Genomic DNA, 144,179 nt, shown 5'->3' with positions numbered 1-144,179 from the left:
GAAGGAGAACTTGTTCCCACTAGAGTTCAAAATGGATGGAGAGTATGCATGGACTATAGGAAGCTCAATGCTGCAACAAGGAATGACCACTTCCCATTGCCTTTCATTGATCAGATGCTAGAAAGGCTTGCAGGTAAAACTCACTATTGTTGTCTTGATGGTTATTCAGGTTTCTATCAAATTTCAGTTGCCCCAGAAGACCAAGAGAAAATCACCTTCACTTGTCCCTTTGGCACTTTTGCCTTTAGAAGAATGCCATTTGGACTATGCAATGCACCTGCCACTTTTCAACGGTGCATGATGAGCATATTTTCTGACTATGTGGGTAAGACAATTGAGGTATTTATGGATGACTTCACAGTTCATGGAAATTCTTTTGATGAATGCCTTACCAATTTAGAAAAGATCTTGCAAAGATGCATTGAGACTAACCTTGTGCTTAATTATGAAAAATGTCATTTTATGGTTAATCAAGGTATGGTCTTAGGTCATGTTGTTTCAGCTAAAGGCATTGAAGTGGACAAAGCAAAGGTGGATACCATAAAAAATCTCCCTTATCCCACAACTGTTAAAGACATCCGATCATTCCTTGGCCATGCAGGATTCTATAGAAGATTCATCAAAGATTTCTCAAAAATCACTTTGCCATTATGCAGATTGCTCCAACAGGATGTAACCTTTGATTTTGATGCAGACTACAAAAAGGCATTTGACTTGATTAAAGAATTGCTTGTGACTGCCCCAATTATTCAAGGACCTGACTGGAACTTGCCTTTTGAAATCATGTGTGATGCAAGCAATTATGCAGTGGGAGCAGTCTTAGGGCAACGTGTGGGAAACTCACCCCACGTCATTCACTATGCCTCTCGCACACTGGATGCTACACAAAGCAATTACACAACAACTGAAAAAGAACTCTTGGCAGTTGTGTTTGCTTTGGAAAAATTCAGACCCTACCTCTTGGGTACCAAAGTCATTATTTATTCTGACCATGCAGCTCTGCGATATCTGATCAAGAAAAAGGAAGCCAAGCCAAGACTAATTAGGTGGATTCTTCTCCTACAAGAATTTGATCTGGAGATAAGAGACAAAAAAGGCAAGGAAAATCTTGTCGCTGATCACCTCAGTCGGCTTCCATCCAGTTCTACGCCTTGCCCAGTTGAGGAAGCATTCCCAGACGAACATCTGTTCGTCACTCACTCTGCCTAAGAAGATCATGCCATGCACACCACACCCCAGGGGAGTACTCAGTTTCCTTTGTTCTCTTTTTCTCTCTTCTTTTACATTGAGGACAATGCATGATTTAAGTGTGGGGGTGCATATCTCTTCTTCCTCTTCTCTTTTTCTTTCCTTCTATCTTCCTTCTTCTCTCTTTTGCATTTTTGAAAAAAAAAAAAATCTTTCAGTTACGCGATTTATGCTTTCAGTTTTCTTTTAGTATATTTTTGCTTTCAATAATACACACACAACCACAACCATTTTCTTCTTTTTGTTTTGCTCTACTCAAAACTGATGAACTATGTTGAATGAGTCTTTCTTTCCATGACCCCATTGATGTGAAAACTCTTTAAACTTATGTTGAATCACTTGCAGTGGGTTATATTCATGCTTGAGAATTGCCTTTTGAATTGAATCTTTGAGTTTGCCATGGTGAAAAATATATTGATGACCCTCAATTGATTGAGAATAAATTAAAATTGTGTGAATGAACTTAATGTGACTTGATTTAGCGATTGGTGTTGATTTGCCCAAATCATTGAGAGAAAGAAAATTCAGCAAAGGCAAAGACCTCAAAAGCACAAATTGAAAATTGTTCCAATAGTCAAAAGACTATGAACAAGGCAAGTAGCCACTTAGATAGGTGACCAACTGAAAAATATAAACCTTCAAATCAAAAATAGGTTGGTGACCTTTCCAAGCAAGATCTAAAGTGCAAAAGCCTGAATAAAGTACTTCAAGGTAAGGGCAAGTCAATCCAAAAGCTAGAAAAAGTCTTAAACAAATTAATGTGCATGTCTCTCTTGAGGAAAACAAATCCTAGCCATGGTAAGCAAAGGGAAACAAGGAAAGAAGGTGAGTAATCTTCATGCATATATTTTTCACTGCAATGATTCAAAATAAAGGTCTAGAGTAAGAGCTTAAGTGGAAATAAGGATCTAGAGTGAGAAAGCTTGTTTGACTATGTTTATTTGCTTGAGGACAAGCAAAAGGCTAAGTGTGGGGGTATTTGATAGAGCATAATTTAGTCCATTTTATATTAATATTATTAATAAATATTTACATGATTTCTGCTTAATTTATTGTTTTTAATATTATTTTACAGAAAATGGTGTAAAAGGACAATTTGGAGAAAATCCCCCTAAAACTGTTTTATTTGGAGCAAAAGAGAGCAACCCTGCCAAGTTGGATTCAAGTCGAGCTAAATGAGAAGAAAATATTTTGAAGTGTGAATGTTGAAGCAATTGGACGGCCCATTTCCGCAAGCTCAAATCAAAGCCCATTCACAAATACATGGGCAGCGCATTTCCTCAGCTCCAGCCCACGGATGGGCCCTGCCGCTTCAACGCCCCCATTCGCATCGTGGACAACCCATTCACCAGCACATGGCCGCAAGTCCACCATTCCCTCCAGTGGACCGGTCCACGCACAATCAAGCCCAGCGCTCATCTCCCGTGGACCGCACATGCCAGCACTCACGGGCTTCAACTCCAGCATATGGCCGCAAGTCCACCATTCCCTCCAGTGGACCGGTCCACGCACAATCAAGCCCAGCGCTCATCTCCCATGGACCGCACATGCCAGCACTCACGGGCTTCAACTCCAGCACATGGGTCGCTCGCGTCATCAACTCCAAGCTCAAAACAACGCAACTCCCACACGTCTCTTCACGTGGACCATTCCCAATTGCACATGGGCCCCGCGCTCCACCATTCACTTCAAATTCCAAGCACATGGCCCACACACCACTGCATTTAATCAATTCTTGCGCGGAGACCAGTGCAATTCATCAACTCACGCGTAATGGGCCAGTCACCCGCACGAGGATCCAGCTCACGCGTATGGCCCGCGCCTTCTCCACATCCTCACTGTAACGACCCGAAAATCGGACCGCTACCGGCGCTAGGATCCAGATCGGCTTAAGGCCGCCGGGACCCATAGCAAGCCTGACATGTAACCTGAAAACCTGTTTAATCCCATACATGATCAACAATCATGCAAAAAAAAATTTGAAACTTTTCTTTCATACATTCTATCATACACCAAACTCAACCTGTGCATGCACTGAACATAGCCATAATCATAAACTTGACCCCTCTGTGGGATCTCATCAATGCCCCCAAAGCGTGGCATAACAAGTGTTGAGTTGGCTAAACATAGTCATCAAAAAACATTAAGATCATGTATCAAAAAGGGATTACAATATACTATGGTCAAGCACACTTCTAACCTTAATATCGTTATATTACATATCCATACATCATTATACAATCTGTCATGTCCACATTCTAACTATTACATGCATAAGACTTCATTACTCTTCTTGACTTCTCTGTCTAACCCGTACCTGCAAACCTGGGGAATTTGGGAGAGGGGTGAGCTACTAGAGCCCAGTGAGCAGAATCATAAAGCATTTAAAACACATGCTATCATGGAATGCATCACATCACAACTAATCATATCAAGGATGAACTTGTCACCATTTAGCCCTCTACATATTCCAATCATGCCAGGGGCGTAGTGCAGGCCACACCTGGTCTTTCCCTTATACATAACATAACATAACATATATAATCCATGGTGCCGGGGGCGTAGTGCAGGCCACGTCCGGTCTTTCTCTTACATAGTGCCAGGGGCGTAGTGCAGGCCACGTCTGGACTTCCATATCATATCATCATGTCATAACATATGAGGGCTAATGGATCATTCAACATTCATCCACATCAACAACATATTATGCAATGCAACATATTCGTGATTTTTAATGCAAACAACCTAAAATATCACATGGCATCCGTGATGCATGAACATGCTCAAAACTGATTTATTTATTTAAAAGCATAAGATTTATTCCACTCACCTCTGGCTAGCTCTGACACTGACTGAAGCAGCTGACTCACTGCTGAGGTCCTCGGTTCCTCGGGTCCGAACCTACACAGGTGGACTCAAATAAGGGACCAACATACTATAACATGACTCTGAAAACATCCCCCAAAAACCCTCTAAAACACCTCAAAACATTCATGCAAAACATGCAAAGGAAGGCTGGACAGGGCACTTTCGGCGGCAGGTTCGGCGGTCAAAAGTCCCTCCAGAGCCGAAAGTCAGGCAGGTTCGGCGGCACTTTCGGCGGCCGAAACTCCCAGACAGAGGCGAAACTCATGCATGTTCGGCGGCACTTTCGGTGGCCGAAACTCCCAGACAGAGGCAAAAATCCTCTTTCGGGGGCAAGTTTCGGCAGCCGAATGCTGCCTCCACAAGAGGGTTCGGCGGCCGAAAGTTCCTTCGGCTGCCGAACCTGGTTTCTCCCAGAATGGCAGAATCTCAGCTCTTCTATGCATATTTGCCTCCAAAACTTCCCACATGCATATAACTCATTCAAATCATGCAAATATACATACATTGGCTCCTAGGGGCTTCAAACTAACTTAAACCCCAACTACAACACACAACAATAACACATTGCTCAAAAACACAACATAAACTCAAAAACCTAACTATGAGCTAAACATGCATTCTACCCCATAAATCTTGCATAAAACTTACTTTAAACATGAAATGAGCTTAAGATCGGCTCTTACCTCTTGAAGATCGAGAGAGAGACGTCCTAAACTCGGAGGTGGGAGATTTTTGAGTTCTTGAACCTCAAAACTCCAAAACTTGCTTTAAACTCGAAAATCTTTAAAACAAAGCAAAAACTTGTGAAAATCTTGAAAGATTTGAAGGAAAAACTCAAGGATTGGTGAGGAACGGCAGAGAGCTCACCTTGGCCGACAATGGGGAGAAAAACTCGCCCGTTTTCGGCTAAGGGACCCTTTTATAGTGGCTGGCCAGGCCACGTTTGGGGGCCGAACGTGCCTCCGCATGCATGCCATGTTCGGCGGCCGAACTTGAGGTTCGGCGGCCGAACCTGGACTTTCCTCAACCCATGCCTTCGGGGGCCTAAGGCACACCCGAAATGCCTGCATGTTCGGCGGCCGAACTTGAGGTTCGGCGGCCGAACCTGGGTTTTCCTCCAAGGTTGTTTTCATTCAAAAACTCTTTTCCTCTTTACTTAAAACCATGAAAAACATTAAAACATTTTATGAAAACATGTTTCTACCCTACTAGAGGCTTCCGACATCCGAGATTCCACCGGACGGTGCGAATTCCGATACCGGAGTCTAGCCGGGTATTACATTCTCCCCCCCTTAAGAACATTCGTCCCCGAATATTCCTCAACTAGCACATAGCATGGCATACACATATCTAACATGCAAAGCACATAAAACTCACAGGGAACTAACCTCAGAAAAGATAAGGGTATTGCTGGAGCATGGACTCCCGTGTCTCCCAGGTGCACTCTTCCATATTGTGGTGGTTCCATAGGACTTTCACCATCGGGATTTCCTTGTTTCTCAGCTTTCTGATCTGGGTGTCTATGATCCGCACTGGCTGCTCAACATAGGTGAGATCCTCTTGGACCTCCACATCAGGCTCACTAAGAACCTTGCCCGGATCTGACACAAACTTCCTCAACATTGAAACATGGAAAACCGGATGGATTCTTTCCATTGAAGCAGGCAAATCTAGCCTGTACGACACATTCCCAATCTTCTGCAAGACTTCAAAGGGTCCGATGTATCGTAGGGCTAGTTTACCCTTCTTCCCAAAGCGAACCACTCCTTTCATTGGAGACACCTTGAGCAATACCAGATCCCCCTCCTGAAACTCTACTTGCCGTCTGCGGATGTCTGCATAACTCTTCTGTCTGCTTGCAGCAGTTTGATTCTCTCTCTGATTATGGGTACCACCCTGCTGGTAATCTCTACTAGCTCAGGCCCCGCCAAGGCCTTCTCTCCAACTTCCTCCCAGCAAAAAGGTGACCTGCACTTCCTTCCATACAAAGCTTCATATGGAGCCATCCCGATGCTAGCATGATGGCTGTTATTGTAGGCAAACTCCACCAAAGGTAGATGTTGCCTCCAAGAACCGCCAAAGTCCAGCACACACATTCTGAGCATATCCTCGATAGTTTGGATGGTCCTTTCTGACTGTCCATCAGTCTGGGGGTGGAAGGCAGTACTGAAATCCAACCTAGTACCCATGGCATTCTGCAGACTCCGCAAAAACCTGGAGGTGAACTGGGGCCCTCTATCTGACACTATCGAAACAGGAACCCCATGCAGCCTGATGATCTCATCAACATACACCTGCGCCAATTTGTCCATAGAGTAGCCACTCCTGACAGGGATGAAGTGAGCAGATTTGGTGAGTCTGTCCACAATCACCCATATGGAGTCCAATCTTTTGGACGTCGCCGGTAACCCCACTACGAAGTCCATAGCTATATTCTCCCATTTCCACTCTGGAATAGGTAGCGGGTTAAGCATTCCAGCCGGCTTCTGATGTTCCAGCTTCACCCTCTGACACACTTCGCAGGCTGACACAAACTGTGCCACTTCTTTCTTCATCGCTGGCCACCAATAAACTTTCTTCAGATCTTGATACATCTTGGTGGCTCCGGGGTGAACGTTGTATCTTGCATTATGAGCCTCCCTCATAATGTCTCCTTTTAGCCCTATGTCATCTGGTACACACAATCGACTCCCATAGCGGAGGATCCCCTTATTGTCAAATCTGAACTCACTGTCCTTGCCTGACTGAACAATCCTGGCAATCTTCACTAACTCTGGGTCCTCATGCTGTTTCTGAGCCACTTGCTCCAGAAACACAGGTGTCACTCTCATCTGGGCCACTAAAGCACCGGTACCAGACAACTCCAACTGTAGACCTTCCTCAATGAGCTTGTAAAACTCCTTCACCATTGGTCTCCTCTCTGCCATGATGTGGGATAGACTGCCTAGTGACTTCCGGCTTAGGGCGTCTGCCACGACATTCGCCTTACCCGGATGATACTGAATCTTGCAATCATAGTCACTCAGCAGCTCTACCCATCTCCTCTGCCTCAGATTCAGATCCCTCTGACTCAAGATATACTGCAGGCTTTTATGATCTGTGAAGATCTCACATTTAACCCCATAAAGGTAATGCCTCCACATCTTGAGTGCAAAGATTACCGCTGCCATCTCTAGGTCATGTGTAGGGTAATTCAACTCGTGCTTCTTCAGCTGCCTAGAAGCATAAGCAATCACCCTTTCATTCTGCATTAGCACACAACCCAGTCCCACACGGGACGCATCACAAAAGACTGTAAATTCCTCATCACTAGATGGCAGAGCTAACACTGGTGCTGAAGTCAACCTCTTCTTAAGCTCTTCAAAACTCGCTTCGCACTGGTCGGTCCACACAAACTTCTGATTCTTCCTAGTTAACCTGGTCAGAGGAGCTGCAATCTTTGAGAAGTCCTGGACGAACCTCCTGTAGTAACCTGCTAAACCCAAGAAACTCCTGATCTTTGTTACTGAAGTGGGTCTAGGCCAGTTAGCCACAGCTTCTACCTTCTTGGGGTCCACCTCTATTCCATTCTCTGACACTACATGCCCCAAAAAGGAAATGCTCCTCAGCCAGAACTCACACTTGGAGAACTTGGCATACAAGCCATGTTCCCTCAAGGTCTGCAGAACCAACCTCAGATGATGGGCATGCTCCTCTGCATTCCTGGAATACACTAAGATATCATCTATGAAGACAATAACAAAGTGATCCAGGTACTGACTAAACACTCTGTTCATGAGATCCATCAATGCTGCAGGGGCGTTGGTTAACCCGAACGGCATCACAAGGAACTCAAAATGCCCATATCTGGTCCTGAAAGCTGTCTTTGGCACATCTTCTTCTCTGATCCTCAGCTGATGGTACCCAGATCTCAGATCTATTTTGGAGAAACAACCCGCTCCTGCTAGCTGGTCGAATAGATCGTCGATCCTTGGCAAAGGGTACTTATTCTTGGTAGTGACTTTGTTCAACTGCCTGTAGTCGATACAAAGTCTAAGGGATCCATCCTTCTTTCTGACAAACAAAACTGGAGCACCCCAGGGTGAGGTACTCGGCCGGATGAAGCCCTTGTCTACCAGCTCCTGTAACTGTTCTTTCAATTCTTTCAACTCGGCTGGAGCCATCCTGTAGGGAGGGATAGAGATCGGTCGGGTTCCAGGCATCAATTCTATCTCGAACTCTATCTCCCTAGCAGGTGGTAAACCTGGCAGCTCGTCTGGGAAGACGTCTGGAAACTCTCTAACCACTGGCACCGAGGCGGGCTCTCTAACCTGACTGCTAAGCTCTCTCATATGAGCCAAATACCCCTGACATCCCTTCCTAAGCAACCTACGAGCCTGAAGAGCTGATATCAGACCTCTAGGTGTACCCCTCCTGTCTCCTCTGAAGACAACCTCTGACCCATCCTGACCTCTGAACCTGACTACCTTGTCCCTGCAGTCCAAGGTAGCACCATGGGTAGATAACCAGTCCATCCCTAGAATGACGTCAAAATCTGTCAAATCTAGAACCACAAGGTCGGCGGAAAGGCATCTTCCCTCAACAAACACAGGACTACACTGGCAGACTGACTCTGCCACTGATGGATCACACTTGGGTCCACTGACCCAGAGAGGACACTCTAACTCAGAGATCATCAACCCTAACCTCTGGACGGCTCTCAGTGCAATAAAAGAATGAGATGCGCCAGGGTCCATCAAGGCATACACATCTGAACAACCAATGACTAAGTTACCTGCCACCACGGTGTTAGATGCATCTGCCTCCTGCTGTGTCATTGTGAAGATCCGTGCTGGAGCTGATGGACCTTCACCTCTGAAACCCGCTGAAGAAGAGGCTGCCCCTCTCCCTCTACCTCTACCACTGGCCTGAGTCGCGGCTGGAGCTGCTAGCTGCGCTACACTGCCTGAAGCTGTCTGCTGAGACTGTGCCATTGGGGCTGCTCTTGGACACTCTCGAGACATATGCCCCTCCTGACCACATCTGTAACAGGCTGTCGTCCCAAACCGACATACTCCCTTGTGTGGCTTACCACACCTTGCACAAACTGCATTATCCGTACCAGAGCTTGAGCCACTCCCTAGTCCCAGACTGGACTTAACCTTGTTCCAGAACTTGTTCTTCTTAGACTTCCTGGGACCTCTGTCCCACTTCTTGCTACCTGAAGCTACTGCACTCATTGAGGAAGAGCCTGGGGTCTTAGAACCAGAAGGCTGTGCCACTGACTGTTTAACTGTCCCCTGAACGATGGCACTGGCCTCCATTTTCCGGGCCATATCCACTATGGCATGGAAGCTCTCCCTATCTGCTGACTGGATCAAAGAGGAATATATGGAGTGGAGTTTCATGATATACCTCCTTGACCTTTTCTGGTCCGAGTCAAGGTTTTGCCCTGCAAATGGCAACAGCTCCAAGAATCTGTCTGTGAACTCCTCTACACCCATCTCATCAGTCTGCCTCAACTGCTCGAACTCTATCATCTTCAGCTCCCTTGAACTATCTGGGAAAGCCCATCCTGCAAACTCGTTTGCAAATTCCTCCCAAGACATGCTGTCCACCTTCGGGTTCACATAATTCTTGAACCACTCTCGTGCCTTCTTACACTTAAGAGTGAATCCAGCCATCTGAATGGCTCTACTATCATCAGCCCCAATCTCATCTGTGATCACCTTGACCCTCTCAAGATACACAAACGGGTCATCCCCTTTTTCATACTGGGGAGCACCCAACTTCATGTAGTCGGTCATCTTGACCTTGCTCCCACTGGCTGAGCTAGGTCTAGAAGGTTGAGTAGCTGGGGCTGCTGGTTCTGCTGGAGGAGGAGGAGGTGCAGCATCCCCTGGGGTAGGGTTTGCTGGATTTGGATAGTAAGGTGGAGGTGGATACATTGGGTACTGTGGGTATGGTGGGTAATAAGGTGGGTATGGCATCTGTGTGGGATAAGGGCTAAAGCTATGGTAATCCGATGTGCCTCCCATCGAATACCCAGGGTTTTGTGAGAAGGGTGGGTAGTAAGGTGGCTGAACGAATCCCGAGGCCTGAGTGCCTCCTTGGGATTCCCCCATTCCTTCTTCTGACATGCTAACTCCCAGACTGCCATCCCTCCTCTGCTCTACATCCATATCATCCCCCATGTCCTCAGACACTCCTCCTTGAACTGTTCCTCTGACTGATCTGCTTCTACCCAGATCCAAAGACCTTCTAGGGTCTCTTACTGCTCTTTCTCGGTTAGACCTACTAGACATTGCCCTAGGCAATGTAGGAGGATGGGCGCTCATGCCCTCATCCTCAGGTGGCACTCCAGTCAATCGTGCAGATCGACGAGTTCCTCTCATCCTGTTTTCTGGAAAATAGTACACATCACAAGCAAACATTAGCATCGTATGGTTCATGTGGGCACACATGAAACCGCATCACATACATCACATATCATTCATATCATAGCATTAATGCACATGTATATAATCATGGCATTTCACATCATCATACAAGACAGGACTCTACATCCTATCCTAGTAGACATGACCTTCCTATTGTGCTTGACCTTCTATAACATCCATGAGCCCGACACTCTAGGTCCGACCATATGAACCTAGGGCTCTGATACCATTCTGTAATGACCCGAAAATCGGACCGCTACCGGCGCTAGGATCCAGATCGGCTTAAGGCCGCCGGGACCCGTAGCAAGCCTGACATGTAACCTGAAAACCTGTTTAATCCCATACATGATCAACAATCATGCAAAAAAAAATTTGAAACTTTTCTTTCATACATTCTATCATACACCAAACTCAACTTGTGCATGCACTGAACATAGCCATAATCATAAACTTGACCCCTCTGTGGGATCTCATCAATGCCCCCAAAGCGTGGCATAACAAGTGTTGAGTTGGCTAAACATAGTCATCAATAAACATTAAGATCATGTATCAAAAAGGGGTTACAATATACTATGGTCAAGCACACTTCTAACCTTAATATCGTTATATTACATATCCATACATCATTATACAATCTGTCATGTCCACATTCTAACTATTACATGCATAAGACTTCATTACTCTTCTTGACTTCTCTGTCTAACCCGTACCTGCAAACCTGGGGAATTTGGGAGAGGGGTGAGCTACTAGAGCCCAGTGAGCAGAATCATAAAGCATTTAAAACACATGCTATCATGGAATGCATCACATCACAACTAATCATATCAAGGATGAACTTGTCACCATTTAGCCCTCTACATATTCCAATCATACCAGGGGCGTAGTGCAGGCCACACCTGGTCTTTCCCTTATACATAACATAACATAACATACATAATCCATGGTGCCGGGGGCGTAGTGCAGGCCACGTCCGGTCTTTCTCTTACATAGTGCCAGGGGCGTAGTGTAGGCCACGTCTGGACTTCCATATCATATCATCATGTCATAACATATGAGGGCTAATGGATCATTCAACATTCATCCACATCAACAACATATTATGCAATGCAACATATTCGTGATTTCTAATGCAAACAACCTAAAATATCACATGGCATCCGTGATGCATGAACATGCTCAAAACTGATTTATTTATTTAAAAGCATAAGATTTATTCCACTCACCTCTGGCTAGCTCTGACACTGACTGAAGCAGCTGACTCACTGCTGAGGTCCTCGGTTCCTCGGGTCCGAATCTACACAGGTGGACTCAAATGAGGGACCAACATAGTATAACATGACTCTGAAAACATCCCCCAAAAACCCTCTAAAACACCTCAAAACATTCATGCAAAACATGCAAAGGAAGGCTGGACAGGGCACTTTCGGCGGCAGGTTCGGCGGCCGAAAGTCCCTCCAGAGCCGAAAGTCAGGCAGGTTCGGCGGCACCTTCGGCGGCCGAAACTCCCAGACAGAGGCGAAACTCATGCATGTTCGACGGCACTTTCGGCGGCCGAAACTCCCAGACATAGGCAAAAATCCTCTTTCGGGGGCAAGCTTCGGCAGCCGAATGCTGCCTCCACAAGAGGGTTCGGCGGCCGAAAGTTCCTTCGGCTGCCGAACCTGGTTTCTCCCAGAATGGCAGAAACTCAGCTCTTCTATGCATATTTGCCTCCAAAACTTCCCACATGCATATAACTCATTCAAATCATGCAAATATACATACATTGGCTCCTAGGGGCTTCAAACTAACTTAAACCCCAACTACAACACACAACAACAACACATTGCTCAAAAACACAACATAAACTCAAAAACCTACCTATGAGCTAAACATGCATTCTACCCCATAAATCTTGCATAAAACTTACTTTAAACATGAAATGAGCTTAAGATCGGCTCTTACCTCTTGAAGATCGAGAGAGAGACGTCCTAAACTCGGAGGTGGGAGATTTTTGAGTTCTTGAACCTTAAAGCTCCAAAACTTGCTTTAAACTCGAAAATCTTCAAAACAAAGCAAAAACTTGTAAAAATCTTGAAAGATTTGAAGGAAAAACTCAAGGATTGGTGAGGAACGGCGGAGAGCTCACCTTGGCCGACAATGGGGAGAAAAACTCGCCCGTTTTCGGCTAAGGGACCCTTTTATAGTGGCTGGCCAGGCCACGTTTGGGGGCCGAACGTGCCTCCGCATGCATGCCATGTTCGGTGGCCGAACTTGAGGTTCGGTGGCCGAACTTGAGGTTCGGCGGCCGAACCTGGACTTTCCTCAACCCATGCCTTCGGGAGCCTAAGGCACACCCGAAATGCCTGCATGTTCGGCGGCCGAACTTGAGGTTCGGCGGCCGAACCTGGGTTTTCCTCCAAGGTTGTTTTCATTTAAAAACTCTTTTCCTCTTTACTTAAAACCATGAAAAACATTAAAACATTTTATGAAAACATGTTTCTACCCTACTAGAGGCTTCTGACATCCGAGATTCCACCGGACAGTGGGAATTCCGATACCGGAGTTTAGCCGGGTATTACACTCACGCACGCAGACGCAATTCACGCACAGTGACCAGTAACTTCCAAAATAGGGCTCCTCTGCAGCTCTATTTAAAGAGCTTTAAGCGACCTTCAGTAATTCAATCCGAATCTCTCCAATTTTCTCCAGTTCGGCAATCTCCGTCGCTCCAAGTGCACAGGGCAGATTCCTCTCAATTTTTGGTTCTTTTCTTTTCCTTTTAATTTTATGTTTTTAATTCAACCAATGAGTGGCTGATTTCTTTAATTCTAGTTGAGGATTGGTTGAAACTAAGGTTGTTTAATGGGTTGTGAGATCTGAACATAAATTATTGTCTTTGGTTTTGTTCAATATTTATGCAATTGATGCTTTAATTATATGATTACTTTGTTGTTTTGATCAAATTGGCCACTTGGTTTTAATTGCAAAGTTAATTGATTGTTAGTTGGGATTATTTTTAGTCCGTAATTGCTGGAAATATTCTGACCTTAGAACACTTGGAGTAAAAACCAAGGAATTGCATGATCTAGCGTTATCTCCATACGTTTGGGTAGCTAGGATTGGATCTCTCTATTTCTTTATGCAATTGACAATTGTTTTGATGCCTATGGCCCAAGGACGTTCCTTGGCAATTTGTTAATTAGTAATTAATTAGAGGACGTTCCCTAATTAATTTAATCATAAGGAGAGACATGGTGGTGAGAAGCGTCTTCCACCCCCATAACTAATCTATTGAACCAATCAAGATAATCTAAGTTTCAATGATCAACCCAAACAACCAAAGTGGATCCATATCTTCAACTAGACTTCTCTCATATTGATTTCCTCTTTTATTTTAATTATTTGCTTTCTATTATTACTCTCATTATTAGTTACTACAATCAATCTCAAACCCCCCCCCATTCTACTTTTATTGCAATTTATTTTTATTCTGCTTCCAGTTTATCTCATTTGATCCCACTTTCAGTCTTTTATCTCATCTTTAATTTATTATTGTTTCAGTTCATTTTATTGGTCTTGTTGAGAAAAATAAATAGGTAATCAATTCTCTGTGGATTCGATCCTTTCACCACTATCTGCAGTTGTAAAATTGTTGATAACCAGGAAGGTTATTTTTGACCGGCTTCGACAACCGCGAGTCACTACAACACATCAAACATACATATTCAACATACATTGCTCAAACTCAACATAAAAACTCATAAACTCAAAATAACCTAAACATGCATTTCTACCCCAAAGATCTTCATGAAACTCAACTAAAACATGAAAAGAAGTATGGATCTACTCTTACCTCTTGAAGATCGAGAGGAGAGACGATCCAACTCGGAGATGGGGAGATCTCGCTCCTTGGGTCTCCAAGTTCCAAATCTTGCTCTTTTGTTCAAATATCTTCAAAACAAAGGTGGAAACTCATAAAAATCATGAAAGATTTGAAGAAAGAACTCAAGATCGGCGTGAGGGAGGCGGAGACTCACCTTGGCCAAAAATGGGGAGAAAAGCTCACCCGTTCGGACATGGGGACCCCTTTATAGGTGGCTGGCCAGGCCACTTTCGGGGGCCTAACGTGCCTCCGCATGCATGCCATGTTCAGCGGCCGAACATAAGGTTCGGAGGCCGAAGCTGGACTTCCCTCACTTATGCCTTCGGGGGCCTAAAGTACTCCCGAAGCGCATGCATGTTCGGCGGCCGAACTTAAGGTTCGGCGGCCGAACCTGAATCTTTCTCCAAGGCTATTTTCATTAAAAACTTAATTTCTTTTCTTGTTTAAAACCGTAAAATACATTAAAACATTTTATGAAAACATGGTTTTACCCTTCTAGAGGTTTCTGACATCCGAGATTCCACCAGATGGTAGGAATTCTGATACCGGAGTCTAGCCGGGTATTACAAAAAGCAACATTCTCATTAAAAAAATATGAAAAGATTACAAAAGAGCAGGGTTATCAGCCTCATCCGCTCGAGTCTTTATTACACTGATATTTTTGACATTTATTATAGGAGAAACCCGGTCGGGGGTATGTCTTCATCACGCTCATCCTCAAGGGGAGTATCTTTTGCATGCTCCCCTCCACCCTTGGTTTCTTCCTTGGGGAGGATGTCATCTATCCAGGAGAAATCTTCAAAAGGAAAAAGATTTATCAACTCCTTCTTCACTGAATCCTGGCCTTGAACAAACATCTCCCCACCCTAGGCCACTATCTCCTGGAGTTCTACCTCGAGCTCAACTACCGTGGTGGAGGCAACCCAAGCCTCCTCAGCTTGAGCTTGCAGCTCCAAGACATGGCATTGCAATAGGGCCACTTAATCCTTGATAGATTTAGCCCAATTCTCAAGACTCAGGTTAGAGGCAAGGGCTGCGTCAAGGTCAACCTGAAGCTTGTCCATCGACTCCAAGGTCTCCTTCATCGTACCCTTAACTTCAACCACCCAAGCCTTTAAGTTTGAACACTCCTCAGCCAAAAGCTCCCTATGCATCTCGTTTGCGCAAAATTCTCACCTCAAGGCTCTAAAATGCTTCTTGACCACATAGGCACAAAGGGCACCCTCCAATGCAGAATGAATAGCATTAATGAACAGGTCGTCCGTCTCAACCTCATTCAAGTGACGGCGATCTATGGGCCTTAGGCACTCTTGAGTAGCAGGAGACCCAAAGAAGGGTGACCAAGGAGAGAAGGCGCCCTGTTTAGCACCAAGGCCAAACGTTGAATGTCAGCGGGCCGGAAGACTCGACCCCAGCACTCACAAGAATGGAGGAAGAAGGGGCATTGGTAGGAAGCACAGGCACTGAGGCACGAGCAGAACCGCTCGGGACTGAAGATTCAAGCTAAAGGGGTGCCAGCTCCTTAGCCGTAGGCTGGGAGGGGGAGGGGGAAGTACACTCACCTCCTTCGAAGGGTGAGCACGTTTAGCAAGAGAACTGGCAGCAACAGCCTTACCCTACCACCTTAGTGAATCTGCTTGACCTGGCCATATCTGTAAACGAGAGAAAAATTAAGTAAGATAGTCAGTTCGGAAAGTAAAAATGATAAAAAAAAAAAGTACCCTAATACTGAGATAGGAGTGCGCTGGGTGGGTGAGGAGTGAGGGTCTGGATTGCTGGCAGATGACTCTGCCAGGACAAGACTATATTCCTCACCGCCTGAGTAATATCAATTTTCCTTAAGGCTTTAGCCATTTCCATAAGGGAATCTAAAGCCTCGTCCTCCTCTCTCCTTGGGCGGACCCCATCCTTCTTCAGCTCTACCCAATAGTGCTAGCTAGTTTGAAGACGCCAAAAACCCTCCTGAGTATGATGACGGAGGACAAAAAACTTATTTTTCTATCGTTTTAAATAAAAGGGCTTCCGCTCAAAAATGTTCAAGTACTTTTGACTGCTAAAGTATCAGAACTCATTCTTATGAGTACCCAGTTAGTATAGCTAGGAGAAAAGTGTTATGCTAGGTTCAATGTGATTGTTAAAACACACGAACAGAAAGGCTACCAAGATTCTCCAGCTATTAGGATGAAGCTAAGTGATAGAAAGCTTGTGAAACTGAAGGACCTCAACAAAGAACGGGTCTGAAGGGAAACGGAGACCGGCCTTCAAAGACTCCTCGAAGACCATGATAGTGTCACCGGCAGGAATTAAGTCGTTACCATGAATGCATGGAGAAGGAGCAAAATTTTGAAAGGAATCCCGAGGAATATGATATGTGGCATACAAATGATCCATGTTCCTATTCGAGAAGACATACGAGATATCACTGAGGGAGCTACCCTTGTTCTCGAAGGTCTCCTTCAATAGAATAATGGGGGCTGGCACTCGAATGGAACCATCGGAGGAGGAACTGGAAATAGAGGCCCCGCTAGAGGAGGAAGAGGTGTTCCTATCCATATTAAAAGGACAACAAAGTTACTGTGAAAAAAGCGAGGACTTTAATAGAAACGAGAAGGGAGTCATAGAGTGAATTCCTATGAAAAAGAAAGTTGCAGAAAAATGCAAAAGAGATACTTAGAAAAGACGATGGAACTTTATAAAGGTGGTTTTGACGGCAAGTATTAAATGCAGCACGATAAACACTGCAGCAGCCGTCAAAAGGATCAGTACGTGAACCGATATGAATAGCAATGAGTCAATCTCAAGGGGCCACGTGTCTCGGACCCTGATAGAAGATGTCTCCTTCAAATCTTAAGAAATAAAGATTAGTAAGAGGACTTCTGATGTTACATAACAATCGCCCCAAGTAAGCTATAAGTTGTCACCATAAGACAGGGGTCAAGTGGCAAGGATCTAACGAGTGAAAAATACGGTCTCACTTGAGTAAAAGGAGACCTGGATACTTTAATATTTGGATCACTATCATGACTCGCCCTCCTCTGATAGGCCGAGTCTTGGCACAAAGTTACCGTTACTAGGGACATTCTCATCTCGTCTGTGATCGCGATATTACCAATTTATTAACTGGCGATGTCCTTTATCGAGTAGCCGACCTCATTATTACCGAATTTTTAGGAAATACTATATTTATCTTCAATTTCTTACAGTATGAAAGGAGAACAATAACAGAGGTAAATGTATGTTGTCGCTAATACTACTTAAGTTCTAAGTAGTCATTTACATCCTCTCTATTCTTCAAGATTATGACTTGAGCGTTGGAGTGACTGCTATGGGTACCCACCATCGCCTCACGCTTTGTCTCTTGTAGGTTCTAGCCAATCATAGCACAATTTCATTCCGGCTACGTCATTAATGTATTAAAAAATAATTTAAAATAATATTTAACATGATTCAGTTAAAAAATACTAAAAATAATAAAATATTTTTTAAGATATTTTTTTAAATTATTCTTTTAACTCTCAAGTATAATGCTAATCCACCACTTTTTTTCTAAATTATACTAATATTTAGAGTAGATTTCAAAAAGACTAATAATATATGGATTAAATATATAATTATCTAATTTGACTTGGTTAAATGGCTAAAAGAATATGTAATTCATCTAAAATTATAAATTTAGTCTTCATTTCTCCATTTTAAAAAAAAAAATTAATAAAATAGACAATTGTAAAAAAAAATTCTATACTTTTAGTTTTGTTGCAATTCTACCCTAAACTTTTAAATTATTATCAATTTTACCTTGAAAATTTGTTGACGTGGCGAGTAACGACAGGATACAATTGGAGCAACTTTAAAATATCATTTTTTAATTGGTAAAAAAAAGTATAGGATGTAATTGCAACAAAATCAAAAGTACATGATATTTTTTAGCCATTAACTCTAAACTATATATAATAATTATAGAGAATCAGGGCGCTCTTGAAGTAGTCTAGATTTGCTCTCTCTTCTATAGGAGAGAGTCTCTCTTTATTAGATTCGTCTGATTGTAAAGCTCTTGTTCCTTTGATATATCACTAGTTGACCTTTTCTTACCTCTTTGAATAGTGGAGGGCCTCTCCTCCTCCCCCCAATTTGTGAGAGGGAGAAGACTAGATGGGATTGCAAATAGTTTTTTGTTTGGGCGTTGCTTTTTTAGCAGTAATAGTGGATAGTCTTTATTTAGCTACTTTTATTGTTCTTGTTTGGTTTTATTTGTATTAGTTGTGTTTGTAGGTGTTGGAGTTCGGCTCCTTTTGGTTGCTGGAAAGCTCCATCGATGAGGGTTTTTGAGCTTGCATGCATTTTTTAGAAGGCCCCATATATTTTTCAAGATATGTCACCTAATCTCAATCTCTGCTATGTGATATATGGGTTTTAGCTGGTCTTAGCACCTCTAAGGACATCAACAATGTTTGATACTATATCTGGTCCCTCAAATGGCTAGATAAAAATGAGAGCGCCAAAGGAACTCTACCTCGCTACTTATAGATCCACCTTGCCCTTGGTGTTTTTGGCCATCGCTTGTGCTTCTGGACATCTCTCCTGCTTGTCTATGGATAACTCCCTTTTTTTTTTGGTTTTTTGTTTTGAGTTAAGAATTAGAGGCAATTCTCACTAATTCGTTTGCAGATGATGTCGGTGTTTTTCTTGTTGAGTTTTGACCTGCGTTTACCTTTAGGATTAGATAACCCATTAGACCTAGAATTCTCTTTATATGGACTTTTGCCCTTTCCTATTGAGTTTGGTTGGCTTTGAGTTGGGTTTGCTTGGAGTCTATTTTGGTGAGTTTGTCTTGAACAACCCTTTTTTATAAATACATTAATCTTTTATCTTTGGAAAAAAAATATATATATATATATATATATATATAATAATTTAAATATATATTTTGTATAATAATTTAAATATAAAATATTTTTAAAAAATAAAAAAAAATACTTTTTGATTTTATCGATTTTTCACTTATAAATCTGTGGTTTAATTTGTGTTAAAATAATACATGTAGTATTGCACTATTAGTAAAAGGTTGTAATTTTTAAATACCGTCAAATATGAAAATAATATTACAATATATTAATTTAACACAAATTGAACCACTGATTTTAAAATAAAAATGAGTGAAAATACAATATACTTTTTTTATACTTTCACGTTTTAATTAATAATTATATTTTAATTGTTATGTTAGTATTTCTTGACGACGTCAGAAAATTGCCGCTATTTGCTAACGACATAATATCACAGGTACTATTTTGATACAAATTGAACTATAAACCATAAGTAAGAATGAGTGAAATCACAAGATATTTTTTATACTTTTTTTTAAATACTAATATTAGTCGACTATATAAATTACTTTCATATGTTGTTAAATTTTCATTCACCTATTTTATTTTTTTAGAAAATTTATTATTTAGTCTTTAAATATTATTATTATTAATAAATCAGTCTCTATATTTTTCAGAAATCTATTAAAATGTCTTTATATTTTCTCTCTATTAACGAAATAGTATTTTCATTACCTTTTCCATTAAAAATAAATGAAAAATGATTTAAACAAATTTTAAAACCTAATTTTATCCTCAAATAAACCCCCTATTAAGTTTTTAGATATTACTATTATTAATAAGTCAGTCCCTACATTTTCAAAAATCTATTGAAACATTCTTATCTTTTTTCGAATCTATTAAAACGTTCTTACCTTTACTCTCCGTCAATAAAATAATCATTCCTCCTCATTCTCATCCTTCTCCTCAAAGAAGAAGAAGAATGAGGATAATTTAGTCTTTTAATATATTTTTAACGATAAAAATAAATGAAAAACTATTCTATTGACGAAAAAAAATATTTTAATAGATTTTTTAAAATCAATGGATTGATTTGTTAATAATGGTAATATATAGAGATTAAATAGTAATTTTTTTTAAGTTAAATTCAAATTAGCTGATAAAAAATTTCATGAAATATCTTTTTTTAAATAATTCTTTTAAATTTTTTTATTCAGAATAGTTCATGTGCTATAGATTTTTAATAAAAAAATTTTTATTTCTTTGAAATTAAAATAAAATATATATATTAAATAAATTAAACTTTTGCAAAATCATTACTTTTGATATTAATTTATGTTCAAAATGATTACTATTTAAACTCTTTTATGTTTTTAGCATATTTCATTCCAGGACGAACCTAATCGAGGGGATTTGACAGGGTCAGCTCCTATCCGAAATTTTAAATCTATAATATCTTATTGATTGCAGAAAGTGTGTTACTCCTCTTGTTGTTTGAAATTAAAATTCACTACCAAAAATAATACTCTCTTATTTTATTTCTTTATTGCACGCTAATAACTCTGTGTGCGAATTGAATAAGAATATCTCACTTTTGAAATAACATTTTTTTAATTATATTGTAGCTGCCTTTTGGCTTAAATCAGATTCATTTATGGTAATTTTTATTTTTATTAATCTAGATTCGTTCCGTATTTAAAATTTCAATTCGAGACTTCTAATTAAGAAAAAAATGTTATTCCATCTCATCCATTAAAGATTAATTCTCATTTTTTTAGTTATTTAATTGATGAAAGTCAATAAAATTAAAACCTTGATTTTAACTCAAATGAGTGATTGTTTTCACTAGAGGTGCTTTCGGTGAGGGATTGATCTGCAATGAGCATGCAGTTTGGATTGCAAGTTTGTGGTTAATATGGATACAATAATCATTTTAAATGCAGAGAGCATAGTGGTTTTATATATCCTAAATTTATTTATGTCCAAAGCTCAATAATTCGAATCGAATACTTTACTTATTTTTTACACTTTAAAAATACAAAAAAATCAATCATATTATCCCCTCATTAGCAACAATCACAATATTAGCTTATACTATAAACTTTGAATCAAACCATTCAAAAAAGTATACTAATTTCTTCATTACATAACATCAACTTTAAAAGAAAAATTTTTGATTTTTTCTTTTTTTAACTGAAAAATATATGCACAACGTAATTTTAGTTCATATCTCGTAATTGAGTATTAGTGAAGTCCTTTTTCATGAACGATTATTATGAATTAACTAATTTTACTTCCTTATTATATTAGCATAAAGGAATGTCATTTGGAAAAAAGTCTCTCTCTCGTTGAAATGCAATTCTTTAACTTGTTGATTTTTTTTTCTTTAATATCATCATAGAAACTAAAGAATTACACATATTCAATTGAAGAAATAAATCGAAACATGATATATTTATAAAAAGAATGGTAATTTAATAAAGTATTTATATAAAAGGAGACGAAAAATTAGCGTTTGAACGAAAATAAAGATAGAGAATACTCTTAAATATACTTAAAAAAATCAAACTTCTAATTTATAAATAGAATTTAAAGAGTATTAATAGTTATGTAAACATATAATATAGAATGAGAAAGCCAATATTGTGAAAATTGCATATAAATATAGTTGGTGTGTTTTTTAGATGTATAATATAATTCATGGTAAAAATCATATTTTGAGATATTGGTTTTTTCTTTATTATAAATTGAAATTGAGTTATATATTTTTATATTCTTAAGTCAAGGCTGAAATCTATTATATATATATATATATATATATATATATATATAAAGCTGGCTACTAGAGGGAGAGGAGAGAACACGAAAATAGTTTTTATTTTAATTTTTAAATTATTTTAATATTTTTAATTAATTTTTTTTATTGATCTATCAATCTATTTTGCATATATTGTTGATAAATAATTGTTTTCACAATTTAAATTCATTTAATTTGTATTTTAGATTTTTGATAAAAATTAATTTGTATTTATCTATTAATTTTATACTATATATATATATATATTTGTGTTTTTATATGACATCATTTTAAAATGCTATATTTTTTTTATGAAAATAGACGTTGATCTATTTATAGAAAAATAAAATATTTAAATTTTTTTATTTTTTCTGAAATGAAAATTAAAAATCAAAAAATAGAATATGATATCTCAAATACATTTAATACAAGATTAAGCATGTGAATGCTTAAATTTCTTATTATAATAAGAAATAAACAAACTTGCAAACCCTATAAATTAAAAAATATTTATTAATTATATTGATTTTTAACATATAAAATACTTCTCCCAATCCTCCCAATCCCATTTTAAAAAGAAAAATATTATATAAAATACTTTTTAATTAAAAATTACTGTTATATAGTTATGAAACTGGTTATATTACTTATCATCTTTAATAAACATGACTAAACTGATTAATAATAAATAATAAAATTTATTTATATTATTATTTGAAATAAATGAAAATTTAAAATAAATGTAAAAAGATTAATTTTAAGATAATAATTAAAAAATTACATTCAAAATTATTTTATTGAATAAAATGATAAAATATTATTTTTTTCATAGATGGACAAATCTTGCTTAAATTTTCAGAGATATTTCTCTTAATTTTTTTTCCTTAACTTTTAATTTTTCTTCATTTATTTTTGCATTTTCCCTTTCTTATTTTTTAAATTCAAATATTTAAAATCTCTAAAAAAATATAACACTCTCATATATTTATAAGAAGAGTAAAAGTTTATAATATGTAAATTAAATTTGATTTAAGTAAATGCAAATTTTTAAAGCGGTAGACTTAATATTTATTATTTCATGATAATTTTTTAATAAAAAATACACGTTGTTTTATTATTTTTTTAAATTTTGTTATTTTTTTTATTTTTACGATAAATATGTATGATTTTTTTTAAAAAAATTTCAAATCTTTTATAAGGATGTGTGTAATTTGATAAAATAAAAAATATATAAATAAATACATAAAAATGTTTTTTTATATTTTTAAATTTATTTTGTCCAAAATAAAAAAAAATTAAAAAAATACATTAAAATCAGAGATGTATTATTTAGTTTTTACAAAATAGAGCATTATATCCAAATACTTAAAATTCATAAATTAATAAGGGAGGCCAAGAGAAAATCAAGAGGGGGAGGGGGGAAAGGAAGAGCTCTGCAAATTTTGACGGCAACCAGAGGCAACCAAAACCCAGAAAAATCTCACTAATTGGGGCTTTCGTCTGCAATTTCTGATCATAACCACAACAAGAATGCCCAAATCTTCCATTTTCACTATTTCTTTCTAATAACTCATCCTTCGCGATGCGATTCGGTTTAAAGTCGCGGCTGTCCCCGACTGGAAACGACTTCGCACCGGCTGTTGTTGTTTCAAATGAAGAGGGAAGCTCAGCGTCTTCTTCATCATCATCGAATTATTGATGGTGTTGATGAATGGGATTGCAATTGCAGATGAGTTGGCAGCCGAGTTTACTGAGTCAGAAAAGGAAGAATGGTCCGCCTTTAGGGTTGAAAAATCTCGGCAATTCTTGCTATCTCAATAGCGTCCTTCAGTGCCTCACTTACACTCCTCCCCTTGCCAATTTTTGTCTCCGTTTACAGCATTCTTCTCTCTGTATGTTCATTTTTTGTTGATTAGGAACTCTACCCACTTTCTTAATTTGCTTCAATTTCATGCCAATCCCACTTCTTCTTTTTGCAGGTGATTCGGTTTCTAACGGGGAAAGAAAGCGGGAGTGCCCATTTTGTATACTTGAGAAACGGATAGTCCGTTCCCTAAGCCTGGACCTAACGCTTGATGCCCCAGCAAAGATTCAGAGCTGTCTCAGGATTTTTGCCGAGCACTTTCGGTGCGGCCTCCAAGAGGATGCACATGAGTTCCTGCGCTATGTCATTGATGCGTGTCATAACACCTGCTTGCGACTCATGAAGCTGCGGCGCAAGGGGAATGACTCCTTTAATGGCACCAACACTGTCGTTAGGGAGATATTTGGAGGTGCTTTGCAGAGCCAGGTGAAGTGCTTGTCATGCAATTCTGAGTCCAATAAGGTTGATGAGATTATGGACATCAGTCTCGATGTATTGCATAGTAATTCGCTTAGAGAAGCAATGCAAAAGTTCTTTCAGCCTGAGATCTTGGATGGCAGCAATAAGTACAGATGTGAAAAGTAAGTAATTTCTATATTGAATGTGTTGCGTTTAATTTACACACGAACGAGAGACTTATGCTTGTTTAGTTGTAAGAAATTGGTGACAGCGAGGAAGCAAATGTCAATTCTTCAAGCACCTAATATCTTGGTAATCCAACTGAAGGTGGGTCATCTTGATTTCTTTAGTTTTCTTGGTTGTTTGTTTATTAAGCTTGATAGTCGCTTGCCATCTTGCTTTTGATTAAAAAGAGTGATTGTTATATGTGGTGGATACAGAGATTTGAGGGCACATTTGGTGGCAAGATTGAGAAGGCCATTGCATTTGATGAAGTTTTGGTGCTTTCTAGCTTCATGTGTAAAGGGAACCAGGTATGGGCAATCTGATAAAGGATCCATTGAGTTAGGTTTGCTTGTTGGACTGAGTTTATTTAATTTTTATTTTAAAAAATTATACATGTACAGACTCATGCTTCTTTCAATGTGTGCTTGCAAACATGAACATGTACAATCATGTGCACTCACTTTGAAATGACTTGCATATGCACACACAAAACCATAGTTAGTGGTTCAAATTAGAGCACAAACAGAGATTCTGAAAATATATACTATGTGCACGATCAAAACTAATTATGTGATAAGATATAGAAATCAGAAAACAAATCTTATAAAGTGCAATTAGATTATAATACACGTGTTAGCAAGATATACTCATGACTAACTTCCTTGGTTGCCATGTGCATGGCATCCTTGTTAAGATCTTGCTAAAAGTCCTGCCTAACAAATAACAATATGAATCTTCATAGGAGAAATTAAATTCCACATAAGCTATAGATTAGATTTTCCCTGCTTAGAATTTGAAGGGATAATCTAGATGGCACTGTGTGTGGTCCAGTTTTTAAGATTATGCTTAGCAAAAATTTCAAACTATGCCTCAAAATGCAACTTGTCAGCATGATATGGATAGTCTTTTTACTACTTTAAGGTGCAAACTTTAAAGCAATCATAACCATTTTTGTTATTGGGAACAATCTAATAAGTCCATCTTGTACCAGGCCCTAGAGCCTGGCCCGCATTCTACTGGGATGAGGTGAGGCACATTGCAAAGCTAGACGTTGTTGACTAGGCATGCATCTTTTGCAATGTGCAAGACTTGAAAAAGGAGCACCTTACGTTCCACCACTTATACCGAGCTCTATTGCCAATAAAATGCAACGCCAACTTACACCGTTTTGATCTCCCAGAAAGGTCATTGGAGTCACTGTTGCTAGTTGAAAAGTTGTTTAACTCCTACTAGTTCATTACCTCCAGAATCTCCTGCTGTGAACATCCACATGCCTTTACTCTCACCATTTCACCGGAAAGATGCTTTATCATCATATCTGGGTCCTCTCTCTGTAGCTCTCAATCACTCCTCCCTCTTTTTGCACTCTGTTTTTATCCCCTCCTTTTTTTCCCCCTTGGATTTTGAATTTTGAATGCATTTCCATTTTCTCTTGTTTGATCATTGTCTTTCATTTCACATGGACAGTTCTCTTCAATTTGTACAATTAATAGGAAAATTTGACAAATATCGTAACTGTAGATAAAAACATATGGTTCATTGCAATACTATTTAAGAACTTGATGGGTCACATTCAAGTTATTTTCTCATAAAAGGAAAGAAAGGGAAGTTCTAGCCTTAAGTTTCATATGCTTCTCATGGCCTACTTGTAACTTTTCCACATATTGCAGAAAATTATAATCTGGCAGCCGTTCTTATGTCTAATGTGTGCATATCTCAACAAAGTGACAATTTTTTTTATACTTGTGTTGGTGTGATGCTAATGTTTTGATTTGTTATGGATCTATGGCTTTTTTTATGTCATTAATAGTTGGATTTTAGTTGTGGCATGCTCATATATTGAACTTCTTGTGAATATCAAATATTAATTTTAATTTCTAGCATATTTCATTTTAGGTCCCTAACTTCTCTTAGGTTCACACTTGTGGCACATCTGTCTATATTAGGTCCTCTTTGTGCCTTAGTGAACCTTTCCCCTTTAATAACTATGATGTAAATCTATTAATTATGCGAGGTGTCATTTTTAGCAACAACTTAGTGGAATGCTTAGTCACACTTAAGATACTGATTTTCAATCTAATATTAATTTTGAATTCTAGAAAATTTCAGTTTCTTTGTTGCCTAACCTCTCTTAGGCACTTGTGCCGTGCACCTTGACAAGTTGCCCCTTTAATTACTATGATCCCTTATGTCTCATACTCTCAGTTATGTGAAAGGTTTCATTGTTAGCAACAAAATCAGCGGAATGCCTTTTGACACCTAAAACACTGGTTTTTTCAATGGCTACGACTTGTAGGTTTAGAGACTACCATTTAAAACAAGCCCATGAATCACAGTACATAAGCTGCAGTGTATAATCTCCACATTTTTGGTCTGTTTTTCTTCCTTCTTCAGCATGCATAACATAAATGAAAGTGAAACTTACTGCTTTTATAAACTACCTAGTACCTAGACCTTTTCTTTTCCTCTGTGTTTATCAACTGAGCGTTGTTGTAATCAGCCACATTATAACCTTTTTTCCCTTATACATAAAGGTGTCTTTATGGCCTCTATAAGAATACTAGCAATAACTGAAAACAACAAGAAGAAGTAACAATGAACTCTTATTAGTGAAGGATGTTGACCAAAAATAACAAAAACAAAAATGCGCAAATCAGCACCCCTTTTTTTTTAAAGAATAAAGAGAAACAGAGATTTGCCACATCTTGGCCTGCTATCAACTTTAATGCCGCTTAAATTTAAGAAGCATGTCATATAAAATTCAACAATGCTGATGGCAATTTAATTAACTGAGGAATTTCATTTTGTTAATTAAGTGGAAAATTTTCTGTTCTTTTTATTGGAGGAAAGTGTATCTAGTGGAATGTCTTAAATGATATATTTCAAAGTGATAGAAGTCTAAGGTATCTGTAACACAATGTGGAGTAGAGAAAAAGAAAAATATTTTCCTTCTCTTGGGAGGGCCACTCTCATAATATTCTATGCTCCAGATGCTTGCAATCACTTGTAAAGCTTTATTGATTATAATTGGAGTTGGATGAAGATTGCACACGTGCTGAACTATATTTCCACAACACATTGATAGCAAGTTATAATTTACCATTGCTGTTATAGCAATATCTCTGTGGATAAAGAGAAAATGTAATGCTAACCTTGTCTGGCTTGCTACATCCAGGTCACTCTCATGTCTTATCTCTGAAAACCTGGGTGTTTTGCACATCCACTTCAGTCTTAGTCTGCACCATATTCAGTGTCACCTAAATGTTATTTCTGATATTTTTAGATGCAACTTTGATTATCTAAATGTATGGGAGCACAACCTGACAATTGCCTGTACTTCTAGTACTAATTTAGGAGACAATATAATAACAATTGATGCAGATGAAGGGGATCTTTTAGCAAAAACAGCTTCTTGATGTCTTATGGAAGCCCTATCAAGTGAGACAGATTTATGCCATCATTTTCCTTCAATCTCCACTTCACAACATCTACCTTCTAACTGCTTTATTTTATCTAGTGAACTGAAACAGGATTGAAGTGATTTAGCAACTCTTTCCCGAAAACTAATCCAAAGAGCAATTGGCACAAAACATTAAATTTACTGTTTGTCAATCATTGGGCAACAATATGTTAGTAAATCTTCTTGCTTAAAATATAAGTAATAGACCAGATTGTGCAGTATGCATAAACCAATAACATTCAAATAAAAGTGTAGTTGAATATTTGTAGCACCTGCAGTGTAATATTTGGTAATTGGTATCCATTGATTACATGCAAGAATCTACAGATGAACAGAACATCTGTGAGGTTTACATAAGGAATATATTCTGTGTGATCCCAATATGTTAATAGCATCTAATTGTATTTTTTTTAGAAATCTAAATACTTATTTATTTATTTATTATATAATGGTTAATTTGGATATATGTGGATTTGAAATGAAGGGGTATTTGAATTTGACATTACATTGGTGTTTTATGATTTTACATTTGAAATGCAAATCATAGACCACCTTCATTCCAAATGCAATCCTATCTAAATGAACTCTAAGGAAATTCTCTCTAGTGTGATATAATTGGAAGAGTGTTGAATGCTTGGAATATGGCTCGTCCACAGCATAATCCCAGTTACCTTTATTTATTGTCTTGTTATGTTTGTTCTGATGGCTATTTCCTACATATTTACATTGTTTTTTTCCCCATCTAGGATCTGAAACCAGAGTATAATCTTTTTGGCACCATTGTGCATTCAGGATACTCACCAGAATCTGGACACTACTATGCATATATCAAGGCATGAGTTTTCCTGCTCTTTTAAATTGCTTTATTTTTTATTTTGAAGTCCTGTTAGTTTCAGGAAGGTGACTATATCAATTGCATGCTGAGCGTATTTCTGATTATAAATATGCAGGATGCAATGGGTCGGTGGTATTGCTGTAATGATTCATATGTGACAGTTTCAACACTGCAGGATGTCTTGTCAGAGAAAGTCTATATTCTTTTCTTCTCACGCACTAACCAAAGGCCACTTCCTTCTGGTGCTACCAGTGGAGTAAAATCAAGCAATTTTAATGGCGTTGGGACATCTAAAAGTCCAAAGATTGCTGTTGCACCAAAATGTGTTGATCAATCTTCATGCAAGGATATTCCATCCATGTCTAAGAGTGATAAAGTGTCTTCTATTCGGCAGATAAAGTTGAATGGTTCTGGATCTAGCTCCAGAAGGGTTCCTCCTACTGTTGACAGAAATGCTGACATGCATAAGAGTCGAAACATGAATATGGATGGGGATGCTAAGGACACAGTTTATATGGAGAAACTTGATAAGGATATGTCACCAATAATAAATGGAAACGGGTGCAGCAAAAACAAAATCATTGTTGATGAGACCTGTCCATCCATTGCAGGAGCAAGTGAAAACTTTATTACTCAAAATGGTGCCTTAGATTCAGTAAAGCCGGATCTCTCTGAAGCTAATGGTACTATGGTTAAGATGGTGGCAGAAAAAGGGTATAATCACCTTGAATTGCAAAACAGTAGAGAGAATGGCCACACTGGCACTTCAGAGTTAAAGAGGAAATTAGAGGACTCTTGCATTTTGTTTGCACAGGATTCTCATTCTCGAGCCAAAGTCAAAGAGTTAAAAGAAGTGTGCGTAAAATTCTATCATAATGGCTTTACTCGTTTTCCTTATATAATGGTGCTAATAAGGATGTGGTCAGAAGCCATGTTACTGAATTTGCCAAATTATGTATTTCATTGTGTTTTTGTTGACATCTTTTTAAATTCTTGAGGTTTTGATTTTTCCACAATTTGAATCCTAGTTCTAAGTTCTGGTAAATTGCACTCCTTGTGACTAAATTGTATTGTGGTTACGAGAGATATTTACCACAATTAAGTCACTGAACTTAATTCCACTTAGGTCTAATTGAACATACTTCAGCCAATCGGTGAAAGGAAATTTAACACATCTATATGTATTTTTATTATCTTCTTAAACTGATTTCAGGCCTTTTTGGGTTCATAAGGTCAACTTAATGTTTCTATCTCTCCTAAATAGATAAAAGTGCAAGACAAAAACATTTTTAGCTGATCTCATGGATCCCAAATGATTTGGGGTTAGCTTAAGAACATAACAGAAAATGTCCACGCCAAATTTTCATTCATCAGTCGGCTAGAATTTGTTCAATTAGGTTACTAGGCCTTATTAGAATACAATTAAATTTTAGTGACTTGATTGTATTCTAGCTGTAGTAGTGGCGTTAATTGGTGCATTTTTATCCTAATGTTCAGTCCTAGTCTGTAGTACTTTGGATAATGGTTTGATTTTGTTTTGCCCTGTTGGAACTGTTGTTAAGAATAGCACCATAATGAATTTGTTGAATAGAGGCCATTAAAAATTGTCCTTGAGGGAGTTGCAACAAGTGTTAATTGTAAAAACTCCAAAGCATCTAATTGTCTGTTTCAAACTGTTTCTTTTACAACTTATAAAAGGGTGCTTTTTGACCAAAAAAAAAAAAGAAAAAGAGAAAAAGTTTTAACCCCAATGCCTAATAGAAGAATGATTAATTTTAAGTATTATCAGACTTGCAAGTTATCATAGTAACTGCCATATAGGTTGTAGTGTTTGTTTCGTAAATTTATTGATGCGTAGTTTCTTGCATCATTTGGGGTTCAAAATGGATATTGCAGATGTTCCAATTGTTTATACTTTGATCATTTGGATGTTTTGCAAATTAACCATTTTTCTAGTCATGTTTGCCTCTATTTATTTGTTGATTTGTGCGTGCATTAAACGTGCTAGTCTCAAGCAAGAAGCTTCTTCAGTTTTGCGATCATGTGGCTGGTCGAATAAGGTATACAGTTTTATGTGTTCGAGGAAGAGGTTATGTGCACGAGGAGCAAGGAACATCCCAACTGATATTGAATTAAAGTAAGTCCTGTTTAACTTTATCTAGCTTGTGTTCACTAGAACTTAGACAGAACTTCAGAGTCCTAATGTATTTAATTTCTCTTGGAAGTAAATATCTTTGCTTGGCCACTTTCTATGTAGAGAATGTCTTTTTGAGCTCGCATTTAAAAGATTTATTTCTGAGAAGATGTTATTATTTTGAGCTAATATGAATGTTTGCCTGTGTTAAAACAAAATTTGCATGCTTATATATCAGATCCAATTGTTAATCTACTCCGAGCATTATGTGACATGAAATTCATCTATGCTTCTAAAGCAAGCTTTTCTCGGGCAGCATTTGCTTCAATCGTGTGCATTTCTATTTGATGAATATATTAACAAATTTAGATGTTTGGTTTAGATGTTGGCCAACTAATATTTTTGATCTCTAACAATGAGGTCATTAACCCATTTACCATATGAAAATCAGCTTTTAGTCGGAGCACCCAACAACTGCTGATTCTAAAAGCTCTGCAATTCTTATTAATAGATGGTATCTGTTTGACTATTTTTTATTGGGATGAGATACCCTATCAATTTTTTCTTAATAATAGAATAGCATTACTTTGTTCTAAAATAATCCTTTTATATAATCAAATTGTTTATGATTATCAAAAGTAAAAGACAATTATTAAAATATTTTAAGTAATTGTTGAACTATGGTATCTATTCTCTCTCTCTCTTTCTCTCTTTTTCTCTCTCTCAAAAAACAAGCAACTATTGTATCTTAATCTATGGGCAAAAAAAATTCATCGTTACAAGTATATACTCAAACCTAAATGTAATTTTCTTAATTATTATTTTCTGCTAACATTTGCTTCATGTAACATCAAAGCGGAAAATATTATGTTATATGTTAAGATATATTTGAAAATAAATTATATCCTTGATGGTCATTTGACATAATAATTGCAATTGCTGCAGAAGTTTTAACAAATCAACATTTATCAATTACCAATAATGGCCATCAGTTCATCAACTACTAACCATGTGGACCCTCATATTTAATGCAACACAATTTCAGAATATGGTTGAATATATTTCCAAGTATCACCATTCTCTGTATTATGGGCATTGTTTTGTTCTTGTCAATGCGACCTAGTTACATGTTTTGGCCAATTGCTAAGAGCTCTCTAAATGATGTTATGATTTATAGTAGTAGCCTGGTTTCCTAGGTGATACAAGATGAAAATAATGGAGAGATGAGATGATATTGAAGCTTGATTTTCTTTGCTATGGGGCTTGCTTTTGTAGATTTACTTCCAACTGTTGAATAGATTCTCTTTTTCTACAGCCTTAAACGGGTTTAAGAACTGAAACAGCGCAGAGCAACACTTTGTCACCCTATGGTTATGAATATAGATGTTTGAATCAACACTTTTTTTTTCCTGATCTTAAGTTATTTAGCGGTGAATATTAGGGGCATTAGTTGGTTGGTTTGGTTCCCAATCGAGTCAAACCGAAAAAACCAAAAATCAAATTGCTTATCTTTATAGATTGATCTGAACCGAAGTGAACCAAAACTGACAAAAATCAGTTTGGTTCGGAATCTATCAGTTTTGATAAATACCCAAACCCTGCTGTTCTCTGAGCGATGCCATTTCCTCTTGAACATTAGAGATCAACAAACCCCTAAATCCCCTTAGAGCAAAAATTCACCAAATCCCCTTACAGAGCAACCAAAAATCATCAAAAGATACTAGCGACCTGGACATCAATTTAATGTAATTAACACAACCAAAGTCAACAAGCTACATTTGCTATAAGACCCAAATTTGAAGTGTACTCCAAAATAGAAGAAACAAATCAACACCCTACAAAACAACAAATTACAATATCAAAATGAGACACTGATTGGACAGAGGAATCTGATCTTGTTTTTGCATTTTGAGGAGAATATACACTGATCGGATTGAATTAATCGAATCGAACTGGAAAACTGACTGTTTTAAAAATGAAAATGGGAACGAAACCGGTTCACTGGAAAACTGAATTACATTGGATCGGTTCAATTAAACCATTTATTGCTCAACTCTAGTGAATATAGTTGATATCTTCAAGTAAATGTTACTTGGGGGATAAAGTGTCATGTTGCAAACCTCATGGTGATGAAGTGAATGCATGCCTCACAACTGGAGGTGGACATATAATCTTTGTCTTCAAAAGTTGGCTTGATCCAATCATTTACCTCTCTAAAGATATATTCCTCATCTTGTATTGTCTTCATGCATGACCATTGATCCGTATTGCATTTTATCTAAGCATGATGGTTGATTTTTATTGCTAGTTCAACAACAGAAGTCTTCTAATACTTCATCCCTTGGCTACTTTTTGTAATGCAGGAAGCTCTTGATCACAGAGGCTAAATCAACCTTTATTTCACAGATACCTGAATCATTAAAAGAGGATCTAATTAGACATCTCCGTTCATTCAGCCAAGAGAAGTGACATTCTGGTTTCTTTTTTGGCAAGTGGACCGATAGTTAAGGAGGTATTTTTATTACTTCCTGAATATCTTATTTTTCGCATGGAATGCTTGATGTCAGAGCTTTGCTGGCTGGATTCGTAACAGAGGTTTAATATTTTTGCAGTCTCTTGATGGTTGGTGGAGCTCCATGTATAAACTGTATGACTAATCGGTATTTTTCTTTTTCCGGAAGACAGTAACTGGGGATTTTCTATGACCTGTCTATTTTGAGCAGGTGTTCCCAGTGACAGCGAGAGGCTGTTATGTTGCCTTTTAATTTCTCCTTTCCCCTTTATATTTGTTATTTTGCTAAACTGGTAGGTTCCTAATCAGCAGTTTTGAGATGAAAGGTCCAAGTTCAAATGTTGCCACCAGTTTTCTTCCCCAAGCCTTCAAGTTACTTTTGATAGAGAACTCAAGAATCCCATAGATATTGTACTATATCCTTTTTGGCAGTATCATTTAGTGTATAATCCTCAGTTAGGGGATGAAAGAAACAATTTTCAGTAAAATAGTGTCCAAATAGTACCTCGTGACTGTATACCATCATTCCATCATTGAGTTTATTGTCATCACAAATGTTACCCTCTGCCTCTGCCCCAGTTAAACAGGTGATTTTGTGCTTTTCTAATTACATTCTCTATTTCCTTATAATTTCTGGTACAGTGGTAGTTTAATCTGTTGTTAAGTCTGAATTTGTGGTGCTACTCTAACTGTATCTCCCATGATAGCCCCCATTTGGAAAGGTAGAACATATTGCATTTTAACCTGGTTCTGGTAAACTACTCTTTAACAGACACTCGTGGATCCTGCTAAAAGCTCGGGGGGGGGGGGGGGGGGGGGGGGGGGGTGGTGAGGGGGGAGATGAAGGACTCTTGGAAAGATTGGATATTTACAGGTATTTCCAAAATGGACCCTTGCATTCAATCCAAAAAAACATTTGCCGATTTTGTGGACCAACCAGTGATAATTGACAATAAATTATTATAGGATCTAAATCCCAGAAGCTATTTCAAACCCCAGAAGCAATGTAACAGAAAATCGGAATGCGATCCTGTTTATCAAGGAAAATTTGCAAAAAAAAAAAAAAGGAAAACCGAGAATCTAAGATCTGAGAGGAGATATGACAAGAGGTGCCGAGAGCGGCCCCTCCTAACAAATGATTTTGCAGCACTATTATTTTTCTCTCCTAACTACATTATGGAAAAATTACTTTTTTTTCATTCAATCTATCATCGATCAATCAACGTGTCTTTTTATTTTTAAAATTTAACATTTTAACTTTTAAAATTTAATTTCATTAAAATTCGAAGTATTTTAATTTAATAATTTTGTTAACTTAATAATTTAAGTCTAATAAAAAAAGAAATTAAAATATAATTTTAAAAATATCTTTACTAATGAGAAAAATTACCACTTAAATTTTCAAATTCTCTTCTTCTCTTTTCAAATTCTTAAATTATTTTTATCTTTAAATTTTCAAATCATCTTCATTATACCTCCATTTACGTCCTTTGGTCAAAGGAGATTGAGGAGCTAAGGGTGATGCCAAGCAGCGAGCAGCTGCTGCCGGCAGCCGCTCAGCATGAAATGGCAAGCAAGGCGAGTAGCGCGATAGTGAATAGCGACAGATGCGAATTGCATGTGATGGTGAGAAACGAGAGATGTGAGTGGTGGGCAACAACAATTAACAGGTGATGCGAGCGATGGAGAACGACGATTAATAGGCAATACGAATGGTGGGCAATGATGATCAATGAGCGAGATAAGCGGCGGACGACAGTATACAGTGGCAAGCAACACGAAAGACTTCAGTTGAGTTTTTTGAGTTTTGATAATTTGAATTTTATCTATTTTATTTTAATTTTTATTAAATTTAAATTTTGAATATATTAAAATTTTCATTTGTGTTGTGGAGATTGATATTAAGATTAATGGAATTTTAAACAATACGGAGAAAGATACATTGAGAATGAAAAGAAAAAAAAATAAAAAAGATAGTTTGATCATTTATCTATTTCTTAAAGATATTTTTAATAAAAATTTTTAATTTTGATAAAATTATATTTTAAAAATTAAAGTATTGAATTTTAAAAATAAAAAAATAAATTTATTAATTATATTATACAGGAACAAAAAATAATTTTATGTTATTATATTAATTATTTTCACAGATAAAATAATTTCATCGAGTAAAGATATGAGTACTGGAAGCCCAAAAAAAAAAATGGTCCATAAACAAGAGTCCTAAGCCCCACTTAATCCAGGCATCACAAACCCAATGCCCATAAACCAGAACCCTAGGGCATCGAGTTAAACTGAGTTGAGAAAGAAACTGGGATAAAAACCAATGCAATGCACCGTTATCTTTGTCAGGGACATTGCCAGGCCAGCTGCTTGTTAAATCACGACTTTTGTGAGCTCACACGCCTAAAAGTATAGGGATTTATTTGAATTATTTTCATATATCAAATAAGTTGTTTAAATTTTAGAAATATATCAAATAAGTTCTCTATAAAACACTATTCTCTAATTACCCTTTTTGTTTAATGTAATTTATTAGTTTAAAAAATAATAATTTTAATAATAAATACGCTCCATTAATATGAGAAAGTTATATTTATAAATTTTTTATTGGTTGAAAATATAAGTAAGAAATTTTCACTTTGAAAATTGCAATTTGCAGGTTATATAACGGTTATATAACCATTCACCAACCTCAATATATAACGGTTATATAGCATAATTTTTACTGTCCAATAAGAGAATGCCAACAAGTGAATAAAGAAAATTATAATGATATTTCTATTAACCATTCACCAACCTCAATATCGTGCTTAAAGAATTAAATTCATGTTTGTGTTTGTTATCGTTGTGATTTCTTATTTTTTATTTTTTATTTCATAAAAAATTATAAAATTTGTTTGTTTGATAGTATTGAGTTTTTTTTTTATTACTTTTCAAAAATTATTCTAAAAATCAAAAAATTAAAAATGGAAAACTATAAATAATGATTTTTTTATTATATATTCTATTATATCATTATTTTTCTAAAAACTTTTAAAATTTTATCTCATTAATTAAATTTATATTTTAAATATATATTTATTTAATTAATTTATAAAATATATTTTTATTTTACTATTATAAAAGAGATTTATTATGTTAATCATAAAAAATTTATTAATTAATTTTTCAATTTTAAAAAATAATTAAAGCTTTACTAATTAATTTTTTTAATTATTAAATATTTTATTATTTAATTTATGTGATACGAAAAAATTTATTAATTAATTTTTTAATTTTATAAAAATATCTAGTAATTAATTCATTCTTATTTTCTATTAAAGTCATTAAACTTTTTTATAAAAAAATTATTATTTAATTTCTGAAAAAATTTATTAGTTGATTCTTTATTTTAAAAAATATATTAAAGTATTCTTAAAATATTAAAATATATTAGTTAATTTTTTTTTTATTAATTTAATTAGTAAATATTTTACTTTTTAATATAAAAAATTTATCTCTCAATTTTATAAAAATATATACTAATTAATTTTTTTATATTAAAAATAATTAAAAATTTTTTATAACATTTAATTAATAATTAAAATTAATAAAAATTAATTAATTAATTTTTTAAAATTTTAAAAACGTATCAATGTATTTTTAAAAATTAATGAATTAGTTAGTAAATTTTTTTTAATATTATAAAGAATAAATAATAATTTTTATTTTAAAGATTAAATAGTAATTTTATAAATAATTAAAATTAATGGAGGAACTAATCCATAGATTTTATAAAATGTTAAGAATATTTTAATATATATTTTTAAAATAAAAAAATTAATTAATAAATTTTTTATATTATAAAAATTAAATAATAATTTTTTATTATAATATCATATGAAATGTAAATATAATTTATTATTATTTTTATATATAACTATTTACAAAATTAGTTATATCCTTATTTTATTATTAAATATTATATTTTAAAAATAATATTTTATTTATTACTTTTATGTAAAAACTGCTTCTTGTTCCGAATGCACCTGAAATTTTTACTAGATATTGAATAAAAAAAAAAAGGATAAAACTAGAAAATAATTAATTCAAATAAATTTCAATTACAAAATATTAAAAAACCATTATTTTCATAAACTTATATTTATAAGAAATGAAAATAGGCAAAATTCTTGGTCGTTCATGAAGTTTTAGTGAAATATAGTTGTGTCCCCCAACCTCTCTCTTAATTTTTTTTATTATTTATACTTTAATTATTAAATATACTTTTAATTCTTTAAATAGTATTAAAATATTTTAATAATTAATTCGTTAATTTTTTTTTTTACTTTTGATAATCATTTCTTTTTTATATATTAGATATTAAAAAAATAAATAAAATAAATATCAAATATTAACTGAAGTAATAAGTTGCAAATTTTTATAGTATCTTTATAAATATTATTAATTATTTTTATTAAGTATTATTACTGATTTTAATATTAATAAAAATTATTATCAATCACTATTATGAAAAATAATTAAAATTTTTTATTTAAATTTAAATAATATTTAATATTGATTTTAAGATACAAAATAATATATAATAAATAAAATAAATATGGATAATTTCTTTCTTTCTTAATTATTTATCAAAAAATCTAATTTTTATATTATTATATATAATAAAAAATAAATTTTTTATAATAATTTTAAATTATTATTAATTTTATAAAAATACCATTATCTAAAGCTAAAATATACTGTGATTAGGAGTTTTAACGATAATTATATCACAATTGAAGAAATTTTAATTAAGAAATTAAAAATACATTTAAAATTAAAAAAAAAACCATAAGTTAAAGTAAAAATGAGCTAAAATAAAAGATGAATAAATATTTGTGGTTGAGATATGTTACAGCAATTCATTTGTTACTTATAGACTAAGTAACCTCTGTTTCAAAAAATATATATAAAAAAATAGAAATTCTCTGAGCCCAAATTCTAAGCCACCAATTTGCAGGGATGTTTCTTCTGATACGTGTTTCCTATTCTTCTTCTTCTTCTTCTTTGAAGAAAAAATTTATTTATTATTTTCTGAATGGTTATGCGTATTTCCTGCAAAAATAATTAATTTAATATAGTGGATGGGTGTGTAACGCTTCTCGGATTTTTTTTCTCAGAATTTCTTATTTTTAGTAATTTTTTTTTAAGATAAAATTTTTTATTTTAATATTTTTAGTTGACATTGAAGGTGGCGGCAGTTTAACTAGTTTTGGCCTTTTGGGTATGGCCAGAGAGTTAAACTTATTAAATTAAATATTATATAAATTTTAGTATGGAAAAGCTTTAATTTCACTGATTTATTTAAAATTTTAAATTTGTTAAAAAAAATAAATATTTGTGTGAATTCATGATGATAACTAATTCTTTAAATATTATATAAAGTTTTCAATTTATTGTAATCATAATTAAATTTAAAAACTTTAAAATAATTTATAATTTAGTTTTTAAGTTTTGAGGAATCCTAAGATTAAATCTTTATATTTTTAAAATTAAATAATTTAATTATATATATAAATTAATCCAATAAAGTGTAGGTAGGATTCACTGAATTTTATACGTGGAATTCACTTTTTATTCTTTAGTTTATCATGGACATATCTAAATAAATAAAATGAAAATATTTGCTGGGTGAGCAGCCCAAGCAATTTGGAAGCTGAAAGTAAGTTTAGAATTTCACCAATAATAATAATAATAATAAGAAAGAAAGTCCAAACCTGAAACCCTACTTCAGAACATTAAACAAGAGATGGCATGGCCATGACAGAACATCAAAAATTCTAAGCATTGAACACAGTAGAAAAGACACTTGCCCTACATGCCTACTCATCACCAGATTACAAGCCCATCCCTTCAATCTCCACACTCTCTTCCTCTAGTAAAAAACATCCCATGATCATAACCCACCAGACTTAAGACCCTTCCCCAATAATTCCGTTTCATAGCCAACCCACATTCCTATATACTCTGCTCAAGTTGACTTGTAAAGTATAAATTATACTGTTCAAGTTCAGATCAAAAGGAAATTCTCATATGGATCCAGTCTCACTATAAATTTTTTTTTTTAAAAATATTATATTTTATGTTCATAATATATCGAATTCGGACAAATTTTTTTATCTTTTGATGGTCAAATTTGAGATTGGGAATGGATTCATATCATGGAAAAAGTGAAATGATTTTGTCATGTTCCCCAATGGCTAGTACCATGATGTTTCCTCATCTGATTGGGTAGAGATAGATGAAGCTTTGAGACATCCAATAACAAGTTGCCACTCTCAATATTGCAATTGGTAACGGAATTGAAACTACTTGAACCGCGTCTTCAATGTTCTATCTCCTAAAATTCTTTTTAAAATAGACCAACCGTCAACTTATCCAACTAAAAATTGACTCATTTTGTAAGGGAGACTCAAAAAAAAAATCATGTGTATGGATATTTAGATCATATGAATCCCACTTTCACAATTCAATTTGGTGAAATTTTGAGAATATCTCCCAAAGAATGAAAACAGAATATAAGAATAAGGCTAGTGCAGGGGCAAAAACAGACATGAAACAGAGGACATACATCACAAGCACTAATGGAATTCTATACTTCCTTTTTTTTTTTTTTCATGCACATCAAGTGAAAGAATAAGCAGAGACCAGCTGAGCTTCAATCTAGCTATACCCAAAAGCTACAAGCTGCTCTCTCAAAACCTCTCACTCTATAATATATGAACCAAATAAAAAACGAACCCAGAAACAGGGTGATGCTGTAACAGAGAAGGAGACCCGGGGACGTATCTGCAAGCAATCCCTCTGGTAAATCTCCATTCTGAATCTTCTGCTAAGAAAATTTAACCTACACAGCCTGCTTCTCCAAATCCTTAGCACTAACAAACGTGCCGTGAAAACCATAAGGAACTCGAGAAGGAAGCTTAACTGTTGCTTCTAGCTGCAAAGTCATGGCATTCACAATTTGGAGCTCAGATTTCCATTGTTTTTCGTCATGAACAAAGCATAAAATGTACCCAGAATCTTCTTTCCCTGAACTGGAATTCGGGTCACTAGGAAGAAACAAGGGTTCACCACCATATTTGTTATCTCCATAGATGTATGTGTGGACTTCTCCTGTTGAGAGGTCTGCTTTAGCAAAACCAGACACTTTGGGCCATGGCTCTGCAAGAGCTAAGTAAGCAAACTGGGTCTTTCTGCCGAGAAGGTTTCGATTTACCATTCCTGCTTCTAAGTTTACTTGTTCAGTGTCTGAAATGATTGGGCGGCGAGTGGACTTTCCAGTCTTCATATTTAGCCTGATTTCTGAGAGAACACTCTTCAAACTCTCATCACATTCATTGAAAATGGAATCTGGTGGAGTCATGCAAGATCCAATCACTACAACTTCATCAGTTTCAGGCTCCTCCCATGCGTTCCAGAGATGGAAACAGAAGCAATCAGATGCTTCAATCCACTTAATCTTGGAAGCGTCATTGGCTTGCTTGTCCAATATCCCAAACCTTGACACCTTGTTGTTGTCGTAGATTACTGGAGAGCCACCGCGAATCATTTCAGACAATTTGAAAACAACTTGTTGATCAGGGATAACAACGAACCTCTCAGTAATGGCAAAATCATGCATCATGGTTGGCTGATCAAGTGAGATTTCAACATCAGGAGACTTTTTACCTTCTGGAGAAAATCTGAAATATTTCAGATATGGTTTCTGGACAACATCATAGCTGAGAGCAAACAGTTCCCCAGAGACTGGGTCGACTTTTGGGTGAGCAATCATTGTAGTCTTGAGTTGGCCATTGAAATTGTATCGCCCGACAGTTTTGAGGTCTCCAGAGGGAAGAACACGAACATGGTAAGGCAAATCATCTTCAGACATAGCAAGAAGATGACCATCAAAGTAAACCAATCCTGCGTTAGCAACACCAGTCCCATGGCTGGGATCAACAATACCAAAAAGCGAACGAGCGTAGAATAGCAGCAGCCTAGCTATCCCAGAGTGGCCATGGAGCTCACCGATGGCCTTGGGGAAAACTGGACGTCCTAATTCTTGCTCTTGAACTAGCCGGTTTGTCTCCGTGAACCGGCAAGCATAACTAACGGACCCCTGCTCAAACCGGACAGCATGAACCATCCCATCACCGTCAAAGAAGTGGTGACCAGCCACCGGCTCGTGAAGCGGGTTTGCTCCGTTTCGAAGATAAACACCTCGAATGCTATCTGGGATTTTTCCGGTAACGTGTAAATTATGTACGACGGCTTGCTCCTGCACTGGTGCGAAGTTGCCGGAGATTTGGACTCTTGGGTCAGCAGTTTTGGGAAGAGGGTGCTGACGTTCATGTGAAACCAAAGCAGTTTCCACAGCATCTAAAGCCATAGCTGCAGCTCTTTGTAAAAAATTCCATTGCTGTTGCTCTTGTGCTAATGATTTATTAACAGAAGGAGAAGCAGGAGGCGCCGGAGAATCAATTTTCTGAGGATTTCTTGTGGAAATAGAAGGTGAAGGAGGAAAAGCAGTGGTTCTTGTGGATTGTTTAGGGAAATGGAGTATAGAAGGAGTATGGAGAGAGCAAGAGACATAAGGCTTTCTACTAGTCCTGTCAAGAGAGGACATGCTTATAGCTGCAGCTGCTGGAGGGGATGAAGAAGCCATGGATGAATACTAGAGCTTAATGTGGAAGCTAAAGGTGTTTGATTGGGGGAGAGAGATGTTGCAGAGAAGTGAAAAGAGTGAGGTAGGTGAAGAGGAAGAGCGATGATCTGAGGCTGATGAGGAATGAAAGCAAAGAGACGAAGGGTTATATATAGAGATGAAGAAGGAGGTCCACCAACATGTAAGAGAAGACCACGTGTTGCACTTCAAATATGTAAGGGAAGCTCACCTCTTCCCAAGATTATTCAATGCTCTCAAATTTAATCTATTTATTTTTAAAAAGATAATTAAGAAATCTATAAGCCTAGAAGTACTTTCATTTTTAATACAGTAAAATAATATTTTATTAATTAATTACTTTATTAATTTTAATTATTAAATTTTAAAAAAATTTAAAATATTTTCAATAAAGTGAATTATAATTAATTTATATTTTTATAAAATTAAAAAATCAAATAATAATTTAATTTTATATTACATTAATATCTCATGATATTATATAATTAATAAATAGTAATAATTTATTTTCTTAATATATATTAATAAAAATATTGATTGAAATTACTTTTACATAAATTTTAAAAAATAGGTAATTTTATAAGAGAAAATGGAATATTTTTTTAATCTTATCAACCTTATATGCCACTTTTTCTAGTTGTTTTATTTAAATTGTTTATTATTTTTAAAAGATTATACAGTATTAATTAATTTTGTTGAACTTTAACCTTATTTCTACTAAAAGCAATAATTATTTTTATAATTTCTAAAAAATATTTCATTATTTTTCTTTTTCTCTTTTAATTATTTCATTTTTTTAATAATAGATAAATAGAAAAAGAATTTTATTTTAAAATTAATGTAATTGGATGAGATAAATGAAAATATTAAGTAATTTTTTATTATAATTTGTTTATGGAAAATAATTTGTATTTATAAAATTTTTATAAAAAATATATTTTTTATGAAAAATATTTTTTAATAAAATAATTTATTATTATTATTTAATTTTAATTTAAAAAATAAATTTTATTAAAAAATGTATATATAGGAGTCTTAATAAATATGTCTAAAGAGATAGAAAATGCTTTTATTTTTTAAAAGAGTAAATTATTTTCTTAAAATGATTTATTTTTTTTAAATAGAAAAATATTTTTAATTGATTAATTTTTTTAATATTAAAAATTAAAGAATATTTTCTATTAAACAAATCAACCTAAGTAGTACTTTAGAATAAAAAATTTGAGTGGAGGGAGGACTTCATTTTGAGGGAAAAAAAAAAAGAAAAAAACAAACAAACGGGTGAATCAAGGAGAAAAGGAAAATATCATGAGTTATAATATAAGGATAAGCACCAAATTATATATCTATTATTGCGATAAAATACATAAATTTCATTTTATAATATAAAATTCTTTCAATTTCTATTTACATTTTATTTATAATATCAACGGTGTTAAAATTAATTTAATTCTTATAAATATTAAAATTTTAATTTTTAATTTATTTAACTCGATTTAATTTTAAACTAAATTAATTTTTAATTTTCAGAGTTTGATTTTTCTTTTAAAATATTTATCATTAAAAAAATCAATCGATTTTTATTGATGAGGATTGGATTCTTTTTGGCCTAAAATATTTATTGTAAAAAAAAACTCCTAAATGTATGTAAATTATAGGATATTTTTAGAATTGATGGATTGCATGCACTTAATGCAAGGAGGAAGACGAATAGTAATTAGTAATAGTGATGTGGGTTGGTAATGGAAATGGGGCATCACAGGATTGGAATAGTAGATGGGTTGGGTGGGTTTAATTGAAGGAACACGTCCAACCCCGCGTTCTTTCCTCTTATCAGAGTAACCTGCCCTACACGTGGCCTTCTCTCTATCCACCTGTCACATCACCCTCCGTCACCTGCCCCACACGCTTACGCTTACGCCTTCCTTCCACTCTCTTAATCTCTAACATTATCATTATTATTATTATTCTTAGTTCAAACTTATACTATATGCTTAAAATAAATGGAAAATTTCTCTTTGACTCCGTCTTCATACCTTCCCCTGGCCAAATGATTGTGACCTTTTTTTTCACTAAAAGTAGATGAAGGCAACTTCCCACTTTGGTTAGCAATGTTCAATTTGTCAAGTTTTAGTTAGCAAGAGTATCTCCTCTAGATAGATTTTCTTCCCCAACAAACAATAAACAATTCTTAGAAATTCTTTTTCTTCTTAAACCAATGAGGGAGTTTTGCATTGTTTACGGTATAATATAAGAGTGAGGGAATTTTAACTTCCAATCATGGGCTAACAACCTCTTTGGTTTCTCTGAGGATTAAATTAGTATTAGTGGAAATGAGATTGTCATGGATGATCTTATGGCCTATGCCATTCAAAAGCTAGATTATAATAACATGAATAATACATTACTATAATCTTAATGATCTTTTTTGTCATATGCCATTCACTTCTACCTCTTATTTAATACATACACCATAATTATTATATTTTTTTAAGAATTATTATCCAGTTTTAAAGAAATTTATTAGTTTATCTTTATTTTAAATTTATTTAATTAAATATTTAATATAAAGATTAAATTATTTTATTTTATAAAATATATAATTTTTTAATTGAATAATTTTAAAATATAAATAAATTAATAATTTTTTTAAAAAAATTAGGAATGTAATAATTATTTTTTTTTCTTCATTTCCCTTTCCTTTTTTTATAGTTGTCTAGTGACGACTAGAGTAAGTAATATTCGATTCAAATCAAAAAAATCAACTGAACTGAATTAATTTAAAATTTTATTTTGATTTTTTATTCATTTTGGTTCGATTTTTAATTTTAAAAATTTTGATTATTTTAATTTGATTCGATTTTTATTAAAAAAATAAAAAAATCAAACCAAATCGATTAGTGATAATAATATATTATTTTCAATAATATAGCGAAATTAAATCATATTAAAATTAAAATATTTTAATTAAATTTTAAAATTTTAAAAATAAAGTGTAAAAAATAAAAAAAATTATTAAAAATTAAAACCGAATAAACCAAATCGAATCAAACTGAACCAGACTAATTCGATTTAATTCAGTTTTTTATCAAAATCGATTCGATTTGATTTTTATAAATATTAAAATCTCAATTTTCGATTTATTCGGTTTAATTTTAAATCGAACTAACCGAATGCTTAATCGAGGATAAAAGTTTAGTTATTAAATTTTTATTTCTTAATATTTTTATTATAGGATTAATTAATAAATTTTAATTTAATATAATTAAAATTATTTTCAAAATTATAATATATCAACTTAATTAAAGTAAGATTTTTTTTTCTCATGATTAGATTTTATTTCTCATCTATATTATATTATCTTTTTAATTTATTAATATATTGATGTCAAAAAAAATTAAAGTAACGGAATATTAAAAAGTTTATTTTTAATAGTAAAATAAAAATATATTTGAAAGATGGGTTTGCTTTTTTTTTTTTTTACAATAAAATAGAAATGAAGGCCATTAAGAAGGGAATTACGTATGATTAAGGAAGGCTAAACACTTTTTTAAGGGAGGTCGCACATGTAACACGTGCAAGGAGCCACATTATTGCTTATATAATTGTGTGTAAGATAGTAATTGGGTCACGTGTGCACATGGTGCCACATGCTTACCTTCTATTATTTTCTTATCCCAAGATAGATCTTCAAATGATTTTCTTAATTATCGATAATTAAAAAATTATCTGATTCTCCCTTTGATCATTTTTTAGAGGTTTGAGTTCATTACTTTTTTTTAAATTTAATTTAATAATATTAAAATCATATAAATAAGTTTGAAGAAAATTGTTGGTTTATATATTTGAATAATCTTTGCAACGTGTGATAAGAAGAAAGAAGATAGAATGAAAATTTAATGTTTCCATTGGTTAGGGAAAAGTTACCAAAGAGAAAAAGAAAAATTAATAAATAAATTAAAGCATCCTTGTCGGACCAACGAACCCCACTTTACCTGAAAAAACTGCCAACTGCCAAGGCCAACGAACCTAGCATGCATAGTTAGAAGTTAAGAATAAAGCAGAGTGATTAGTGGTAATCAATCAATTAAGAAAAGTTTTTTTTTTTTTTTTTGCCTAACAGGCAGGCTACATGATTCAAGAATTAAGAAAGTGAGTTTCTCTCTCTCCTTTGTTGATGTTTGTACATTGTATATATACACAAATATAACTCTTGGGTAACTTCTAAACACTCAATTAATTAATTAATTATGATTTGACACATAATCAATAATAAAGTTATTTATTATTAATTTTATATTAAAATATATTATATCTCTTCTTATTTATTTTTAAATTAATAACTACAAATGCAGAAACTCAACTCAGCAGACTCAAATTAAACAAATGATAAAATATATATATATTTAAATAAATATATTTAGAAGAATTTTTTTATAAAAAATTAATAGTATAATATAAATAGTTAAAATTATATAAATTAAATAGTATAAATATTAAAAATTAATTTTTAAATAAAATAATTAAAATATTTAATTTTATAAAGTATAAAATATTCCCATTAATTAATTTTAAAATAAAAGATAACTAATAAATTTTTTAAATATTCAGAAATGTGCTTAAATTTAATCTATAAATTTTAATATTATCGTTTTTTTAAAATGAGGATTGAAAATTGAGAGAGTCTACCCTTGATTGTGAAATATCGATTGCTTGTTGAACTGCAATCTCTTAGATTTACTCAGATATATTTATCAGATTTACTCAGATATATTTATCATGTAAATTTTAACATTGTTATTAAAATTTAGTAAAAGATGTGTTAGTAATTAAAAGGGGCTTAAATTAGTTGACATGGGCATATTCACTAGATGTGTTATATATATTAATTTATGAGACATAAAATATCGGTAAAATATTTTTAATTTAAAATAAAAAAGTTGAGTTAAAATTAACCTATCTATTTTATGAATTCTAAGACCAAAGCTTAAGCTATTATTAAACACTTCATCGTTAACTCCATTGTTGAAGGGAAGAGTTTGAAATGGGTCACCTTTCTCAATTAATCTTCATTGGTTTAAAAATATTCATATTTTATTATAACATTCAAAATTTTTAATTGCAAAAATGAAAAAAAAAATTAAGATTCAGAAGTTAATAAATGTTTTTGTGTATAAAATTGAGTAGAATTTAAGAAAAGAGGAATGAGGCTAAGGGAATGGGCCCTCAACATCCAAATGCCCCTACTCATTGCATACCAATTGGCAGGACGGCTATCAACCTGAAAACAAAGTGGGCCCATAAGGCACTGTAGTGGACTCACTGTGACTCTGACATGGCTAAATTCTGCTGCTCATCTTGGCTCTTTGAATACTTTTAATAATTATATATAAAAAAATATTTCTCTTAAAAAACCATAGAGAAACCATAGGTTTTATGGCTCGAGATTTTTCTAGCATGGATTTTTTGAATATTTCAAGAAGTTTAATCGTAACAATTTAGCTACCTCTAATCTAATAACTTTTCACCTACTTTTCAATTAATTTAAAATAATTAATTCAAATTATAATTAATTTAAAATAATTAATTCAAATTATTTAATAATTTCATACCAATTAATTTAAATTATTTAATATTACTATCATATTTTTTATTTAAAATTATTTAAAAACAGAGGTATAATTAAGCTTCTTGTTTCTTCGTTCTCTCTTTGCGATGGATGATTCCTTCATAAATCTTCCATTCATATGAAGGGCTCTTTTAATAGTTAATATAAATTTGATATTTATATTCAAAGATTTAGATCTCATGTATATATTATAAAGGTTTAAGAGAGATTTTTCGATCCGAATTCCTTTAAAAAAAATAAAAATTTTATCTATTCCATATCCCTCTTAGTCTAAATAAAATTTCAATTTACTTAAAAAAAAAAGTTAAATTGGGAATTATAAAAGAGATTTTTCTCTTTTTTTTATTCTAGCGAATTTCTCTCCTCTATTTTAATTTAATAGTTATCAATTATTTAGAAATTTTTTGTTCCTTATGAATTTTCTCTTTTTTTCACATTGAGAAAATTTCTACATAATTTTTAAAATTAGAATTTTCTTGCAAGAATTTTTTGATAGTGTTGAAGTTTATAATGAAAATATAATTTGGATGTCAATATATATATTTTCAAATATAAAGATTTAAATGTTTTTGGTTTGAGAATACAACAATTAGTTAAAACTAGTAATCTTATATTTTTTTTAGAATAATTATTTGAATGATTATGCTTTCGCCATGTGAAGGGATGAATGCTACTTTCAATTTCAACCTATTTCATTGTGCAAACTAAACACAAAGAACGATCAAGTTTGGTTTTTATAATTTTTGTATTGAGGTTCTTGTTAGAAGTTTGGAATGGCTGTAGTACATTATGAGTGCTTGTTTTCTTACAATTTTTACGGCGGGGTTAGCAAGCAGCCACTAGAGTCCAACTCTTTAATTTTTTTTTAAAAAAAAAAAACAGTAACGGTTAGTTTGGTAGATGGTGAAATGGCGGTACAAATGGCAATTGATGGTTGGAGACAAAAACGACACCTATTTGAAACATTCTACTTATATTGCCCGTCGTTATCCTAGATGCTGCCGTGTTCACTTTACTATTTATTTACACGTGTCCTCCACTCACGGGCTTTTTCACTAATTTTGAAACTTCCTTAATGTAGCCGAAATGCTTTTTTTCTTCCTCCTCCTTAATTTTCCCTTTTGTTGTATTTTATTTTAATTTTTAGATTTCTGCTAATTTTTCTCTAATTTGTTAATTCAAACATATGTTTTACTTGAAATTTATTATAGTGAAGCCCTTTATATAATAATATTAAGTTTTGATTATTAATATGTTTTCTTATATTAATTGTAGTTTTTAGAGATAATTTAAAATTATATATAATCCTCAAAATAAATTATCAACTATTTATTAATTATTAAATTAATGGCTGTTTTTATATGAAATTTGATAGTTATTTTTTTTTATTTTTTAATGAATATATATTAATTAAATAAATAAATTTTAAAAATTAAAATTTCAGATATGATCGATGATCTATATTTATCACATTAAGTATAATTATTTTTTTAAAATGGAAATTAAAAATGAGAGGAGTGAAAATTAAAATAATTGAATATAGTTATTAAATATATGAAAAAATAATAATATGTTGAGCCAATCATAAATTTAGATATGATAATTTATTTATTTAAAAGAAAAAGAAGAAAAGCAAAGAGGCGATAAAGGACGAGGGGGTCATTGATTGGAGAAAGAAGAGGAGAACATGTTTGCGTCAACTTATAACAAACAGTTGAATTCCTAACGACCGCCTCTTCCTTTCGACACGTTATCCGACAGAATGCGACACCTTAACGTGTGTCGTTTTTCTCCTTCTAAATTTTTACACTCACCACGCAAATGTCAACGCGTGTCCAACGCCCCATTTTCTATTAGGCGCAGCAAAAGTAACATCCCGCGTCTTTTTTGCTTATTAACCATTTCAGATTTTGCCACATCACCCTTAGACCAGTTCTTTTTGTTTTTTAATAAAAATTTGTGTGATTGTTGGTGGTGTTACCTAATAGTATTACGAAATGTGATGATTGATTGATGAGAGGACCAACGTTTTTGGTGAGGTTTTGAAGTTTCGAGGAAAAGTGCAGTTGGTGCTTTAGACCAAACGTTAAAACATTGGTGTCCCTCTCACTGTGTCTGTCTATGTGCAGCTGCAGCAATGTAAAACTGCCAACCAACTTCTTTGCCTTGATTGGATTCTGCCTTAACCTTCCGTTTAATAGAACTGACAAAAAGGAAAAATTATTGAACGAGTCAAAAGTACCACCTTCATCGAATGGAAACAAAAACCATCAATAATTCTGTTGTAAATTATACTTTATTACTTAAAACTTAGAATAATTAATAAATTATTATTTTTATTTCAAAATTAAACTCTTAAATCTCTTCATTTCAATTCAATTCAAATAAAAAAATATTTCATCCATAAAATTTATTAATTACATATCTAAATATAGTAAAAAAATATTTTAATATAAATAATAATCTTGCTTTTATACAGTAACAATTCAGAAATATAAGTCGAAAGTCGAATTTCAATTTTTTAACAAAACTTTTAAATTTATTTATTTTATAAGTTTTTGTCGGAAGTTGAATTTCAATTTTTTAACAAAACTTTTAAATTTATTTATTTTATAAGTTTTTTTGTTAATATGGATATTAAGGATAAAATTTTTAAATTGAAAGTCAAAGTGATTAAAAAAATTTACATTGTTAAAATTTTACAAATTGAATGAATTTTTCTATTTTATTTTTTTAATTTAAATAGTTTAATCTATTTTCCACGTAAATACTATTTAATTTTATTTATATTTATAATTTATTATTTAAATAAAGATAATCAAACTCATAATTTATATACTATACGCTACGATCTTAAATTTAATTCACAATAAAATATATAATATTTTTTTAATGTATTTTATTGAAAAACTTATAAAAAAATAAAATAATTATAGTAATAAATCGATAAATCATGTTAAATTTATGTATTGTTTACGTTTATACTTATTTTTTAATTATGTGATTGTTTAATTTTTAATATATTTTTGAAATTCTGAAATTGAAGCCAATAGAGAGTGTCTAGGCTTCCGCTGTGGTAAGAGGGAAACTACCCACTTTATAACCTGAAAAACCCAAATGAAACTAACCTGCATCATTTCTAATCCCAGTTGCAAAGGATACCCGCCTTCATTTTTGTGAATATTTTAACTTATCCAAAGGAGGCTTCACCCACTCTTGAACAAGATTAGACATTTCACTACCTATGCTTGTAACTCTCACTCCTTGCATCTTGAGGCTGGGATGTGACCCAGTCTAAAGCATATTATTTCTCCTGTTTTAAAGAAACCAAAGAGTAATATAAATTTTCTCACTACTCGTAGAATCCATGGTATGTAAAAAATGATCAAAGTATTGAGCACGAGAGGCACACTCTAAAATAGCACCCATATCAATACCTAACTCTTGTCAATAATTAAATGCAAAAGGGTAATTAAAAAATTTATTAGTTAGTCTCTCCATTAATTTTAGCTGTTAATTATTTTACTATTTAATCACTATAATTTTAAAAAATTCATTAGCTGATTCTTAAATTTTTAAAAATCTACTAATTAATCTCTGTATATTAAAGATATTTTATTTTATTTTTATAATATATAACAGTTAAAATTTAAAAAAAAAACTAATTAATAAAAAGACTAATTAATAAATTTTTTAAAATATTAAAAATATTTTAATATATTTTTTTAAAATAGAAGAACCAATTCATGAATTTTTTCATACCATAAAAATTAAATAGTAAATTTTTCTATGTATTTTGATTTTCTCACTCACTGATGTCTTCAAGAAATAGGGATTACTGCTTGTTTTGTGGGCATAACAATTCACCTTTGTCGTCGTTTTGTCTTAGTTTCTTCTCTCTCGACTATTTTGGCATTTGCCTTCATGATGGAGGATTTTACAGATTATGGGGTGTTCGAATTATCTTCAGATTGGCTTTTGGGGTTCTTCAGCATCAGAAGTTAAATATCACTATCAATCTAGGTATTTGATTTTTTTTTTTTCAAAATTTAGATTTTATCCTTTGATTCATTAATTAATTAATTATTTGGGAGAAATCGAACAAATTTATGTATTTTGTTTAAGAAGTTCCATTGTTAATAGTTTCAATTTTGCTTGAATATATAAGGAGGGTCATGTAATCAATTCTTTTTTGATTAATGGCATTTTCAGTAAATAGATTTTCAATTTAGACAGAATAAAAATTATAGATTAAAGGGTAATTAACATATGTTGTATATTTTATGAATTAAAAAGTAGTTTAGTTTATTTAAAATAATAAGATACATATATATAAATTAAAAATATTATAAATTAATAATTAAATTAGTTATAATATTCTATTATTATATCTAATGTGAGAATTCAGTTGATTGGGTTTAAAATATATTCGAATTGTGTAAGTTGAAAATTAAAATTTTAGTATTTATGAATAGGGATGACCAGTATTTGGTTTAAATCGAAAAAAATTGACCGAATCGAACTGATTTGAAAATTTAGTTCAGTTTTTTATACATTTTGGTTCGGTTTGGTTTTTAATTTTAGAAATTTCAGTTATTTTGGTTTGGTTCGGGTTTGATCAGAAAAAAAACTGAAAAAACCGAACCGAACCGATTAGGAATAATAATATGTTTTTTCAATAATATAGAGAAATTAAATCACATTAAAATTAAAATATTTTAATTAAAATTTAAAATATTAAAAATAAAGTGTAAAAAAATAAAAAATTTATTAAAAATCGAAACCGAACTGAATCGAATCGAATAAGACCGGTTCGGTTCGATTCGGCTCCTGATCAAAATCAGTTCGGTTCGGTTTTTATAAATACTAAAATTTCGATTTTCGGTTAATTTGGTTCGGTTCGATTTTGAATCAAACCGACCGAATGCTCACCTCTATTTATAAATACCAAATCAAATTGATTTTGAATAAAAATCGAATCGAATTAATTCAGTTTATGAATTGAACTTTTTATTTTTTATACCTTAATATTTTAAAAATTAATTAAAATATTTCAACTTTAATTATAATTTAATCTTTATATTATAAAAAATAATATATTATTATCACTAATTAATTTAATTTAATTTTTTAATTCTTTTACTAAAATCAAATCAAATTGAAATAATTAAAATTTTTAAAATTAAAAATCGAATCAAATGGAATAAATATAATAAAAAAATCAAACTAAAATTTTAAATTAATTTAATTTGATCAATTTAAATTAAATACCACTCAACTCTAATTATATAATAAAAAAAATTATATTTTAAAATTATATTTTTAATTATTATATATATATATATATATAATAAATCAATAATTTTATATTTATTTTATTAATAAATTGATATATAATATTATTAATAATTTTAAATAAATAACAGTTAAATATAATTTATCAAATATTTAAATATTTTAGTTAGAATTAATTATCACCAAGCCAATTACAATTAGCTATCTATTATGATATTAGCAACTGTTGTTAGTTATCTAATAATTATATTAAATAGGTTCTAAAATTAGAACTATTTTTAATCAGCTAATAATTAATTTAATTTTTTATTTAAACTATATTACTTTTCATAACATTTTCAAATTAAAATTTTGACGTTAATAAGTTATTTAAAATTAAAATATATATAAATTAAAAATGTTATAAATAATAATTAACTAGTTATAATATTCATCATTATATGATAAAAATTATGTATATATAAAAAATAAATATTTTAAAATTTTATTTATAATTAATATATATTATATAATACATTAATATATTTTTATTTTATTAATATAATAAACTGAGGTATACTTTTATTACTTGTTTTAGCCGATATAAATATAATTGGGCAAATTACTATCATATTGAAATTTAATTTAACTAATTAAAATGATTTAATAGTTTTATAAATACATTAAAAATTTTTTATATTTTTATTCAGTTTTAATTTACTTTTAGTCTATTAATCAAAGTAAGATAATAATATTTTGTTACCAAATATATTATTTTCATTTCAAATAAAACTCACCTCTCCCTTCATTCTCTCTCATGTTTTTCACCAACAGTTTTCCATTAGAAAGCACATAAAATAACTTCCTTTTGATTTCAATACACTTCACTCCTTCATTCTCTCCCATCTCTTTATCATTCTCATTTCACAAAATGTAATATTTTATTTTTCTGTAACGATTAAGAAATAACTATAAATTTAAGCTTCCAATCCAAAAAGAAAAAGAAAAACACATAAAATAGAAAGCAACAGGAGATAAAAGAGAGAGAAGCAGGAGAAGGGGAAGAAGAGGGAAAGAAGTAGAGAGAAAAGAAAACGAGAATTACTGCAGAGAGAGTATCTAAACAGAATCAGCACGTGGGGACAATGCTGGTTTTATTTGATACTGGGATAATTAAGTTAGATTCAATGTTGGTTTGATATAAATTAGTGAAGAGATTGAGAGAAAATGGAGGGGTGGATGGTGGATGGTGGATGGTGACTGGTGATTTAATATAAAAATATTTTTATCTTATTTTTACTAATAAAGTAATTAAAAAATAGATTAAAATTGACTATTTCTTCTCAGTTAATGAAATAAAAATATAAAAATATTTTAATATATTTATAAAATTACAAAATATTTTAATTAGTTAGATTAAGTAATTTGCCCAATATATTTTATCAAACCCTTAACATATATGAACTACGATCAGTTTTTATTCTCTCTGGTATTTCCTAAGCCCAAACCCTTCTGTGCATTGATTATTTGGTCCTGCTTTCTCATCCCCGAGGACCCCGATGACAGGACCTTCGGAAGTTCGGCTCCCGTCTACTTTGTCTTCTCCTCCTTCCCTACCCTTCGGCTGACGTCTGCGTTGAAGGCTGGGTTTATATTCAGTCTGTTGTTTGACGTTTGCTTATTGTATTGATTTGCTGATTTCAAGTCGCCGTTTGCCTGCTCCACTCTCTTTCCGTTCCGCTTTGATTTGTAGATTTGGTGAGTACCGGGTAACTTTTGGGGGATTGTTGATTTCTGAGTAACTGATCAACTGAGGATTTCTTTGCCCCCTTTTTCCGTTTTTGCAGTTTATGCCCCTTGTGCTGTTTGTACCTTTGTTTGGATGCTGATGTTGGATTAACTTGTGCATTATTGCATTCTCCCGAGGTAATGTTGTGAGAAATTCTCCTGGGTAGGAATTTGGAGGTAGTTTTGGGGGAATGTAGAGGAAGAAGCTACTGCTGGTGGAGTCTGTTTCATTGTGGTTGAAACTTGAATTTTTTTTTTTGGGGTTCTGTTTGATCAAATTTTTTTTCTGATTCTTTATGCTATTGTCTGTTTCTTTGTGTTTGGGGAATTTGGAATTAGACATTAGTTTGTTCTCAAAATGAACAAAATCTCTCCATTAAAAGAGTGAAAATTAACCCTCCATAAACTTGTCATTTATCTGCTACCTATGTGTTATTTCACCCAGATATACATCATCTTATACAAGCTCTAGAGTTAGCAGAGCTGAGAAAACAGTGGATTAATTGATCGGGCTCCTACTCTCCTAGGCTATAGGGTGGACATAGAAGTAAAGCACAGTAATTTGTAACACTTAATTACTAATTTAAAATAAAATGGATATAATTTTCTCAAGTATACATAAGATACAGGTACACATGTTACATAACTCGTCTTTCATTTGTGGAATCGATAGTAAAAACTCAAAATTTAATGACTTGGTACAGATTTTAAATAGAGTGAAACCAATAGTTATTGGCTCAACTGTGACATTTTTAAACATTATAGGAAAGTGTAGTAGCATCTAATGGTTAAAAAATGGGAAACAGATGCCTAACTGCTGCAAGAAGTGACAAAATTATTAGAATAAAAGCATTGTCCTGCAATGTCATATAAATAAAGCAATGCACAGGAAGAGGAAATGAATCTCACAATCCACACACGATGATGTATCGTTTAGAGATAACTAATTTATATTTATCGTATGAATTTAATATTCATCAAACTTACCACATGCAGGTAATTTTTTCTTAAAGATGGTGCAACAAGGAGCATTATGTGCTTCTTATTTGGACCTCCCCTTGCTTCAAGTGAAACCAATGTAACTTCCAAAATGAAGTGGAACAGCATGAAGCCAAGTTCAGCTGTTTGGGACCATTTTTCAAACTTCCAACAGGCTTTTACCATTTCAAGGTTGCAGCACTGCAATAGATAATATATTCTCTGGTTTCTAGATCTTGGGTTATTGTGCGACTTTCTTCAAACTCTTCCCAATCCATTTTTGAGAGAACATTATATTCATGCCTAAAAAAGTCAATATTTTCTGTGGAAAATTCCCACATGTAATCATTTTCCAGAGAAACAAACAAACCCTTAGGTTTTTCAGCTCATCATGCAGAACTAGCTCCATCCTTGTAGAACTTGTAGCAAAGCAACATTGGTCAAAGCTCAAAACCCATCTCCAAAACACAAAACCCAATGCACTCCTCCACCAACTGCTTACTTCAGAAGCTGACCCAGAGCTCACTCTCAGGTACTTAACATGGTCCCAGAAGGAGTTTAAACTGTCACACTCTCTAGAGCTCACTTTTAGAACGTTGTACTCACTTGCTTGTGCCAGAAAGTACTCAAAGATCAGGTCTTTTTTGGATAATTTTGTTAAGAATGAGAAGAACTATCCAGTTTCTTCTATTTTTCATGCAATTTCAGTGGGTGGGGATTCATTTTGTGCTAATTCAATAATAGTAGATATGCTGGTATTGGCATATGTGAAAAGTTTGAAAACGCATTTGGGATATGAAGCGTTTAGGAGGGCTGGTGATTATGGGTTTAAGTTGTCAGTTATATCATGTAATCCGCTGTTGCATGCTTTGGTTAAGGAGCGCAAAATTGGCAATATGGAATTTGTGTATAAGGAGATGATAAAAAGAAGGATTGGACCTAATTTAATTAGTTTTAATGTTGTGGTTAATGGGTTGTGTAAAGCAGGGAAATTGAATAAAGCTAGTGATGTTATTGAGGATATGAAAGTGTGGGGAGTGTCTCCAAATGTAATAACTTATAATACTCTCGTTGATGGGTATTGCAAGATGGGTAAGATTGGGAAGATGTACAAAGCTGATGCTGTGTTGAAGGATATGGTGGCAAAGGGGATTTGCCCAAATGAGGTCACTTTCAATATTTTGATTGATGGATTCTGCAAGGATGGGAATGTGTCAGCTGCAATGAAGGTGTTAGCAGAAATGCAAAGTCAAGGTTTGAACCCGAATGTGGTTACATACAATTCTTTGATTAATGGCTTATGTAGTGATGGGAAGGTTGATGAGGCTACTGTTTTGCGGGATCAAATGATTGGTTCAGGTTTGAAGCCAAATGTCATTACTCATAATGCACTTATTAATGGGCTTTGCAAGAATAAGATGGTGAATGAAGCAAGTGACTCATTTAATGATATGCCAAAACAAGGAATAGCTCATAATGTTACAACCTACAACATATTGATTGATGGGTACTGTAAGGCTGGGAGGATAGAGGATGCATTTGAACTACGTAATGCCATGTTGGGCAGAGGGATTTGCCCTAACGTTTCCACATACAACTGCTTAATTGCTGGTTTATGCAGAAAGGGAGATATGGAAGCAGCCTGGCATCTTATGGATGAAATGGTTGGTAAGGATTTGAGAGCTGATGTTGTTACCTATAACATACTGATTGATTTATTATGCAATAAAGGGGAATCAAGAAGGGCAATGAAACTCTTCGATGAGATGTCCAGAAAAGCATTAAACCCAAGTCATGTGACATATAATTCCTTGATGGATGGCTATTGTAAAGAAGGAAATCTCAGAGCAGCGTTAAATGTGAGGACACGAATGGAGAAAGGAGGGAGACGAGCAAATGTTGTCACGTATAATGTGCTGATAAAGGGTTTCTGTAAGAAAGGTAAGCTTGAAGATGCAAATAAGCTTCTTAATGAGATGTTGGAGAAGGGTTTGGTTCCTAATCGAACAACCTATGAGATCGTTAGAGAGGAAATGATGGATAAAGGATTTGTTCCTGACATAGAAGGGCATCTATATAATGTTTAGCAAGCTCAAACTTTGTTAAAAGGGTAGGTTAGATGATGACCATCATTTCATCATGTGAAGGCATGACGGAACTAAATGATCTTGAGTGGGCCTTCCTGTGAAATTCTATCCGACAGCTTAACTCATCTAGGTGAAGGTGATGGACATGAATCATCTTTGATCCTGCTATAAAATGGTTTCTCTTACAAGCAGTTCGTCAACCTTAACAGATGTAGGTGAATATATGTAATGTTTGGTTGAACTTTCCTTTCGGATATATTGCTAATTTGCCCCTGATTTTGGCTTAATGTACCCATTGATTTTGTTTAAAATTAAGATACTTTTTATCCTTGTACTTAGGGTGAGCACTATTCGGTTAGAACCGAAATAACCGATCGAACCGATTTGATTTAATAATTTGGTTCGGTTTTAAAATAAAATCGGTTCGGTTCGATTTTATATTTTGAAAATTTCGGGTTGGTCGGTTTAGTTCAGTTTTGGAGACAAAATAATTCGGTTGAATCGAACCGATCGAATTAGCCTTAAACGCTGCGTTTTATGATAGGGTTATATCACTTCACTTCGTCACTTTCCCAAGTTCCCATCTCGCTCCCGCATACAGCCACCTACCTACCTCCCTCTCTCTCAAACTTCAGCCTCAGTTGAAGCACGCTGACGGCCGTGAGAGTCTCCTCACCGTTCTCGTCCCTTCTCCGTTCTCGTCCTTCAGTTCAGTCCTGCAGCCACGGCCACCCACCCAGTCGCCAGTTCCGCAGCTACTCACCCACCCACTCGCGAAAGCCAGCCAGAGTCTCTTCTCTTCATCCTTCGAGTCTTCAGTCCCGCAGCCACGGTCATCCACCCACCTAGTCTCTCCATCCCTCGCGTCTTCAGTCCCGCAGCCACGGCCATCCACCCACCCAGTGGGACATTCCCTTTCGCACTGCTTTACATTGTCATTGACTGTCGTTTTATCTTTGGTTCTGTTACTTGGAGAGGCGAAAACTATTGATCCTTACAAAATAAATTCAATTGATTCCATTCTTTTATTTTTCTAATGGTTTTAAAGAAAATTTTTGCCCCCATTTGGGTGTGGATTCTCATTGTTCACCATTCTCCTTTTGATGTATGTTTGGATCAATTTCTGTGCCTCCTACAATTCCCTCTATATTTGGGGGAAATTTTGAACTTTATATTTCCTGAGTAAAATTGTTGGCTTTTGATGTTCAGTTAAAGCTGATTGAATCTCATCTCGGCTTTTGCTCTGAAATTTGAAGCCTGTATATGGAGCAGATGATCTGTTGGTTTCAAATTTGTGAGCAAAAAAATTTGCTTCGAAATTAAGCTAACTGGTTTTTGGAATAATTTAACTATTATATTTGATTAAGTATATTAGGTTAGAAGTTGTTGATTAATTTGGATTTTATGATTAATTGATTGGATTTTATGATTAATTAAATATATTAGGTTCAAATCAATTCTTATTAGTCCCAAATTATAATATAATTCAATGAAATTAGAGAAAAGATCAAAAATCGATTTCGAACCGAACCGAACCAATTCGGTTCGATTCAATTCGATTTTCTATCTTATTTGGTTCGGTTCGATTTACAATTTAAAAAAATTCAGTTAAATTGGTTTTGACCGGTTCGATTCGGTACCAAACCAAACCGATCCTGCAAACCTTTGTTCATGACAAATTTTGAATTATTTGGTCAACTAAAGCTTAGTGGAAGAATCAGTATTCAACTCAGGATTCTTGTTTTTGGAATTAGTAGATGGGAATTCGTTGGAGGATGTAATTTTCAGTTGTATAGGATTTTTCCTTCTGGGTTGGTATGATTTTATCTTTTGCATGTATGATGACCTATTTCTCATATGGAATGTGGATTACAAACAAACAAAAACAATGTAAATTTTGCAAGGATTAATCCCTGAACTCTCCTTTTCTTGCTTTGTGGATACTTGGTTGTGTGATGTAGAATAATTGGGTAGTGGAAAAGCAAATATAAAGTAAATTTAATGGTCACCATTGCTCAGATGGGTTGGAGACGATTTCTTTGGATTTAGAGTTCTCTTTACTCTTGTCATACTCTATACTTTTGGTTTGCTTACGGGTAAACTACAATGCTTAATTCTAAAAATCGAATCAGCTGTGGCACCGTCTAGCAGCTTGAATTATGACGACTCTCTTTTTGCATCTAAAATATCTTGAATCATTGGATTTTAGTGGAAAATGGGGATGGTGATGCTCTGCTTTAGACATGTATAGCCCAATAGTATGACGCACACAAATCTATTCCACACTGCACATGTACTTTGTATAACCACAAAACAAATCAGTTTATTTCTTTGTATAACCACAAAACAAATCAGTTTATCTGTTCAGATTTTTTTTTTTTGCATAGTTGATTGCTTATATGCCCACCTATTCCTTTTTATAGCTGAAAATTTTCCGCAACTGGTTGGCGAAGATTCTTCATCCCATAGTGGAAAGTTTACCATCTTTAACTGCTTTGACTTGCGCACTGGAACCCTTGCATGGACAGTGAAGGAAGATGTGAAGTTGTGCTTCTACAGCATCGGGTTTGCTCATGTTAAGGCAAGGAATCTTGCAATATAGTGTGCTGATCATAGTGCATTATGGACAGGGAATATCTACAAAAGATGCTGTAATTAGTTTTCGTTGTTTTTTGTAAGCATCTTTTAGAGTTTTAGGTGACAATTTTGGCCTGCATGAAAGTTAAGATCTAATATTTATCTGCAGTTTTTGGTTTAAAGTGAAAACCCAATTTGAATCAGTTTATTATTTTTTGGTCTATACAGTTGGGATTTTATATAATTGTATTTTTTGGTTATTTCTTTTTTCCTGAAAAAAACCAAAAAAGCCGAACAGACAGATATTCATAGGGCATTGCCTTTTAAATATGCTTATGTATTTTCTCCTGTTTCATGTTAAAGCTTATGCTTTATTAATCACTTGTATTGGGCTTAGCCCCATCATTCAAATCTAATGAATATTTCAGTGCCTTTAAAAAATATATACATATATATATATATACAACATATATTTGTTGATGTTTAAATAAAATTTATTTTATTTATTAATTAAATATATTCTTGTATTTTTTACTATCCGAATTAAAATTATAATTTATTAAACATCTAAATTTATAAAAATTATAATAATTAAATATAAATGGGTATATTATTGATGATTTATAAATAAAATTAAAATAATTTGACTTATTGCCAAGTGTATTTAAAATTTTAGCAATTGAATTCTAAAATTTTATAAAATTTTTATTTGGAATAGTTAATTTAAAGAAAAATTAAAAAAATAAATTTCTTTTCTTAATTTTTTGTATTTTGCAGACTAGTAGTATAAGAATTTAATTCTAGAAAATTAATTTTAAATTAAAAGTAAATTTTATAAAATTTTTTAAAATTTTATAAGAAAGAATTTCATTTAAAACTACTTATATCAAAATTACTTAATTAATTCTTGAGAGTTTATCTTTTCTTCTCCTTCTATTCTATATTTTTTTTAATTTTTAATTTATTTTTTTTTATTTTTAATTAATAATTTCTCTTTAAAAATTTAATTTAATATTAACTATTAATACTTAATGTATTTATAATTAATATTAAGAAATTTATTATATTATTTTGTTAATTAAAAAAACTTAATTTTTAAATTTTTAATGGTAAAAAATTATGTAAAATTCAGATTTTAAATATTATAAAACTATTAACAATGATTTTTCAATCAATGTGATAAAAATAATTTTTATTTATAAAAATAAACATTTATTTTATTAATTTTTATTTAATTTAAAAATAGTAAGAATGATGAATAAATTAGATTAATTTGAATTTATTATTAATTTATTTAATATAAAATAATTGAATTAAATTTTATTATATTTAAATTAATTTTAAATAAATAAATTTTTTTACGAATAAAAAAATAAATTCTATTATTTTCTCACAATAAATGCATACTAAATAAGAGTTAAATGATAAAATTATATAATTTAACTTTATTAACTTATAAAAATTTAAAACATAATTAATAAAATTTAGAATAAAATTAGTAATATTTATAATTATTTTTAAAAATAATATCAATAATATATTTATTTAGATATTTAATAGGTTAATGCTAATTGATATAAGGATATAAATATATATTAAATCTCTATTTATTTTTGGAATCGCTCAAAGCCAATGGCATGTCAAAGGGATTTGGTTTCGATTTGATATTAGAAAATTTCAGTTCTAATTTCAATTGTATTTATGTTTCAATTTTCAATTTTACACCTAATATTATATGTTCATTTTAAAAAGGTAAAAACACTCTTAATTTTTTTTTTTATATCAGAATAATAACAAAAATTAGAAATAAACATAAAATAATAATATTATATTTATATAATATTTATTATCTTTTACTTTATATGTATATAACTAGCATGTGAGACTCGAATAAGTAAATATATTTACAATAAAATTATTAAAAAGATAAAAAATAAATTGGATTATATATCTTAATTACTTACTATATATATATAATTTTATTGAAATTATAAAAAATAAAGTATGTTTCTCAATCAAAATAATAAATATAAGTTTAGTTTTCAAGTTAATATTTTTTTTTATCTTAATATTTAAAATTAAAAAATCATGCGGAATCGTAATTATTAGATGCCCCTTTTGGAAGGAAAATTCTTAAAATGTGTAAATTATTTTATATATTTTATTAATATTATTTTACCTATAAAGTCTTCTCTTAATAAAGGGTATCTTGATTTATCCAAAAACAAAAAATATCTTCATTCATATTTCCTTCATTTATAAAGATTATGTTTAGTAATAAATTATAAGAAAATACTTCGTTTAGGTATTTGAATGTAATTTTATTTATGCATATATATGTGGTTGGCGACTTGGCGTAGACAAAAAGCACCGAGGTCGTAAAAGGGACAAGTGGGTCCTACTGAATCATTATTATCTAATCCATACACACCCAAATTCAGAATGCTCTCTCAACTGTCTCATCCTATTTTTCATACGACCTGCAGAAAAAGAAAAGAAAAGAAAAAGAACGCAAAAGCAAAGAAAAGAAAAGAAAAAAAAAATCCTACCTTTTTGAACTCCCCCTTTCACGAGCTCTTCTGAAAAAGCTAGGGTTTCTCCGCTCGATTTCAAGATTCTCTCTCCATCTTTCCCTCATTCTCTCAATCTATCCACCAGCTATTGTGCACTCTCGCTATTTTATCCTCATCTTCTTCTGATCGCTGCATTGTTGTTGGTGTTTTTTTTTTTTTCTTCTTCTTTCTGGGTATCTTGGCGTTCTAGCGACTAGATGCAGCAGCGGTGCTGTTTGTTTCCAATTTGCCTTCCTTTTTTCTCCCCTCTTTGAATAAAGAGACAAAGAAATGATTTAGTGTAAATACAGCACTTTTTGGAAACTTCCATGTCAAGCAATTTGCGTTGAATGTGATCCAACTATGCTTTTGACACTTCACTCACATTCCATCACATGGGAACTCTGTCTCTGTCTCTCTATTCTCTCCTATAAATGAGAGCTTCATTTCCTTGATTCCCTCTTTTCTTTTGGGTGCTTCATTCCTGAGTAACCTGTGAATTTTGGTTCTTTTATTTTTTAGGTAATATCCCAATCTCTCAGGCCTTTTGGGTACTCTCAGGATGGATGGCATTAATGCTTTCGCTTCGGATTTTCTAAGATTCAGGGAATGTCCTAGCGTTGACATTGAAGGATATTTATAGCATTTTTATGTTTGAAGATCGGGGCATCTCGATAAGTTTCTGGGTTTATTTATTTAGTTGTTCGTATTTAGTTAGTGATGGAGGACATTGGGTTGGTGAAGCAAGGATGGACATGGCTGCAGACGCAGAAAAATGCCTACTCGCGCCTGAAAAATGCAGCCTTATGTTTAAGGGACAAGATAGGTGTATTCATAGAGCGCCATTGGCCGCTGGTGTGCCGTGGATTTCTGAGATTTGGTCAATTAGTGAGTTTCCTTCTGATTTGTTGGAAAGACTGCCTTCTAAGGGGTTTCAAGTCAGTTATAAAACTGAGTTCAGCAGCTTTGTTTCTTATAATGTGGAGTTGCTTTCTTAGCCTCACTTCAATGTCTTGTGTGCTTTATGTCTTGCTTAGTATGGTAAGTCTTTGTAGTTTTGCCCATATCTTTATTTATCTTCTCTGATTTTCTTTTTAATATGATATTCTTGAGCCTGCAATCTGTGTCCTTGTATTTGTGGACTACCAAAGGTAATAAGTGAGTTGAGTTATACCAATGACATCATAGTTTATTTCAGCTGTAAATAATTTGTGTCACATAGTCTGACGATTAGCTGCAGCAAAAAGAAAAAAGAAAAAAAAATTATACTTGGAGTCTGGTTTTGGGAGAAAGGTTTTATTTATTTATTTATTTATTTTTGGGGGGGGGGGTGGTGGTTATGTTGTTGAGTCATTATAGCTTTGTTAAGAAAAGATCACGGATTTATATTTGGTTCTCATGAACTAGAGCATAAAAGAAAACGAGATTGGAGACCTTTGTGCATGATGAGCTAGAGGATTATCATAAAATATATTTTGGATTGCTGTTGTTGTAGAAACAAATCTTTGGGCGTAGATATGCACAAGAGTGTTTCACATATTTATTTTCAGAGCGGTTACAGCAAAAATGCAGGTTGGGAATTATGGCTATACTCATGCTCAATATTGCTCGATGGTTGATATATTTGACAATTTTGATATGTTTCATTGGAGAAGTAATGGCATGAAATGCTGATGTTGCAACCTGCATATTTTGGGGGTAATTCAGGACTTAAAGTTTAGACATGGAATTTAATTTTCCTGCTTTTTTGTATCTTCATATTCCTTAATTAGCCTATCTATTGCTCTAATAAAGAAAAGGAAAGAAAATGTATCTTTCCTTTTTTGGACCCCATTATTGCGTAATATTGTATTTCATGTTGCATCCTTCTTATTTGACAACTTTTCAGATGTTCACATCATCATATGTTGCTTGATCCTTTTAAGCCTTTGCACTTTTGAGCATTAGTGTTTGTTTCTTCATTGATGATTGTGCATGTGAATGCGGCATGAGTAGCCCAAAGTTTTCTTGTACATCAGATTTATGAAGTAGCATCTAATTGAATAGTCTATTTTTGTGTAAATTTCACTGACAGTCAGTCCAATATTTCAGATTGCTGCAGGAGCTGCTGTTCAGTATTTGGGTTATACTCCTGGACTTTTTATTGTAGGTCTATTTGCTATTTTAATTCTGTGGATGTATGCTAACTTCTGGATAACTGGAACATTGTTTATAGTTGGAGGTATGGCTTGGTTTCATCTACATAGTTTGAATTTCAACATTAATCACATGATTTTCGATTCTTGTGTTTTCTCCTGGTTGATATTCAGTTTTTGCATTTTCTTGGTTGATGTTGTTTATGCAAGATAGGATGATATTCATCAACGATTAGCTTCTTTGCTAGCTCCTGTTGTTCAGTAATTAATTTAGAATACATATTAAAGTTACCTTCTATTCTGTACTCTGTAGTCTCTTTAACTAGGCTGAACAATGTGGATTATATTTTTGTTACTCTTCCTCGTCTATTTTAAATTTGTCCAATGTTTTATCAGAAATTGAGTTAGGTGTTCCATTAACACAGTTAAATTTAGAAGTAAAGCTTGCTTTGCTTGATTGCTTCTGCAATATCCCTCAGACATTGAATCACTTTGTTAGTTAGACATTAATAATTCTGAATGGAAAAGAAAGGAGTGAACTGTGCAGTTTGGGGTCCTTTGTGCTATCATTGTCATTCACTTATCCCTTTTTGATGTACAGAACTGAACTTAATCATCCTGGCTACCCCTAAGGTAGTACTGCTGTTGCTTGCTTCGGCTGGAACTGTGTAGATAGCAATACTTGTGTGGGTATTTAACATGCTTGTACATACTGAAAGCAATTTTGCATTTGCTGTAAAAGAATATTTACAGAACAAAATAAACTTGAGCTCTTGACATCAGGATTATAGACATGTGACACCTTTGCCTGTAGTATCATACTGTGGAAACAAGCTGAAGTTAGTTATGATGGCTAGTTTGATGGGAACAACTGACTCAAACATATTTCGCTGTAAATATGGAGGATATACCACTTTAAGAGTCCCCAGTTATAATTAACTTAACTTTAGCAGCAGATACAATGGAAGGATTTAACAATATCTGAATATTCTGGTTGTAATATGGATAACTTATTGTATGCTTTCTATAAATTTCTGGCGTATATCCTCTTGATGTGAATATCTGGACCTTGTAATATCCACGCGTATCTATCTGTATACATGCTATTTTTTTTATGGTACCTTTTGACCGTGGATCTTCCACTTGATCAAAGAATGAATCTTTGCTATTATATTGTACATGGCTTTAAACTTATTTGGCAAAATCGCTGAGCATACATTTTGAAAGTTTCTGGTGAATTTCTCTTCATGCAAGTAATGATTGTTTTCTTCCTCTATATTTCTTTAGATTTTAGGGAATTTATTCTCTAAATCATGAAAATGCAGGTTATCTCTTCTCTTTGAATCATGCGCGTCTGGTGGTCTTAATGGCGACTATGTATGCTATTTATTGTGTGAAAGTTCGAGTTGGATGGCATGGTGTTTTTCTATCAATAAACCTTACATTTTTATCAAATGATGTATTAAATTATTTGCTCCAATGGTGTGATAATATCAATGAAAGTACACGCTTTGAAGAGCAGAAGGAATCTGAAACAGTTATGCAAGATGAGTTCTCTCTGGAGTCTGAATATTCGGTTCCTACCAATGGATCTGAAAAGTTGCAGTCATGCGAATCATCGAGTAAATCAGCTTCTGCTACATCTGTTATCAGTGGCCAAAATGAGTCTTCTACTAGAAAGGTAGTTAGAGAAGAAACAAACTCAGTTGATGAGATGAGAAGGATATTAAATAGTGTAGATCATTATGAAGCACTAGGATTTCCTCGTCATAAACGAATTGATACTACAATTTTGAGAAGGGAATATCGGAAGAAGGTATGTCCAAAATCTATTGACAGGAGTTTGAGTATTAGTGTTCATTTGAACTATTGTGGCAGTATTTTGCAGGCTCAAATTGGTCTAGAAATTGCTTTCTTTGTGTCATATTTCCCTCCTTCCCCAAATTCCCCATTTTCCTTCTCCTTTGTAAGAACATATTCTTATTGCTTGATTCTACACGTGGTAACTAGAACTATTACCAGCTTGAAATTAGAATACCTTCTAATATTTGTGTAGAAGGAGTTGGCAACATAATGCTCTCCAAATAGCCTCCCTAGGAAAACACACACCCCACACACCCCACAAAGAATTTGTAAGAGGATGAAAAGGGAGTGTGGACTTACTGGTTCCCTTTTATAATATATTGTGCTAGGCCATGGTTGTTCACCCTGATAAAAATATGGGAAGTACTTTGGCAAGCGAATCATTTAAGAAGCTTAATTGTGCTTATGAGGTAAGCATATGCATTCAATAGGAATCTCTATATTTCAAATTTAAGTATCTATTGGTTTTAGTTCTATTGACTGATCATAAGGTTTTAATTAATAGGTTCTGTCTGATTCATTGAAAAAGAGGGACTATGATGAGCAATTGAGAAAGGAAGAATTGAAGACTAGGAGTGTATGTCAAAAGTCCCATGTTACTCCTCGTCAGGTAATTTTGGGGTATCCTTTATTCATAATTTCTCTAGCATTGTGGTCATGTAGTTCAGAGTCTTTGTTTTATAATTCATTATTGGTGTGACTTTTATAATAAAAAGTTATATTAGAATGGTCCTATTGAGCCGGATGGCTCTGGAAATAAGTTTTTAATAAGAATTTCAAATTTTCTTTTGCATCAAAATCAATTTAATTATTATCTAGGAATTATGTGAAAAGCTTGAGGTTATGCGGGTAAAGTATTTTGAGTTAAACTAAGGCAAGAAATAAGACTTTCTTAGCTACCCAGTGGTATCATGCCTACATTGCGTGGGGTTGGTGTTGAAGTTGATGGCAGAAGGTTTTGGACCTTAAGCCATTTTTGGATGCCCTTAATTGTAATGTTTTTTGGGATGTTGAAAAAGAGTTGCACCACTTCATTTTGAGTCTTTTAGTGATTAAGTTTATAGCATCATGACAACGATATTAAAAAAATCATATGATTACTCAAGATAGAAAAAATTTGGAACATAACCAAAGAAGAGTTGAAAATTTTTTCTTTTGGGTGAAGGTTTGTAGTAGGTTTGAAGAAATTTAAACTTTCTTTGATTTCTTGGGTGAGAATGTGTGTTTTTTCGTGAAATTGGTTCTACAACTGAACAAATTAGGAAGGAGCTTCTGAAAGACTAAAAGACTCTGGAAATAGAATAACCAGAAAACGCTACCCTTATAGTTTTGAATGTAAAAAGTGTTATATCGTTTGGAAGCTTAAGGGGAAAATTTTTTGTTTTATAAGTTCTTGTCCTCAATTTGTGTGATTAATTACTATTTAGACATGGCAAGTGGAATATGCAGGATCTGTATGGTTTTCTTTAAATAAAAGTGTTTGAATTTTGAGGATCTTGTGATTTTAAGGATTGTCTAGCGGTAAGCTGAGTTTTGGTTAAATCCCATTGTTTGTAGCACCGATCTTTTGGAAAGGCTTTTGAAACTACCACAAAGGGATCCTTATGAAAAGCCCCTCCCTTTGTTATTAAGACATTTTGGAAACTTGTTCTCAAAAATCATTTTGAAGACTTCTTTTTTAATTTTATTCGTGACAAAAGGACTTGAGAAAAATCAGTTTGTGAATTATTATTTTGAAAACCAACTTGTAAAATCTTAGTTTTTTGATAAACATTTTAAGAAAGAGGTTTGGAAGAAAGAAGATTTTTTTTTTTCAAGAATTTTGGATATAAGTTTTATAGTTTTACCTTTTTGGGTCCAAGTAGTTTTACCTTTGTAGTTTTTACCTTTTCATAGTTTTACCCTTTCCCAGGCACTCAAGCCAAAAACGTAGAAGAAAATTATTTTCAAAATCTTTGAGAAAGGAGAATCTTTTTCTTCCAAAAGTCTTTCTCAAATTGTTTCTCAAGCAACTAAGATATTAATAATTTGTTCTCAAAATATTATTTCACAAAGGGATATTATTATTGTGCTTCTCTAGTTTGGTCTAACTAATTAATTTACTCTTATAGTTTTAGAAATACATTAAAATACCATCATAGTTTAATTCTGTTAACTAAATTTTTTTCCGTTAGTTGATACGGAAAAGACTAAATGACCTCACTTAATCTATTACTGCCCTAAATCCCCAAATATCGCCTAAATTAAATAATAGAAAAAACAAGAAGAAAGGAACATCTAGAAAGAAAAAGAGAGAGAAACAGAGATAGAAAGAGTTGGAAGAAAGAGAAATTAAGCTTTCTAGCTCAACTTTAGCTTGCTCATTAGAGACTTCTCAGCATCATGGTCAACGTGGCTCAACTTCATCTTCACCTTCACCTTCACCCTCGAATTATTTACAGCTTTCTGCCACTTAAGAGCTAATATTTTATAATATCCACACCACGTGCAAAGAACTCTACAATCTAAAGTTCTTTACTTTTAACGATCAACTGATCAAAATTGCTGTAGTTCCATTCAACCAATGCAGGTCCTTCAGCAACAATTTCTTCCAAATCAAATACTTATGCTCTTTCCCAATTTCTTCCTCATCACTTTCTTTTATTTCATCAGAACTCCCTTAAAATTTTCATTTCGCTTGCAGGACCAAGAGAAGTCTTTGACATCATCTCCATAGTTTCAAATCGTGGCCGCATTTGCGGGTAACGAAATCAGGTTTGTAACGGTCATAACGTAATGGTAACGATAACGGGTTGTCGTGGCGCAATTTTGGAAAATTTATAAAATTCATGAAATTAAAATATATTGAAAGATATAATAAAAATTAAGTTATACAACTTAATAATAAGTACAAGCATACCAAATAAATATAAAATGCATAAATTTTAAACATTATATATAGTAACTTACCTCAATCATCACCGGAATGAGCGTTTAGTAGGTTATTGAGTAGATCCATCACCTTCATCTTGTGATTGAAATCTTTGATCTTGATTAGGGATGGCAACGGGTAGGGTACCCGCGAAATTGAGAGTACCCAAATCCGAACCCGATTATATGTAAAATTTCCGAATCCGTCCCAAACCCGTTTAGTATTTTAATTTTAATACCCGTACTCGTCCCAAATCCGTTTAACATACCCGAACCCGATTTTTTTACTGCAATTCAATGACAAAAAATTTAAAGATTTGGATATTATAACCCAAATAACAAACCTGAATTAGAAAATTTAGATATACTAAAACAAAATAAATATATTACAAATTCATCATAACACAACCATTAATCAATTATCTATCCAACATAAAATTTTGAACAAATGAAATGTTCCAAAAGATTTTTCCAGAAGCCAAGGAAAACCAGATCATGGAAGCCACTAAGGTTCATTTGGGTAATGCTAATTGATATGCTAGGAAATTACTACTCCAGGTTCAGATATTAAGATTTAAGACCAAGCCAGTAACACTCTGAAGGAAAAATCAACAAGAAGAAATGAATGAACTACTCATAGAAGTTGCACAGATCAATATCTAAGTATGTGATGTCAAACAATTAGCCTCCCAGTCAATTTTCGTTACACTAGGCTGAAGAAAAGGAAAAGAGAGAGAGGAGGCGAGAGGACAAACAGCAAAAAACCAAACAGAAACATAACAAAATAGCTTCTCAAATATCAAAAGCAATTAGTTTGGTAATAAAGTCACAAATAATGGCACGCATCCAGCAATATCCAGATGCCAGACTCAGGTAAAACAAAAAAACACCATATACGGGTTTTTTAAAAGCTAACTCTCTATCCAAATGAAAAAAGCAATTTGCACCAACCCAGAGATAGAGCAAAATCTCATACAAGGAAACTACAAGAACAAGATTAAAAATGCTAATATCGTGCCAATTCAATAATACACAAAGCGCACAAGTGATAAAAAAAAAAAAAACCTCACGAGCAGCTTGCAGACTCTTTATTTTTAGTTTGTGGGATTACTGTTCCTATCGCTGAATGCTTACCCGGTCTTGTTAGAATATCCGTTGTTTGCCTTGGAGCTCTTCAATCAGACGCAGTTGCTCTTGCTTATTGGGAATTACCGCTGCACGTAACCGGTGTGGGAGTATGAGAATGCGCTCTTATCAATACAGGGACGCGAGAGGAATTCCTTGAAGGTAGTACTCAAGGGATGGGGAAAAGGGAGATATAGCTAACTGGGAGGGAGAAGATTTATGGTCGTTGGGGAGAAAAAGGAGACGTCGCCGGTGCCGAGGCTGCCGGCAGTGAAGTGGGGGAGAGAGTCGATTGGGAATTATGGGAAGGGAAGCGGGGGAGAGAGGTGCTGACGGAGAGAGGGAAGTGTATGAAGTAAAATGAAAAAAGGAATTAGGGATTAGGGTTAGTTTTGTTAGTATAGTTAATCGGGTTCGGGTAACGGGTATCCGATCACCTAACTCCGAACCCTACCCGAATCCGAGATGGGTAAAATTTTTCAAATCCGAATCCGCCCAAATCCGTTTTGTAAAAATCCAAATCCGTCCTAATAGGATTTGGGCGGATCGGGTACCCGTGAAAACCCAACCGCTTGCCATCCCTAATCTTGATGATATTGATAGTATTGTGATGGATCAAAGCTAAAGAATAAACCCATACCAAATTGATCATCAGGATTGGACTGGGTTTGGATATGGGAGAATGATTGCTTTGATGAAGACAAATCAAAATATGATGGAGGAGGCTGATATGGATATGGATTTGAGTATTCCATTGAGAATGTCCACCATATCTATAATCACTAGCAGAGGTTGCTTCTGTTGAAGATTCACTTGTATCATAAGTTCCATATCCATAATTATCTACATCTATAGAATACTCTTCATGTGCAACACCTTTTCCCTTATCACCACTACTATCAAAACCACAGGATCTGTTGCAAAGATGGAGTTGGAGCTGGAGATAGACTATGCCTCTGATATGAAAAGGGATCATCATGTGATTGTAATGAACTAGTAGCTCCACGACTTTCACCTCTTTCACCCTGACCACTACCACCATTATCATCGTCATTGGAATTAGATAATATAAAAGAATCTTCTGGTTCAGCATTACCACCGCCTGAGTTAGAGAATTAGCTTGTTGTGATTGTGACGAAGCGCTAAGAATTTTCTTCATCATCAAGTACATGATTTTTCCTTTCCTCCAACCAAGGATTTAGTGGATCTTCCTCGAAAATGTAATCCAAATTAATTGGATTATAACTCTTTTCTTAGCTCATGCTGATTCTTTCTGTTCAAATTCCTCGACTTCAGTCGCATATTGTAGTGAACAAAGACCGCGTGCATGTAATTTTTGATATCGTAATCTGTTCCTTGTCTTTATATTTATAAGTGAAAAAGTGCTCCAATTTCTTTCACAATTAGATGCAGAAGTGGTTTGGCTCAACTGCAAATTATTTATGGTTTAGGAGCACTTTCACCATAATGTAGTATTAAAATATATAATAATTTTAATAATATAGTTTATTTTCTCAAATATTTGATTTTTATATTTTAAAACACTAAAAATATAACATAATGTGTAAATCTTATATTTTTATATGGATAAGTAAACTTAATGGCATTTTGTGCTAAGGTGGATCCAAAACTCTCCATTTTATGCTTTATAGAGTTATATCTACAACAGTCTAAAAAAAATATTTGTTTTATTATACATGCAAATGCTAAAATTGTTTATTAAAATTACTCAAGCTAGGTATATATTATATACTTGGTTCAATGCATGACCTTAATTTACCAAATCACTTCCTAGTCTTTAAATAACATTTTTAAGGCCCGCCATGATTTCACTATCATTTTCAATATCACATGGATCCCACTGATATTGAGAATTCAAAAAATATCCTGCAAATTATAAAATTATTATTAAAATTTGTAAGATATAGAAATTATTAAAGTAGTAAGTATTAAGTTTATGTGCTTCTTGCCATGGTTTTAAATCGTAATCGCGGCCACGTTCGCGATCGCAGTTGCGGGTAACGAAAACAGGCCTGCAATGGCTGTAACGTAAAACTTTTCAAAAAATTTTAATGTTACGGGCTTGCGAGGCGCACCTGTGCCCTTCAAGGCGCCATGTATGTAAATAGCTCTAAATTTGCCCTAGACTTAAAACTTTTAAGATATCACGGCAGCAGCAGCAAGCAACAGCAGTAAGAGAGAAAGAAAAAGAGAGAAAAAAAAAGAAGAGGAAGAAAAGAGGAAAAAATTAATCTTCAAGAATCTCAACATACCAGGTAAATTATTCTTGATCTCTTTTTTCAGTTTATCATTCTCCTTCCTTCTTTTCATTTTTTCTCTTTTTCTCCTTCTCTCCCATGGCTGTCATACTGCCAAAATGTTGCTGTAATTCTGCCAGCATGCTGCTGCCCTTTTTTTATGTTCATTTTGTTGATGGCTGCTCTTCCATAGTTCCATCATTTGCCACCAACCCGCTGCTTCTGTCCATTAATGTTTCTGTTTTTTTTTTTAATTTTTTTTTTTACTTTATGTTAATTATCCATGAATTGTGGCTGTGAAAGTAGCACTAGTATTATAAAAATTTGTGATTATAAATGTGAATTGTGAATATAGATAGCTAGTTTAGCTAGCAAATAAAGATTATAATATAGTATTTGTCTATTTGATTATGAATTTGTGATTGTAAATGATAAATGTGAATTGTGAAGATTGAAGAGTAATTGGTTTTATTGTGGATTTGATGTTTGGTACTTCGTTTTATTGCATGTAGCTTTATACTACTTGAATTTTAATGAATTTTTGAATTTTTTTTGTGCGCCTTGCGTTGCTCAGGCACATGCTTGTGCCTTGCGCCCAGGCTCCTAAACCCCCTTTATGCCTTAAGCCTTTCACAACTATGTTCTCTCATTCCACATGCCCTCAAATGAAGCAATTTATTTCTTCATTTCTTTGTATTCATTTTCCAAATACACTTTAGAGATCTCATATGTTAAAGGTGATGATACATCAGGTCTAACTTCAGGAGCTGATATGAGTAATGGCTTTGTCCATAGTGACTCAATCACGCTAAAAGGTAATCTGTTGTGGATAATAAAATTACCAAAGGCTTTCAGCAACTCTTTTTTTCTGCGACTTCAGCCATTTGGTTTTAATCTTTGGTTGCTTCATACTTTTGCTCTTTTCTAATTCAATTTCAACTGCTGCTAATCTATAAGCAGGCGTTGATGTTTGCTCAACAAATCTTGATCCTTCTCTACCTCTCACGATCATTCGCTTTTCGAGCGAGGAGCTTGATGGCTACTCCTACCACTTTCATAATGAGAAACTCTCCTTCTATAAGTATTTTCATCAAACTGCCGTATACTTTCGCGTCTCGCAATTTCTAATTCAATTTCTTCTTCATTTGATTCTGAACCCTCAGCTTCTTTCATTTTCATGATTTCATCTTCCAACTCCCTTGCCCTCATTGCTTTATCCATTTTTGCAGCTTTAAAATCCCTCAACATTTTTCATATCTTTTTTTACTTCTGCAGAAACTTTTTGATAACCAACAACTTATCATGGTTTATTTGCCAAATGCCGCTTCAAGTGAATTATTCCCCCAGTTATTTGTCTACAAAAATTACAGGTCATTTCTCCTTTCCTGTAGGAGTGGCAAAATTCCATCGAACATCTTGACTTAGTTTATCAGATCCCTCTCTTGGCATTTTTAAATTATAAAATAATATATTGTAAAACAAAAAATATATTATCAAATTAATATGCAAATTATTAAATTTAAATTTACTTTATGCAAAATCATTAAATTATTTAAAGAAACTACCATTTTAGTTTAAGATAATAATTTTTAATAAAGTATAAAACTTAATTTTATAATAAAGTAAACTTGTAAGTTGTAACTTGTAAAGTTCATTAAATTAAAAGATATTTAAAGATATAATCAAAATTAAGTTATATAACTTTAATAATAAATATAAATATATCAAATAAATATAAAATCTATAAATTTTAAACATTATATATAGTAACTTACCTCAATTAATACCATTAGAATGATCGTTTAGGGTAGACGTTCTTGAGTAGAAATTTAAATATATAGACTGTTGTCAAAAAATTTAAGAGAAATAAGGTAATTTTTTTTGCTTGAAATGGAGGTTGGAAATAAGTATGGAAGAACTCAGTGTGCTGGAGGAGCTAGAGAGAATGCTTAATGGACTGCTTGGCTTGCTGGTTGTGGCAAAGACACAAAGTAGTAAAGAGTAAAGACTAAAGAGAAGTAGAGAAATCAGTTTTTTCCCCCTTCAATAATGCATTTCACATGATAGAGGCTGGTGCTGGGTGAATAAAACAACAATTATTGTACTGCTCTGCAAGATTCCTGAATTTGAGCAGTTGATGTGAAATAAAGAAAAGCAATGGCTGTTACATCACGGCCTGTAACGGCCGTGACCATTGCGTAGCGGCCATAATGGCCGTTATAGCAGTAAAATTTGTCTACTGTTATTTACATGCCTTAACAGCCACGGCCTGCTTATAAACCTGTAAATAATGTAACGGCCGTTATTTAAAACCATGATCATCTCTCTCCATTTTCATTGCTGAATTCAACAACATCAATGACTTTCTCATCTTTAACATCATTCATGGTGGTAACCCACATTGGTCCTTTGTCACAAATATAATCCAATATATACATATCTTCACACCAGAGACAAAGACCCTTTTCTTTGCTTTCATTAATTCTGACAAGTTCTTGGAGATTGCGAGATGAACATAACCCATAGTGGAAATTTTGTGCAATCAGATGGGTAAGAATTTGGGGTACAATGAGAGAAAAATAGATAAATCTTGATACAACCAAGAATGTGAAAGAGAATAACAACAAAAAAAATAAAACAAGAAAGAGAAGGAAAGAGAGAAGAACCGTATAAGCAAGAAATGAGGAAGAGGCGAAGAATTAACATCAAAACCCGTGGCCAAGAATCATCAGCTCTGAACCCTATAAAACACAGCACAAATCTTGCTTCTTCGTGCTTGCTTTTACTACCTACTGGTAGCTATCCTAAAGCAACGACTCGTGTGTCCTAAAGCAACGACTCACATGTCTTCAAGTAATCCTTGGCACTTTTAGAGGGATGCAAGAAATTTACTTAGAGGTCGCGATAATGGAGGGATAGTTCGACTAGTTTCATTTAACATGAGGGGAGTAATTTAGGCAAAGAAATTAATATTTCTCTTCTTTGACCAATGGTGTAACGGAGAAAATGGAGAGAAACAGACGGTTGTCCATTCCAGTTAACGGAATTAAATTACGATGGTATTTCAATGTATTTCTAAAACTGTAAGGGTAAATTAATTAGTTAGATCAAACTATAGGGGCACAATAGTAATTATCCCTTTCACAAAACAATTCTTATCAAATAATTATCTCAAACAAAATTAAAAATGAGGTCTTTAGAATGATTTTGGAGAATACATTTCAAAAATGACTTGATAATTGAAGAGTTCTTCTATAAAGAATTCTCTATTGCAATTTCAAAAGCCTTCTTGAAAGGATGGAACTACAAACCATGGGATTTAATAAAAACCTAGCCTTACTACCAAGCAATTCTTGAAATCACAAGATCTATAAATTTCAATACTTCTACTTGATAGAAAACCATACTGATCCTATATATTCTGCCATCCACATTCAAAAAGTCATTAATTCCACATTGAGGATTAGTAATTTTCCCCTTGGACTTCCAAACTAAAATAGATAATTGCCAATATTTCAATTATTGCGATTATCAACAGGCATGATGTAATACATCTTACATCCAAAATCGTAAGGGTATCTATTTCTGATTATTATATTTTCATAACTCTTTTAACTCTTTAAAAGCTCTTTTTTTCATCAAGAAATCAAACAAAGTTTGAATCTTTTCAAAACTCACTATAGACCTTCACTCAAAGAGAAAAGGTTTTTAACTCTTCTTTTGTTTTGTTCAAAATTTTTTCTACCTTAGGTGATGACTTGGTTTTTTTGATTGCCGGTATGATGATATGAACTCAATCACCAAAATAAAGTGGTGCAACTCTCAACGTCTTGAAAAAACAGTACAATTCAGAGCATCCAAAATTAGCTTAATGTCCAAAACCATTTGCCATCAACTTCTACTTAGACTTATTCAAACCAGCTATTTTTAGTGTAAACATCTCATGCTATGAGCCAATTGGTAGTAGTAGAAATGATGAGAAGTTCTTTGCAACCGTGGAATGGCTATTGCAAAGTCGGTACAACCTAGAGTTGGAACCCATCATTGATATGGGAGTGTTGACTTATTTATTGATTTCTTTTTAGTGATGTGATTTGATTACGGATTCTAGGCATAAATTAGGATCCTTAATTATTTTGATTATTTGCTTCATGTTTAGTTGTAATTCTTTGTGTATAAATAGTCATGTAAATCACTTGTAAAGATTAAGACTGAATACAAGAATGATCTGAAATTCTCCAAAATTCATCGTGGTATTAGAGTTTTTTCCTGATTTTAGGGTCTAAATTTAATTTTTCCTCCTTAGGGTTTCTAAAACCCTAGATCTACCTTTTTGATACTATCTTATCTAGGGACATTTTTTCATCTCACCGCCGCCACCAGCAGGGTCGCCAGATTGTTGCCAGCCAGCTTTCTAACTCTGACACTGGAAAGCCATGCGTGAGGGTCACGCGCCCTTCCTTCTCGGCGCGTGAGACTCTATCCAATGCTTCTACGCCGCCCAGTCCACTCCGGTGTCGTTTCTGACCTCCTTCCGGCCATCCCATGTCGCTACTTGGTGATTTAGTTGGGCTCTTGTGTGTACAACCTTGCGTACCTCTTATTCTGTCGCGGTTCATTTGTTTTTAAAAAGATCTCGATTCCTAACCCTGATAATCCTTCCTTGCAAATTAATCCCGTGAAACTTGATGGAACCAATTATCTTGCTTGGTCAAGGTCTTGTTTGTTGTTTATCAAGGCTAGAGGATTGTAGAGCTATGTCAAAGATCACTTGCATTGTGACTATTATGGAAAATTGAGGCATACTAAGAAGACTTCTAGAAGTTACATGGTCGTCCCACTGGAGGCCGTGGGGGAAACGAGGTATTTCTAGAGCTCAAACTAATTTAGCAGAAACTGTGGAGGAGCCCTTTAAGGAGATAATAGTTGCTCAGTTCCTTTCCCCTAATGAAATTTAGAGTCTCAAGCGCCTTCTGTCTCATATTGACACCTCTTTCTCTTTTGGTGTCATATCTAACTTTGTAAAGTTAGTTAACGCTTCCTCTCTTGATACTGTTCTATGAATTATTGATTTTGGTGCGAATAGACACATGACAGGCTCTTCTAAAGACTTTTTACATTATTTTTCTTCTCTAATCAAAGACAGCATTAGAATTGCTGATGGCTCGTGTACTCCCACATTCGCAACATGTTCTATTATTTGTGCATCCAATATTAAATTATCATCTGCCTTTCATGTTTTTGGTTTTCCTGTCAATCTTTTATCTAAAATTGAATTCTTTCTTGATCATTGTGTTATTCAAGATCTCACAGGGAAGAGGATTGGCAATGGTAGACTGTATAATGGCTTATACATGTTTGAAGGTGATCTAGGTTCTTCGATATCTCAAGCCTGTTTTGGAGAAAGTAAGGATGTTAATAAGAAAATAATACAGTGGCACAGACAGTTAGGACATCCATCATTTTTTGTCTTAGAAAAACTTTATCCTAGTTTATTTGTTAGAACTCATTTTAATTCTTTATTTTGTGATGCTTGTGAGTATGCTAAGCACACTAGAATCTCTTATCCTTTGAGTCATAAATAAAGCCAAATTCCTTTTGTGACTATTCATTCTGATGTTTGGGGGCATACTCAAACTGCCTCATTGGGTATAATCGATGGTTTGTCATTTTTATTGATTTCTGTACTCGAATGACTTGGGTATATTTGATTAAAGCAAAAAGTGATGTCTTTTCTTGTTTTCAATCCTTTCACAAGCGTTGTACTCAATTTGATACTAAGGTGAAAATTTTGAGAACTGACAATGGAAGAGAACATATGGATAGTAGATTTTCTGCTTATTTGGAGTCCAATGGGATACTACACCAGACATGTCCTTATACTAGTGTACAAAATGGTGTTGCTGAAAGGAAAAATAAACATCTATTGGAGGTAGTTTGATCTTTTATGTTCACCATGAACCTATCTAAAGCATATTGGGGAGATGCAGTTTTTGTATCTACCTATCTTATCAATCGAATGCCCCTTAAGGCCCTTGACTTTATGAGTCCTTTAGAGGTTCTATAAGAAAGAAATTCATACATTATTCCACCAAAAGTATTTGGACATGTTTGCTTTGTCCATATTAGGACGGCGGGAAAGTTGGTCTCCAGGGTCTTTAAATGTGTGTTTGTTGGGTATTCTCCGAACACAAAAGAGATACAAGTGTTATCATCTTCTATCTAAGAAATACTTATCAGTATGGATGTTACTTTCAGAGAAATTGAATTCTACTTCAGTACCACCCATTCACCTCTTCAAGGGGAGAATAATGAGTAAGAAGAGGTGATCTCGAATTTTGTGATTCTGAATGATATGGTTCAGAGGGAGTGTTCTAGTAGACGGAGGGAGATGTCTAATTTGGGGGAGAGAATTGGACGTTTGGACAAGTTAGATTTGATAAGGTATTCGAGGAGAGACAAGGCAAAAGAAGCCATTATGTAGCTTACTCAGAGTCAAGAATCTTTGTCTCGTGAGTTACCCACGACTCTTGAATACTCCAATGATTTAGATAAACCAATTGCATAGAGAAAAAGTGTGAGATTTTGTACCAAACACCCTATTTCTAACTTTATTTTGTATGAATTCTTATCTCCCTCCTTAGGGCCTTTACCTTATCTATTTTTGCTATGTCTATTCCACAGGATTGGAAGCTCTCACAGATCTTAAATGGAAGGGAGCAATGATTGAAGACATAAAAGCACCGGCAAAAAATGAGACATGGGAGCTTGTCTCTCTCCCACCTAAGAAGAATTTTTTTTTTTGCTATAAGTGGGTATCACAGTGAAACATAAAGCTGACGACACAATTGGACGGTTTAAGGCAAGATTGGTTGCTAAAGGTTTCACTTAAACCTATAGAGTGAATTATTAAGAGACATTTGTCCCAGTTGCAAAAATGAACTTAATCATAGTCATCTTGTGCTGCAACCAATTTGGATTGGGGCTTACAGCAGTTTGATGTGAAGAATGCATTCCTCCATGGAGATTTAGCGGAAGAGGTGTACATGGAGATCCCTCCTGGGTTTGCTGATGAGAAGACACAAGGAAAGGAAAGTAAATTAAAAAAGGCTTTGTATGGGCTAAAATAATCTCCCAAAGCTTGGTTTGACAGGTTTAGCAGAGCCATGATATCTTTTGGTTACCAATAAAGCAATGCTGATCACACTCTGTTTATTAAATATCACAAGGATAAGATCACCCTTCTTGTTGTGTATGTCGATGATATAGTGGTGACAGGCGATGCAAAAAGAAAATGGCTCAACTAAAAAATTTGTTAGCTTAAGAATTTGAAATCAAAGATTTAGAAAAGTTTCAATATTTTCTAGCTATTGAGGTGGTCAGATCAGAAAAAGGGATCTTTATCTTCCAAAGAAAGCACATTTTAGATCTTTTGGAAGAAACTAGTATATTGTGCTGTAAACTAGCAGAATCTTCCATTGAAAGTAATCACAAGATGCAAGCAGGAACTGATGAGTCCATGGTTATTGGAAGATACTAGAGATTGGTAGGGAGATTGATTTATCTCTCACACACTCGACCAGATACAGCCTATATTGTTAGCTTAGTCAGCCAATTCATACATGACTCTTGTGAGACTTAAAAAAATAGTCACCTCCGAGTTGAAGTTTTTATAGATGCAGATTGAGCAGAATCTCTGGCTACTGCACAGTTGTGGGAGGGAACCTTATCATCTGGAGGAACAAAAAACAAAGTATTGTTGCTCGGTCAAGTGTTGAAACAGAATACAGAGTAATGGCTCAAGGCGTGTGTGACTTTTATGGTTGCACAAGTTATTGGAGGAGCTGAGGTTGCCGGAGAGAAACAAGATAACATTGTATTGTGACAATTCAGTTCAACAAGAACGGACGAAGTACATTGGGATTGATCAACACTTCATTAAAACAAAAAAAATTAATAGACGGTGTCTTGAACTTAGTTCACATGACTTTTACCGGGCAACTTGTGGATTTTTTTATTAAAGGGTCCAACAATAGAGCTTATTTGCAAGGTGGGCATGTGCGACATCTATGCACTAACTTGAGGGGAGTGTTGACTTATTTGCTGATTTCTAGCGATATGATTTGATTTGATTTGATTGCGGATTCTAGACATAAATTATGATTCTTAATTATCTTTGTAATTATTTTGATTATTTGCTTCCTGTTTAGTTAATAATTTTGTGTGTATAAATAGTCTTGTAAATCACTTATAAATATTAAGGGTGAAATACCGAAATACTCCAAAATTCTTTAGGGAGACAATAGTGAAGTAGATTATTCTCCAAAATTCTTCGGGGGAGCGAATAGCGAAGATGACTATGAAATACCTGAGGGGGAAAAGACTAGGAAAAGTATTTGTGGCAGCACTTTTACTTTATTATCTTCCTATTTATTTTCCTCTTGTATATTTTTCCAACAGAACATTGTTTAGGTCTCATTTGTATTATTTTCTTTAATGTTTTCTTTTCAAAAGCCAACAAGACATTGTTCATCTATTACCTGTCACTATTTATATGTGAAGATGCAAGTTGCAAACACTAGTCAAAGCTTACAAAATTTTCAAAAATGGTATCCAGTTCTTTTGTTTGAGGAGATATCATTTTCATCATGAGGGGTGCTAGGAGGTAGACTTTTCAATAGATAGCATTCATGAGCCTTTCATATTAGGGTTCTGAAGGATGTTTTGGCAGGAAGAATCAAGAAGATCTTTCTTTGCCTTAACCTTACAATTACAAGAAATTGTAGTTTCTTTTAGTAGTCTGTGTTGAGAAACCTTGTATATAGTACTTTGAAACGTCAAGAACCCTTTTTAAAGTCCTGTATGAATGGCTGGTTCTACTGCCTACTTGCATAAAGATACATTATTTGCATTTGACTGCATTAGAATGTTTTGTGACCTTTTGATATATTAAGCAGGGCAACGAAGACTATTGCTCTGAGGAGTCGAGGCGTATACAGTGCACAAAATGTGGCAATTCACATATATGGGTGTGCACCAATAGGAGCAAGGCAAAGGCCAGATGGTGTCAGGTGGGTCCTCTACTTCTGCTAGTTGAACTCCCCTTTGTTTATCAATTCTGCATTTTATTTTCTTAATTTATCATAAGACTAGTTTTGGCTTTAGGATTGCTGCCAATACCATCAAGCCAAAGATGGAGATGGGTGGGTTGAATACAAAGGCTCGTTGGTCTTTGATAGGCCTCAAAAGGTATGTTCCTCCTAGGGAAATAATTTTATATAAATATAAATTGGAGTTAATGTAGTTATCTATACATGAATCCTAAATTCTGGATGCTTTTTCAGTTATAGCTTGAGCTTTTCGTTTATCAATTTGTTCATAGGTTTTTAATATTGTTTCCGTTACATGGCCTTAGGTAAACTTTTGACATGGACAAAAATTATTGCCTCAGATGATTTGTCTTGGTTGACCTTTACAGTTGTGTTTTTAAAAAAAAAGCAGTTTAAGCAGCTTGATGAATGAGAAAATCTAAGGCTTTATGCTTAATCTTATTGTTTTTATCTCTGGTTCAGCTAGTAATATGTGTTCTATTTCATAAATGATTCAATTTTGTTTGATTTGTAGTGATTTGAGATTTGTGCTATGGTCACTATGCTTATCAGTTATTTATTTATTCTAGGTGGAAATACCCTGTGCTTTTGTCTGTGCTGAAAGTAAAATCTTTGATGTGTCAGAATGGGCTATTTGTCAGGTCAGTATTACTTTTAGTTTTTATTTTTGGATGTTGTCCTGATGCTTAAGATTCTTACTTGCCAATAACTTATTTCGACTACTTTCAAGGTTGTGTGTACACATTGAACTTAATTCTAAGACCTTTATAATACAGGCAGATAACTGATGTAAACAAGATTTTAGGTTTTATTGAATTACTATGTAGGCCTTGTGATATGTCAACATTCATTAGTTAACATCCATATATTTCATTCCTGTTACCAAGTTGGTCCTCCCATTAATATTTTTGGAATATTCAGTTAGCTAAAGAGAATATATTAAACGGAGACCCTAAACTAAAATTATTATTACATACTAGCAGAAGAGCAGGCTTTTTCACTATTTTTAAGAAAAGTGAAAGTGCTGTTTTACCTTGCTGCATGAAGTTCTCCTCTTTTTTTTTTTTTTTTTTTTAAATAAACTTTTTTATTAGCCGTTGTTATACTTATTATATGATTATGTCATACTAAAAGAAAAGACCTTCCTTATCTCTCCCTTTCTCTCTTTATATCCCTATCTGCTCTACCCTATTACCTAAATTAGGTTGTGTTTTATGCAAACTGCCCCCTTCCCTATATGCAAGTCTTTGTCATGATGGGTGGTATGGTTGGCATTTTAATAAAAGTTTACCTTTTATTGTAGGTAAATAACATTTAATGTAAATTTGTAATGAATACCACAATTAAAGCTTCTTCTTTTTTTTTTTTAAATGAATAATGTAATTCTTTTAAAGCTTCAATGTATATATATATATATAATAATTTGTTGTTTAGTATATTTATGATATTTTTATTAATTATGTGTATAAAAGAAAGGTTTTTCTATTAACCATAAGTTAATTTTTATATAAAGTTAATTTGTATTTTATTAATTTAATCAAAACATTTGTTATTTTATATTGTTTATAGATTGTAATTTGTTCTTAGTATATTTGTTTCTATCTATTTAATTTAAAGTGAGCTAATATCTACAATCTAAGTTACAAGATGCACTGATGTTCAAGCAGTAATTAAAATGTGTCGACCCATTTTTATAGAATCACACTCAATTTATAGAATCAGCTCAAATAATAAATTTAACATTCAAACAGCCCGTGTTATAAATTGCATATTATAAATATTGAAATTGAAGCTAACAGACAAATGAAATTTAATGATAAGTTCAAGATCGATATCAAATGCATTTTTATATATGAAATGTTTAAATATAATAAATTCAAAATTGTTATTTAGTTTTCTTTAACTTCAAAGAAACATGTAACTTATTAAATACGTATTCAATTGTAACAATCACTTGTTTTGTTGATATTTGTTGAAACATATAATTAAAATAGAAAAAGAAAAGTTACTTATGATTTTTCCACTAATAAGAAAAATGAAATAGCAACTTAATTGCTTTTACCATCATCCTTTAATATACTTAATTAGGGGTGTGCAATTGGTTCAGTTTCGAACTGAAAACCGAAATTTACTTTGTTGAAGAGCCGAACTGAATTGAGTAATAGGACCAACTGAACTGAACCAAACTAAAATAAATTGGTTTGGTCTGATTATAGTCTATCGGTTTGCAAATCCATTCACAACGCTTTAGACCAATCTCAGCAATCTGCAAGTTTATCTCAATCATTCAACATTCAGACGAACTTTAAACCAAAATTTTTAACATTCAAACCAAAATTTCAATAGTTAATTCATCCCATCTCAACAATCAAATGATCTCAAATTTTCTTCAAACAAACTCAATGATTAATTGACTTCAAATAGTTCTGCAAAATCAATCATTGAACTCTTCCACATAAACTTCAGTAAACCAAAACTTAAATTAAACTCAATAAACAAACCCAAGTACCTAACAAACAAAACAAGTCCAATATCCCAAATTTGCAACAATAGAGAACATATGTATATACATATGTTTGTGCACACACACACACACACACACACACAAGCGTAGACACCGAACCAATTGGACTGAATTGGTTCAGTTTGAAGTGAAACTGCACATCCTTATACTTAATAAGGAAGCACTTCTATTGTTCCTAAAAGCACTGAGAGTAACATTCACTCATTTTTTATTTATCTTTTAGTTTATTGCATCAAAAGGAACAAATGCTAAAACACATAGTTTCGCAATGAGAAAGTGTGATGCATATTGCATGTAATGGACGACTTTGTGGATCAAGTTCTGTAGTTTTTCTCTTGTTGTTCCCCTTAATTGATTTTGATTGATATCATGTGTTTCACATGGTAAAGCCTAATGCGGCCAAGGATGAATAACTCTTCTTTTTGTTAAGGTTGGGATTTGCGAACATAAAAACCATCAACAGTTTTTGTCCTTGGGACAAAGGGGGGATGACTTTTGTACAATAAGTATGCATAAATTCTTTAAAATGTCCATGTAATGTTAAAAAATATATATAAATTCTTTGGATCTTAATTGCCTTTATTTTCCCCATTTTCTGATTTAATTTTTGAATTACTAAGAATGTTCCATCCTTTTGATTTTCAAGAATTCTGGGCTTTAAGGGATCTTATTGCTTTTGTGCTCTATATCTATGATTTGGCAAGGCTTTTGGTTTTGGGTGATTTCTTTAACAAGATATAGTTGTTTGTTTGTCAGTTAGTGTCATGTGTATGTGTAGCAATTTGGCAGGATTTGAGCAATTCTTTGGTCTTATTTTTTCCCCTAAATTCAATAGATTTTGGGTTGTGGTTTATTTATATCCAATGTTTATTGCATTTTTGGGCTTTGATCAAGAAAATATGGAGAATAGGTAAGCGTAGAGTTTTCTATTATGGATGTAAATCATATCATGGTCACGTTCACAATCATGTGTATGGAAGTAGACCTGTAATGGCTGCCGCATAACTGTAACAGCCTGTCAGTACACAATTTTTTTGCCTTCTTTTTTAAAAAAAAAGTTAGCAAAATTTAGAAGACGAATAGATATTTAAAGATTAACACTTTAAGTTACACAACTATTAAGCATTAATATATAAAATATATCATTTTTAGACATCATTACCATTTATCAATTTAAAATTAAAATATTATGTAGATTAGATAGTAAATTATAATGCTTCCTACTATAAAAATAATTAAAAAAACTAGCATTAAACATAATATTCTTCAATAAACAAGCAAAAGCACTGATAAAAATCCTTACCCCTTGCAAGATATAGATGTATATAACTACAAAGATAGTTGACTATCTCAACTTAAGAAAGAAGTGAAAGATCGGTAAAAAGATAGAAAATTTAGATGGAAATTTGGAGGAGTAAGTGAGCTAGCAACTTTTTTTTTTTCTTCTGGATATGAGAGGCAGCAACTTAAAACTTCCTAGACTAGAACAAAAAGAAATGAGATTGAGCTACTGACCCCGTCTGGCCCTCAGAATGAGGGTAGGTAAAGGACTATTTGTTGTTACTTAACAATAAATAATGGCCTTTACCGTTACATGACTGGTCTAACGGTCTTTACAGGAACTTCTTTTCCCCTTTAAATAATGGGTGGCATGGTAACATGTGGCAAAAACTGATAAATAACTTTATGATGGCCTTTATTTAACACCATGTTTCCTACCCTCTTTCATCAACTCTTATTTCAATGGTAAGTTGTTTTTTATTTTCTAATTGTTTGCTTTTAGATTCTTTCTTTTACGTAAATCATAAATGACACAGGTTTATAGGTTGTTTCTTTTGTGTTTTGACTCTCAGATTGACTTTTTGTTGCTAGTGATAGTTGAACTTGTCGTCAAAATTTGTTTCCATATTGCGATAACTTCTCATGGAAACCTTTCAAATGGAACCAGTCGGTTCTTTTTTTAATTCAGTTCAGTTTGGTTTATATTTTCTCTCATTCAGTTTTTGTTAGATTGTCACTAGTGAGAGTTCAAGTAGCAGGTCCTGTGATCCAGCAAATGGTATTCAGAAAGCACTCGCGATACTGTAGATTTTATATGATTTCCTGTCATGGCAGATGGAAATAATGCTATGATATTCCTTGCAGCTCCTCTTTGGAACAAGATAAGAATGGAATAGCTATTCTTGAATCTGGTTTAATTTAATGTGGAGTCATTTCTTCATGGATAACTATTTTATATGCTGAGTTTTTAATTACGATTTTAGATGTAGAATAGATATTATTCAATTTTGTAGCATACAAGTTCTACATGACTGGAGATGGCAACCCCATGTCCTTTTAGTTGTACGAACTGAACAGGGTTCCCATGGACGAATGATTAAAAGAAAAGTTTCTTTTACATATGAAATTTCCTATCCAGAATCTTACATCCTGAAGAATTGTTTGTTGCAGGGAATGGCATGTAGGCCTAATACCCATAGGCCTAGCTTCCATGTAAACATGGTTGGTTTGGAGAAGACACAACGTTCGAAATCAAGCAGATACCCTTGGGATTTGGATGCTGAGATGATGGATGATGATGGAAAAGAATTTGAGCTGTGGCTTCAGCAGGCATTGGCTTCTGGGCTCTTTTGTGAGACCTCCACACGGAGAAAGAGCTGGAGTCCATTCAAACTGCATCAAAAGAAAGGGAAGAAGCAATGGCGAAGGTCATCTACTTGAGTGATTGACAAGATTTTAATGGAGTAGTACAGAAAATTTCATAGCCCATCCAAGTAAAGTGTAACTGTGTCGTAGGTGATTATGTCAAAGATCAGATCAACCAATGTGATCTGATGATCCCATTTCCAGCCAAGACGAGTTTTGGGGTGAGCTGCCTTAACCAACAACATTTTAGAGCATATTTTGAGCGCAATATGACACCTGAAACCTCATTGCAATGTCCGTACAGCAAGAAAATGAAAAAGAAAAACAAAGAAAATCATCTCAATGAGATGCATGTTGATTTCTCATTTCGTGTACATATTATGTTCAATAAAATTCTCATCTTGACTCGTGCACTTGCTTTCCTTTTAGAGATATTCAGCTGTTGCTGCTTGCTTCGTAATTTGGTAAATGATACAACTTTTTTGATGTAATCAGATTTGTTTCAGTTCTTAATGTATTGATTGAATTAAACTACGTACCCCAAATTAAAATTTAAGAAATTTTAAGATACAAATTGAAGAGACAATGGAAGGATGAATATTTAGGGACAATGGATAAAATAATTTATTTATGGTTTTTATTTGTTTATTTGCAGAAATGTTAAAAGGCCTACTGATACTCTTGCCTGATTTATTATATCCTGGAGTATTACATTTACATGCCTAATAATGCAAGTGTTTAAACAGAGAGAAAATCCCACTGCTCCACTAAGATTGAAAAATATTTATTTGGAACGAATAAAATATGATAAAGACAAAATAAATATTTGAATCACACTTTCTTCATTTTACTCTTAACTTCATCCATTTACAACAGATAGAATACATATGTGCAAAACTTGCCTTGCCGAAAGAAATTACACAAAAAGATGAGGGAGACAAGAAAGGAACATGGTTCCAGAAGAATTTACACAACTAAACAAAAAATAATGATAATAAATCAAATGGATAAGTTTTTCATATTGATGTTTAAACATTTTAATCGTTGCACGCAGTTAAGGTCGTAGACGTAGCTGCACTTGTCGAGTTTCCTAATGTTGTTGAGTCATCCAGTTTGTCCGAGTCAGATGATACAAGATATCCAGTCTTTATTTCAGATTTGGCTTGAGGAGGGCCTCTTACTTTGAGGTCCATGAAATCAGTAATTAAACCTGGTTTTGTTATCTTACTGTCGTCAACCTCCTTCTCACCGGTTAGCAGCTTCACCACCGTAGACATGGGAGGACGAAGCTTTGAAGCATCTTGGGTGCAGAGTAAACCTATCTTTAGAAACTTACAAGACTCCTCAGCATCAAACTCCCCATTAAGTGATGGATCCACCAGACTTACCAGCTCATTTCGCTCGTAAAGTTCCCATGTCTGCAACAGGAGAACAAAAGTGTGTTGGACAGTGCCTAAGATCTATTTTGCTTATAAGCATGATTGCTATGCAGCCTTATACAACAGAACAAAATAAAATCATTTCCCTATATCCCTTGAGCTAATTTTGGGGTGAGTTAGGCCTGACTCAAATTTAATGCGGTATCAAAGTCTTTCCATCCGATATTGGGTCTCCTATGGCACGAGGGAGTAATGTCCCCTTATATTAGGACTATATGCACTCCTCTTAATTTTTTGGTGAGTTAGGTCTGGCTAAAATTTAACAATATCTAAGGATGCAACCAAAAAAATGGTAACTAAAAAAAGCAAAAATTGTGGATCAACAACCTGGTTGACCTCATTCAACACATTTGGTGGCAAATTTCCAAAAAGGACTTGGAGCAGTGAGCTGCAGCTTAGTTTGAACGCATAGGTCGGAAGTTGTGTTGGAGTTTGATTGGTTTTAGCAACTTAGAAATGAAAATTTCAGATGAGAGTTGATTAGTTAAAAGCAAAAGAATTGTCTAGTCAAAATTTAAATGGATTGGATAAATGGACCAGATATCCAAAAGAGAAAGGACTGATATTCTTTTTCTTTTCAAAAAAATCTATTAAACTAACAGGTTGATTGAATTTAGTATTTCTTTTAGGACATTGAGTTGGCATATACCTATCTAGATCAAACCTGACCTATGGACAGCAGTAATTGAAGTTTGGAGGTGATGCTTACTGTTTCGATAGGAAAAAGGCAGTAGTATGTCACAGATTACTGCTATGACAGTTGAAGTATGTACATATGATTTTTTCTCTTTTCTCTTGCCTGGTATTGATAAAGTTTGCACCTAATTATATTCTCAATCATTTTGGCTAACATAAGAGTTGGTGAGGCCCTTTAGCTTGTGTTTTCAAGTGCACATTCTGACTGTTTTCACACAATTATTACATGAAAAGTTGAAGAAAATGCATCAAATTTGGAAACATTGTAGATTTCATGTCATTTTACCTATGCAATTACCATTCCAATTAAAATATTTTATTGTGATAGTAAGGATCTGAGAAATCCATACCCTTTCTAGGAGATATTGTTCGTCAATAGGCAATTGTGTATTTCTGTTGCATCTCCCACTGACAATTTCCACAAGGAGGATACCAAAACTATAAATGTCTGCTTTCCGCGTCAGCTGGCCCCTTATTGCATATTCCGGTGCCAAATAACCTCTGAAATAGCAATGCAGATATTAATAGAAGATGCTAAATGCTTGTTGACACAGCACAAGTGTGCATGAACTAATGTGTGCACAAGCACATAAGAAATAGAATTTAATCAAAGATGACCCGCATGTAATCTTAAACATTCAACAACAGCTAAAAAGAACCAGATTATGATCCTATGATTTCAAAAGCAGTTTTATTGGAAATTGCTATATTATTCAAGGACTATTAGTTACAATGACGACCATGTGTAAGAGAGGAGTATCAACTACCCATGACCTCCCAATGGTATATTCTACGTGATTTCAACAAAATCACCACTTTGACACTTCTTATAACCTTAGTCCAAAAACTAGTTTGGAGAAAGGGAAAATCAACTACAATGCAGTGATATCAGCTTTGTACAAGATATTTGAATTATGCAAATTCACCATCCAAATGTATCACAATTCCAAACAAGCAAAATGATAGGTAATGGGACATTTCTATTATTATATTCTCCATGAAACTATTTTATAATTTAAAAATAGTGCACGCATGTCAATGATGGGCATTGACAGCAATCTGGAAAAAGAATTTACAAATACAATGGAAAGCTTGAAACTTACATTGTTCCAGCCACACGTGTGCTAACATGAGTCATGTTGGGTGGGATAAGCTTGGCTAGACCAAAATCTGAAATTTTGGGAGTTAGGTCTTTGTCAAGGAGAATATTGCTCGCTTTGATATCTCTGTGAACAATGTGTGGTTGCAAATCCTCATGGAGAAAGGCAAGCCCTCGTGCTACACCAATGCAGATTTTAGTTCGTATTCTCCAACTAAACTGGATGTTACTGTTACTCTGATTTTCTCCTGAACAGGAAAAGATAGTCAAGCACTCAGATTCAGCTTGATTAAAGAAAATCAAAGCAAGCATTAAGTAACTGTTATCAATTTAAATGCCTATACCTAAAATGTTTTCTGATCTTAAGGTTCTGAGGGTAATGAGAAACAAACTACAAAACAAGAGAAAATGTTTGGCAAATTCCTAAGGTACTAAATGACGAAGAAAACACTGCATACTTACCAAGAAGAGTTCGTGCAAGGCTATTCTTCTCAAGGTAGTTGTAGACTAGAATTCTGTGATTTTCTTCCACACAACAACCATAAAGCTTAACTAAATTCTCATGCTCTATATCTGAGATCACATTAATCTCTGTTAAAAATTCTTTTACCCCTTGTCTTGATTCAGCTGAAAGAACTTTTATAGCAGCAATTCTCCCATCTTTAAGCTTTCCCTACCATCCAAAATATTTCTTTAGGGATGGAAACTCACAGGAAAAACAAATATTATGCTTAATAAAAATAATAATTATTCAATTACCTTGTACACTGAACCAAAACCACCCTCTCCAATTTTATTAGCTGGACTAAAATCTTCAGTAGCATTTCTTAATTCCTTGTAAGTGTAGCGTTTAACATTGTCAAAGCCTGCAACTTCGGTTCAGAAATAGAACATAATAAGAAGCCCTATCATTGGTACTAGTCAAAATAGTTGTGTGAAGCATGATATAGAAGTCCTCACTGCAGGTATATGACCAGTTGAACAATAATTACCCAAACTATATACAAGTACAGATAAAACCAGCCGCTTGCCCACTCATAAAAAACAGAAACATAATCATCTTACCCTCATCAACTCCAAAAGAATTTTTTGGTGAAGAATCAATCCTCCGACCAAATAAGAAAGAAAAACAAGTCATAATTGTATAATAGACCGGTCTTCAGTATCAACTGTCAACTTAAATGAACAACTTCCGGGACCATCTAACCTGAATCATAAAAAATATAAATTATCTTAAGTGCAAAATCTTGAAGCATAAAAATAAACGGATAATCAAACTGTAACTTTGGATTCCATTGACATGGCAAGTTTCAATTGATATTCACAAATTTGTAAATTCGGTAAGAACAGGATTACAGATAATGGCTGTGTTTTTTCCTCGTGGTGACAAAACTATATTGAGAAAGGATGCAAGTTGCCTCAGGCTCAAAGCGAAGAGCACCTCACATCTCAATTCCCTACCCTTGAAAAAAAAAAGATAAGAAAATAATTTGAGAGCTAAACAGAAGCTCAAGCACCACCAAATGAAGAGTCTCATACACCACAGTGGTTGATGGTTCTAGCAAGCCATGTAACGCAGAAGGCAATATAAGAAGGGCAGGCTGTGCTGCCATTTCAAAGTGCCCAAAACAAAATATAAAGGCTTATTTTCACTCCTATGTAATCACTGAGTGATTTCTTTACCATAAATGAAAAAGACCAAGGAAGAGCTGAAATGAGGAAATAGCCACAAAAATTATCAAGTCCCACATCGGTATTAAATCTCAAATAGAACACCCTAGTCAAACCTTTCAATTAGTTCCACCTTCATTATAGCAGAACACAAATATACAAGTTTAAGAACTCTAAAATACATTCCCATTATAAGCCATAACTTCTTTTTCTGTTTTCTTTTCTTTCTCTCTTCAACAAAATGCAATAAAGTTTAAGGAGTACCTCTTGCCCACCAGCCACAAAAATACATGTAGGTGCTTTTTAAAGAGCACTGTCACATACAAGAGGGCTAGCTTCAGGAAAGCAGGTAGGGATGATGGAAGTAATTAAAATTGTAGCTGGAAGCAGTTAGGTATGTCTAAAGCAGTTAGAGTAACAGCAGTTAGCAAGTGGCGGGAACGCTTAGAACAAGAAGTTGTATAAATACAGCTGAAAGGCTGGATGTGAGTCATTCAAGAAATATCAATTCTTTGTCAAAGACTCAATCCCGGCTCTGTTAGCTTCTACCTAAAGTCAAATTTCTCTCTTCTTTCTATTTTCTTCCTATTCTCTCTTAATTTCTTCAGTAAAAGGATGTCAGAGCTTCAGATCCTAACAAGCGCCCACCAACTCCAAGTTGGTATGCATTTTCTGGAGAAAAAGATATATTTTAAAAAAATTGAATGAAGCTTCACCGTCAACGGTTAATACTTTTGAAAAATAAATTTATTTAGTCAGCATAAAATGAGGCTAGTTTTGCATAACAGAAAAGACATTCAACACAATAAATTTCTAATCAGTTGTCTAAGAATTGACAGAAGAATGATACATAATTAAATAGGAAGTCATAAAATTCAAAGGACTTTCTGCTCCTAATTCACAATTTATCTCAGTTGTCTGTTTGCTTCAATGCAAAAGAAACTTCATAAAATTGATCATATCTGTTGAATCCTACATTGGTTGTGGAAAGAGGTTACGTGCCCCTTATATGGGCCATAGGCACTCCTCCCTCTAGAGCTAGAGCTAGCTCTAGACGTGAGTTAGGTTTGACCCAAATTTAACATAATATAAAAGCCTCCATCCGATATTGGGGCCTCCCATAAATATGTCACATGCCATTAAAATTTTTGCTGGGCGTGAGGCGTCTCGTGGAAAAGGTAATATGCCCCTTATATGGGCGATAGGCACTCCTCCTCGCTTTTTGCGATGTGTTAGGCTTGACTCAAATTTAACAATATCATACCAATAACTGTCAAAAATGAAATATGCCTCCTACTTCTTCACAAATAAGAAAATTCAAGATATAATGCTAAATATGGTTGCAAAAGAGAAAAAAAAAATAACAAGAATACTCATTATGAGAATTTCTCAGTACTAATAAACCATTATCAAAATAGCCAAGTAATTGAAAAAAAAAATTTTTCTTCACTGCATCTGGCATATAATTTGTTCATAAATGAATTGCTTCACCCATCGATCGTACACTTGCAAAACCATTTCTTACGCTTATGGTAGCATCTTTTACTAAATTCACTTGCAGGTTTAATAACTCTTAAAAATAATCTTACCAACAAATTGAAATAAATAAGTAAAACCAAAACAGAAACTAAGACTAGAAACACCCACATGAAGAAGAAGAAGAAGAAGAAGAAGAGAAGAAGAAGAAGAAGAATTAGAACAGTATGTGCCTACTGAGTAAACCAGAAAGAGATTAGCTAAAAATCATTAGATAAACAAAAGAACTAAGAAGCTGAATTATAAATTGAATCTCCCAATAGCATAGTGAAGCATCAGAAACGGGGGAAAAATCTAAACCAAAAGGAAAGCAAGAAAAAATCAAAAGAAGAAGAAGAAAGCGCTCACCTGAGAAACACCCAGAAAGAAAAATCAGAGGATTGATCGTTGAGAAGAGAGAAAGAGAGAAAATTGAGGATGTTTATGCATTTGAGAAGAGGTGTCTTGGCAAAGTCCATTAAAGGAACGCGGACTTTGAATTTGTTCGTTCTCAGCTCTGACTTGGACTTTTTAACTGCCGTTTTTGTCTTTTGTGTTTTAATTTTTTTTTTCCTAAACCAGAAAGTCTAAATTGGAATTCATTCTCAATTTGGACATTTTGGGATTCCAAATGGCATTCTTTTTAAATCACTTTTCACAGTTGTACTTATTATCATTAAAATTTCTCATTTTAAATTAATTTCATTTATTTTTATGTTAATTGTGTTATTTTTAAGTTTAATTAATTATAATTTTAAATTCATGAAATTTTATAAAAACATGTTAAATAAATTAAAATTTTGAAAAATTACTATTTAATCATTTATAATATAAAAAATTTTATTAATTAATCTTTTAATTTTAAAAAATATATTAAAATATTTATAATGTTATAAAAAATCTATAAATTAATAATTCATTCGTTAATTTTAACCTTAAGTGTTATTGAAAAGTTAAAAATATTTAATGTAAAAAGATTAATTAATAAATATTTTTATAAAATTAAGAAATTAATTAATGAACTTTTTTAAAAATTAAATAATAAATATTTAATATAAAAAAATTAATTAATAAATATTTTTATAAAATTAAGAAATCAATTAATAAACTTTTTTAAAAATTAAATAGTAAAATATTTAATAAGTAAAACTAATAAGAAAATTAGTTTGTAAATTTTTTTAAAATTTAAGAATGATTTAATGTATTTCTTAAAATTCAACAGTATTCATATTATATATATATATACCAGGTTAAAGTTGCAGGAACCCTAGCCTTCATAATAATTTTAAAATTATCATAAATATGCTCTGTGGTTGCAGTTTAGTCTGATTTTCCACATCAGAAAACCTGTTATAAATTGTAGTCTGATCTTCTAAATCTTTGTGTTTAAAAACTCTGAATCTGTTGGATCGATCCTTTGTGTTTGTTGGTATCAACGCCAAGTTGGTTGCATGAGGAAGAATCCATTATTAAAAGTCTTGAAAGAGTATATTTTGGATATGCCAACTGAACCCGTTTAAGCCAAGGTTTTAGGCGTTATAGGGTATAACAGGCAATGGCCGCAACATAATTCAAGATTTTTGAAAAATGGATGTAAAATCTGATGATGATTTAGAGCCTTCAGAAATTAAAAGAGTAATAAATAAAAATGAGTTAATTTTGGAAGATTTTTTTAAAGCCATTGATGAGTGGGAAATTCCTAGAGTAGATAAGGAACAAATCTATAAAATTCCAAAGTTTAATATTTTTAAAACATATTATATAATAAAAACTGAGGAAAGAGATTTTCAGTTAAGTAAACCTTTTGAAAAAATAACCCTTTTATCTTCAAAAATAATAAGTCATCATAGGAGTATAAAGTACAAGTATATTCATATAGGATTAATCCAAGTAGAAATAAAACCTTTGACTCGAGAAGGATTAAATACTAGTATATTAGCAGTAGTTAGAGATGCAAGATTTTTAAATTTTCAAAATTCTTTATTAGGATCTGTAGAAACTAGTTTAAGTGAAGGACCTATATCCTTTGAAGTATACCCAGATATGACAATCTCATTAAATGATTTAAATATTTTAGAAAGTATAGTTTTAGAAGTGAAAACTCATAACTATAGGATAAAACAAGGTTCCATTCCTATAGCATTGATATATAAAATTCATTATAAAGCTATGAATTCGGCGTTTGGAACTAAATATAAGTTACAGCCTAAATTAGGAGAAACAAGATTTTTACAGACGGATTTAACTAAAACAAATACAGTAATTCCTAAAACAATTCAGTGGAAGGATATAATCTTGCCAGATGAATGGATATTAGAAGGCATAGTATCTCCTCCAGAACAAGAAAAAGTAGAGCCCAATACAAGTTTAAGTAAAATAGAACAGTTTGAGGATGGTAAAGTATCATTAAAATTTAATAGGAGTATAAGTAGTAGGTATACAAGATCATCATCTTCAGTAATTACAGAAGATATAGGAAGAGTATCAAATATACCATCAGTAATATATGCAACCTATAAAGATGATGAATCTAAACCTGTAATACAGACTATAGTAAAATCCAGATATTCTACATCAGATATCCCAGATAGACATCTTAAAATGAAATGAGTAGACTATAGTTCTTCAGTTCCCCAGGCAGTATATAATTCGGTAGAGAATTATTTAAATCAGTAAGCTGAAATAGCACCTTCTTCACCATCATCTTCACCATATCACCATCAGTATCTGCTATAATAGAAAATATAAATAATATAAATAGGGAATTAAATATTCTTAGTAAAGAAAAAATTGAAAAGAAATTTTTAAAAGAAATAACTAAGACAAAAAATTTAAGAAAATTAAATAAAATTGTTAAAGAAAATAATTTTGAAAAATTAAAAGAAGAATATTTTGAATATGTTAGTAAAATAGGAAAAAATAAAATTCTTTGAATGGTTTGAATTAAGAAAGATAAAAAGTATAAATCCAATAACAGTAAGAGATAAAAGGCCAGAATAGATTGTAAATAATAAAGTAATTCAAAGTGATTTTCCACCTAAGACGATTAGTAAAATAAAATATGAAGAAAATGAAATAATTTGTGCACCATATAAAATAGCTAAAGAAAATGATACAGATAAAAAAATCATAAAATAAAATAATTTTAGTAATGCAAGTTTAATATGTTTAGGTACACAGTTAAAAAAGATAGAGAAGATTTTAAAAGAAAAAGAAGTGGAAATAGAAGACAAAAAAGAAATAAAATCACATATCTTTAAACCATACCAGATATCTAGTTCAAATCAAAAGGAATTAAAAGCAAATAAAAATGAATTTTTGTAGAGTTTGAAAGACCAGTTAAGTAAAATAGAAACTTTAGAATCTAATAAAAACATAATTCTAGAAACATCGCAGTCTAGAAATATAAATGTAATAGAGGAAGGATCAGGATATGAAACTGAACAAAGTCAGTCAGATTCAGAAGATGTAAAACAATTTGAAATAAATCTCATATCTCATAAAGAAGTAGTAAGTAGGGCACCAGATCTAGGACTATTAGACAAACCAATTAGTACCTCCCAGTTTAAGTATAATACTTCGACAGTCTATGAATGGAATATAGATGGATTGTCTGAATATAATATTTTAAGTTTATTACAGCAAATGACTATGGCAGCTAATGCATATAAAACCCAGTCTTTTGCCTCAGATAGCGCAATAGCTGAAATAATTATAGCAGGCTTTACAGCACAGTTAAAAGGATGGTGGGATTACCATTTGACAGACATGCAACAATTAGAAATTTTAAACTCAATCCAAGTAGATAGTGAAGGAGAACCTATATACAACGAATTAGGAGAAACTATTCAAGATGCAGTATCAACCTTAATTCTAACAATTTCATTACATTTTATAGGAGACACATCTCTTTTAAAAGATAAAAATGCTGAATTATTAAGTAATTTAAAATGTAAAAAATTAAGTGATTTTCAGAACTATAAAACCACTTTTCTAACCAGATTAATGTTAAGGGAAGATTCAAATCAAGATTTTTGGAAAGAAAAATTTTTAGCAGGACTTCCTTATTTCTTAGGAAAAAACGATAGGAATGACATAAAATAACAATTTGGGAATCCAATACCATATAGAAAATTGACATATGGCCAACTAGTAAATTTAATTCAAAAGGAAAGTTTACAAATTTGTCAAGATTTAAAATTGCAAAGGACTTAAAAATATGAAATGCATAAAACTAAACAGGAATTAGGATCTTTTTGTAAACAGTTTAATTATGGCATAAAACAGGATAAAAGTTACAATGGTCAATGTTCTAAATCAAAACCAAGAAAATATTATAAAAAGAATCATTATTACAAGAAAAAATGTATAACAAAACCTAATAAGGAAGAATACTATAAAAAGAAAAATTATAAACCTTATAAAAATATAGAAAGAAAACCCTAGTAAATAAGAAATCATTTAAAGATTTAACATGTTATGATTGTGGACAGAAATGTCATACATCTAAGTTTTGCAAGTTCAATAAAAAATTAAATGAGTTGGAATTAGATGAAAAAATAATAAATAAAATTCAGGAATTATATATAGATTCAGAAAGTTCAGAATTCGAATTTACAGAGAGCGAAAATCAAATAGATGAATTAATAACTAGCTCATCGGAAAAATCAATAAGTGTACTAACTAAAAAACAAGGTTCATTATTAGAATTAATAAATAATATAGAGGATAATAATACTAAGAAAAAATTTCTTAAAAAATTAATTAAAAGTTTTGATGAAACAAAAAAGTTAAAAATATTGTTCCTAAAATAGAAAAATAAACTTATGATTTAATTAAAATATTAAGTAAAAATAAAAAACTAAAGAAATAGTATTTATAGAAGAATTGCAAAAAGAAATTAAACTAGTAAAGACTGAAGTAAGAGATTTAAAGCATCAGTTTCAAATAGATTCAAAAAGGATAAAATTTTTAGAAAAACAATTAATCTCTGAGTCATCCTCCTCATCAGAGGACGAAGGAGAGAAAGAAAAGGAACATAGTAAAATAAGTCAATTAGAAAATGAAAAAATAGATAATAATTTTATTTTATTATTACAGGAAATAACTAATAAAACCCAATTACAGAGATTTCTAGGTTGCCTAAATTATGTTATAGATTTTTACTCAAACTTAAATAGAATGATAAAACCATTGCATGATAGACTTAAGAAAAATGTTGGACCATGGACTGAAGAGCATATCAGCATTATAAAGTATATAAAGTCTTTAGTAAAAGAAATTCCTTATCTGTATATCCTAGGGGTGAGCAGTATTCGGTTCAAACCAAAAAAACCGACCGAATCGAATCGATTTAAAAATTTGGTTCAATTTTTTATACATTTCGGTTCGGTTTTTAATTTCAGAAATTTCGGTTCGGTACGGTTTTGATCAGAAAAAAATCGAAAAAACCGAACCGGACCGATTAGTGATAATAATATATTTTTTCAATAATATAGAGAAATTAAATCATATTAAGATTAAAATATTTTAATTAAATTTTAAAATATTAAAAATAATGTGTAAAAAATAAAAAAAATTATTAAAAATCGAAACCAATCAAACCGAACCGAATCGAACAGAATCAGACCGGTTCTATTCGATTCGGTTTCTGATCAAAATCGGTTCGGTTCAGTTTTCATAAACACTAAAATTTCGGTTTTCGGTTTATTCGGTTCGGTTCGGTTTTGAACCGAACCGACCGAATGCTCACCCCTAGTATATCCCAAATCCGAATGCATTTAAAATTATAGAAACAGATATTTCAGATAAAGGATATGGAGGAATTTTAAAACAAAAAATAGATGATAAAGAAAGAATAGTCCAGTTTACCTCAGGACACTGGAATTCAGCCCAAGTAAATTATTTGACTATTAAGAAAGAAATTTTAAGTATTGTAATCTGCATAAATAAATTTTAGTCTGATTTATTAAATCAAAAGTTTTTAGTTAGAATTGATTGTAAATTAGCTAAAGATGTTTTAAAGAAAGATGTTAAAAATCTTGCATCTAAACAGATTTTTGCTAGATGCCAAGCAATTTTAAGTATTTTTAATTTTGACATTGAATATATTAAAGGTAGTAAAAATAATATCCCAGACTTTTTAACCCGAGAATTTTTACAGAAAAATGGAAAGAAAGAAGAATAAGCAGAAGGAAATAAAATCCAGTTCCAGTTCTAAAGCCCTTTCCGAGCATTCGAAAGATCTCACTAAAACCACCAAAAAACCCCAAGGATCAGATAAAAATCTAGAAGACTTAAAGAAATGGATAGAAGAAGGATCAGATAAAAATCCAGAAGACTTAAAGAAATGGATAGAAGGCTTGAGTAAATCGCCAGAAGTCATTAAAGCCTTATAGAATATAGCGTCTTCTTCGGGAGACTCAGGTATGATTTCTAAATCTAAAGCGATCGTACCCGCTTACGGTACGGCTAGTCTGTCTCAAACGGTGGACAGTAAAGACTTATCAAACCCGTTGAAGGCTGTGGATTTGCCAAAAATCCAATCTTTCCAAGGATATAACATTAGTTTTCATAAATAGATTTTAAAAAATAATTCAGAAGTTGAAATTGAAATTGAAATTGAAAATGGTTTTAATGATTTAAATCCATGGGAAATAATTAAAAAATATTATCCTGAGAATTGGTATTTTACACCGAAAGATTTATCAAAACCTCAGGATTATTATTATAGTATTTTAGAAGAAACAGTATCAGTTAAAATAAAACATAATTTTGACAAAAATCATAAAAATGTGATAGCATATTCCTCTATCCAAATAAAACGGGTTATCCATCCAAAGGATTGGTCAACCTCGAATTTATCTACTTCATTATCATTTAAAAATCTAAAAAAGCATCATTCTTCCTATAATTATTTTGATTATATAGAAGCATGGAAAAATATTTTTTATATTCAAAACCCAACCACTACGCATTCATGGTTGATATATTTTGATCAACAGAGTATTAAAACCATCACCAGATTTTCAAATTGGTTTTTAAGATGGTGGCAAGGTAAAGGTATTACTGATGATATTTTATCACCAGAAGTTTTCCAAATATATCAGTATTTTAAAACTAATTATAAACCTGCCCAGAATGAAAAATATATTCCCCCATTAATGTATTTTTGTACACAATTTTTTTTTCTCTGAGTATATCAGTGGTATTTTGATTTTCAGTATATAACAGAGTTAAATATTCCTATCATAGTAAGAAGGCACAAAGTAAAATGGTGGGGATCATTCAGGAACTCTACCACAGAAATGGTTGTAAAACATTGGATACTTAAAAAAACACAGTTCCCTACTGTGTCTTATGCTGATAAATTAACACTGCAACAAGGAAAACCATCATTCGGAGCCCAAAAAGCCCAATGTCAGGCCCTATTAGCAGCAGCTAAAACCCCTGAAGAGTTCAAAATAATTTGTCAACAGATGTTCAATCAGCTTACTCCAGAAGAAAAAGAAAAAGTAAATCAATCCTTTGATAAAGAATCATCGAAGGAATCCTCTGGTAAACAAAAGAGGGCATCAAGCAGAAGAAAAATTCAAAAACAGTCAAGTTCGGAGACGGAGTCGACAGCGTCATCAAAAACGTCATCCTCCAGTAAAGATTCGGCATCTTCTCACTGTGACAGTAATGAAGATGACTGTTATGGGATACTCCCAGCCATAAAAATAAAGAGCAAGACAGACAAAGTAAACAGAAAAGAAAAAGAAAAGAAAAAGAAAGAAAAAATAAAGAGAAAAGGAAAAGGAAAGAAAAAGAGGGACACCTCATTTTCGTCCTCATCCGCATAATCAGAATAAGGACGGAAATAGTAAAGAATGGCAAACAAACTATTGATCTACAGTAAAAAGGAACAGAAGTGGCAGACAGACTATTCACCAATAATAAAAAGGAGCAGTAAAAGACAGAAACAGTAGCAGACAAGTTACTATTCATGAACAGTAAAAGTTCGCGTGAATCAACAGTAAAAGTTCGCGTGAATCAACAGTAAAGCTCTTGTGACTCAACAGTAAAGGTCAAAAAATTTCTATATAAAGGGAGCCTCTCCCCTTGTGAAGGCACATCTGTATTTTCTCCTCCCCATCTATTTTCTCTATCTTTACATTTCTTCTGTAAACTCTCTCTTTAAAAACATTCTCAGAAATTTTTGTAAACTTCTCTAAAAGTTTCATTAAAGATATAGTAAGTTTTATTTTATATTTTATATCTGTTACTTATATAAGCCCGTATTGACGGCACTTTTCTTTTCTCCCTCCACACTCTGACTTAATTTTGGGGATCCCAGGTTAAAGTTGCAGGAACCCTAGCCTTCATAATAATTTTAAAATTATCATAAGTATGCTCTGTGGTTGCAGCTTAGTCTGATCTTCCACATCAGAAAACCTGTTATAAATTGTAGTCTGATCTTCTAAATCTTTGTGTTTAAAAACTCTGAATCTGTTGGATCGATCCTTTGTGTTTGTTGCTATATATATATATAATTATAAAAAATTACATTGTGGTTTTATGCATTTTAACTTATAGTCTAATTTAATTTATGTCAAAATAGTATTTGCGATATCATACCATTAGTAAATGGTAGAAATTTTTTGACACAGTAAAAAAATATTAATATAACAAGTAAAATATAATTATTAATTAATAAAAATATAAAAAAATATTTTGTGATTTCCCTTATTTTTATTTCAGCATCTGTGATTTAATTTATACTAAATTAATATTTTATAATTAAAAATTTGCAGCTTTTAAAATGAAAAATTAATAAAACTAAATGATAATTTTTTTTATAATTTTTTTATATTAAAATGTATCAGTTATTATAATTATTATTAGTTACTTTAATTTTAGTAGTTTTTTAAATGAGTTTTTGTGATTAATTCAAAATTTCCGTAGGATTTAGTGCATATGAAATGTCAAACTAAACTTGTATGCAACATTTTTAAGAGTTGTGAGGTGATATAATACAATAATCGTCCAAAATAGGTCATGAGCGGGTATTTGAAGACAGGGTGGAAAAGAACACTCGGACATCGTAGGTCTAAACTCTTCGTCAAGATTCATTATTGGCGCCAACTACCTCACATTCGCTTTCTTGCAGGTTGACCAGTCATAGCACAACTTCGTTTCAACCACATCATTTGATTCCACTGTCAGAAGATCTATCGGATTATCTTGTTCAATTAGATTAAAAATTGATATTTCATTTTCTCTTAAAAAGCAATCTTTTTCCTCTTCTATACTCTAAAATGACTGACAATTCACAAGCTGCTGCTAAGCCTGCTGCTAATAAGGGCATAATCATTTTCCTCCACTTCTAGTAGTGGACAAAACACCCCATTCATAGTCATGAGGCTGATCTGAGCAACCTAAATAATGAGCAGATGCTACAGTATATAAAAAGACTACAGGTCACTCTCGAGCAGTATAAAGCTGGGGAGGAGGCTCCATCATGGCTCCTAGGATAAGGGAAGAAGCTTCCATCGACACTTCAACTCTTAGATAGAGGCAATCCAAACACAGTCCAAAGGGAAGGCCGTTAGAGGAAGAGGAGTCGTTAGACGAGACTCTAAAGGATATCGACTAGAAGCTGATATGAGTCGTGTAAAGGTACCAGAAGGAGCGGGAGGAGGATTATGGCCTGGATGATGCCTCGCTCCTATCAGAAGAGATCTTGGTATAGACATTTTTTGCTAAGTTTAAACTTTTAAGTTTGGACAAATACCATGGAACAAAAGATCCCAAAAGTCACATGGCGATCTTTAGGACAACCATGCAGTTTCGAGATGTCAACAATTTCGTGTTGTGCCGAGTGTTGTCGTCAACATTCACAAGTTTGGCTAAAAAATGGTACCATCATCTGAGCCCAGGTTCAATTTAGAACTTTATCCAATTCGCTATGTTATTTAAATCCAAGTTTGTTATATGTATACCTCCTAAAAAGCTCTTCTCTAACTTGCGGAAGATCTGCCAAGGAGAGGGTGAGTCTTTAAGGAGTTTTATCTCATGATTTAATGTAGAAGTAATACAGGTGGAGAAATTAAATCATAAGATAGCATGTGAAACGTTAAAGAAAGGAACATGCAACATTAAGTTCTTGGATTCCTTAATCAAGAACTCAGTTGCTACGTACCAATAGCTGATGGACAAAGCCTAGAAGTATATCGTGCTAGATGATGAAGTCCAAGTATTGAGGAAGGACAAAAGGATTAGTCAAATGTAAAACCAAAAGTTAGAAAGGCGAGGACATGTGAAAACAAGAAAAGACCACAAGGTGGGTATCCGCCAGGCCCATAATCTAGGTGTTAGTTCCGCTAACTAAGGTATTTTACGCCAAGACCATAAGGTGGGTATCCACCAGGCCCATAATCTGGGTGTTAGTTTCGCTACCTAAGGCATTTTATGCCAAAACCATAAGGCGGGTATCCGCCAGGACCATAATCTGAGTGTTAGTCATGTTAAACAAGGTATTTTATGGCAAGGACACAAGGCAGGGGTATCCATTATACTCATAGTATTTTATGCTGAGGCTACAAGGCAGGTATCCGTCAGGCTATATAACCGGATGTTAGTCTCGCTAACTAAGCTATTTTATGCCACGGCCACAAGGCGGGTATCCGTTAGGCTACGCAATCAGGTATTAGTCCCATTTTACAAAAAGTTTCTAAAGTATTTTAAGCCACGGCCATAAGGCGGGTATCCGTTAGTCCACGAAACAGGATATTAGTCCTATTTTACAAAAAGTTTCTAAGGTATCTTATACCAAGGCCATAAGGTGAGTATCCGTCAGGCTCATAATCGAGTTTTAGTCCCACTACCTAAGGTATTTTATGCTAAGGCCACAAGGCGGGTATCCGCTAGGCTCATAATCCGGGTGTTAGTTTCCTAAGGCATTTTATACCAAGACCACAAGACGGGTATCAGTCAAATTACATAATCAGGTATTAGTCTTGCTAACCAAGGCATTTTATACCATAGACACAAGGCGGGTATCCATCAGGCCACACAACTAAGTGTTAGTCCTGTTTTATAAAAAGTTTCTAAGGTATTTTATGTCACGGCCACAAGGCGGGTATCCGCCAGACCATGCAACCGGGTGTTAGTCCCATTTTATAAAAAAATTTCTAAAGCATTTTATGCCAAGGCCAAAAACTTCCGGACGAGTTTTCGGGTGTTAGTTTCAAAAGATAAAGACAAGCTTCTATCAAAAAGTATCACAAAGAGGATAACTGTTGGGCGAGTCTTTGGGTGTTAATTCCAAAAAATAAAAGCAAGTTTCTGTTAAAAAGCGCTACGAGATAGATAACCGTTAGACACATGATCGGGTGTTAGTTCCAAAGCCGTGGAAAAACAGTTGTAAGTTTCGAGTCTGAAGAATCGAAGACCGATGGGGGGACTTCTGATATAGCACAACAATCATCCAAAATAGGCGATGAGCTGGCACTCGAAGATAGGACCATGTGGCAAAGATCTAACTAGATGATACTCGGTCTCGCGGGCGGAAAAGAAGACCCGGATATTGTAGGTCTAAACTCTTCATTAAGACTTGCCCTCTCAACTACAGGGCGAGACTCCATGGGAAGTTATTATTAGAAAACGCAATCCAGCAGATCCCCATTACACCTATAATCGCGGGATCTCATATCCACTAGCTGTTATTAGTCAGATTTCCAGGAGTTTTGATAACTATCTCCTTCTTTTTATAGTATGAAAACTGATGAATAAAAAGATCAAGATACACAATTTTTATACAACTATTCTTGAGTTCAAAATATTACATTATACTCGTTCTTCTCATCAGTTTATTGAATTGAACATAGAAGTAGCTTCCATATGCGCCAATTATTTTCTTTCTTAAGGTTGACCAATCACAATATAATTTTGTTTCAGTCATATATATTGAATTCGATTCCTCTATTTTGTTCCTCTTTAATTTTTGGACAAAGAAAATATCAAATTAAATTTAAAACGGATAAATAATTAAATAAATCTCCCTCGAATGTGTATTTCACTGATATAATTTCTGTAAATACACGAATTCAAAAAAAATAAATTTTGTTCCATGTAATTAACTACGGAAGAATTGTTTTGACGAATTTGAGCATAATGGTAAGTTGGTATAATGTTTAGAGTTACTGGAATGTAGGTTGACTACGAGGGTAATGACTTGAGACGCGGGGATATATAATTTTATTTATAACTGTTTTAGATTAGAAAATTTTCAATGTTCTTTATTTCTACAATCTACGTGGAATGGCTGCGCGCGAGGTGCCATTGCCTTCCATGCGCTTACTATGATTTTTTATAATTCATATTTATTTTTTCTTATTTCAAGTTTTTAAATGTCAACTAGATTGAGCCCGCCGCTGACTAGCTTTAAAGGTTGTTTAACTTAGTTTATAAAAATTAATTTATAAGTATTAATTACTTATAAGTTATTGAAGAATTGTATTTATAATTCTAAATAATTATATATTTGGTTAAAATATTTATAATTAAATAATTAAATAAGTAACTAAATATTTAGACAAACACCCCTTAATCTGATTTTAGATTAGAGCCGCCAAATTGTGACATTTTACAATTTGATAGATTTTTATTTGTAATGATTTTTAGTTAAAAAATAGTTACATTTCAAAACAGTTTCAGAATGATTTTAATAATAATTTAACTCGGTTTAAAATTTTGAAATTATAATAATATTAACATTACATACATTAAAATATATAAATTTTTAAAATTTTGATTTATAATAAATCATTTGTTTAGTTTTTTAGTTAAAAAAATGCAAGGTACTAAACTAATCAATATATTTTTTTAATAAAAAAAAAAAGAAAAATACTTTTTAAATAAAGTATTGGTTCCTGTTTGGAATGAGCGGTTCAAATCTATCGATTATGATTTTGATTTAATATGAGGAGGTGCATAACCAACTCTCTTATTAGACAGCTGTGATATCATTTGATAAGTTTAATTTTAAATTTGACCCGAATTTATTTATATTTGATTTCATTAGAATTAGATATAATAAAATTTATAATAATAATGATTTAGCAAAATAACTAAAAATAAAATCTAAAACTATATCGTGTGAGATGACCTACACTATTTATTACAAGAAATGATGTAATTGCTTCACCATTATTTTTTCATTAAATCTATGTCAATTCTTGCATGTGTGACCTAAACAATTTATTATAAGGAATGATGTAATTGCTTAACCATTTTTTTTAATTAAATCTATGTCAATTCTTGTCAGCAATTTGAATCAACCGACCAAATCTTTGCTTCTTTCTTTCTTTATTTGCAAATAATAACTTTTAAAAGTCATGTTTAATGTTTTTTGACAAAGATTTTTGATATTCTAATTAGATTTCATTATAAAAATTTTATTTTTATTATAAATATTCTTAATTTAGATTGATTTTTTTTTTTATAAATACTCAAATTTTATAAAAATTAATTCAATTGAGAATTAGGATTTTTATAGGTCAACTTTCTAGGCGACTCTATAGAAGGAGTTAACCGACACCGCCCATATCAAGAGAATACCGATTAAATTTTCAGCTTTTTCTCGTCGACATGCCTCCATTTCGGCCACGTGCGTGAGCTGACGTGCCACCACAGTCTCGACGTCATTTTCACGCGCCGGCGCATAGGTCCTTCTCCGATGCCCTTTTCTGACAACACTCCTTTCCGGCAACTTTCTCTTCACGTCGTGCCTCTGACCAACCTAACCACATGCCTTTTCGCCTCTGCTTCTCCAATGAACAATAGTTTTTTACCTGTTTTAATAGAAAAAGGTAGTTTTTTCTTCCCCTTGAAAAGGCAGACAAGAAAGTGACTAGTGTGGAAAATGTAAGGACCTCTAATAGTGCTTTCATTTTGCCTATTGATATTGCTCCATGAATGATTAATTCTGGCGAAAATAGACACATGACGAGCTCCTCTAAAGACTTTCTTAATTATCTTTCATGTCTACAAAATAATCCTGTCAGAATAGCCGATAGTTCTTTCACTATTGTCTCTGGAATTGGTTCTATTGTTGTACTCCAAATATCAAGCTATCATCTATTCTTCATGTTCCTTGTTCCCTATTAATCTTTTATCTATTAGTACTCTCACCAAAACACTTAACTATAAAATTGAATTTTTTTCCTGACCATTATGTCATTCAGAACCTTTAAACTGGAAAGAGGATTGATAATGGTAGACTGCACGATGGCTTATATATGTTGGAAGGGAATCTGAGTTTGAATTCACCTCGGACTCTTTTTGAAAGAAATCAAGAGGCCAACCAAAAAATTATACAGTGGCATCGACGGTTAAAATACTCATTCTTCTTTGTTTTAGAGAAACTTTATCATGATTTATTTTCGAAAGCTCAGTGTGATTCTTTAGTTTGTGATACTTGTGAGTATGCTAAACATAAAAAAAAAAAAACCTTTTATCCCTCCAGTAACAATAGAAATATGATCCATTTTGTGACTATCTATGCTGACGTTTGGGGACCTACTCAAATGGTCTCACTATTTGGTAATCATTGGTTTGTTATTTTTATTGATTGTTGCATTCGTATGAGTTGAGTTTATTTAATAAAGGTAAAGGGTAATATGTTTTCTTGCTTATGGTTTATACTCAATTTGATGCTAAGATAAAAGTTTTAAGAATAAATAATGGTACAGAGTACATGAATAGTTATTTTTCTGCTTATCTAGAGTCTAATGAGATACTACATTAAACTAGTTGTCCTTAAACTAGTGCCCAAAATGATATTGTTAAAAGAAAAACTAGGCACCTGTTTGAAGTAGCTCAATCTCTCATTTTTACCATGAATCTTCAAAAAATCTATTGGGGAGATACAGTCTTAGCCACAGTTTATCTCATTAATAGAATGTCTTTCAAAGCTTTTACCTTTAAAAGCCCTTTAGAGATGCTATAAGGGAAAAATGTGTAACAGCCCGGAAACCGGTACCCCTCTTGTAACGGCCCCAAACTGCTCGGCACTAGGATCCAGATCGGCTTAAGGCCGCCGGGACCCGTAGCAAGCCTGCTAAACATCCTGAACTCTAGGTATAATCCCATACATGATCAAACTTTGCTTGAAAACTTAAGCTTTGATCTCATAAAAACCTTTAAACTTATTTTTCTTACATCAGCTTGACCTATGCATGGAAACATAGAGCCTCATACCAAAAGGGTCATCAAGCTTGCTTTAAAACATATCCGCTTTGGGTCAAGGGATTGGAACCCTTTCTTCCCTCACGGGCCATTCAAAACTCATAGCATTAAAACGTTTTCTTAAGATCATGCATAACAAAAAGGGATTAACCAACACTCTAGGCAAAGCACAATTCTATACATCTCATGCTACAACACATGACATATCTATACTTTTCTTAACTTGGCTCTATCTCTTTATACATTACTCTTTCTACTCATTCATAGTCTTTACATACATAAGGACCATACATCAAGTCCAAATATCATCATGTCCACAACTAAGCTATAAAAGCATACGAAGCATACATAGCATTACATAACATATCACTTCTAAGCTATTACAACCAAACATGGCAACCCATGCTTGAACCTCTTCTTTCCCCATAGCTTACTCTGACTGAACTCTGGCTTACTTACTCTGGCCCTGCAAAACTGGGGTTAAGGGAATGGGGTGAGCTACAAGAGCCCAGTGAGTAGAAACAGAGAAAACAGTTCATTAATTACATGCTTTTATGAAATGCATCATAACACAGAGAAATCACATAATCTTGTCCGCCTCGGGGCTTATGCAATATTTACTCCCCACGGACCCTGGTTTCTGAGAGTCTGTCTTTTTGCATGCATCTTTCCTCTCAGAGGATGGACATGACATCAAAAATCCCTCTGTCGGTGCCCGGCTCCCCCATAGGAGCTCACAAAGGCCTGTAACATACATGACATGGTGTCTGGTCCACAGAGAGCTCACATGGACTTTCCTACATGTACTTGTCCGGCTCTCAAAGGACTAAGACAAGACGCGTGACAGATATGGGCTATTGAAGTCGCCTCGGTCCACCCTTCCTCCATCAACATCAAGTAATGCAATGCGTCATATTCGTGAGACTAGTGCAATCAACCTACTACATATAATCATGATGCATGAACATGCTTTAGGCATTGATTTTCTTAAAATGAAAGATTTGGTTTAGTTCTACTCACCTGAAGCCACTGCTCAACAAACTCAGGGTCAACTAGCACTGAAGCTAGACACCTCTCCTCAGGTCCAATCCTACACAGATGGACTCACATGAGGTACTAAACACATTCTAACAACTCATAAGCAACTACCCAAAAACCCCTCTAAACATCACTGAAACATGCATAGAAAACAGCCATGAAAAGGCTGGACAGGCACTTTCGGCGGCACCTTCGGCGGCCGAAAGTCTCCTCCAGAGACGAAACTCGGGTAGGTTCGGCGGCACCTTCGGCGGCCGAACCCTCTCTCCAGAGACGAAAGTCAGGCACTTTCGGCGGCCGAACATTACCTTCGGCGGCCGAAAGTCTGCTTTCAAGCCAAAACTCATCTTTCGGGGGCAAGGTTAGGCGGCCAAACCATGCATCCAAAGGCACGTTCGGCGGCCGAAACCACCTTCGGCGGCCGAACCTGAGTTCATCCAGAACTCAGCCTTCGTGCACATCAGCCTTCCAAACCTCACAAAACATCCCCAAACCTCACATACTCTCTCCCAAGCATGCATACACACTCCCACAAGCATAGGAAGCAAGGAAACTAACTCAAACTTCTCAACACATCATCACATAACATACACTGGGCATAAAACCCACATAAACCCTTAACATGCATATCTACCCATTCCAACATAAAACCTTCATAAAACTTACTTAAAACTTCATGAAAACTCAAGGGAAACCAAGATCTACACTTACCTCTTGAAGATTGAGGGTTGGTGCGATCCCTAACTCGGAGGTGTGGAGAATCCAAGCTCCAAAAGCTCCAAGCTCCCAAAACTTCTATTTTAGCTTCAAAACTTCAAACCAAGGGTAGATCTTATGAAAACTTGAGGGATTTTGAAGAAAAGACATACAAACAACCAAGGGAGGGCAAAAACTCACCTGAGTTCGAGAATGGGGAGAAAACTCGCCCATTTCCGATCTGAGGGCTCTTTATAGGTGGCCTGGTCATCAACCTTCGGCAGCCTAACGTGCCCCCTAAACTCATGCATGTTCGGCGGCCGAACCTCACTTTCGGCGGCCGAACCTTGGCTTGCTCCCACAAGACTTTCGGAGGCCAAAGGCGCTCCCGAAGCCTTCACATGTTCGGCGGCCGAACTTCACTTTCGGCGGCCGAACCTGGCAAACGCCTCCTTGGTCTTTCTCTTCAAAAACTCAACTCTTTTCTATTTAAAACCATAAAACACTTAAAAACATTTTAGAAAACCTTTCCTTTACCCTTGCTCTACCCCCCAAAGAGGATCCGACACCCGAGATTCCACCGGACGGTAGGAATTCCGATGTCTGAACGAGCGGGGTCTTACAAAATGCTTCGACTGTTCCACCAAAAGTGTTTGGATACACGTATTTTGTTCACACTAAGACAGGTGGGAAACTCGATCCGAGAGCTAATAAATGTGTGTTTGTTAGGTATTCTTTCACACATAATGGTTACAGGTGTTATTACCCTCTATCTAGAAAATATTTTGTCAGTATGGATATTACATTTAGAGAGACTGAATCTTATTTCAGTACTACCCCATCACCTTTTCAGGATGAGAACAATGAGAGAGAATAGTTGATTCATAGTCCTATAATTCTAAAGCGTTTTACTCTATAGGAGACTATTATACAGAGGAGACTATTGATGATCAGGAAAAAATAATTGGGCGTTCAAATAATCCAGATTTAAGGAGATACTTAAAAGAGACAAAACAAAAGCAAAAAAAACATTGTGCAGTCTACTCAGTGTCATGAATCTTCCTCTTCCCCATCTGGTGAGTCAACTCTAAACCTTGAACCCATTGATGATCTAAATAAACTAATTGTTCAAAGAAAAGAAGTTAGGTTTTGCACAAAGCACTCTATTGCTAATTTTCTCCCTTATGATTCTTTGTCTCTATCCTATGGAGTTTTTGCCTTATCTATTTTTTCTGTATTTATCCTATAAAATTGGAAGAAAGTTCTCAAAGATTATAATTAGAAGGCAGTAATGATTGAAAAAAATGAAAGTTTTGGCTAAAAATGAGGCCTGAGAGTTAATATCTCTTTCACTTGAAAAAAATCAGTTGGTTGCAAATAGGTGTTCACTATAAAACACAAAGCATATGAATCAATTGAAAGATTTAAGATAAGACTAATTGCAATTTATAATCGACAAAATTATTCAACGTTAATACTTTATAGAATTATAAATTATGTAAAATATATAAAAGAAAAAAAAATACCCACACTAAAAGAAAGAGATCAAGTTTATCAATCACAAAATGATAAGACCCAAATGGTTGGATTGAGAAAGTTAGAAAGGATAGAGAACATGGAAATGTACTTAGACACTGATCTTTTTGTGACATCCTAGAATTTTAAACTTAATATATGATATTTAGAAAGCACAAATAAAAATAAAACAGAAAGATCAAGAATCAACGGCCAAAAAGCTAGATCTCCCCCTCAAACTATCACAGCACCAAGAAAGCTGGAGAGAAAGGAGAAGAGACGATTTTAGAGAAAAACTTTATTAGATTTTAATATGTTTTCGTCTTAATTTCATGGCAGCCATTGAATTTATGGAAGATGCTGAATAATAAAGTTTAATTTTAAAAAAAGAACCACTATTATTGCGGAAATATATACAAGGTAGAAAACTAACGTTAATCTATTGACACGTGGTACATAGAACAGGAGCCCCTACTTGCAAAGACAGATGTACAGTAGGTGCGGCTTGAAAATTTATTTTAATGGTTTTCTTTTTAACATTTTAAAACCCTAAGGGAAAATTATCTTTGTAGGATTAGGACTCAAAATTTCGAGATTAATATACATATATTTTACTATAGCATTAAGCATTTTAGTAGTTTTCTTACTCTTGTTGAATATATATTTTATGACGCCTTTGTAAATTCATAGTTAAGCACATTTAATATTGGTGTGCATCAAAATTCGCCATATTTCCTCATTTTAATTTAAGAATTATGTAAGATAGGGGAAAGAGACTTGTAACATTTATTTATTTTAAATGTCAAGTGGAAAATAAGAAGCTAATTTAAAATGAAAAGGAGATTTTATTCAAAGTCTTAAGTGAAACAAAATAATAATAATAATGGAGTGTTAAAATAAATAAAAAAATCAATAATAGGTATTCAGACGAAGATAATCTAAATTAAAATGTTTTATTAGTTAATCATTGATAACTAAAGATAATTTTTTTAATTTTTTCATTGTTTGATTAAAATATTTAAAATAAGCGAATTTCGCTATTCTTTCTTAATATTAGATTAATTTGTAAAATATTGAATTAATTTCTAATTTAATTAACAATCCTGTAAATTTAATTAATTATTTGGATTAGAAAAAAAATAATCCAAACTTAATTAATAATTATAAGCAAATTATTTAAATCAAATTATTCAATTTCTTTACATAAATCGATACGTTAATTGCTACTCATATTAACTCAATTAAATAATAATGTATTTAATTGAGTTAATTAGCAATATAATATGTAATTAGAATATTCAATAGGTCTCTTGAATGTCTGAAAAGACAACAAAGGAGATAATATTTCTCAAAAATAGAAAGAAAATAAAAACAACAAAATTAAAATAAAAAAAAAAGATATTGAATATCACAACTTGATAAAAACCTTGGCTAGATTAACCGTTAATTAAAAAAAAATTAATGGCCATTATAAATGCAGAAAAAAATAAAAAAGAAAGAATTATATTCAGCTCAAGATGCTTAAAAATAATTTCCTACTTCTAACATAGCCCTTTATATAGGCTTTTTTTTCCAACTAAAAGATTAAAAAAAAAACTTAAATTTAAAAGAAACAAAAGAAATCAATAAATTATTCTCCCGCTGTTATCTTAATTCTTAATTTGATCGCATTTACAACCATTTGAAATATTTTAAATTTTGTACGGTTGTCAAAACTAAATCTCTACTGTGAGTTTGGATCATAATTTTAGGCAAGGCAGAATCTCTCAATCCAAAATAGTTTTGAAAAATCTCAACTAGTTTCTTTTAATGACAAAAATTAAAAATTCAAATGAAAATCTATTTTTTACCATAAAAGATATAATAAAATCATGAAAATTAATATGGAAAGAGTGATGAGTTTGACAACTCATCAAGTATGATAACCTTTTGGGTCCGATACAATAAAATAATAAAGACAAGAGCTCAAATACGAAGGAGAACCTATTGGAACATAGTTCCTCTCTCCAACTGCACTGATCAACTAGGACCATCAAACACGGTGGGGGAAGATCTTCCACTATTGAAGCCCATAGGCAAAAGGAAACGTACTAAAGTTCGAGGAGATCAAGCATGACTCTATTAGGAGATAAGAATTTATCTTAACCAAAGTTTGTTATTCTGTTAGCTACTAGTTGTTATCATAATAGTTGTTGTATACATTTCTTAATTAGGGTTCTCACACATTATTCTGCTGTATAAATACAAATGTAAAACCTCTCTAATGAATTGAATTACCTATTCCTCATTTTAACTATATGGTATCAGAGCATCAAACTTAGCGGTACTCTCGATCCTTATTCCAAATCATGACGAACCCTACTGATCTCACAAAACAGCCTGACGATTCTTCCTCTTCTCCTCAAACACCATCATGTTCGATTAATGTTAATCCTACCCTGACAAATCAATTAATTTCGATTAATGCTTCTGCTCAGGCACCAATTAAACTCACTCCATTCAATTATCAGATTTGGTATACCCAATGGTATTCTCTTTTAATCGGATATGATTTTCTCAACTTTGTCGAACAAGATCGCAAAACTGAGGCGACTGGAAATTCTTTCCTATTTCGACAAGATCAGTTTATACGTAGTGCGTTAATAGCTTCTTTGTCACCTGAAGTTGCTCCGTTTGTTGTTGGAGACAAAACCTCATATGATGTCTGGCAATCATTATCAAAGATGTATGCGAAACCATCGCAGAGTCGTATCATGAGTCTGCGTGAGCAACTGCTCACGATCACGAAGGGATCATTAACCATATCTGAATATTTGCAAAAGGCAAAGTCTATATCTTTTCAACTTGAAACTGCAGGTGTTTTTGTTTCTGCAGCTGAATTTGCTTTGTCTGTTTTTCTTGGCCTTCCGTCTGATTACAAAGAAATCACTGCGGCTTTGCGAGCAAGAGATAATGTTGTCTCTTTTGATGAACTTCATGAGAAGCTCACAGATGTGGAGACTCAGCTGAATCGAGACTCTAATGTTGTTACCAATCAAGTCAGTATTAATTATACTCAGAATCAATCATATTCTGGAGGCACAAGAAATAACCACAGTGGTTCTGGGAAGCAATCTCAGAATAAAAATTCGAACAACTCTGGTTCAACTGGCAATAGAGGTCGTATTGTTTGCCAATTTTGTGAAAAACCTGGACATACAACTAAACAGTGTTGGAAATTGAAGAAAGCATGTCCGTGGTTCTTCTCCAATTCTCAGACTTCCAAACCTCAAGTTAATTTTGCTGAGCAGTCTGGAAATTCAAAATGGCTTTTAGATTCTGGGGCAAATCAACATGTGACACAGGATATCCAGAATTTATCTCTTCATTCAGAGTATGATGGTGGTGACGATGTTATGCTTGGTGATGGAATGAGTCATCCTGTAACACATATTGGTTCTGTTTCTTTCTCAACTCCTACAAGAAATTTAATGTTGAATGATGTTTTCTGCGTGCCAGCTATTAATAGAAACTTAATCTCAGTACATAAATTTTGTGATACAAATGATGTGGAAGTTTATTTTAATTCTTTCTCTTTTGGTGTAAAGGATATGCGCACAGGGAAGCTGCTGGCGAAAGGAGAGCCTAAGAACGGACTCTACGAATGGCCCCCAGTCTTCTCAAAGTCGAAATCAAATCTCATTGTGTCTCATACTGTTTGCCCTTCTCAATCGTTATGGCATCGGCGTCTTGGTCACCCTTCTGCTCCTGTTATTCATTTTCTTCTTAAGAGTCTAAATAAAGGTCCTATGTCTGTTAATGATTCTTTTCATTGTGAATCATGTAAATGCAACAAAATGCATAAAGTTCCTTTTAGTGAGTCTTTGGTTACAAGTTCTGCACCTTTAGAATTGCTTTACAGTGATGTTTGGGGTCCTGCCCCGGTCTGTTCAATGGAAGGATTTAAGTATTATTTGATTATTGTTGATCATTTTACAAAGTATGTATGGCTTTTTCCTTTGAAAAAGAAATCTGAAGTTTTCCCAATCTTTTCTGTCTTTAAACGAACAGTTGAAAAATATTTTAAACGGTCAATCATCTCTGTCTATTCTGATAATGGTGGCGAGTTTGTCTCTTTAAAACCTTTCTTTCAGGAACATGGCATAACACATTTCCTCACACCTCCGTATACTCCGGAGCATAATGCTACTGCAGAAAGACGCCATAGACATATTGTTGAAACTGGTATGACCATGTTACACCTAGCCAATCTTCCTTTACATTTCTGGCCACATGCATTCCTTACAGCAGTTTATTTAATTAATCGTATGCCGACTCGTGTGATTAATAATGTCTCTCCATTCCAAAAGTTACATGGAACTGAACCAAATTATCTTAAACTGCGTGTTTTTGGAAGCTTATGCTATCCTTGGCTCCGTCCTTATAATTCCACAAAACTTCAATCCAAATCCTCACCTTGTGTATTTCTTGGTTACTCTACCAATCAAAGTGCCTATAAATGTATGGATGTCAAAACCTCTCGAATTTATGTAACTCGCCATGTTCAATTTGTTGAACATGTTTTTCCATTCCAAAATTTCGATACACAATCTGCTCGTCCCACTAAATCTACGTTAGACTCGTGGATTCCTCTTCATTTTGTTATTCCGATCAGTTCTAATAATGCAGGAATGGGGTCTGTTCAACAATTGGCTTTTCCTTCGCCGATGACAACCTTGGAGCATCATTCGCCACATCCGAATACTGAGAATTTGGAACCAGAAACCTCAGGTATGAAATCAGCCTCTGCTCATGATCAGGACACTAATCCCTTGTCTGTCGTGTTGCCTTCTAGTGCAACAGTGGCCGATTCACAAAGGCAATTGACACCTGTGCCAATGGAACCTCAGAATACTCATCCGATGGTTACTCGGGGCAAGAACAATATTGTCAAACCTGTGCAGCGTTTATGTTTGAATGCGGAAAAAGCTAATGATTCTTTGTTGGTTGTTCCTAAAACAGTAAGTCAAGCTTTAAAAATTCCACAGTGGAGAGCTGCTATGGATGAAGAGTATGATGCTTTACAAAGATAGAAGACATGGACATTGGTGCCGAAATCTATGGCAACTAATGTGGTCAGTTGCAAATGGATTTTTCGCATCAAATATGATTCGGATGGTAAATCAATTCGGAACAAGGCACGCCTCGTTGCAAGAGGATTTACTCAACAGCCTGGTTTGGATTATGATCAGACATTTTCTCCGGTAGCCAAACATCCAACCATTCGCATTTTGTTATCTATTGCTGTCACTAATGATTGGCCATTGAGACAGGTGGATATTAATAATGCTTTATTGCATGGGCATTTAACCGAGACTGTCTTCATGGAACAGCCTGCTGGATATGTTGATAGTAATGATCCCACTGCTGTATGTCGACTGCATAAATCTCTGTATGGGCTAAAACAGGCACCAAGGGTTTGGTATTCGGAGTTGAAAAATTATTTAGTTAACAGTGGATTTGCTCAGTCTCACTCTGATACTTGCTTGTTTACTTACATTCGTGATAGACTGATTATTTATGTTTTAGTTTACGTTGATGATATAATCATCACAGGAAACAAGTGGAAGCAGTGGAAAAATTTATCTCTCAGCTCAAATCCAATTTCTCGGTTAAAGACTTGGGTGATTTAAGTTACTTTTTGGGTGTTGAAGTCAAGCGACTGCCAACAGGAATTTTTCTATCTCAACAAAACTATATCAGGGAGATACTTGAATTTGCGAAAATGGAGGGTGCAAAGGCTGTCAATACTCCATTGTCAACATCGTCCACTCTTCGGTTAGCTGATTCAGCACATCTTGATGATGTTTCCAGTTTTCGCAGAGTTATTGGCAAACTGCAGTATCTATTACTTACTAGACCAGACATTGCCTTTGCTGTAAATAGGCTTTCTCAGTTCACTTCTCGACCAACCATTAATCACTGGTCGGCGGTTAAACGGTTGTTGCGATTTTTAATTGGTACTTTTGATACAGGTTTATTTCTTCGACGAGATTCCAAGTGTGATCTCCATGCATTTTCCGATGCTGACTGGGCCGGCAATCCTGATGATCGCACGTCCACAAGTGCTAATATTATTTTTCTTGGCCGCAATCCTATTGCTTGGTCATCCAAGAAGCAAAAGTCAGTTGCGAGGTCCTCCACAGAAGCTGAATACAAGTCAGTGGCATCCACATCTGCTGATGGTACTTGGGTTCGAAATCTTTTAGTTGAAGTTCAGGTGAACATCTCTTCTACACCGGTTATTTATTGTGATAATCTGAATGCCACGTATGTTGCTGCAAATCCCGTGTTTCACTCAAGGATGAAACACATAGCTGTTGACTACCACTTTGTCAGGTCGCAAGTACAAAATGGCTCATTGCGAGTGACTCATGTCTCCTCAAAAGAACAGCTTGCGGACTTGCTCACTAAAGCTCTTTCAACGCAAGCTTTTAATAAATGGTATGACAAGATTGACATTTCTTCACGGTCTGCCATCTTGCGGGAGGGTATTAGGAGATAAGAATTTATCTTAACCAAAGTTTGTTATTCTGTTAGCTACTAGTTGTTATCATAATAGTTGTTGTATACGTTGCTTAATTAGGGTTCTCACACATTATTCTGCTGTATAAATACAAATGTAAAACCTCTAATGAATTGAATTACCTATTCCTCATTTTAACTATAGACTCTTGTAGCTAGAGCCACTTCTAGGAAGAAAAAAGGTGACTAGTGTAAAGATAGAAACCATACCACCAAAAAAACGAAGTCATTAAAAATGCAAACAGAAAAAGCCCGTTTCATCCATAAATTGCAGGGTTCAGGGAAGCTTCAAAAGATTGAAAGTGTCGACTACAATAGGCGAGGCATGTCCTTTAATGACTCCATTATGCTTTTCGAGGACAAAGCTCTGCAAGCTACCACACGTCAAACATTATTGGTCTAAGCCAAAGAAGATTAATAAGTTGAAACTTAGCAGCATGCAACGCAAACACAACCATAAAAGGCCAAAAGGAGAATAGGAAATGGTAAATATCATATTTATAAACTAAAAAGCAAGAAAAAAACAAGGAAAAAGTAAATTTAAAATAACCTTAAAAAAATTTTCAAAGGGTTTGTTATTGAAACAAAATATACATAGACAGAAAATCACTTAGAGGTGGAGGAGAGAGACCAACTCTCCAAGTAGAAAGGAGGCAGAGGCTCCTTTGCTCAAACAAGGTAAAGGAAACAGATAATCACGGTAGAATATGGGGAGACTAGCTCCTAGATAAAGACTAAAGAAACAAGAGAGAAATCCCTCTTTAAAGAAAACTAGAGAGAGGGAAGGGTTGATAACCTTATTCTATAAGGGATCACATGTAATAGTGAAAGTGAAATTTCACTGAGCATGAAGAATTTAGCCGAGCTTTTAATGGCATTATAATGGGAGAATTACTATTAGATTCCTAGATTTTTAGAGAATTTACTAATTTATTCTTAAAAATCACTGGATCAAAACATTTGTATTTTGTAAAATCAAACTTTTTAACCATTTTATGCAAAAAATTATTAGTCAATTTATTTTAACCTTGGTTAAATGGATTAAATAGTATGAACAATTAAAATTATAAGAACTAAATAATACATGTTAGGGGCTAAACAATTTAGATATTAAATGTAGTTAATAATTTTTTTTAATGGAATGATTAAAAATGGTAAATTTCATTCAAGATACATAAACTTTAGACTATTATCAGTAAAGTATACCAACTTTAATTTGTAACATAAAAATACATGAAAATTTATTGTATTTTCATGAAAGAATATATTACCTTTTACACCTAGTTTACAAATTATAAAGTGAATTCCAATATGACTCACTTCCTATTTCACTTTCTCTCTCCTTCATGTTAGAAGAGATCTCTCTTCTTTACAAATCTTCCTTCCTCTCTATATTCTCATTTTCTCTTAAATCTACCTACTAAAATTTGCATTATGTTTCTTCCACTTTCTCCTTTGAAGCTCTTGATTTTTTTATTTTTTTTCTTTCTTTGATTCTTATTTTTTGCATCTTGATTTTTCTTTTCTTTTTCTTTTTTGTTGCATTTCATTCCCCTTTTCACTTTTTTTTTTCCCAATTTCCCCTGGATTTAAGTTGAAAGGGCATTAAAGATGTAAGATGAAAATGTGTAGTGAATGATATCTCTTTATAACGAAGGATCAAAATTGATAAACTTTTGGATAAACAATAACTGGGAAGGAGATTCTATAGATGCATAAACATTGAAGTAAGGAAATGATTTTGTTTCTTTGTGAATAACTTTGAAAAAATACCATTGATTTATTTGCATGTTGTTTGCAAAGAGGAAACTAATGTAAATTTTTTTTAATTAATGAGTTGAATCAAAACTCTTAGCACAAACTAATTTTGTAGTTAGTGGGTTGCTTATACAATTTATTCAAACTTTACCTTTCTTATCCCATACAACTACTGTTCTTTTTTCCTATTCCTTCATTAATTTCAAAGACTTTTGAGCACTAATATTACTATGAAAAAATTATAACATATTAGAAATATTCAATGCAAAAAGTAGGTTAAAACAAACTCAGCCCTTAATCTATAGAAGCATAGAGAAAGGAGAAAGAGAAAGAGAGCAGAGAGAAAGGAGATAATTGTGACTTCGTCGGGCGACCTTTGCCGAAGACTTTGTTGGGCTTCGGCGAAGGTCGCCGTTCTATAGATTTATTTGTTTTGGTTTATTTTATTTGAGTTGAGTTTTATTATAGTTTTGTGATAGTTTCAGTTTGTGTTGTGTAGTTTTGGTTTGAGCCTGTTTGGTGTGTCACAGCTGCCGATGACAAGAGTTGGTGATTACTCGGCGCCAGAACATGGTATATGTTCCTACAGGCGGCTCTATGGCTATGCAAGATTGAAATCGCCATGGGCCAGCTCTTTTCGGTGATTATAGATGCCTTCTCTTTGGGGCTCTTCTCTCTGTTCCTTTCTTTCTTCTGTTGAACTCTGCTCGCTGAAATCTGCTCCTCACTAATCATGGCGGCTTTCTCTTTGCCTTCACATTGCCTTGGTCGTCATCGTCTTGCTTTGATTGAAAGTTTTGTATATTCGGCTGCTGTTTTTTCTCTTTTGATCGGAGCAGTGGATGTGTTGCTTGGGATGGATTTATTTTAATCGGCTTGTATGTGCTTTCTAGTGTGTTCCATCGCTGAAGCCGGTGGGGCTGGTGGAGCCGGTGGTCGATTGTCAGTTGTCAGTTGTTGGGTTTTGATGGTGGTGGTGACACCTACGTGCTAGAAGTGCAATCTTTGCCTCTGGTCGATTGTCGGTTGTCAGTTGTTGGGTTTTGATGGAGGTGGTGACACCTGCGTGCTAGATGTGCAATCTTTGCCTCTGATTTTCCAAGTGGTTTTCTGGTGGGTGTCTGGATGGTGCTATGGACAGAGGTTTCTGGATTGGCTGTGGCCTTTTACTGCATTGGACTTTTCAGACCTAGTGATGTAAACTCTTTTGATTTGTGGGCTTTGGGCTTGGCCAATGTTCTTAAGTTTAAACCCTTGTATCAATTGCCTTTTTATAGGTATTTTAATACAACCTACTTGTTGTATGGTAATAAATAAATAAATAAATAAAACTCAGCCCTTAGATCATAAAGAGGAGGTCTCCAGAATGATGCCCTTTGTATTTAAGGCATTAATTTCTGATAGTGAAAGTTTGGACCCAATGAGGATGACCATTAGGTTAACCGAATTAAAATTCTAACTAATTAAAATTTTATCGGATATCAAAAATTCTTTTAAAAAAATCAAATTAAAATATTTAATCGGTTATTGATTATAAAAATTGACTGAAATAAAATAAAATAAAATTTTATATTATTAATCAATTAATTATATGAATGAAAAATATAATAATAATTTTTCTTATAAAAATAATAAATATAACTTATTTTAATAAACAATGATTATAAAACTAATAAAATTATAAAAATAATATTAAATATATTAATTAATACACATTTAATTATTTTGGTTATGTAATTAAAATAATAAAAATAAATTTTTTTATAAATTATTAATTGATAATTAAATTGTGCTCGAATATATTTCTATTGTGATTTAATTAATCGATTATAATTGACAATAAATATTTTTAAAGCATTTCGAGACTTAATCCGGTGGAAATTGCATTCTTGTAATCTTGTGAGGTCAAAGGTTCGACTCCCCACCCCTATTTCAAAAAAAAAACACCTCTAAACACCAAAGTTGATATACTTTATTATTATAAGCTGAGTAATTTATGTATGATCGATGAAATTTAACGTTGAATTCTGCACTATATATAAAAATATTATTTAAATAATTTTTAAATAAAAATAAATTAGTCAATTTTTTAAAATTAAAAAACTTAATAATAATTCACTCTATTATAAAATTAATTTCCTGCAAATATTATATTAACAAAATGGTTAAAAACGACCCTAAGCGAATTGGATATCTCAGAATCTCACTCTCGCGTCTGTATGTGAAGCACTCAACATGAGCAATGTTGCTACTAAGGTCGCCGTGATTGGAAGCGGAAGTCAGTATCACCTCTCTCTTTCTCTAATGCTTCTCGCTTTTGCTCTCTATGTGAAATTTCATCTTTTGGGCAGTATCTGGAGCTGTATGCGCATCAACTCTTGCAAGGAATGGAGTTTCAGTCACCCTCTTCGACTCCGCCCGAGGCCCTGGAGGCCGCATGTCCCAGAGAAGGTAGTTTCTCAATTTCACTTGATTGGAAATAATCAATTCCCCCCGCTTCCCTTCCTTTATTCCGAAATGAATTTTGTAACTTGGTAGTCTTTGAGATTTTCTGTAGAGAAATTGCTGAAGATGGGAAGGAGCTATTGTTCGATCATGGTGCCCCATTTTTCAGTATCAGCAACACTGATGTGTTAAGGCTTGTTCATGAGTGGGAATTGAAAGGTCTTGTTGCTGAGTGGAAAGAGAATTTCGGATCTTTTGATTATCACTCCAAAAAATTTATTGAAATAGATCAGGTTTATGACTGATCAGAGTGCATCATTGAGGTTTCCCATCATGTTATTTTGGGGTGGATAGAATTTACATATGTATTTTGCTCACAAATTTTTGCTTATGCTTCTGTAAGCCTTAAAATGGAGCAGTTATTTAGTGCTCCTGCTGCATTAGAATATAGTTGCCCTGCATTCACATAAATATTGGGTCCATGTACAATCGTCCAAGATGGATCTCACATTCATGTGGGAGTAGGTGCATTATTTTCTAATTTCTTTTGCACATGGAGCGTTGAATAATCCCATAAAATTTTAGTCGCATATAGCCTCCGCCATTGTTCCTGAACTGTGTAATGTCAATTTTAGTTTCATTCACATACTGGACTCAATTTAGAAACCAAAAGAGCTTTAAACTTGCATTCCTTATTCTGCTTTTATCATGGCAATGACTTTTGATATCAGTTTTATTTTAGGATGGAATGAGCAAAAGATATGTTGGTGTGCCGGGCATGAATTCTATATGTAAAGCATTATGCAATGAGACTGGTGTGTAGTTATTTTGTTCTTTCATTTTAGAATAGTTACTGCTCAAGTTCAATCTAAGCCTAGAAAATTGCCTAATTTTTTCTTTTTATATGTTTTAAGGAGTGGAAAGCAAGTTCGGTGTAGGAGTTGGGAGGCTGGAGTGGTTAGATAATGAGAATTCATGGTTGGTAATGGGCATGGATGGACAAAATCATGGTTCTTTTAAGGGTGTGGTTGCATCAGACAAAAGTATTTTTTCTTCAAGGTTTAAAGATGTGACAGGATCTCCACCACCACTTGGTAAGCATTCATGCTCTCTCACTCTCTCCCTCCCGCCCATTTAGAAGTGATAGTTAGAACCATATTTGTCAACTCAAGTTTTAAAATCATGAATTTGGTATGTTGCTGGAAGAAAATACATTTTGACTATAATTTCGAAATCATCAACATAAGGATAGTAGTGTTGCTGGAAGAAAATACATTTTGAGTGTGTCATAAGTTCATTAACAGCTTGGGGAAAATGAAATAGGAATTTAAAGTGCTTATTTGTGCGCAACAGTAACAATCATTTAATTTTGTTTACCATTAGGTATGTTGAAACCTTTTCCTTTAAATATTTTTTTAATTCATTTTCCAATTATTTAGGGGAACCTGAAGGGTGCCTTGCAGAGTAAAATTAAAGTTAAATTTTGACTATAAAATCTGTAGGCTCCTAATAGATGAATAAGGAAAGAATTAAATAAATAAACTGATTCCTATCTATTCATTTGATTCAGCCTTGATTCAGGCATATGTGTGATTTGGCCTACAGATTTGAATTTCTACGGCGAGGAATCTGTTTGGATAATACTATTTGAGTTTTATTAGAACATAAAATTTTTGTTTATGGGTGCATATTCAAGTCAACTGTTGACGTCCCTTTCTCCCCCACCTCCACCTTAAACAAGGTTAATGTTTTTTGAGAAGCAATATGTGTAATCTATGGTCATAAGATCAAATGTTCATCTACAAGTTTTTCTTTTCTCTGATGTTGATAAGAAATTGAAAGCATCTATCTTTTATCTTTCAAATAACCTTTAAGTTTCTGTTAGATTTACTTTCATATTTCTGGAATGCTTAATTGCCAAAAAAATTGAAACCTTTGTGAATGTTTTTAATTTTGTCTGGACCTTTTAATTTTTGCAATTTGGTCTTCATCTTAAAACTTATTTGCAATTCTAACCTATGGGTCAAAATTGAAATTTAAAAAAAAAAAAAATTTGTTGCCAATTTGAAGATAAAAAATGACAGAATTAGTTGCAAGTCCTTCCCCATGCAGTAATCATATATATATATTATTTATTAAAATTGATAACTTGTTACTTTTTTTTTTCTGATTTTTGGCCAATTGAGCGTAATTAAATGACAGAATTAGTTGCAAGTCCTTCCCCATGCAGTAATCATATTTTTTTAATTAAAATTGATAATTTTTTTTTTCTAATTTTGACCAATTGAAGTGATTGCTACTAAGCTTTGAATTCATTGCAGAAAGGTGTGGATAAAATTGCAAAATCAGCTGAAGGTTGGGATTTTTTTTCCATACCATTAGGCCTTGTTGAAGACTGCAACATTATCTTGTTTTAAACTAGTAGGCGAGACGCATAATGCTTGTGTTATTATTACTCTAAAATTTGAACGGAGATGGAAATAAAATAATTGGAATATTTGTACTACAAAATAAAATGAGATCAACAATCTCAAACTGTTTGAGTGTGTTGAAGGGTTCATGATAGGTTAAGGTCAGGAAATTAAACTGCTTATCTTATGGAGGAATCACTTTTCCCCTTTTAAAAATCTTCTCATGAATATTTCACTAATAATGGAATAGGGACAATGCTCAACATAATTAATTTAATTCATTTTCCTCAGATTTTCTCAACATAGGGTTGTAAAATTCCCATTGGCCATTGCTAATGGAAAATTTCACTGAGTAATGCATTTTTAACTGCTATTGTCATTACCTTCTTTCTTGTAACATCAGATTCTCCATATTTGTTAAGATACTTTATGATGCTGAATGTGCATGGATTGTATATACTTTTGAGTAAATTTTTACAATAGAAAGGTGAACTAATCTCAGAATGAGGAATTTTTTAGGCAATAGAAAGGTGAACTAATCTCAGAATGAGGCAGGTATAGTCCTTTGTGTTATGTTACATCAATTACAGGTTTTTTCTTTTTGCTTTCCTTCCATTTTATCTGCCATTTTTTTGTATCATTTACTCATTTTGTTGGTCTAGAATAGACAAAGCTGTTTTCTTAACCCTTTGGCCGTTTGTGATCAATTCAGATTTGAGTTTGGTTCCAGAATTGGCAATGAAGTTACAAGATATTCCTGTTAATCCTTGTTTTGCTCTTATGCTAGCGTTCACAGAGCCTTTGTCTTTGGTAAGTTACAAAATATTCCTGCTAAGCAGTTTTAAAACTTAAAAAATTTTCAGGGATGAATTGGTAACATGATTGTATGACCGAACTTCGCTTGAACACCCTCTTTCGTTTTGTTTTCCTTATCCCCTCTTTTGCCCTTAGTCCTTACCCATTGGACTGTAAATTGTTATATACCTTCACAAATTTTTTTTTTTTAAAAAAAAGAAAATTTTTTTATCCTGATGGAGTTTTGGCATGGTGATTAAGATACCTGTAAAAGGCTTCTCCTTCAAGAATTCTGAAATTTTAAGCTGGGCTCATTGTGACAGCAGCAAGCCGGGTCGGTCAACCACAAGGTGTGCATTTTTGTTTTGTAACGTATTAAGAGAGAGAAAAGCAGGTCTGCGTGTTGTTCAGAATGCCATATTTACCATCTTGCTTCCTTGTGCAGTGAACGATGGGTATTGCATTCAACGTCAAAGTATGCTCGTGATATAATCAGTCAAACTGGACTAAGGAAGCCTTCAGCTGCAACATTAACAAAAGTTGCTGAAGATGTGTTGGAAGAATTTAAAAGTACAGGACTTAATGGCTCTCAGCCATTCTTCAGAAAAGTTCATCGGTGGTCAGTATTTAAGTTAATGACTTGAATTTAAAAAATGTTCCAACAAGTTGGATTTATTGCATGGCATTAGCAATCGGGTTAGTCCAGTGGCAAAGCTAGTATTTGGGGAAAAATTATTTTTATATATATTCTTTAAAAAAAAAAAATCCTCCCAATTTTCTATAAAAAATTCACAAATATTATTTATAAAAATAATTTTGAAAAATAAATATTAAATATGAAAAATTATATATTATATATAAAATTCATTCTAATTAATCCCTAATATGTTTTAAAATCTTATATAATAATAAAAATTGTAAACAAATTTTATATATCAAATCAAAATTATTTTACGTATAGAAAATACTAAAATTGCTCTAAGCTAATTTGTGTTGCACATTGGTGATCAATCAGATCTATGATATTTTTGTTCCATCTAGTGAAGAAAAAACAACTCCAGTTAGATTCTATCATAAGTCTTTTGTTTCCCAGCTGTATAACCTATTTTATGTTCTGTAGTGTTGACTTTGTTGTGTCTACTGGCGGGTGTTTGTCTAGGGGAAGTGCTTTCCCAGCAGCAAGTGTAGCTGGAGAAGAAAAATGCTTGTGGGATGATAAGAAGAAATTGGGCATCTGTGGAGATTTTTGTGTTAGTCCAAATGTTGAAGGTGCGATTCTTAGTGGCTTGGCAGCTGCTGCAAAGCTTATAGACGCACCAAGTTGCTTGTAGGGTACTTCCATTTTGTCATTTCTCTCACCTCCTTATCATTCTTTTATTATGGTGCAATTATTTCTGTGATGTATGTTACAAGTAATTCAGAAGCTACAGCCAATTTCTCCTTAGCCAAGGTCTACTAGATAAGTTTGCAGGTTTATTTTGTTTTAATTTCTAGATATTCTTCTTCAAAAAAAGCTACTCAGAAGTTTTTAAGTCAAGAAATTACTTACATTCTAATGACCGCCGGGTCTTTTACATTTGGGGCAAGGCCAGGTCTTAAAGAGGAAGGTAAGTCTAAAACTCATCGAGTCTTTCTTGAAGTGAATCAACTCAGCAGATTGCGCACTTCAGTCTAGTCGAGGAATCAGGCCAGATGAGCTTCACGCGTGGATCTTTTTAAAGAAAGTCTAGCTTGGTAATGTGACAGGAGAAAGGATGACAGATTCAATCACATCGTAGTCCTGTCTGCAGGCGCGTCGAGAAGAATTAAATGACCGTATGACATGAAGAGAGATTGTGACACATCCGTACGTATGGGTCTGGATGACAACGATAGGTAGTATTTACGTATGGGTCTGGATGACAGGGATAAATAGTATTATAGCAGAAAGATGGTTAGATGTCACTCGCGAATAAAAAAAAAAAAAGTTTTTCTCTATATTTAAATTTAGATAATCACTCAAATTTTATTTTTTAAATTTCAAAACATAATTTGGTGATGAGCGGTATATATCTCTTTCCAAGAGAAAGAATTAGCAAAGTAAGAGGTCTTAAATTTAAATTCAAAATTTCATGATATTGGATTATTAAAATTTTGATATTATTTGATTGCGTTCACTTTACTTGGCAAATTTATTTTGATATAAAATTAAAAAGCAATGAAATTTTTTTTATTTTTTTAATATATAAAAAAATAAAATAAATAAAAATTATAAACCAGATAAAGTATTAAAAATTATATAGTATATAACACTTACGATTATTAATAACAATAAAAAAACTCATTTTCAATGAAAATCATTACAACCAGTAGACTGAGTCCACGTGTGCATGGGATGATGAAGTTGATGGATATGCAAACCGACAATCCTGATAAATGTTTGGGACGCGAAATCTAGAAATTATCCACAAAACATTGCCACGTGGGAATGAGAAAGTCACAATCAGTGTGTAACAATTATTAAGAATTATTTGTTTTGAAAGCCAAAGGAAGGCAGAGAAAGAAGAAAGAGAAATTAGAATGGCAGCATCAGCAATGGCTTCTGTGATCTTGAAACCAGCAGCTCCTTTCAGTTTTGAAAAATCTTCAGTGAAAGGTCTTCCAACTCTCTCAAGGAGAAGCTTCAGAGTTGAGGCCAGTGGAGGCAAGATCAAGACTGATAAGCCATATGGTTGTTTCTCAAATCTCTACAAAATCCATATGATTTGCTTGTTTTTTTCAATTTATTATTTAGTGTATATATTATAAAAATTTTAATAACTTATTTTTGAAATATATATTTATATATTTTTAATATTTTAAAATTTTATTGGTTATTTATTTTGTTTATTTTTGTTATTAAATATTTTATTATTTAATTTTTATAATTTAAAAAATTAATTAATTTATTTATTATTTTTATAAGAGATTTATTAATTAAAATTTTCATATTAAAAATATTTTTAAATTTTTTCATAATATTTAATCATTAAAATTAATAACATGATTAATTAATATTTTTTTTAGATAATAAATTATGTAATATATTTTTTAAAATCAAAAAAATAATTAATAAATTTTTCCTGATATAAAAATTAAATAATGATTTTTTTCATTTCTTTTCTTGTTTTTTTTTCTCTCTTGCTTTTGCATTTTCTTCAAAGGAGAGTTTTAATTTTAGGGTTTTGAAAATTTTTTCTGTAGGAATCAATGGTGGAATGAACCTCAGGGATGGCCTTGATGCCTCTGGAAGGAAGGCTAAGGTTTGTGTGTCTTCCTACTAGCTACTTTTATTAATCAAAATAGGCCATTTCACCTAAAAATTCCATTACTTCATATGTTCAAATTCTCAAAATTATTACAATTTTATTTAATTTTAAAATTCAATTTTTAGGAATATATATAATCCCAAAGGTGAATAGATTTTTTTATCCAATTTATACAAGTATTCTTTATAAGTCATAAGATATTATTATTTTGAATTCATGGAAATATATTTAATTTTATCATGAATTTAAAAAAAAAGCCTATATATCACTATAAATACGTGTAAAGAATAAAATTTGCTATTTTTAATAATGTGTCGAATTAAGGATGTGCATTCAATAGATTTGATTTGATATCAAATCAAATCAGTTAAAATCAATTTAATCAAATTTATTCGATTTATAAATCAAACACCGAATCGAATGTAATTTAGAAAAAATATCATTTAAATTCACTTTAAAAAGGTTTTAAATCATTAAAGTAATGCAATTTAAAATTCATAATTTACTAATAATCTATGTAAAACTATAGGTAAATCCTTAATTTTAAATATTATTATCCAATCATAGCATTAAATAATTAGAAAAAACCATCCAAATATGCAAGTATTTAGATTTTTTTAATATTAATAGCCAATAAAATTATAATCTTTTTAAGTTGAAAATCTATAAGCTTATTATTTAACTGAAATACACAAATAAATAAAATTAAATCTATATCTATTATAATGTAATACTTTTTTTTATTTTATAATTTTTGTTGACTTTATTTTTTTACAATATTAAAAAAATATAATTTTTAATTATAACCATTTTAATCTTTGATTCAGGGCAAGGGTGTATACCAATTTGTTGACAAATATGGTGCCAATGTGGATGGATACAGGTACATAGTAGAATTTGTTATCTACTTTTGGATTTTTTTAAGAAATAATTTATGTTTAAGAAGTACTTTTTTATATAAAATATATTTTGTAAAAAAATATTTTTCATAAAAATATTATTTACTAAAATAGTTTATTTTTTATTACTTAATTTTAATTTTAAAAAATAACAAATTTATATAATGATATTAACAAAATTCTCAAATTACAGAAAATGTCTTACTCTAAAGAAAAGTGAGTGAAAATATTTTTAATTAATCAATTTTTTAAAATTTTTAAATATCAAAAAATATTTAAAAAAAATTATTTTTTTTTTTGGAAATGAATGCAGCCTTAAATTCTAATAATTCTCAATTTTATTGTATTATTTTGTGATTTTACAAATATGTATACAAGAAAATATATAAATCTCTCCTCCAAATATATATTTAGAATTAAATGAGTGATCATATTTTGTGATGATTGATGTACAGCCCTATCTACGACACAAGAGACTGGTCTCCAAGTGGGGATGTTTATGTTGGGGGTAAGTTGAATCCTAATAGAGCTTTTCATCCATTTTTTCAGAAAATTTACTAATTTCAAAAGTATTCTATTAAATTATCTATATATTTTATAAAAATCAAATTATGCATATTATTTAATTTTATAATTTTAAATATTTATACTCTTTAATTTTTGGGATTGAACTTTGCAGGCAGAACAGGGTTAGCAATATGGGCAGTGACGCTGGCTGGGCTTCTTGCAGGAGGAGCTCTTCTTGTCTACAATACAAGTGCTTTGGCACAATAGACCTACTTCTAATAGCTTGTGCATCTCTATGTGTGGTTTCCTATTTCCTATGTAACAATTTGGCAACTCTTTATGTGCATTTGCTGTGAACCCTTATTAGCCATGATGAATCCACTATTTCTCATAAATTAGGATCATTTATTCTACACCCTTTAATCACTCATTTTCATTTTGATATATATCTTATTTTTAGTGTAAATGAATTAAACTATTCGTGAGTAATTTAAAATTTAATTAGATAAAAATTTGATCAGATTTAATTTAATTTCTAAACGAGTTAAGTTTAAACTTAATTTTTACACTCGTTTAGTAAACGAGTTAAATTTAAATTTTACAGTATTCAATTTATTAAAACTCATGAGTTCGACTCGTTTCTGAATTTATAAGTAAATTTAAAAACAGATTTATGAACAATTTCGTTAAATAAATTTAGATTAATATTATAAGAGAATTAAGATCAAACCCTAAATTTATGAGGCAAATTTAAGTTCTTTTAAAATTTTGATTTTTATAATTTAATTATACTTTAATAATTTTCAAATATTCAAATTTTTAAGATTTGAAAACTCATTTGTTATAGATTTACGAACTTATATACAATTTACGAACTAATTTGTATATATAGTTATTTAACTAAAATTATTTAGCTTTAAACTTATTAATTTTAAATTAAAATTTAAATCAAAATATTTATAAAACATTCAGATATTTAAATTTATAAGATTTGAAAACTCATTTGTCATAGATTTACGAGCTAATTTGTATATATAGTTATTTAACTAAAATTATTTAGTTTTAAACTTAAAATATTCATAAACCATTCAAAAATAAGTTTAATAAAATTTCAATCGACTAAATTTATTTACTAAACAAACCAAACTTGAAATTCTTAATATTCGGTTCAAATTTGAAATTAGTAAAATTCAAATTCAGTTTGAATTCAAAGTAATTTTAATGAATCAAATTTAAAATTTTTAAAACTCGACTTAACTTGATTCATTTATACCTTTATTTATTTTTAAAAATTATATATAAAATTACTCTGATTATTTTCTATTCATTTATAATTTAGTATTATTACGAAGATATCATATGGTAAAAACGTATACCATAAGATATAGCATTCTTTCTTTTAATGCATCTCAAGAGAGATGGTGTGTGAAGATAGATTATTATTATTATCATTATTTTGAATTTTGAATTTTTTTTATTTTTAGACTATGGTATTATCACTTAAAATATTTAAGAGATAAATAAATGAAAAGAAAATTCGTGTGATTTCATATAACATTTTTAAATATGATGAATTTTTTTTATTAAAAGATCAAATTTATCTCTAAATTATAAAATAAAATTTAAAAAAAAAATATTTTTTTTTAAAATATACCTTTAAATATCATTAAAATATTAAATAAGATCATTACTTGTGAAAATTTAAGAGTATTTATTTAAATTTATTTGACGTTGAATAATACAAAAGCAAATTGGCTCTGTTGACATGGATTTTTTATATAGTATTTTTAAAGATGAAGTATTTGGTCATATAAATGATTATTTAAATTTGTATATTAGACAGATTTGAGTTCATTAGAATTAAAAGTGAGATATGAATTAAAAATAAATTTTAATTAAATTTAAGTTTTTCAGTTATTGCTTTACAAATTAGGGTAATACCGAAGTTGTAATTTTATATTTTAAATTTTTATGGACCGAAGTTCGTCTCCCATTTTAGCCGGCTGCTTTGACTTCTCCTGCCTCTACTTGGGCAGACAGAAGGCTTCCTCTCCTTCTGTCATTTTAATGAATCTCATCTTTCGAAAAAAATAAAATAAAATAAAATTTTAACAAATTTTCATTTCAGCCAATATTTCAGAAGGTACAGTCAAAAGCAGATCACATATCCCACCCCATAAAGAAAATATACGCATCAAGCTAACAATGGAAGATGCATGCATATATGTCTTTCTAGCTATAAATTTCTTTACATGAAAGACAATTTCTTCCAAAGTTGTTGGACAATCTTCTTTCTTTCTTCTTCTTTTTTTTTTTTCTTTTTCCTTCATCCTTTTTTTTTTCTTTTTGGGTTTTGGGATTTTCCTAAATGGGACATATACCTAGTAAAATCAAATACATGGAAAGCCACAAAAAAATCAATAATGATCATTCCATATGTTTGACATACCCACTTCAGACAAGTAGCTCTCTGAACTTCCTTCTGCTAAGCTAGGAGATCCATGAATGTTAGGATTGCTTTCCATCTCACTAAAGTGATTCAGAACAGCTTTAATTACCTTTTTGTCACAAGAGAAAGTGTCTAAATTAGGACAAGTACTACTACTAGTAATAGGAATTTGTCCAAATGCAGCTGTGGTTTTTGTGGGTATCATGTTGGAATCCATTTGAGTGATGTGTGGGAAAATTAGGTTGGATTGGTTTGGAGAGAAAATGGAGAAGCAGGACACTTGCTCATAGTCATCTAGGTTGGGTTGAGTTTGGTCAAAAGTGATGTAAGAATCCATTAATGGTGGAAGAGATGGACAGCCTGTGTTTTCCTCATAGCTGCAGCTTCCCATGCTTGGTTTTGCACCAACTTCTCTATTTTTGTAGAACACTCTACACAAAACCCAATCCTCCTACATACACCCACCAGAAAAATCAGGTCAAAAATTCACACATACAATCTTTTTCACTAAAAAATAAGATTATTTTCATTTTTCATCTTTTCACTGTAGTAAATATTAAAATTAACAGAAAAAAATTTACGACCACATCAATTCTAATATTATATTGGTTAACATATAACACCACCAATACGAATATTTACAGCTAACGATACATAAAAATATATAATAATAATTTTAAATTTAGAATTTATTTTTAAATATCGGTGTATGTTAAGATTAATTAATGGTGATAGTATTATTTTGAGATATACTCTATAATTGATTATTTAATGCTAAATAGTATAATGCATAATGTGTTACAGCTAGAAATAAATTAAGAATGAGGGTTGCATAAGATTCTAAAATTGAAAAAATGAATTAGGGATAATATCATCTTAGTTATACAAGTAGCACAATTTTATATTAGCTTACTTGCCATGACCATAAAAAAAGGACAAAAAAGACAAAAGGGAAACATCAAACATCCCCTTGAAAGTCAAAGGATTGGACATTAATAATGCAAAAACTTTGGTAAGAAGCAAGATACACCATGATTCTTGCAAAAATATTAGGGATTCATAGTACCATTTGAAAATGATAGTTTTGTCAAAATTTAATAACCAACTTGACCAAATCACTTCCATTTTAATAAGGGTAAATTACAAATTAAAAAAATACGTAAAACTGATAACATTCTGAAACTCAAGATAAATAGATGGTATAAATGGATAAATACCTTAGGAGAAGAAATGCTGTGGGAAGCAAGGGGGGACTCAAGACGAAATTCATGCATGACCCAATCAGTTTTTCTTCCTTTAGGAGCTCTGCCCTTGTAAAAGACTAAAGTCTTCCTCATCCCAACAAGGGTGCCCTTCCTAAGGATAGCTCTATCCTTTCCAGTTGCCTTCCAGTAGCCACTTGCTGTTGCCCTATTTGTTCTTAATCCTGTAGCATATTTTCTGTCTCTTTGGCTGTAAAAATACCAGTCTTTTCCTCCCACACGTGCCGTTTCTGCTCATTAATTTTTCAACACTGTTGTTATATATATATATATATACACATTTTCACTTAATTTAATCATAATAACAATAAAAATTAATTAACTCCCACTATAATAAATTAAATTTTTTTTACGAAATTTTAGTGAAAAAAACTAAGTATTAAAAATAATTTTTTCAATTTTGAAAATAATTTTTTGAAAAGATGACATTCTTTTCTCTTAGAAATGTTTTTACTAATAATTTTTTTTGAAATTGAAAAATAGGGAAAAAAAAAAATATATATATATATATATATATATATATATATATATATATATATATATATATATATATATATGAAACAAATAAATGCTTAAACTTCAAAAGAAGTAGGAAACAAATTAAGGAGCAATTAATTAAATTAATTAATTAAGATTGCTGAATAATTACAGTATAATAATATGTGGTTGAGAGGTCAATTTCTGTCTATTCATTGAGAATTATTGCAGGTAATTTCCAAATTAAAAATAAAAATTCTTGCTTACGCATGCTGCACCTGCACACATATAGTTGTTAGGTTTCAAACTCAAGATCATGGACTACACTGTTATTTTCAAAAACAAACAAATTAATAAAATATTAATTATATTTCGTAAACATGGGAATTTTTTTCTTTTTTTTTTAATACGTTAGTAAATTTATTTTTTTAAAATAATTAAATATAAACTATTAATCAATCAAATTAGTTAAGAAAAATAATTCTATCCCTTAATTTTACCAAATAATAATTAAGTCAAGCGATAGAAAAAAAAAATTTCTGCTTACAAAAATAATGAAGAGAAAGATCTTGTGATTGACTTTTTCAGCGTTGAGAATTGGATTATTAAGATTGTTTGAAATTGAAACTCTATTACATTATTTTATTATTAAATAATTTTATCTTTTATTATTAAATTTATTACATGATTATTATATTTATTGATATTATTTAAAAAAAGAATTTAAAAAAAGATTGTTATTTGAATGAAATGTGATAGTTAAGAAGCGTGTGGAGCATTGAGGTATTAATGACTTTAGGATTTTTCCTTCTTTCAATATCTCTTTCAAAGCTTTCTGGTTGGGACAATCCCAAAACTGTCCACTTCTCCTAAAAAAAGCCTTTGAATATGATATGTTCCTTTCATCTACTACTTTAAATTATATAATTTACCAAAATTGAATTTACATTTTTTAAATAGATAATAATAAAAAAATAAATGTATTTATATGATCTTTTCATTTTGCTATTTATGATCTCAAGTCTTAGCCAGAGAAAATTATTTTTATCATGAAAAAGAATTAAAAATTTTGAAAAAAATTCTACAGATTTAGTAAGTGTATCTGAATAAATATGAGATTTTATAAAAAAATAAAAATAAAAAACCCTAATAATATACTTTTCTTTACAAAGAAGCGGATTTTAATTTAGGAAAATGAAGAAAAAACTCAGCATGCATCATTCATTCAGTTATATCAGACTTTTCGAAAACATGTAATAATCTAGGATGAAAATATAAGGTGATAAGAGAAAATTAATAATAAAAAGAAATAAATAAATTACTGACCAGGAAGATCCCAAGGTTCACATTTGTTGAGATCAACTTCTATGAGAAGAAGAGACTGAGATTGAGCGGTGAGCTTTTTCATCAAGTAATCACACACAAGTTCTTCATCTTTTGGATGGAATCTAAACCCTGGAGGCAACCTTGCCTCCACCATGCTTATGTTGCTCATTGTCTCTCTCTACCGCTTTCAACTATCAACCTCTGTTAGAGAGAGAGAGAGAGAGAATAGGAAATGAAACTACAATTAGAGGAAGCTGAAGAGAGGCCAAGTGGGGAGGCAATATATAAAGGAATTTGAGTATACAGAAAGGAAAAAATCAAAGTCAACTTAACTATTAGCTTAGTTATTGGAAGCTATGGTTTAAGGGTGGTTGTTGTTGTTGTCGTCTATGTGTCATGCTGACATGGCTATATTAATCCATGTCAAACTAGTGACGTGTACACCAAAATTTGAGAGTCTCTGTTGCTTGGGAAATTATTAACAATAAATGCAAATATAGACCAGACTCTTCTTTTGGAATCCATTTTCCTAAAAGTCTCCATTAAAGCTAAATTCTTCTTGACCTCACAAATCATATGATATTAAAATATTTATATACAAATTTACTAATATAATTTATTTTTTAAAATTAAAATTAAATAATAAAAAATAAATTATTTTATTAAAAAACATTTTATAGTGCAAAAAATTACTTTTTAAATACAAATTATTTTTTAAAAATAAAGGGAAACTTAATTTTAAAATTGATATTGGAGGGACTAAATAAGCCGAGCCAAGTAGAATGTTTACCTTAACAGTCAACCATAAAGTTCACCTCTGTCTAATTTAATTATTTTGTATTAGCATCTTATTTCAGTTAATAAAAAAAAACACCTTTTTAAAAGAATTTAAATTTCCATTTCAAAAAAAAAAAGTTTAAATTTGGATATTTTAAATTGTGGGGTCTTTGAAATTATCCATCAAAGTGTTATATAAAAAAGTTTTATTATCAATTTATGACGTCATTTAAATGTTAAAGTATTTTTAGGAGAAAAAGATTATTAATTTTTGAGTTAAAAATCAAATTGAAAGGATGAATTCAAATATGTTAAATTCAACACTGTTGGATTGACTTCCAAGTTAATTGTTAATTTTACAGGTAATTCAAATTTAAATTATTTCATTTATTTTATAAAAATAAAATAAAATACAAGTAATCTTGAATCAAAGGAATTTCAATAAAATAGACTAATCATAAAACGGAGAAATATATAATATATATATTGACAAATCATAAAAAAATTCGCCACCTGTATACTATTCACCCACGACAAATCTCTTGTTTATCAACGCCGCATCAGCATATTATCTCCAATCTATTTGTATTTTATTGGCATCATTGTCGGTTTATATGACTGAATTAAATTAATTTAAAATTTTATTTTAATTTATTATTTATTTTAATTTAATTTTTAATTTTAAAATTTTATTATTTTAATTCAATTGATTTTAATAAAAAAAATAAATTTATCAATTAGTAATAATTATATATTATTTTTTATAATATTGAGAGATTAAATTATAATTAAAATTAAATATTTTAATTAAATTTTAAAATATTAAAAATAAAATATAAAAAATAAAATATTTATTGAAAAATTACATCCATCAAATTAAATTCAATTGAATTAAATCACATCAATTTTTTAATTCAATTTCTACTTAAAATCAATTCATTTGATTTTTATAAATATTAAAATTTTAATTTATTTATTTAATTTGATTTTAAATCCACCAAATAATCGCTTTTAATTATCATTAACTAGCCCTTTATATAGTTGATAGTTTTTTTTTTTTATATGCTTTAAATTAAATAGAAATTGGTGAATAATATATGTCCTTTTATAAAAAAATTATGTACTATATGTAATTGTATGAGACATTAATAGTTAGATTAATACATTATATTCACTATTATATTTTAAAATTTAAATAATAATATCGTAGCAGTTATTTTATTAATATTATTAAAGTAATAATTTGATAGTAATTTAAATTTATTATAAAAAAATTTATTTTTATTATATATAATAATATATTTTAATAAAAATTTATAATATAAAATTTTTATTTTAATTTAATTTTTTATTTATTATAAAATAAATAAATAAATCGCTTTTTATATTCAGTACAGAAACAAATACAACTGTTCTCGATCCATTACTTTTGACTTATAATTACAATTAAAGTGGTTGTTGTTTTAAATTTAATTTGTAATAGTGATTAATTAATTTTTAAAAAATTTTACTTGAAAAAATTAAAATTAAAATTTCAAAAACACCTTGTAGAAAGTATTTTATCTGGATATCATTTCCAGCTTAAATATAAATTAAATTTATTAGTACAAGGAAGGAAATGAGATATTAGGTGAATATTCTAAAAGGATAAAATTGTAAATATATTGATAAGGGTTGTGAAATTAGGTAATTGATGGAAAAATTCCACCACTATTGGAAAATGACGTAAATGGTGGAAGACATAATAAACAAATTAAGGTTCAAAGCTCTAATTAATGACATTTGCAAAAAATGGCAAAACGACCAATCGATGGTAACAATTAATCCTACGCAAACTCAAATGCATGTATGTATATATAAACTCTATCCATATTTCAATAAATTGAAATCAAACTTATCCATGACCCACTAAATGAGACTCTTTGAAACAAGAAAAGGATCGTCAAAGAATAAAAGATGTAACATCCATATTCTCATATAAACTAACTAAGATCCAGCTTATTTGATTCTTAGGAGGTTTACTAGAGTAGAACAACTTTTTGAATCTCAAGGTACCTTAGAAGAGGAAGCCAACATGTAATGGCCTACTAGCAGTGACTACAAAGATCCTTTAAGATAATGGAATTGTATTGACGTGAGTGGTTTTGTTAAACAATTATGGGCATACTTTGGTCTAAATGAATGCGAGGACTTTGATGAAACACTGTCTAAGATGAGGCAAATTAGAAACCTATATAGTTATCAAAAAGAGTTCAAGAGATAGGTACTAGATGCAAGGGCAGTCTCAAGAAGCCTTAGTGGGCACCTTCATTAATGGACTCAAGCTAAAATTTCTAATTAATATACTTACAACAATTTATTCAAATATAAATAGAATTTACAAACACATATAAATCCGTTTGTAACCGTTACCGACATATAAAAAATATTTCATTTACAAATGGATTTCATATCTTTTAATTTGTATCCAATTAATTTTATAAATAACTTATACATCCTTTATAAATCTGTCTGTATTCATTTAATTTTATAAATAAATTATATATTCATTTGCAAATCCGTGTATATCCTTTTAATTTTACAAATAGTTATACTTTTATTTGTAAATTCATGTATATCTATATAATGTTACAAATTGAATTACAAATTCATTTATAAATCCATCTATATGTATTTAATTTTACATGATCATACATCCGTTTGTAATTAAGTTTGTAGCTATTTAATTTCACAAATAAATTAATTATTCGTTTGTAAATCTGTATGTCTTTTTAATTTTATATACAGCTATATTTCCGTTTACAAATATATTTATATATATTTAATTTTAGAAAGACTTACACAAATGTTTGTGAATATGTTTATATACTTTTAATTTTACAAAGAAATATATTTTTGTTTGTAAATCCATATATTTTACATATGGATTATAAATACATTTAAAAATTTTTTTGTGTCCATTTAATTTTACAAACAGTTCACACATATGTTCGTAAAAATATTCATGGCCCAGATAATTTTATAAATGGATTAAACATGCTTTTGTAAATCTATGTGTGTCCTCTTAATATGTCAAATATTTATACTTTCATTTGCAAATTTATATGTGTCCATTTGCAAATAGATTATAAATTCGTTTGTAAATCAATTTATATCTATTTAATTTTACAAATAACTTGTATATTCATTTGTAAGTTTATATGTGTTCTTTTAATTTTATAAATAGTCATATTTCCGTTTGTAAATTCATATATGTTCATTTAATTTTATAAGCGGATTATAAGTCCATTTGAAAATCCTTCTATATCCATTTTTTAGCAAACTTCTGAACAGTTACATTTCGGTCCAGATTTCGTAGCATAAACTCTCCCAAAGATCAGGGAATATCCATCGCTCTTAGGAAACAAATCAAAAGAGTTATTTTATTGAAAATATTTAAATCAAACTCTTTTAAGAAGAAATTTTAAGAGGATTTCTCTAGAGTTTTGCTATTTAAACATCTTTTTGACGGCAGCAGCCCACATCTTCTTTTTCTGTCGAATCTTCTTATAGCCATGTATGGCTAAACTCTTTAGTTCTAATTGATAATAAGTTGAAATTTAAGTTTTTTCATGGATTATGAGATTTAAACATTATTGTTCATTTTTTATTCTTCTAATATTTATACAATTTCAGTTTTTATTATTAATATTGCTTTGTTAATTGAGTGATATATTGTTAGTTTATATGCTTAAGTCTGTAATTGTTTGAATTATTCAATAATAAGTAATAATTAATGTAACACACTAACAAATGCATGATCTAGTTTAAACTTGCCGCGCAGTTTAGATTATTAGTTAGAATTGGGACCCTTTAATTCTTAAGGTGAATTAATTTACCCTAATGAGAGATTGGTTATGTGGAATATCTTCTATAACCGAAACTAATTTATTGAATAAATATATTTTTATTTTTATGATCAATTCTCACGACTAAAATGGATTATAATTTTCAACTAAAATTTATTTGTATTGATTTTTTCTCAAGTCTTTTATTTTGATTTTCTCTTGATATTTACTTTCTTTAATTGTTTTAATTTTTATTTTATTTTCGCTCTTTATCAAACCCCTCTTTTTACTTGTTTATTTTCTTAATTATTAATTAGAGATTTTTATTATCAATATTTTATAAATTTGATTTAATTTATATTTATTAGATTTGAATAAATTATTTTTAGTAGTTTCGATATCCATTCTAAGTAAAATTAATTCCTAAAAATTTTTTTATTTTAATCAGACTTATCATATGTTGATATTTCATCTGTAACGACTCGGAAACCGGACCACTACCTGCGCTAGGATTCAGATCGACTTAAGGTCGCCGGAATCCGTAGCAAGCCTAACATACATCCTGTGTACCTGATAAAATCCCATACATGATCATACATTTTCATAAAAACATTAAACTTTCCATATACCAAGCTTGATCTGTGCATGCACCATAACTTTATACATACAAACCCCATACTAGAGCCCTCATCAAATGCTCTAGTTGAGTCAACATTACATACATCAAGCTTGGTTCAACATATGTCATCATTAAAACATTTACATACAGATCATGTACAATAAGGATTAACCATACATTAGGGCCAAGCACAATGCTAATCCTCATTACATTACTTACAATATCTTACATTATATTACATTACATGTCATTTCATTTCATGTCCACTACTACTCTATTACATATACGTAGCCTTTACCCTTGATGACTTCCTGAGCTATATTTGGCCCTGCAACCTGGGGGTTAGGGGAAAAGAGTGAGCTACCAAAGCCTAGTGAGCAGAATAGTAAAAACAGTTTATTGAACATATGCTTTCATGAAATGCATCACATCACAAACAAATCACATCAAGGATGGACTTGTCACCAATGGCCCTCTACATAATCCAATGTGCCCAGCCCATAACGGGAGCTCCTCAGGACTTTCGCTTAACATATCATAACATAACATATCCCTATGTCCCAGGGGCGTAGAATGGGTCTCGACCTGGACTTTCTCTTACTTTGTGCCAGGGGCGTAGAATGGGCCTCGACCTGGACTTTCATACCATATCATATCATATCATAACAAGGGCCAATGGGTCATCCAACATCCATCCACATCAACATCATATTATGCAATGCGTCATATTCGTGAATTCTAATGCAATACAACCTATTACATACATGGCATTCATGATGCATGAACATGCTTAAAAGTTTAATTACTTTGAAATAAAAGGAGTTGTGTTCTACTCACCTCTGGCTGATTCTGAAACAGCTAACACTGCTGGCCTCCTCGATTTCTCGGGTCTGATCCTACACAGGTGGACTCAAATGAGGGACCAAACAAACTCTAACATGACTCTAAACATCTCTCCAAAAATCCCCTAAAACATCATAAAACAATCATAGAAAACATGCAAAGGAAGGCTGGACAGGGGACTTTCGGCGGCAGGTTCGGCGGCCGAAGGTCCCTCTAGATCCGAAAGTCAGGCACTTTCGGGGGCAAGGTTTGGCGGCCGAAAGTCCTTCCAGAGCCGAAAGTCACCAACCTTCGGGGGCAGGTTCGGCGGCCGAAACTCCCCTCTAGAGCCGAAAGTCCTACTTTCGGGGGCGAGGTTAGGCGGCCTAAAGCTGCCTCCACAGGCAGGTTCGGCGGCCGAAACTGGCTTTGGCGGCTGAACCTGGGCTCTCCCAAAGGGCAGAACCCGATTCTGCCTCTCACATCCAACCACCCAAAACCTCACAACATGCATTCAACTATTCTAAAACATGCATAAATACTTATTTAAGCATATAGGGGCATAAAACTAGCCTAAACCCCAACAAACCTCAACATAGCATCACATAGAACATATATTTATCATTTAACTAACATAAACCCTAACATTTTACATCTACTCTAAACATGCATTAAACACCCTTAAAACCCCTCAAAACTTACTTAAAACATCATAACAGACGTGGATCTACACTTACCTCTTGAAGATCAAGAGGAGATGTGATCCAAACTTGGAGATTGGGAGAAATCGAGCTCCGAGGGTCTCCAAGCTTCAAAACTTTGATCTTAGCTTAAAATCTTCAAAACATGGTAAAAACTCATAAAAATCTTGAAGGATTTGAGGAGGAAACACAAGATCAACAAGGGGGTGGCGGAGACTCACCTTGCCCGAAAATGGAGAGAGAAAACTCGCTCATTTTCGGACAGGGGGCCTTTTATAGGTGGCTGGTCAGACCACTTTCAGGGGCCAAAAGTGCCTCCGCAACTCCACTATGTTCGACGGCCGAACATGAGGTTCGGCGGCCGAACCTGGGTTTCTCCTCCAAAACATTATCTTTCAAAACTCAATATCTTTCTTCATTAAAACTATAAAAACATAAAAACATTTTAGAAAACTTTTATTTTACCCTTCTAGAAGGCTCCGACATCAGAGAATTCCGGATTCCAATGGAGATTCCGTCGGAAGGTAGGAATTCGGATGCCGGGGTCTAGCTGGGTATTACATTCTTCCCCCCTTAAGAACATTCGTCCCCGAATGTTCAACAAACACAAGCATAGCATGGCATAACACACATAACAACAAGGAAGCACACATAAAACATAAAACACTAACCTTAGAAGAGATAGGGGTATTGCTGGAACATAGACTCCCGTGTCTCCCAGGTACACTCTTCTAT

General features: G+C 32.6%; 8 protein-coding genes and 3 long non-coding RNA genes across 19 annotated transcripts; 7 read left to right on the top strand and 4 right to left on the bottom strand.

The window, feature by feature from the left end:
- The first annotated feature begins 23,396 nt into the window (after positions 1-23,396).
- LOC110611395 (ubiquitin carboxyl-terminal hydrolase 25) lies at positions 23,397-34,079 on the top strand. The gene is made up of 9 exons (XM_021751695.2): positions 23,397-23,912; positions 24,000-24,465; positions 24,535-24,610; positions 24,724-24,816; positions 28,715-28,801; positions 28,919-29,658; positions 30,812-30,940; positions 33,301-33,449; positions 33,550-34,079. Exons 1-8 carry the CDS (start codon positions 23,732-23,734, stop codon positions 33,404-33,406), a joined length of 1,878 nt encoding a protein of 625 aa, XP_021607387.1. The 5' UTR covers positions 23,397-23,731; the 3' UTR covers positions 33,407-33,449; positions 33,550-34,079.
- A 203-nt stretch (positions 34,080-34,282) lies between these two features.
- LOC122723233 lies at positions 34,283-35,329 on the top strand. Its single transcript, XR_006350193.1, has 2 exons — positions 34,283-34,323; positions 34,950-35,329. It is a non-coding gene; the product is annotated as an uncharacterized LOC122723233 (long non-coding RNA).
- A 4,581-nt stretch (positions 35,330-39,910) lies between these two features.
- LOC110610850 (9-cis-epoxycarotenoid dioxygenase NCED3, chloroplastic) lies at positions 39,911-42,259 on the bottom strand. Its single transcript, XM_021750925.2, has one exon. It carries the CDS (start codon positions 42,142-42,144, stop codon positions 40,342-40,344), a length of 1,803 nt encoding a protein of 600 aa, XP_021606617.1. The 5' UTR covers positions 42,145-42,259; the 3' UTR covers positions 39,911-40,341.
- A 12,254-nt stretch (positions 42,260-54,513) lies between these two features.
- Positions 54,514-58,253, top strand: LOC110611932 (pentatricopeptide repeat-containing protein At1g09820). The gene is made up of 3 exons (XM_021752511.2): positions 54,514-54,823; positions 54,913-54,991; positions 55,850-58,253. Exon 3 carries the CDS (start codon positions 56,131-56,133, stop codon positions 57,916-57,918), a length of 1,788 nt encoding a protein of 595 aa, XP_021608203.1. The 5' UTR covers positions 54,514-54,823; positions 54,913-54,991; positions 55,850-56,130; the 3' UTR covers positions 57,919-58,253.
- A 4,701-nt stretch (positions 58,254-62,954) lies between these two features.
- On the top strand, positions 62,955-88,163 carry LOC110610556 (dnaJ homolog dnj-5). 4 transcript variants are annotated; one of them, XM_021750535.2, is made up of 10 exons: positions 62,957-63,348; positions 63,570-64,088; positions 65,139-65,268; positions 66,508-66,998; positions 67,375-67,455; positions 67,551-67,655; positions 82,296-82,409; positions 82,504-82,587; positions 83,018-83,089; positions 87,424-88,163. In XM_021750535.2, the coding sequence occupies exons 2-10, from the start codon at positions 63,768-63,770 to the stop codon at positions 87,691-87,693; spliced, it is 1,668 nt and encodes a 555-aa protein (XP_021606227.1). In that variant the 5' UTR covers positions 62,957-63,348; positions 63,570-63,767; the 3' UTR covers positions 87,694-88,163. The 4 variants fall into 4 exon arrangements, with proteins under 4 accessions (XP_043810742.1, XP_043810743.1, XP_021606227.1 ...); XM_021750534.2 differs by having other exon boundaries at positions 62,957-64,088; XM_043954807.1 differs by lacking the exon at positions 67,375-67,455 and having other exon boundaries at positions 62,955-64,088.
- A 278-nt stretch (positions 88,164-88,441) lies between these two features.
- Positions 88,442-94,560, bottom strand: LOC110610749 (cold-responsive protein kinase 1). Of its 4 annotated transcripts, none has more exons than XM_021750808.2 (7): positions 94,408-94,560; positions 91,918-92,059; positions 91,612-91,724; positions 91,315-91,525; positions 90,857-91,100; positions 90,104-90,254; positions 88,442-89,036 (listed from the first exon to the last, which is right to left on the bottom strand). In XM_021750808.2, exons 2-7 carry the CDS (start codon positions 91,988-91,990, stop codon positions 88,656-88,658), a joined length of 1,173 nt encoding a protein of 390 aa, XP_021606500.1. In that variant the 5' UTR covers positions 91,991-92,059; positions 94,408-94,560; the 3' UTR covers positions 88,442-88,655. The 4 variants fall into 4 exon arrangements, with proteins under 4 accessions (XP_021606500.1, XP_021606502.1, XP_021606501.1 ...); XM_021750810.2 differs by having other exon boundaries at positions 91,315-91,519; XM_021750809.2 differs by having other exon boundaries at positions 91,612-91,718.
- Positions 94,561-121,664: 27,104 nt separating this feature from the next.
- LOC122723190 lies at positions 121,665-121,987 on the bottom strand. Its single transcript, XR_006350157.1, has 2 exons — positions 121,903-121,987; positions 121,665-121,823 (listed from the first exon to the last, which is right to left on the bottom strand). It is a non-coding gene; the product is annotated as an uncharacterized LOC122723190 (long non-coding RNA).
- Positions 121,711-122,191, top strand: LOC110610885. The gene is made up of 2 exons (XR_002487285.2): positions 121,711-121,813; positions 121,893-122,191. It is a non-coding gene; the product is annotated as an uncharacterized LOC110610885 (long non-coding RNA).
- Positions 122,192-122,988: 797 nt separating this feature from the next.
- Positions 122,989-127,935, top strand: LOC110611861 (renalase). 3 transcript variants are annotated; one of them, XM_021752388.2, is made up of 9 exons: positions 122,989-123,118; positions 123,192-123,291; positions 123,398-123,578; positions 124,028-124,100; positions 124,200-124,379; positions 126,409-126,506; positions 126,753-126,841; positions 126,937-127,110; positions 127,612-127,935. In XM_021752388.2, exons 1-9 carry the CDS (start codon positions 123,076-123,078, stop codon positions 127,820-127,822), a joined length of 1,149 nt encoding a protein of 382 aa, XP_021608080.1. In that variant the 5' UTR covers positions 122,989-123,075; the 3' UTR covers positions 127,823-127,935. The 3 variants fall into 3 exon arrangements, with proteins under 3 accessions (XP_021608080.1, XP_043810796.1, XP_021608082.1); XM_043954861.1 differs by having other exon boundaries at positions 123,379-123,578; XM_021752390.2 differs by having other exon boundaries at positions 123,059-123,118; positions 127,651-127,935.
- A 1,066-nt stretch (positions 127,936-129,001) lies between these two features.
- Positions 129,002-131,588, top strand: LOC110610818 (photosystem II 10 kDa polypeptide, chloroplastic). Its single transcript, XM_021750897.2, has 5 exons — positions 129,002-129,201; positions 129,714-129,772; positions 130,606-130,661; positions 131,133-131,185; positions 131,357-131,588. The coding sequence occupies exons 1-5, from the start codon at positions 129,051-129,053 to the stop codon at positions 131,449-131,451; spliced, it is 414 nt and encodes a 137-aa protein (XP_021606589.1). The 5' UTR covers positions 129,002-129,050; the 3' UTR covers positions 131,452-131,588.
- Positions 131,589-133,275: 1,687 nt separating this feature from the next.
- On the bottom strand, positions 133,276-136,963 carry LOC110611138 (NAC domain-containing protein 21/22). Its single transcript, XM_021751281.2, has 3 exons — positions 136,699-136,963; positions 134,851-135,125; positions 133,276-134,084 (listed from the first exon to the last, which is right to left on the bottom strand). The coding sequence occupies exons 1-3, from the start codon at positions 136,865-136,867 to the stop codon at positions 133,602-133,604; spliced, it is 927 nt and encodes a 308-aa protein (XP_021606973.1). The 5' UTR covers positions 136,868-136,963; the 3' UTR covers positions 133,276-133,601.
- Between the last annotated feature and the right edge of the window lie 7,216 nt (positions 136,964-144,179).

The sequence above is a fragment of the Manihot esculenta genome, chromosome 3 (genome assembly GCF_001659605.2).
Source record: "Manihot esculenta cultivar AM560-2 chromosome 3, M.esculenta_v8, whole genome shotgun sequence".
Classification (NCBI taxonomy): domain Eukaryota; kingdom Viridiplantae; phylum Streptophyta; class Magnoliopsida; order Malpighiales; family Euphorbiaceae; genus Manihot; species Manihot esculenta.
The sequence above is the reverse complement of the archived record's forward strand: the minus strand, read 5'-3'. Positions and strand labels throughout refer to the sequence as shown.

Bases quoted from the DNA above. Each gene is read 5' to 3' on its own strand.
- LOC110611861 (XM_021752388.2), top strand. From the start codon at position 123,076: ATGAGCAATGTTGCTACTAAGGTCGCCGTGATTGGAAGCGGAA. The intron at 123,292-123,397 runs GTAGTTTCTCAA...GATTTTCTGTAG, and splicing joins GGCCGCATGTCCCAGAGAAG to AGAAATTGCTGAAGATGGGA. The intron at 126,842-126,936 runs GTGTGCATTTTT...TTCCTTGTGCAG, and splicing joins CCGGGTCGGTCAACCACAAG to TGAACGATGGGTATTGCATT.
- LOC110610818 (XM_021750897.2), top strand. From the start codon at position 129,051: ATGGCAGCATCAGCAATGGCTTCTGTGATCTTGAAACCAGCAGCTCCT. The intron at 129,773-130,605 runs GTTTGTGTGTCT...TCTTTGATTCAG, and splicing joins CCTCTGGAAGGAAGGCTAAG to GGCAAGGGTGTATACCAATT. The intron at 130,662-131,132 runs GTACATAGTAGA...ATTGATGTACAG, and splicing joins GCCAATGTGGATGGATACAG to CCCTATCTACGACACAAGAG.
- LOC110611932 (XM_021752511.2), top strand. From the start codon at position 56,131: ATGCCTAAAAAAGTCAATATTTTCTGTGGAAAATTCCCACATGTAATC.
- LOC110610850 (XM_021750925.2), bottom strand. From the start codon at position 42,144: ATGGCTTCTTCATCCCCTCCAGCAGCTGCAGCTATAAGCATGTCCTCT.
- LOC110611138 (XM_021751281.2), bottom strand. From the start codon at position 136,867: ATGAGCAACATAAGCATGGTGGAGGCAAGGTTGCCTCCAGGGTTTAGA. The intron at 135,126-136,698 runs GTCAGTAATTTA...ATTAATGAGCAG, and splicing joins TGAACCTTGGGATCTTCCTG to AAACGGCACGTGTGGGAGGA. The intron at 134,085-134,850 runs GTATTTATCCAT...GGGTGTATGTAG, and splicing joins ACAGCATTTCTTCTCCTAAG to GAGGATTGGGTTTTGTGTAG.
- LOC110611395 (XM_021751695.2), top strand. From the start codon at position 23,732: ATGGGATTGCAATTGCAGATGAGTTGGCAGCCGAGTTTACTGAGTCAG. The intron at 28,802-28,918 runs GCATGAGTTTTC...ATAAATATGCAG, and splicing joins ACTACTATGCATATATCAAG to GATGCAATGGGTCGGTGGTA. The intron at 29,659-30,811 runs GTGCGTAAAATT...TAAACGTGCTAG, and splicing joins GTCAAAGAGTTAAAAGAAGT to TCTCAAGCAAGAAGCTTCTT.
- LOC110610749 (XM_021750808.2), bottom strand. From the start codon at position 91,990: ATGACTTGTTTTTCTTTCTTATTTGGTCGGAGGATTGATTCTTCACCA. The intron at 91,101-91,314 runs GTAAGTATGCAG...TTTCCTGTTCAG, and splicing joins CCTTGCACGAACTCTTCTTG to GAGAAAATCAGAGTAACAGT. The intron at 90,255-90,856 runs GTAAGTTTCAAG...TTGCTATTTCAG, and splicing joins ACACGTGTGGCTGGAACAAT to AGGTTATTTGGCACCGGAAT.
- LOC110610556 (XM_021750535.2), top strand. From the start codon at position 63,768: ATGGAGGACATTGGGTTGGTGAAGCAAGGATGGACATGGCTGCAGACG. The intron at 65,269-66,507 runs GTATGGCTTGGT...ATGAAAATGCAG, and splicing joins AACATTGTTTATAGTTGGAG to GTTATCTCTTCTCTTTGAAT. The intron at 82,588-83,017 runs GTATGTTCCTCC...TATTTATTCTAG, and splicing joins TCTTTGATAGGCCTCAAAAG to GTGGAAATACCCTGTGCTTT.